General features: G+C 44.3%; 2 protein-coding genes across 7 annotated transcripts; both read right to left on the bottom strand.

The window, feature by feature from the left end:
- Positions 1-62132: 62132 nt before the first annotated feature.
- Positions 62133-122506, bottom strand: PROX1 (prospero homeobox 1). Of its 6 annotated transcripts, none has more exons than XM_049868210.1 (5): positions 122488-122506; positions 110435-112226; positions 103375-103482; positions 96527-96721; positions 62133-67467 (listed from the first exon to the last, which is right to left on the bottom strand). In XM_049868210.1, the coding sequence occupies exons 2-5, from the start codon at positions 112157-112159 to the stop codon at positions 67279-67281; spliced, it is 2217 nt and encodes a 738-aa protein (XP_049724167.1). In that variant the 5' UTR covers positions 112160-112226; positions 122488-122506; the 3' UTR covers positions 62133-67278. The 6 variants fall into 6 exon arrangements, with proteins under 6 accessions (XP_049724167.1, XP_049724165.1, XP_049724164.1 ...); XM_049868208.1 differs by lacking the exon at positions 122488-122506 and adding an exon at positions 120105-120759; XM_049868207.1 differs by lacking the exon at positions 122488-122506 and adding an exon at positions 120338-120759.
- A 557-nt stretch (positions 122507-123063) lies between these two features.
- Positions 123064-128922, bottom strand: LOC126066668 (uncharacterized). The gene is made up of 3 exons (XM_049867917.1): positions 128649-128922; positions 125192-125930; positions 123064-123406 (listed from the first exon to the last, which is right to left on the bottom strand). The coding sequence occupies exons 1-3, from the start codon at positions 128920-128922 to the stop codon at positions 123064-123066; spliced, it is 1356 nt and encodes a 451-aa protein (XP_049723874.1).
- Between the last annotated feature and the right edge of the window lie 15257 nt (positions 128923-144179).

Here is a 144179-nt window from a genome sequence, read left to right as displayed (position 1 = left end):
GGCAGACAACTCCATCTGCCCCTCTTGCTCACTGCTCTGCCTTGCCCTGCCAATCTCACCTCCGCATTCGTCCAGTCAGCATCAGACCTGAAATCAGGTTAATTTGCTCTCCAGACTTGGTCCAGGACCTGCTGGTTCCCTGACTCCTGGCTTCTGCCCCGCGCCATTTTCTGTGCCCTCAACGCCCCCTCTTTCCTCTACTGCTTTCTATGTTCTTCCCCATCTTGGATGCCAAGCTCAGAACTCACTAACGTGGGCGTCCTCTGTACAACAGGTGTCTCCACGAGCACTTAAACAAGTTGCCACGGTGTCAGTTCCCGCTCACGGCAGCTCCCTGTGTGCAGAGAACTGTGCTCCACAGGGGTTTCAATGGCTGATTTTTTGGAAGTAGATTGCCAGGCCTTTCTTCCGAGGTGCCTCTGGATGGACTCAAACCTCCAATCTTGGTTACCATCCGGGTGTGTTGAATATTTGCCTCATCCAGGTGCTGCCCAAAGCACTTAAAAAAAAAAAAAAAAAAAAACTTTTTTTTTTTTTTTTTTAGGTTTGTAAAATTTACTACCTCTTACTTGTCAGTTTCTTTCTAAGGATATTTTAAGATCTGTGCACATGTTGTCATAAAATAAGCATCCTTAGGTATTTGTGTGTGCCTTCCCAGCCAGATGGTAAGCTGGGAACCCCCTAACCCCCATGTTGCTTCTCATAGTGCCTACTAACACCACACTGTGAGGAACCCTGGCGGCACAGTGGTTAAGCGTTCCACTGCTAACCAGAAGGTCGGAAGTTTGAATCCACCAGCCGCTCCTTGGAAACACTATATGGCAGTTCTACTCTGTCCTATAGGGTCACTGTGAGTTGGAATCGACTCAGTGGCAACACGTACAGGTGAGGTCTTTGTAGGCAGAAAAAGTGTCCTTTTTTCCCTCTCAGTGAGGTATAAAATGTTTGCAGTCAAGTCTGCAAAGTGCACTAATCTTAGGGCCCAGCTCAATGCATAGTTACGTGTACATGCGGCTGGTAGGGGGTACCGAGTGACTCAAACAGTTAAGCACTGGGCTACTAACTCAAAGGTTGTTGGTTTGAACCCACCCAGAGGCACCTTGGAAGACAGCCCTGACGACCTGCTTCTGCAAGGTCAGAGCCATGGAAACCCTGTGGGACAGAGATTTGCTCGGCACACATGGAGTCTCCATAAGGCAGAATTAACTTGGTGGCAACTGGTTTGGGTTTGGCTCTTTGCGCAGCCAGTAACTGTCACCCAGATCAAGATGTAGACTGTTCCCAGCTTCCTCTCAGCCCTTCCCAGTCAATCAAAGCCCACCTCACACCAGGACACAACCACACTATTTTGACCTCTATGAGGTGTCTTAAGAACTTTTCATTCCACACAGCAAATACCTGATAAAGAAATATGTCAAGTAAACCATGTTTGCTTTGCACCCAGTGAATCCTGCACAGCGGTATACTCAGTTGACTGAATGAGGACTGCCCTGGGTTCCTAACGAGTTAACCGTGTTAGCCGGGGGTTGTGTTTCAGCAGTTCTGCTCGGTGCAGGATTTAAACACAGTGGAAACCAAATCAAGGGTAGTGCCATTCTGTATATCAGTATGCCCAGTCGGCCAAGGAGACCCATTTATTTTTAATTGAATTAAATTGCTCACAAAATGAAAGTAGCATACTTTCATTAATATTTAATTACAGACAGTGTTAAACAATGGTCACAAAGAAAACTTTGCAGCTCTTTTTTGTCTCTGCTTTTTTATTGTTATTATTACTTTGTTAAACAAGATACCCTTATTAGCTGTTTTATGCTTGGAATTTTAAGGGCCCTGCCCTTGTACCACTTGAGAAGTACTTAATTGGCAGGACTCAGTTGAATGATGTGGCAGGTCGGCTGTGACATTGGCAACAGGCAATTATGTGTGCGCTCGTGTGTGTGTCGGGGGGGGGTGCACATATATATGTTCTAGCTTCAGTCACTGGGCCTGAACCACAGAGGGATATCTGTGGGGTAATCAGAGGCTCCACCAAAAAGTTAAAAGCACACAATCTGTCTATAATGAGAAAAAAACATTGCTTTCTCCAAGGGGCCTTCCTAGAGGATGACAGAGCCCTGGTGGTGCAGTGGTTAAGAGCTCAGCTGCTGACCAAAAGGTCAGCAGCTTGAATCCACCAGCCACTCCTTGGAAACCCTATGGGGCAGTTCTACTCTGTCCTATAGGGTCACTGTGAGTTGGAATTGACTCGACGGCAACAGGTTTGGTTTTGGTTTTCTTTGTGTGACAGACGTGTTTCATCAGATTGTCTTCATACCATGAAGTAGCAACTCAAATGTTAGAGCATGTAAGAATCTCCTGACGCAGTTGTTGAAATGCAGATTCCCTGGTCTCTTGACCAGAAATTCCAGTTCAGTAAGCCTGGGTGGAGCCTGAGAACCTGCCTTCTCCAGGAGTGTGTCCAAGGTGATTGATGTTTTTGACGCTGGGGGTAGGAGGGCCATACTTTGAGAAATACCACCATGAGGGTGTAAGGCAGGGTCAAAGAGATGGGCTAGTCTTAGTTGTAGCGGTGGAACTCTTTTTCAAACTAAATCTTACACAGAACCCCAATAGACAAAACCAGTTAAAGGACTGCTGCTGTAATTGAAATGGTGATTGGGCCTCTCGGCTTCTTTTTCCCCTCTGTCCCCCCTTAGCCTTTTCCTGGGGGCTGCGGCCACAGAGCCATAGCACTTGGAAGTACAGTTTGAAAACCCCGGAATTATTCTCATCACGTCACTTTCAAAACCTCAGTTACTTTCACTTCGCTGTCAATTACCCCTCGCCTGTTCTGCCCCAGGAATTTTAGTGTCGAGAAATTCTTCTCTTCTTTGAAAACATGCACCTCTCATTCCAGGAACTTAGGTATTTCGGAGCAAATGTGAACTTGAGTTCAGAAATCCTTCCCACAAGGTAATTTTTCCTGGGGGAGAAGAGTGCGTTAGATTAGCCATACGCCCCAGGTTAACTGGAAAAGCCCTGGGCTTTGGATTCGGAAAGTCTTGGGGTTGATTCCTTGTTCTACCACTTCCTGATTATATAGTTGGGATCAAATAACTTAAACTTTCTGAGTCTGTTTCCTCATCTACAGCCTGGGAGGATAATACTGATTGGTGGTAGAGAGAGGACTCAGTGGGATTTTTGCAAAGTGCCTGTCACAGCATAGGCACTCAGAAGGCATCATTTCCGTCCCATTCCTCTCTACTCAACTCTGGCTCCTCCTTTCCCCTCTCTTTTCCTCTCTGTCCATCTCAGGTACGGAGCCCTGGTGGTGCAATGGTTAAGTGCTCAGCTGCTACTCGAAAGGTTGACACTTGGAGCCCTCCAGGCACTCTGAGGGAGGAGAGACCTGGCGATCTACTCCAGAAAAGATTACAGCCTAGGAAACCCCGTGGGGCCGTTCTACTCTGTCACACAGGGTCGCTCGGAGCTGGAATCGACTAGACGGCACACATGAAAGAAACAACCACCATCTCAGACAGGCCCAGAGGTTTGGAGCACCCGAAAAGAGGCTGGGTATCTGAGAGAGCTGCAGCAGAGCCTGGGTGCCGCAAACATGACCTTGGACTTAGTCACAGAGGTTGGGAGAGAGCAAAGGGCCCCCTGGGAATCCCTGGAGGCTCGTGTTTCTCCTTTTGCTGGGTGATTCACGAACTTGTGCTGTTTCAGGTTATTGTTAATCAGCCTTTTAGTTTACAAAGCGCTTTCACATACCTTACTGCGTTTGATCTTCCCAATAACCACAGGGCGGTTTTTATTTCTTCATTTGACCGTGAGCCAAGTGAAGCTCACAATGGTTAAGAAATGAGCCCACAGAGAGTCAGAGGCAAAATCTTAACCTGAACCCAGATCATCTTGCTCCTTTTTAGTGCAGTTCCACTATTCGCATGCTGTCTCCTGAAAATAACTGTCAAATCTGGTAACACAATAATTACTCACTCATCAAGAGGTGACTACTATGTGTAATGTTTAAAAAGTGCTTCTGGGAATAGAAAAATATGTAAAAATCACAGTGCCTGCTTCCGGAATGGAGCTGTCATTTAGGGTAGAGAAGAGAAGGATTGCTCACCATCCCATCCTATCTTTCAAGCTCCCTCCCTTTAATACTCAGACTTCAACAATTCCAGTGACCTTACCAGGATGTACACCCTTAATCCTGCCACCATTTTATTGTTAATTGCCTCATTATGTCCTTATTTTCCTTCTTACCTAATTGAGAGTCTAAGGTCCATCGTCAGAGTAACGCAACCTTCCAACTCTCATGCCCCCTCTCTCCTCATTGGGCTTGTATGGAAAACCCCCAACCCTTGTTACATTCAGCTCTTGACCGACATGGCACCTACATCTCTGTAGCTGAACAGGGCTGAAGAAAAGTATGCTGAGTGGTCTCAGTTGAAATGTAGAATGACTAACTTCAAGTTGGCGCTAAATGTTGGCTGCCAGTTCTACTACCATGATTCCCTATTCCATCCACTTTCTTTCTTGCCTACACAATTATTTCACACCATCTCCTCTTTCTTCACATATTCAACACTTCCCCTCCCATCCATTGTCAGAACTGATGGTATGGCCTTCTATGTCACTGGGAAAATAGAGGTATTATCAGAAGAGAAATTCCATAGACTTCACAACCACATCAACCGCCCCACCCGCCTCTGTATTATATGTTCTATCTTCCATGTATGTGTTCCTAGTTAAGGAAAACCTCTTTCCTTTTGCTGCTTGTTGCTACAGGCAGCCTTGAGTCCTGCTACTCAAGGACATTAACAATTCTTTTCCATCATCCTTTCTTCCTTTCTAATGCATCAATTCCATCAGCATACAACAATGTTATTTCTTTCCCATCTTAAAAAAATTCCTGCCATAACCCTTTACCACCCTTTAGCTTCTGCTTTATTTATCTACATCCATTTACAGAAAAACTAAAAAAAAAGTAGGTGGTATTCAATATCGCTGTCCTCTTCTCCTTCCACTGCAGTCTGCCATTTCCCCCACCAAACCAACACTGTTGTCATTAAGGTCACTAGTGATGTCCATGTTTCTATATTTAGTGGTCACTTCTTGATTTCCTTCTTCTTTATCTCTCAAAAGCATTTAATAATAGAGGTGTTGTCCCCCTATTTGAAACACCTCCTTCATTAGGTTTCTAGAACACCGTATGAACCTGGATTTCCTCCAACTCACTGGCTGCTCTTTTTCTTTTTCCTTTGTTGGCTCCCATCCATCTCCCTGACCTCTAACCATCAAAGGGCATCAGAGCTTCAAAGGGCATCTTCTTTCCTTTCTCTAGGTTCACTGTTTTAGTAACTTCATCCAATCTCTTTCAATAAGCTGATAACTCCCAAATTTATATCTCTAGCCCAAAACTCTTCCCATTACTTCTATAGCCAACTCACTACTTAACATCTCCACCTGGATATCTAATAAGCATCTCAAAGTTAATATGGCCTTTCCCTCAAACTTGTTTCTCTCAGTTTTTCCTGTATTAGTACATAGCAACTACAATCTTCTTCTTGCTCAGTCAGAAACCCTTAGAGTCATCCATAACTTCAATCTCTCTCTCTTTCTCATGACCCACATTACATTCATAAGCATGTATTTCCAGCTCAACATTCAGGTTATACCCAAAGTACATTATTTGAGACCACTGTCATGCCGCGATCTTGGTCCAAACCTCGTCATCTCTTACCTGCCAAACATAGTCTTGTAGTCTTCTTACTATTTTTCCTTCTTTTGCCTTCCTTTCCTTCTCAGGATATTCATAGCTCTGCAGTCAGATGGTTATATTAAAACATATTCAGTCATGTCTCCCATCTACTCAAAACCCTGCAGTAGTTCCCCATCTCTCTCAGAATAAAACCAAAGTCCTTATAGTACCCCCAAGTCCCTCCATGATCTGGCCTCACCCGACCACTCTGAAGTCATCTCTCAATGCTCTCCCTTGGCTCCAGGCTAACTGGCCTCCAAGTTTTCTTCAAACATATCCTGACATTCCTGCCTCAGGGCCTTTACACTTACTACTTTGTGCCAGTATGCTCCTTCCCTGACATCTTTATCTCCTTCAGGTTGTTTCTCAAATGTCGTCTTCTCAGTGAGGCCTTCCTTGACAACACCTCCACCTCCTGCCTGGCATTTCTTAACTCACCTTTTTTCCCCCTTTCACTCTTCTCCATTGCATATGTCCACTTTTCTGTGTATTTTATTTATTTGTTTGTTTGTTATCTGTCTCCCTCTACAGCAAGTAAGATTCATGGAGGCAGAGATTTGTTTCTGTTTTGTTTCTGCCTGTGTTTCTAGTTCCTAGAACAGCGCCTGACTCATAGTTGTTGCTGTTAGTTGCTGTCAAGTTGTCTCTGACACACGGCAACCCTGGGTATGATAATGAAACATTGCCTGGTCCTGCGCCATCTTCACGGTCGTTGTTTTACTTGAGTCTATTGTTGCAGCTGCTGTGTGTTTTGAGTGCCTTCCAGCCGAGGAGGCTCATCTTCTAGCACTATATTGGACAATAGTTTGCTGTGATCCAAAGGGTTTTCATTAGCTAATTTTCGAAAGTAGATCACTAGGCCTTTCTTCCTAGACTGTCTTAGTCTGAAAACTCTGCTGAAGCTTGTCCACCATAGGCGACCTTGCTGGCATTTGAAATAGCAGTAGCATAGCTTCCATAGCAAAATGCAAGCTACAACAATACAATAAGCTGACAGATGGTTGGTAGTGATTCATAGTAAGTGCTCAATAAATACATGTTGGAATGAATCAATGAATGCAAATAGTGGCAGTCTTGAAGGTTAGACTGGGTAGTTTGAACTAAATATGGTAGTTGGAAAAGAATAAGTGAAAGACCTTGAGAGGAAGGTTTTATTGACTGTGATGGCTAAGGAAAATAATTTGCACTAATAATTGCAATACCTGCTGTTCTTTCTGTCTTTTCTCCATTTAAATGTTTACCTGGAAAGTTTCTGGTCACCTTTCTCTAGACCCAGCGTGGTAGCCTTCAGCCATGTGTAACCTCCTCTGACTTCTCAGGCTGAGGTTAACCCCAGCATCTTCTCAGGATTCTCTTCAGTGTGATGGTTCTGTTCCCACCTCTATCACACTCATTACTAGTAAGTTCTTGTATGCCCGCCTCCTGCCCTAGATCGTGGGCACCTTGAGATCAGGGGCTGCAGGGTCTGGTCTTTGTACCTTGCTCGCCCAGAATTACATGTGGCATAGGTACCCAACAAGTATTTTATTTTAATAAATTTAAAATAGGAATTAGAATTCTTTTAAAGTGTGAGTACAGCAAGAAGTTATTACCAAGAAAAACCACATCATAGGATGTGAAAGGACTTGTAAATTAGGTCACCATAGCACTGCTTCAGATTTGTGATGAACTCAACGGAATGAGAGGCACAAGAAGACCATATGCAAGCGCATTTAGTCCTAACATTAAAAAAATAAAAATGTGGATTAGGGAAATTAGACCGGTGAGTTTGGAAGTGTGGTGCTGTCACAGGTTATCTAAGAGAAGTTCCTAAAACAGAAAGTTGTCTTCATCAAGAGCCAGGGTGAGTTCACAAAGAACAAGTTATACTGGAATCATCCCATGTCTGTCTTTGACAGACAAAGTAGTCTAGTGGATGTGAGTGGAGCAAGGATGCTGAGCAAGGATAATACTTGATATTGTGGATAAGAGGGAGAGAAGGCCTGGAGAGAGAGAGCGAGAACAACATGGCAGCTAAGAACACAGATTAAATCACAGTTCTGTCCTCATCTAATTACGTCCTGTGGAGCAAGTTACTTAAACTTTTTGAACCTTAGTTTCCTGTCTAAAAATAGGGATCAAATATTTGCCTTCACATAAGGTTTTTTGTGAAGATTGAAACAAGATAAGAAAAGTTTTTCATGGTGACACACACATAGAAAAGGACTCATAGGTAGTAGTATTTGTGTGTGTGTGTATGTGTGTGTGTGAATCTGTCTGTGTGTGTCTGTGTACTACAGAGATTGCAAGTTGAGAGTGTGAGGTTCAGGTTTTTGCTGAATGACCAATATTCTGGGAGGAGGCTTCTGGGAAAGAAATCCATCCTAAGAGAGGAAGAAACCAGGCATGAACTTGACCAGAAAGCACAGCCTCAATGTCAGAGGGGGAGAGCACATCTGACTTGCTTCCTACTCCAGCCACAGGAGCTCACGTCTCGGTCCTAGAGAGAAGTTATACAAGTAAACTAGAAAAAAAAAAAAAGAATCACATGACGGAGTATTAAGATATCAGGGGCTCAAGCAGCACTGCACCCAGACCCTTCTAAGATTATATCTCAAAAGCATTAGAAAGTTGTTCTCGCCAAATCTGCCACAAATCTCAGCCCACTTCAGTAAGTTGAGGACTCCAGTGTAGCAATAGTGGTGTCTCATGAGAGTCAGCAAAGCAGGAGCAGTGCTTTACAGGAAAGCACCACACCTCCTAGAAGATGGCAGTGGTTCCTGGCAGGGGCAGCTGGTGTACCCAGCGGTGATGGTCACTGTGCTCACCAAAAGCAACAGTATCCAGAAAAAGTGGCGATGATGCTTTGTGGGTGGCACAAAGGAGCTGAAAGGACGCCTGCATGTGAATGTGAGGCACCATGGGGGACATCCAGAGGAAGTGAACTCCGAGGGCAAGGTGGAGGTGCAGATGGAGTAAAAGAGGAGGGATGGTGGTATCCTACTGGAAGGGCAGGGTCTGCAGAGGCAGGTGACATTTGTGTCCTATGGGATCCTGTTGTGTCCAGAATGAACAGAAACCAAGGAAAGTTTGGTTTCCTAAGGACAATATGTAGATGGATAATTGGCTGAACGTTTATGTCCAAAAGAGTTTAAGCCAGGATTGACATCCTGTAGAAGCACGCCATGGACTCTGTTATCAATCTTACCCTTCTTTTTTTTTAAGTTTAAATCAATGGTTTAAATAAATTCATGGAGAGCATACTTATCACATTTGCTGTTACAAGAAGGATAACTGCTAAAAAGATAGCTGATATTTATCAAGCTCTTACTATACGACAACTACATACGGCACAGCAGCAGCCAATGTGAGAAAGACTCAGAGCTTTTAAAACTAACAGCAAGCTCAATACTAAAAAAAGTATCTTGTCAATGACCATTTAAAAAAAAAAAAAAGCAAATTGATGTGCTTTTAAGAAACATTAATAGTAGCTTATGTTTTTTTTTTTTTTATGTCTAAAAGTAGGGAGATGATAACCAAAAAAAACCAAACCCGCTGCTGTTGAGTTGATTCCGACTCATAGCAACCCTATAAAATAGAGTAGAACTGCCTCGTAGAGTTTCCAAGGAGCTCCTGGTGGATTTGAACTGCTGACCTTTTGGTTAGCAGCTGTAGCTGTTAACCACTACGCCACAGGGAGATGATAGTTCTGTTTTATTCACTAGTATTTATAACACATACAAAATACGTTTTCCAGCAGCTATATTTGAAAAAGAAATGAAGTATATTATGCTCCAAAGAAAGTAGGCAGGTTAGAAAAAGGACTGGAAACCAAGCCCAATGAAGCATTGTTGAAGGTGACTTTCTAACCTGGAGTGTAGGAGACACAGTGGGGAAATACCGGTGTCTCCAGATACCGTGCTCATCACGTGGAACAGTGATTAGACTTGTTCCGGATGAGCCTGAGGGGAAGGACAGAAACCAGTGGGGGAAGATGCTGAGAGACAGAATTTTACACAATGCAAGGAAAGATATTTCTAAGACAGATATGTGACATCAGAATGGGTAGCCTCAACAAGTGGTGAGGCCGCTTGGGAAAGACCTTACAGAGGAGGTTTCGATATATCTGGGTCAGTTCAATCAAAGGGACCTTCTGACTGGGAGGGAATCAGGTTATTAGTGGCCTTTGAGGGCTCATGATGTGTCTGACTAAATTTCAGAGCCATCTCTGGTCCCCACAGTGGGCAGAGGTAGAATGTCAGCTGTATTGACAGGGAAAAAAAAAAAGATATATGTACATATATCGTTATATATATACACTTTTTTTTTTAGAAAAGCCATGGAAATATGAAATCTAATTTAAAATTCTATTTGCTCTATAAAGATATTTAAAATCACAAATTATTCAAGATTAAAAAAAAGTGAAATCATGAACTTTGGTATTGTCATGGATTGAATTGTGTCCCCCCAAAATATGTATATCAATTTGGCTATGCCATAAGTCCCAGTATTGTGTGATTGTCTACCATTTTGCCATCTGATGTGATTTTCCTATGAGTTGTAAATTCTGTCATTATAATGTTAATGAGATGGATTGGCAGTAGTTATGTTGATGAGATCTACAAGATTAGATTGTGTCTTAAGCCAATCTCTTTTGAAACATAAAAGAGAGAATCAAGCAGAGACTGGGACACCTCATACCACCAAGAAAGCAGTGCCAGAAGCAGAGCGTATCCTTTGGACCCAGGGTTCCTGCATGAAGAAGCTCCTAGTCCAGGGGAAGATTGATGACAGGGACCTTCTTCCAGAGCTCATAGACAGAGAAAGCCTTGCCCTAGAGCTGATGCCCTGAATTTGGACTTCTAGCCTACTAAACCCACCCCAGTGCCGTCAGACTGTAAGAAAATTAATTTCTTTTTGTTAAAGCCATCCACTGGTGGGTATTTCTGTTATAGAAGCACTAGATGACTAAAAAAATATAAAACAACTAAAGACAACATTCAGTGGGTCCTATTGGAGCTCTAGTAAACGGGGGTCACCACTACTACTACCGCACCCCAATAACCTCTGTTCTTCTGAAGGACTGAGCCAGACCATTCCTATACCAGCTGGGAGAATGCTGCCCTCTTCATGCCATGCATTGTCTGATGTTATAACTGTCTGACTCCATGTCATTACTGTCATCACAGATTGCAAGTGTACTGATTTAAGACCATGTGAGAATGAGCTTAGGATCCCACAAAGCTCCTAGCAAAGGTCTTTGCACACAGATGGCACCTAATGTATATTTGCTGAATTAATAAATCAGAACTTTCTACTGATTCGTGCCCAAGATATGTCAATCCAACAGACAATTTGATTATAAATACACACACAGATATACACATTCATATATTTTTGAACCATCCCAAGTTCAATGTGCCTGCTGGAATGTGTTTCCACTGGTTAATCATTTGCATTGAAAGATAAATTACAAAAAAAAAAACCATTTGCAATTGAGAGTTAACCTAGATGAAATAAACTTATTAGCCATTTACTGAGGAGTCCCTGCATGGTGCAGATGATTAAGCACTTGGCCACTAAACAAAAGGTCGACAGTTCAAACCTACCAGAGTCACCCTGGAAAAAATACCTGGCAATTGACTTCCAAAAAATCAGCAACTGAAAACCATAGGGAGCACAGTTCCACTCTGAAACACATGGGGTCACCATAAGTCGGAATCTACTTGACAGCAGCTGGTTTAGCCTGTCATCACCTTGGGGATTACGAAGGTACGAAGCCTACCTATAAGAAGTTCTCAATACTGTGAGACAAAGAGATAGCTAAACTGTTGAGAGAGTCCTTAACAATTAGTCCCACTTTATCTGCAGAAGAAATGAGTAGGAACTCTGTGAGTGGAGGGTGAGCAAACTTAGAATAAGAAAAGAGATTAAAAGAGAGAGAGAAACATGGTGGGCTGGAGCACTAGTAGAAGGAATGGTCGGTGAGTATTCCAGGTGATACGAATGAACACCTAACTCTTAAAACATCCCAGGAGGATATTTAGTTTTTAGTTATTGGCTATAAGGAAAATCATATGAGCCCCTTGCCATTACTATTGAAATATTCAGTAAACTCTGATTTATAGAGTTTTACTGGGTGACAGGTGTTTGGGGTAAAATAAAGGGACCACATTCCATTGTGGGGTCCACATAGGGTACAAAATATGAACAGTCACATAAGGTGAGACAGGAGGAAGATTGAAAATTCATCAGAAGAAGCAAATATGGACCAGAGTGACTAACTGAAATGTAAGACCCCCAGAAAACTCTGGAGACTTTGGGGAAAACTCTTGAGTTTCCTTCCAAATGGAGAAAGGGGATTTGAGCCAATTTTTACTTAAGTCTTAAAGGACTAGGCAACCCCAGTAAGCTGAAGGGCTGGGGTCAGACAGCTGCTAATATATTGTTTCACAAAGAAAAGAGAAATACAATTTGGTTAAGCAGTTAGACGGGAAAGTGGTAAGTGATAGGAAGAGAATGCTTTGGACCAAACTGAATTAGCAATGATGGCAGACTATTTTAAAGGAGATCTCCATAAGTTCCAGTGCTAAGCAAGATTTGGGATATAAAATAGGATTAGGTTAGAGGTGATACAGGAAGCCAGGAAATGGAAGTCTTTAGAAAGATAGATGTGTGGTAGCCAAAATTAAAGCCCAAAAACAGGGAGAAAGAGGAGGCAGGTAGCTAGGAGGAGAGTCAAGAAGTTAATGAAATGGAAGCACAGGAAGAAGGGACCTTGAGTAAGTGCTTGACCCACCTTATCAAATGAATCAACAATACAGGAGGGAAAATGGACAAGGGGAAGCCTATTAACATCTGTATAAAAATATTTTACTTTTGTACAAAGACAGTAAACAAAATTTCTTTTATAAGGAGCAGCACAAAGTTGGTTCCTATGAGGCGGAGGCTTAAGATGTTCCAAATATCTAACTTTCCTAAGCTGCTGTACCACTCCATCATCTCTAACATCAACTACTCCCTCCCTCGCCTCAGTACTCTCCCTGCCATCTCTGGGCTCCCTGATTCACTGCAACATCTCACAGAGCTCAGGAGAAACGGACAACCATATAAAGGAAATGCCTCACACAGTTGTGAAAGCTGGCAAGTCCCAAATTCTTCAGTCAGGTGTAGACTTCTCCCTGGCCCTTAGTCTCTGCTCAAAGGCACTCAACTTTCTTGCTGTGTGGGCTGGGAAGCCCACTGCACTGTCTCCTGCAGGTCTCTCCTTCCTTGGTGGTGGTGGGCTCTCCTCTCTGCTCTGGAACTGGCTCTCTTTTAAAGCAAAACTGACCAATCCCCTTGGTGAGCCACAATTATCTTATTTGCACAGTCCCACCCAATCGCCTGGGTGGGAGTTATAAGACCATGGCAAGAAAGGCCATATTAAGTAACTCATTACACGGCAGACAGGATTCAAACATCATGATCATAATCAAATAATGATCGTATGGTGAGAAACTCAGAGGCTATGGAAGATATTTATGTTATTAAAGATATGCTCCTGAAGAGTCTACAATCTGAAAGGTGAGGCAAAGATTGACCAGTACAAACACACACAGATGGAATAATTAGGACAGGATTCTCACAGCATGAGATATTTTCAACTTCCAGCTTATGAGTCTCTAAAAGAATATTTGATAAAGGTAAATTTGAATTCAACTGAAAAATTTGGATTGTTCCTTAGAGTCCAACATAACAAGATGTACCTGGAGACTAAGCAAACAAACCCTCAAACATAGAACCTTGAACATACATTCAGAGAAGTACTACTGTTTAGACTCTTCCCAAATCTGTAGCACTTAAAAATGTGGTGAGGAAATCGGCCATGTGGGTATTTGATTGCTGATGCCTTGCATAAAATAACTTATTCTGATGACCGGGCACTCCTATTCTTCGGTATCCTTCATCCAGCCTTCCGCTGGGAATCTCTCCCTCCTCCTGTCTCTGAGGATTCCTAGGTTGCTGCCATGCCGCTCTAGGTCTCTTTCTTCTCTCACTTCCTCTCTCCTTTCTTGTCTGCTCTTTTCCAACCCCCGATTCCTGTTCATTTCTTTGTTTCCCACACACAGAATTCTAGCTATTTTTCTGTTTTACAGGTCTTCATCTTCCACCTGATGTGACTTAGAAAGTCATGCAATCATTAACCAGATAGAGGTGCTTTTTTTTCATTTTTTGGGAGTAAGGTGAGCAGTTGCTTGGAACTTAGGGAAACAGGAAACTAAAACTGAACCGCAAATCTTCTCTCTAGTTTTTATTTTTTTGATTCTACTGAGGCTGTGTCTGCAGATTGTTGCTGGGTGCTGTCTAGTTGATTTTCAATTCATAGTGGCTCCTTGTGACACAGTAGAACTGCCCCATAGGGCTTTCTTGGCTGTAATCTTTACAGGAGCAGATTGTCAAGTTTTTTCTCCCACAGAGCAGCTGGGTGGGTTCGAACCATCAACCTTTCAGTTAGCAGTTGAGCACTTAACCATTGCAACACCAGGGCTCTTTGTCTGCAGATTAGCTCATTGATAATGTGTGGTGGTGGCTCTCACAACGAGTCTAGTAAGTGTTCTTCAGGGAACATAATCAACCAAGGGCCCCAACTTCTGTGCTTTGGACTTCATTGCCTCATCCATATCAGTGCCGCACTTCCCACAAGTTTCTCCCAGCCAATAACTGAGTGAGGCCTGTATACCAAGGCAGGCTGGACCCTGGGAGACACGTGACTTATCTGATGCCATACTTTGGTTTCAGGACTCCCCAAGGTCTTGCTGACCTTTCCTTAGACTGCAGGGCAGTCTAGAAGGCTTCTACCCAACCTTCCTTCCTTCTCTCCATTCCTTGTAGTCAGCCTTGTATCATTGTTTGATAGATCTTCCATCTTTCCTGGTTCCCTCACCATCTTCTACCATGGGAGTTTTCTCTAATAAAATTCTTGCATGTTTAATCTGGTCTTGATGTCTGCTTCTTGGAGGACTTGACCTAGCACACAGGCCTAGTAGAAGAGCAAGGCCTACAATGCGTGTTACTGTTGCTGCTAGGTGCCTTTGAGTCAATTTCGACTCATAGCAACCCTATATACAAAAGAAAGAAACACTGCCTGGTCCTCTGCCATAATGCCTGGGGTCCTAACTCTTGGTATACTCACTAGCATTTGGTTCTGCTTACACACCCTACATCAAAATAGTGAAATGAAAGTGATCTTATTAGCAAAGACAATGGTGGTGCCTGAACAAGCAAATCTGGTGAGGAGTCAAAAAGATTTTTGAGACTTGTGATCAGAAAGTCAAATGCGGGAAGACTTCTGCTGAAACCTTAGACTTCACTCCTCTTACTGGCATTGTATTTCTTGCTCCTACTCACATTTCACAAGAGAGATAGGACCGAGAGAATGGACATTGGTTGGGTAGGGTCTGATTCTCTGATCTCCAACAGACTTCTTCAACATTACCTGCGTTTTTGAGGCAAAAGACTGACTCAGTATTACTGTGAAATTGTCCTGACTCAGAGAACAGAAAGTTAGAAATATTTGCTGTGCTACAAATCATCTATGAAACAGTGAGATAACATTTTTCACTTATCAGATTGGCAAACATTTAAAAGATTGATGTCACCCAGTGTTGGTGAGGGGATAAGGAAATAAGCAACCCCTTTATACTTGCTAAGATCATAAACAGGCACAAACTTTTAGTAAGGTTAATTTGTTAGGATCTATCAAAATTAATAGACCCCTGGTGGTACAGTGGTTAAGAGCTCAGCTGCTAACCAAAAGATCGGCAGTTTGAATCTACCAGCCACTCCTTGGAAACACTGTGGGGCTATTCTACTCTGTCCTATAGGGTTGCTATGTTTCCGAATTGACTTGACAGCAACTTTTTTTTTTTTTTTTTGGTTTTGCAACCACAGAACACAAGAAGCAATCCAAATGGGCAGCAAGATGAGATTGGTTAAATAAATCATAGATAGCATATCCATACCATGGGATGTTATGTAGCTGTTAACAGGTCTGCCATAGTCCAGAGAGTGTCTTTGTGTCAATTATAAAAAGACACCTCCCTCTCTGGGTGGACAAAGCCATGTGCCAGGAAGCATGGTTTATTGGTTGGAGTGTGGGCTGGACTTTGACTCTTTTTACCACTTCTGATAGGTGTTCCTTTACAACGCACAATATGAACAATGCTTAGCAACCCTGGCTGTTAAAAAGGATGAGAGAGTGTTATATATAATACATGGAAGGCTGTTGATGAGTCTCCCCAAGAAAGGAAAAAGAATATTGGAGATTACATTAGTTATCTATTGCTGCATACATAATAAAATTTCCCAGAACTTGGTGTCTTAAAACAACAGATACTTACTTTCTCATGGATTCTGTAGGTCAGGATTCAGGGTGCAGCTTAACTGGCTCAGGGTCTCTCCAGGGGCTGAAATCATCTTTCACGTCACTCGTGGTGTTTGGTGGAATTTAGTTCCCGTGTACTAAGTTCACACAAGGACCTCAGCTCCCCCAGTGGCTGTTGGCTGGAGGCCACCCCCATTTCCTTGCCATGTGAGACCCTCCAGGGCAGCTCACAACCTGGCAACTGGCTTCCCTCAGAGAGGACAAGTGAGAAGAGCCACAGAGAGTGAGAGCAAGATGGAGGTCACCGTCTTTTATAATAGACTCTTGGCGGTAACATCCCACCATTTTTGCCACATTCCATTTGTTAGAAGCAAGTCACTGGTTTCAGCCCTTGCATAAGTGGAGTGGATTACACAAGGGCATAAATACCAGGAGGTTGGGGCCACTGGGAACCATTTTAAAAGCTGCTTTAGAAGAGGATTTGTACTGAACTGTAACTACGGAAATAGTTATCTTTGAGGCAGGGAATTGGCGTTTATGGTTTTTTCAAAAATTTTATTCAAACTTAAAAGTTGCAAGAAGAGTACAAGGAACTCCCATATACTCTTTTGCCCAGATTCACAAATAGTTTACGTTTTTCCCATTTGCTTTATTATGCTTTCTCTGTATACCTGTTGCCATTGAGTCGATTTTGACTCGTAAGGATCCTATAGGACAGAGTAGAACTGCCCTATAGAATTTCCAAGGAGTGCCTGGTGGATTCAAACTGACGACCTTTCGGTTAGCAGCTGTAGCTCTTAACCACTGTGCCACCAGGGTTTTCCTTTCTCTTTGTATGTGTGTTTTAAACATATGTATGCATATTTTTTTCTTTCTGAACCATTTGAAAGTAAGTTGGAAGTATCGTGTCCCTTTATCCTTTAATATCTGAGTGTGCATTTTCTAAGAACAAAGACATTCTCTTACATAATCATAGTAAAATATTAAAATCAGGAAACTTAACATTAGTACAATGCTATTATACGATCCATATTCAGATTTCATCAAATTTCCGAGGCGTTCCTTTAGCTAGCTTTTTATTCTTGGTCCAGGACGTGATCCAGGATCATGCATTGCATTTAGTTGTCCTGGTTCTTTAGTATCATTTAATCTGAAATAGTTCCTCAGCGTATCTGTGTCTTTCTTGATCTTCACATTCCTTTTTTTAAAACAATTTATTTTATTTTTGTTGTTGAGAATATACACTGCAGTACACCAGTTCAACAATTTCTGTGCACTGATTACGTTCTTTGGGTTGTGCAATCATTCTCGCCTTCCTTTTCTGAGTTGCTCCTCCCTCATTAACATCAACTCACCGTACCCTAAGTTTCCCATCTAATCTTTCGAGTTGCTGTTGTCAATTTGATCCCATGTAGATAGATCTTAAAAGACCACAATGCTCAAGGCAGACATTCTTTGCTAGTTAAGCTAAACTACTGCTTGGTTTTAAGACGACTTCAGGGAATATTTTTGGTTTAAGATTTAAAGGTTATCTCAGGTCAATAGTTTCTGGGGTTCATCTAGCCTCCATGACTTCAGAAAGTCTGGATTCCATAGGAATTTGAAATTTTGTTCTGTTCCCCGCCCCCCCGCCTTTGATCAGGATTCTATTGACTTTGACCTTCTTGAGGAGTATAGGCCAGGTGTTTTGCAAAATATTCAACAATTTGAGTTAATCTGGTGTTTCCTCATAATTAGATTTAAGTTATACATTTTTGGTAGGAATATCACAAAAGTATTGTAGAAGGGTGCTTTCAATAAACATGTATTATTTGGATTTGTTGTAACGAAGATTTACTTTTGCAACTGAACAGAATATTTTAATAAAAGCCTCTTTTTCTATTTTCACTAATTGCACCACTCTTTCCTTTATAAATGACGGGATATTGCTTGTGGTGTTTACAGCGGGTGCCAGTTGTGGGGTTTATTTATTCTCACCATTCTTCTGATCATAGCACTCTCTTAGATTCTCTGAAGGGAAAGCCAGATGGGGGGAGCAGTTATCAGTGAAATAAAGAAATACTTTGGAAACAAAGTTTCTACACTGGGAACGATTTACTAATCTTGAATGGCTATCATCTGTGATGTGGATTTCAGCTGCTGGAGATGTCCGCAAAAATTCAACCCTGGTTCAGGCCAACATTACCTGGCCAATGATAACATTAGTTAGAGATTCAGCTAATCTTCAAGGGACAAGGAGAACTTTCTAATTTTAAAGCCAGCATTTCTCAGCACTTCCAATGAATAGGTGATTTCTTTTAACCACTGAGGCTGGAAGAATGATAACTAAACTCGCAGCAGCTTCACTTCATGTGAGGAGAAGGAAAAAAAAAAAAAAAGAAATGGGACCAAACGATGGAGGAAGACATTGTCTCTGGAGAAGCAGAGGGTCAGCAGGAAGAGGGAGGCCCGCAGGGAGGTGAGGAGGGTTACCACAGCAGCTGCAACGAGGGACTCAAAAGTGCTGGTGATCGTGAAGATGACGCAGGACCGGGATCTGGCAGCGTGTTATTCTGTTGCACAGAAGGTCTCCCTCCATGAGCCAGAGTCAACTCGATGGCAGCCCTCCATCTAACCGAGTTCACGTACGGAAAAAGGAAAAAATAGTGTTACCCTGGTGATGCAGCGGCTAAGAGCTCAGCTGCTAACCAAAAGGTTGGCAGGTCTAATTCACCAGCCACAGTTTGGAAACCCCAGGGGGGCAGTTCTGCTCTGTCCCTAGGGTCGTTATGAGTTAGAATCGACTTGACCACAATGGAGCTTTTTTTGCTTTAAGTAGTGATTGTAACTTTCAAATCTACTATTTGAAAGGGAAACAGGGAGAGTGCTGACACATTGCAGGGATTGCAACCAATGTCACAAAACAATTTGTGTATAGGATTTTGAAAGAGAAACTAATTTGTGCTGTAAACTTTCACCTGAAACACAATAAAAATGAAAAAACAGTTGGCACCCTTGAGGACCCTATCTGGCAGTGCTACTCTGTTCTCCGGGTTCGCTATAAGTCAGAACGGACTTGACTGCAGCAGGTCTGCTTTGGTTTGGCAACAGAAGCTCGGTGGCCCCTAAGGAATGAATCTCTCTTCCTCCCGCCAGCCCCTAGTGACCACTAATAAACTTTGGTCTCTATACACTTGCCTATTCCAGTTATTTTATATAATTTGGATCATACTGTATTTGTCCTTTTGTGACTAGCTGATTTTACTCAGGATGATATTTTCAATGCTCATCCTTGTATCAGAGCCTTGTTTCTCTTTACGGCAGAGTAATATTCCATCATATGTATGTAGCACATTTTGTTTATCCATTCATCTGTTGATGAGCACTTCAGCTATTTCTACCTTTTGGCTATTGTGAATAGTGCTGCAATGAGCATTAGTGTACAAGTCTCTGTGTTCCTGCTTTCTAATGTCTTCGTCATTGCTGTCGACACACCTTTTGTGAAGTCTGGTCATGGAATCTGCGTCTTCTGAACAAAACCTCCCGGTTAGATCATGCACTACAGATAATCAGGCAGTGCTTAACCACTGGACAACTTTCTTGAGTTTGCAGTTGGAAAAGGCGAGGGGGCCCTTTCTGGAATGTTCCCACGGGCACCCAGCATTTGAACTTACGCCACACTCCTTACCCCATTTGCCACACTGATCCGGGCATCCGTTTCAGCTCTGCCGAGCTCTGCCATCAGGAGTGCCAATTCCGAGCTTGGGCTGCCTGGCTCGGGTCATGCAGTTGTTGCTCTCTTTCTCTCTCATGCATGAAGTGCCGAATATTTGGCCTCCATTGGCACGATTCCCTGGTATTCTCTCCCCACCAGGCTCGGTGCTTGGTCTGGAGCCACCACACTCACTTTCCACCCCCTTGGTTCTCATCTTATGATCAGATTTTCTCCCCTTTTCCTTAACAGGAGACTCTGGGGAAGGGATTGTTTTGGCTGGAATTTGACAAGGCACAGGTGGTTTTACCAGCTGCAAGTTCTTTAGTTCTTATTGGCCGCCCACCAACTCTTGGTCTTTTCACAGCTCTTTCTGTGGTGGAGGAGGAAAAGGAGGAGGGGCAGGAAGGGACAGTAGGTCCTTGATGTTGTTGTCCAACATCAGCAGCTGTCTCAGGTTGGCATCGAGTCTGGAGCAGTTCTTTAGGGTGGTTCCCCACCCCCTCTGAATGTTTTCCCCTTGAGACTGGCGGGAGCCGAAGGGAGCAGCCACAGACATGGCAGCCCGGCCAGGGCTGCGCAGGAAGGCAGCCTCCTCCCTCCCTCACGGCCCTCTCCAGCTGTGCCTGCTTCCTCCTGTCAGATCGCCACCACTTTTACCTCAGAAATTCAGGCTCTACTCGGCTGCCTGCCTCTTTCCTCGGCTGGTGGGGCCCAGTGACACAAGCATTGTCTCCCAAAATAGACGAAAATAATCCACTCTCGGGTCTCTCAAATGCCTCTTTTTGAGGAAAGAAAAAAGGAACGTAAAACTTGAAAGAGTTCCCCCATCTTCCTTTTCCTTTCTGGGCATCTTTTTGATAGCAACAATAAAACTCTCGAACACGCTGTTTGACCTCCAGGCCTGCCACGTTCACTGTTCTCAGGCCTTTTTATTTTGAAAACATTTATTTGACCCCTTTCCTTAGCATGGTTTCAAGCTTCTGCTCGTGTTTCCTCAGACTTTCCTTCCTGCCAGGCACGGCTTGAAAAGCTTGGCTCTGTCTCCTTGATGTGTGTGGGCGCTTGCCTCCCCCATTAATCCAAACCTGTGTGAAAAGGGGAGCTAAAATGGCCTTTTATTGGTTAATTCATTTCCCCCTTCTTTGCTCTGATCTTTCCGCTTCATTGCTCCTTGGCCTCCTCCTCTCTCATCCCCTCAGCCTTCAGCGCTAGACAAGTTCATGGAGCTTCATGTTGGTGATCGCCAATGATTAGGACCAAGGGCTGCTCCGCAAAGCCTCCACACTTACGTGGGGCAAGCCCCAGTGAGGCCTGTAGGCGTGTCCAGGGGCTCTGACGCTGCGTCTGTTTCTCCCTGTCCATTTACAGGTAAGGAGCTCTGGTGGTGCAATGGTTAAGCACTCGGCTGCTAACTGAAAGGTTGGTGGTTTGAACTCACCCAGCAGCTCCCCAAGAGAAAGACCTGGCAATCTGCTCCTGTAAAGATTACAGCCAAGAAAACTCTACGGGGCAGTTTTACTCCATCACATGGGGTCATTAAATCAACTCAATGGCACCAAAAATACCAAAATTTACAGCTGCAAAAAGTGCTGATTTCTCTCTCAGTCTGTAACTAAAGGACCGGATTGCCTCCTGGGATTTCACACATCTCCCGCCTCACCCTTGTGGTCACTTGGGTGAGATTTTCGTCTGTGACATGATCATTCTGTATTCTTCCCAGTTCCGACTTGTAAAGGAAAGCTACAAGAGGCACCTCCTTGATACGTTTGTGCGTGGCGAGCCGCCTCCTCCCAGCCCAGAAGCAGCTCCTCCGGAGAATACGAGTCCATTAGCTGTTTAATAATGCTTTGTTGATATGCCACCTCCTTCTGTTTGCTTTGCACACAGAACGTTTCTCTGAAACCCAAACAGCCTGAAATGAGGTGCAGAAAGATATTAAGGTGGAGGCGTGGGGTGTGTGTTTGGGGATGGTGGGTAAGGGTGGGACAGAAGCCTCAGTAGTAGCGGGGAAGCGGACCAGAAGAGGAAAGATAGGGAAGTTTTTGCCCTTCCCAGGTTGTCCTCAGGGAGGACACAGTGGGGCTGTGGAGCTGTTAGGCACTGCTTCCGATAACCGCCAGGTACCCGCCATCAAAAAAAAAGTACAAACGCACATTCCAAAGACCAGGATAAATGATTTTTGGATTACCCACTGCTTTGGAGTTTTTCAACCTTTTTTTTTATCTTCTTCACCCAGAACCACCAGGAATGGACATTATTTGATTTGGCCAGCACTGGCTTTTTTTTTTTTTTTTTTTAAACCACAGCTCTGTTTATATGTCACTGCAAAGTAGTCATCGTAGTTAGGGGGTGCTGCAGACACCTGTCAGTTCAACAGAGAAAATACGCCTCTTTCCTCGCTGTCTCTCTCTGCTGCGAGGGCCCAGCAATGTTAATCTTTAGCAACGTTCTTTTCCCAATAAGAGCTCAAATCCAATCTGAAAGCTAAATAATGTTGTCACGAGGTTGCTTGGGCACTGGTTAAGATCTATGCCCAAACTATAATGAATCTCTCTTCTACATAACTGTTATTGTGGCCAAAATTGGTGAACAGCCCATCCTCCAGGGAGGGGTGGGAGGAGATGGGAATATTGTGTTGGATTCTGTCCTGGACGTATCTTCAGCTCGACTCCTGGAGCAGTTTAAATCAAAGGCTGGGCTGAGCAGGCCTGAATGGCTTTCAAATGACAGATTTGTGGAGGGAGGCCTAATTAGATCATGGTAATTTGTCGTAGGACAGTATCTTTTGCTCAAGATCTCAAAGCAAATTTCTGCCTTGATAGGTAAGCAAAACGAGGGCCCACAAATGTCAAGGGAGAGTCTGAATATCACAAAACAAATCCTTGGGCAGCCCAGGACAACAGTCACAAGTAGTATTTGTGGAACTCTCTACAGTTCAACTACACGTCCATATAATTTTATCTCAGTCTTGTCCCACAGCATCCTGTGGTGTACGTAGGAAAGGCAGGCAACACTTTGCACCTTTCAGAGAAGGAAACAATGGGGCATTGCTGGGTTCAGTGACCTGCTCAAGACCATATTCCCCATAGTGAGGTCACTTTTTGTATAGCCCAGGTAGCTTGATGGGGTTTCTGACAAAATGCTAGGGAAATGAAGTGGTGTGACTCCAAGCAGTAAAGGCAGAGGGAGATGTCAAAACACCGAGACTCTGCTTCCAACAACCTGGCAGAAGGGAGCATGGCCGAGGAAGCAAGACCCCAGAGAAGCCAGGCTGGGGAATAGTAACAGGAGAGCTTGGGGAGTCCACTCTGTCAGAGGCTTGTGATGGGTCATGAACCTGTGTACTTGTGAAGAACACTGATGCCTGGAATTTGCACATCATGCTGAGGACTTGGCCAGAATATACTGACCATATGTGTGTGGCCTTGAGGGAACCATGGTAGCCTGTTGGTCATTTTAGTCATAGCTGCAGACAGAGGTATCTGTTGTCGTTGGTTGCTGTTAAGTCAATTCCAATGCATGTTGACTCCGTGTGTTGAGAGTAGAATTGCTCCATAGCGTTTTCAAGGGAGCCCTCGTGGCATGATGGCTAAACACTAAGCTAGTAACTGAAGGGTTGCCAATTCAAACCCGCTCAGCCACTCTGGGGGAGAAAGACCTGGTGATCTGATCCCCTAAGGATTACAGCCTAGGAAACCTTATGGGGCTGTTCACTATGAATCGAAATAGACTCAACGGCACCCAATAGCAACAACTTTTCAGAAGCTAATCGCCGGGCCTATCTCCTAAGGAGCCTCTGGGTGGGTTTGAACTGCTAACCTTTCAACTAGCAGTCGAACAGGAACACTAGTGGATGGAATGCCTGGAGGCTCTCCTTCGTCGGGCCACAGGGAGCCACTTGACCTGCTTGGGAGATTGTCTATCCCAGGGGACCATTCATTATTAATTCATTGGGATCCGTTTCCTGACTGTAGTTAGGGTGATGCATAGATTTTACTTCTAGGCCAATTAGAAGGCTCAAACATGTGCCTAAATAGTAACCTACAGGTGGAAGGTCATAACTAACAAAAAGGCTTGCCTTGGTCTCCTGCTGTGCTAGCTTGTAATGGACATCATTTGGGTCTTTTATAAGGAATGGATTGAGTCCTACACTTGTTGGTTTCCTTGGTATGATTCTGCAGGTCATATTGGATTCTGGGTGATGGTTTCTTGTCCCTCTTTTTTTTTCTTTTGTGTCTCTTACTACAAGAAGTCTTCATAGACAATGACCTACATCAGTAGTCTGAGTGTTTATTTTTCTTCTCTCCCTTTCTCTCTAAATATGCATCCTGTGCCAGCTTGGAGAGGAATGAATATGTCCTATTAAATGCCCCATTGTGACCACATGTGATGGCAGAGAAATTTCATGTTCTAATGCGTAAGTGTCCCCAGCATGTGTTAGGACAAGCATTAAACACAGTTGTACACATCTTAGCAAATCCAAATACCTTCATTCTTAAGGGAATAGACAAGAAGAAATAGAATGAGTCTCCTGTTCTTTATAAGGTAGCATCACATAGTCCTCTGTCCAGGCTTGCCTAGCCTCGTCTTCAGAATTAAACCCTAGTGGGCCGATAGTGGATCGCAGGCAGCTCTGGGGACCAGCAGATTCTTGAGACTGCCCCCCCTCAACTGTTGAAGCACATGGATTATGACAGAAATCACAAACTATGGACTTGGCAGATTCTCCGGAGCAGGAGGGGAAGGTGATAGCCTTCTCCAAAGTCAGAGAAGGGATGGGTATTGAATAAACCACAACAAATATGTGATCTGTCCTGCGAATGATATGAAAAATTAAATACAAAGAAAAGCGAAGACAGGGCTTCTCATGTCATGGAGTTGTGGAGAGGGTGAAGGGGAAGGGTAGCGAGGGAAGGGGGCAGAGGCATCAGGGGGGAGGGGGCAGGGTGCTAAATTTGTGAAAAGAAAAACACTGATGCTATGCATAGCCTGAAAGATGACATGTTTCACTCGTCCAGATGGCAATTTTTTTAGAGTTTTACTTGCATGTTCTGATTGAACAGACTTTGCTTCGGTCCTGTTATTAATGTTAGAACGTGGGGCCCAGGCTCCTGCTTCCTCGCCAATGCAGGCTGACACCACTGATAGGTGAAGAAGGGTTCAGCATCTCAGAGAACGTGCAGCAGCTTGTGCTTCTGGGGAAATGGAACCATGAAGCCCAGGCAGCCGATCCCGCCACTCCATAAAATGGAAGAAGCTTGGCTCCCCATATGAATTCTCTTTGTGATTTGGAAGACAAATATCTCCGCCGAGTTGTCTATGAGCAGGTGCTGCAGATGGTTGGACCCTAGCTCTTACAGGCTGTGTTGGAAGCAAGGGAGGCTGTTTTCCTCCGGGTCAGCCCTGCGAAGTTGCTAGCTCAGGGTGGGCTTTCGAAGATCGTGAGTGAGGCGTCATGTAACTCCCAGGACAGGGAGGGTGATGTAGATTACTATGGGAGGTCTCACTATGAATTAGATAATGTATGATATAAGGTTGCTCCTACGATAAATTCATGAGACCCAGGGTGGCCCACGTGGTTTGCACTCAGCTGCTAACCAAAAGGTTGGCAGTTCAAACCCAGAGGTTCTGCAGGCAAAAGGCCTGGCGATTTACTTCTGCAAAGATTCCAAAAAAAACAAAACCCATTGCTATCCAGTCAATTCAACTAATAGCGGACCTATAGGGGAGAGTAGAACTGCCCCATAAGGGTTTCCAGGGCTGAAATCTTTATGGAAGCAGACTGCCACAACTGATCTTTCTTTTAGCCCCAGAGCACTTAACCACTGCACCATCAGGGCTCCTTCTGTAAAGATTAAAAAACAAAAAAAAAACAAACCCGTTACCGCCGAGTCAATTCCCACTCACAGGGCCACAAAAATCCCGTGGAAAAGTCCTACACTGTAACACACGGAGCCACCATGTGTGGGAATAGACTTGAAGGCAGCGGGCTTGGTTTGGCTTTGAATGATAAAGCCATTGCATGCCTTGGAGGTATGTCATGACCCCCCTACTGTAAGGCAGTGGCTGAGTAATTTTTCTTAGGGAATACCAGGCAAATGGGAATTCTTCAGCATCCTTTCTTGTCTTGATTTTGGAATCCAAGGGATATCTTTTTAAGATCAAAGGACTTGAAAGAAAACAATGAAGGGAGGGCACAGAAATTACCTGCCAGAGTGAGTGGTTTGCTCTTCTTGAGACTTCTAGATAATGGTGGATGCTCCATTCCTTTATTCAGAGATGCCAGCCTGTGAATCGGAGGCAAAGCTCCCTTTTGGTTTTAGTTGGCAGTGATGTCTATTTATAGTCATGGCCAAGTTTGACCTCATCCTCTTGGTTCTGCAAACTCAGCAGAGTGAGGCCAGGTTAGCCTGGCCACAGGTCTCCAAGGAGCCTCCCAGACGCTGCAGCGTGTGCTATCAGCAATGCCAAGGTGTTTCTCTTTCTGCTACCCCTCAAATGCCTCTCGGCTCAGCACATCAGGGGACAAGTGATTGGAGGAGACTTCTTTGCGATCAGAAATAAAACAGAAAGTCCTGAATATGTTCAGGAGTTGCTGATTTTCTCTTCTTTCTTCCTCCTTTCATCCCTTTCTCTTTTCCTTTTTTTTTTTTTTGGAAGAATAGAATGGAGAAAGGAGAAGATGGTTAAACAACACAGGCTGGATAAACCCCTGAGGAACAGTCCCCATGAAACAAGACCTCGAAGAATTTCCAGGGATTCAAGCTGGACCCTGATCCTCCCTCATAAGTATTTAAATATTGGGACCTAGGCAGACAATAAGGAGCCCTGGTGGTGCAATGGCTTAGCCTTCTGCTGCTAACCAAAAGGCCAGCAGTCTAAACCCACGAGTGGCTCCACGTGAGAAAAGACCTAGCAGTCTGCACCCGTAAAGATTACAGCCTAGGAAATTCTGTGGGGAAGTTTTGCTCTGTCATATGGGGTCATTATGAGTTATAATGGACTTGCTGGCACCCAACAGCAACAGCAACGGGCAGACAATGCACCTAAAAAAATTAGCAGCTCTAGTCTTGGGAGGAGCCATGGTGCTGTTAGAAAACAGTTATTGTTGAGTTGATTCTGAATCACGGTGACTCCATGTTTTTCAGAGTGGAGCTTTGCTCCACAGGGTTTCCAGTGGTTAATTTTTTGGAAGTAGATCACCAGGCCTTTCTTCCGAGGTGCCTCTGGGTGGACTCGAACCTCCAGACTTTTGGTTAGCAGTCATCTGTACCACCCAGGAACCCCTGGGTGCCCAGCCTAATTTCACAGAACATTCCTCGGGACCCCTCATGCATCCAACCAACACTTATTGCATTCCACCTATGTGTCAGCCTTCCTCAGAAGACACCTGCTGCCTGTTTTCCTGGGGCCTTTAATCCTCAGTTTGAGAAAAACTAATTTAGTGATAAGGCTAGAACTTTACCTTTGAAACAAGCCTCCATTGCTATGACATGGTCTACTTCATTGAAGTCGATGGAAATTTTTGCTTCTCTCAATCCAAGAGTCTTTACTAAGCTATTGATGGCTCTTACAATTCCTTCCTTCACATTTCACTCGATATTTATTCAAGATGCCCAAAATAGCATGTTTTCAAGTCTACAAAGGCATAGGAATCAGTCAGTTTGGTTAATTTGGTTGAAAATCTGTTGAGCTAATTGTTACAGTCAAGAAACTTGACAGCTCAGGTGAGAGCTGCTGTTTGGGCTACGTGTTGACTTGGCCAGGGTCAGCTCCATCGTGTAAGGTCTTGTATAGAAGACTTGGCACAGACGCAGCGCTGCCTACCAGTTAACCAACACAGACTAAAATGTAGGAGACTCAGAGGACCTGAATAAGCTGGGGGAAAAACAGCACTGGAATGAGGAGAGCTTGTAGTACCTCGAGAAAACCAAAAACTACCCAAACCTGTTGCTATCAAGTTGATTCTGACTCATAGCAAGCCTATGGGACAAAGTAGAACTGCCCCAGCAGGGTTTCCAAGGAGCGGATGGTGAATTTGAACTGCTGACCTTTTGGTTAGCAGCCTAGCAGCTGTAGTTCTTAACCACTGCGCCACGCCACCAGGAAGGGCTCCATCTGGGGAAATCGAAAAGTATCATATCTGGAAAAAACAAGCCCATTTTTGTCGACTCAACTCTGACTTATAGCGACCCTATAGGACAGAATAGACCTTCCTCATAGAGTTTCCAAGGAGTGTCAGGTGGATTCAAACTGCCGACCTTTTGGTTACTAGATGTAGCTCTCAACCACTACACCACTGGAGTTTCCTATATCTGGAAGGAGGGTATATATTCTGCACTCAATTGCTAGCAGTAAAAGCCACATTTAACCTGAGTTCATGCTACAACAAAGATGCATTCTAAAATGAAACCCACCTCAGTTTTGTGTGCGTGTATTTAAACTTTAGCTTTCCTAAGATGAGGTGAACCTGGAGACAGATGAACAAAATAAAAGGGCAAAAATGTGCACCAAGAAAATGTCAGTACAAATATCCCTCTTTCACCAGTGTCCCCATAAACTAAAATCCTAAGCAGCCTCTTTGATTTCGTAGATGGTAATGGCAACAGAAAACTGCATCTGGACTGACAATGTGTACACCACACTTCAGCCCAACGTGCTTACAAATTGCCAAGTTATAGCAACCCTCAGCAGAAAGGATGGGGATTGCTCACAGAAACACTGGCAAACCTTTAGGAACAGTGGCATTTCCTCATACTACATCCGAGGACAAAGAAATGAACTGGACACTGTACATTAGAGCGATCAGCAATGTCAACTGAGTCCTGAGTTTTCCTCCCACCCCTCTCCAAATAATTTGGCTTTCAGGATCGCGTCTGCTGCTGTCTGTTTAGTAGATACGAAAATTATTCAGCATCAAATTGCAATTCTCTTTCCTTCCCTTCCCCCAACTCCTGAAAATGTGTTCATTTTGACATAGATCTGGACATTTAACGAGAGCTTCAAGAAACGTATTACAGTCGAACCTCAGACAGTATGAGGTAGGGAAAAGAATCCATTTCAAGTGCTAGAATATAAATGTTTTAGTAAATATTTGAGTCCATGCTGATTTTCCTATCCCTGGAAGTCCCTTATTGTCTCCCCCAGGATGTCAGAAACCCAAACCCGTTGCTGTCGAGTTGATGCTGACTCATAGTGACCCTACAGAACAGAGTAGAACAGCCCCATAGAGTTCCCAAGGAGCGCCTGGTGGATTCGAACTGCTGAACTTTTGGTTGGTAGCCATAGCACTTAACCACTAAGCCACCAGGGTTTTCCCCCTAGGATGTCAGTAGGTTTTAAAGAAATTCAAACTTATTTCAATATTTATCTGACTGGACCACGAGTGTTTCTTACCAGGGCTGGATTACCCAATAAGCAAGGTATGCATGGGCTTACTTGCGTTTATTTACTAATCTGTAGTGCACAATTTCACACTGGTTCCACCATATCTTTGATGTACCAAAAACAGGTGAAATTGTGCGTTACACGTTAGTAAGTAAACGCAAATAAGCCTGTGCATACCTTGCTTACTGGTTAATCTGCCCCTGTTCTTAACTAAATAAAATTGACAATTGCACTGAGCCGTGGTGGCTCAGTGGTTAAGAGTTCAGCTGCTAACCAAAAGGTTGAAAGTTCAAATCCACCAGTTGTTCCTTGGAAACCCTATGGGGTAGTTCTACTCTGTCATATGGGGTCGGTACGAATCAGCATCGGTTCGATGCAATGGATTTGTTTTTTTTTTTTTTTTTAGAGTTAAGAAGGATCTAGAGTTATTCAGAGATAAAAGTAGATGTTAGAATTCTCACCCTCCTGGAGCAGTGGTTACCAGCTTTGCGACCCTGGACCTCATGACTTTAGAGTGATTTTAAGGGATCGGGGACTTCCTGTGTCCATCACACATCATCTGTGTACAGAACTCAGGTCCCAGGGTGGCACAAGTGGTTTTGCTCATCTACTACCTGAAAGGTTGACAGTTCAAACCTACCCCATGCCACCATAGAAGTAAAGCCTGATGATTTGCTTCTGAACTGTCGCAGCCCTGAAAACGCTACAGAGCAGTTCTATTTTGCACACATGGTATCTCCATGAGTTGGAATCAACTTGAAGACAACTAACAATAACACCATACGTATAAGCTAACTTGAAAGAAACACACCAACCAATCTCAGACATCCATTTCAAACAACTATTAATGTCTTTGGTGGTTTTCAAAATAAGCAGTTGGTTTCTTAAAATCAACTGCTGTCTCACCCTATAAGACGTTTCCTATAAGATGAACGGGACTGACCCTTTCTCTCTAATTGGTGTAATACCTGGCCAATAGTAGGTATTCAAAGGAATGTAGTTTTACTTAACTGTATGCTGCCAGTAATTATGCCTTAATGATAATAGTCATTTCTGCTAAAATGTAGTAAAATACAGTATTGTCTGCATCTTTTTAAACATACATGACTACCAGAGTAGTGTGTGGTCACCTGGCAAAAATTCCCACTGAAACGGGAAACAGAAAAATACTTGGAGCCTAGTGCTCTTTACATACTGGTCACTGTGCGATAACTCAGTGTCCAGTCCTCTGAATAATTATCAGCGGTCCCATCATGCTAAAGTGGGTTTCTATCAACACTGAGGTTATCTTTGCTCTGCCTCCTCTGACCCAGAGTGGGAAAGGAAGAAGAGTCGGGGCACACCTAATGGCTCTTTGCAGTCAAGCAGTCACCGAAAGGGCAAGTGTACTGAAGCAGCGGAATTCATCACCGAACTCATTAACCCGGCAGCCTCCCAGCCCTCCCACGCGCTCCCGGCCACCAACGTGCCACCTTCCTCCCTTCTTTATGCTCCAAACTCAAATCACCTTCAAGGGGCCGTGAACCTGCTCCCTACACCACACGTATTGCCTGGCCCCCAAGTCCTTGCAAACATGCCGCTGAAACTTGAATGAGGATGTTTGCAAAATAAAACCCTCCCTGTCCCTGGCACACACACACACACACACACACATACACACACACCCCACATGAACACGCCTCATGCACACACCACACGTGCACGCGTGCATGCGTACCCACGCGCAAGCCACTAAGATTCCACCAGCGTTGGTGTTGTGTGCAGACCCCCAGTTGCCCCCAGTCTGGCCCCCCGTGCTTTCTGCCCCCCACCCCCCAGCGCCTTCTCCTGTCCGGGGCGCCAAGCTGCCTGCGGGCTGCGCCTTTCCTCTCTCGGGCTCGCAGGCGGCCACCTCCCCCTGGGGCTCTGCGAGCCAGCCCTGCACTGTACTTCATTAGGCGGCTCTATTTAATGGTTTCAACAAAAGCCATCATTTTAGCCCAACTGCCTTGACTAAATTAAAATTTCCAATCTCTGTTTTAGTGTTCTGCCACTGATGTGTACATAAGCAAAACTGGTCAACATCTGCCAGTGGGTTGGCCAAAAGTTCTGTAAAGATGTACTTCACATTTCTGAAGCATGTGCAAAGTAACAGCGTCCTTACCCTCCGGAGAGCTCTCATGGTTTTACTCCACCATTTGTTCAAACACACTTTAGCTGCGTCAAAGCCATACAGTTGATTCTCCCCTTGGTTGCCGTTTTATCTGTAGTGTCATTTTGAGTAATTGGGGTATGGTAGCTGATCAACTTACAGGTTTCTCATTGGCAGAAAGGGACCATGTTGGCACCAAGAAAGAATATGATGGGCCCTCTCGGTGCACGAGCAAGTGCCCCTGTCTTGCACTTGGCTACCCAAGGCCGTTAGGAAATAAGCTTGATAAAGCCTCCAGTGCGTATGTCTTCACTCTGCCCAGGCAGAGGGGGCACCTATAGGAGAAACTCTGCAAACCAGTGTGGGGAGACGGTCAATGTACAGATTTAGCCAGCGATGTGTGAAAGTTTTTGAATTAGTTTTTAAAGCTTTGTTAAGACCAGAACGCACAGATGTTGAAAACAAGTTCAGATGTAGCGACAGATGGTATTTGATTATGAAGCAGACTGTTCATATAATACAAAGATGCCGCTTCTGCCATACACAGGCAACCGCAGAGCGTGCCGCAGAAATTTTGGAAGGCAGGCGCTTCAAGAGGGTCTTTGTGCGGCAATAACGTCCCCATTTTCCAGCAGTGCTAGAATTGGGATAATTTCCTCTTTTCTTTTCAGTCAGCGCCTCTCTCTGCTCCTCCACGCCCACCTCCCTTCCCAGACTTAAAAATTCCTTTCTCTTCCCGTGAATCGTGTTACCTCGCCATCACGTCCTTCACAACAACAGTGTCAGCTCAGGGAGCCTTGGCTTCGTCAGAGGCAGGCCCATCCAGAGTCAGGGGGAAGTAGGGAATGACGGCCAATGTTCCCGTTCTCTAAGGAAAAAGACTTCTCATCCTTCACACTTGGCAGTGAGCACTCAATCTTTCAACAGAAGCCGGGATTCTGGCTTCCAACGTGCTGCCACACAAGTGCAGAGTCGTTACCCACACAGCCTGAGCACCATCCGGGCTCAGCTGCCTCGCCTGTAAAATGGGGTAATAGTTAGTTGTCTGCTTATCCCTCAGGGGTGGCAGGATGTTGGATTAGAAAGTATCTTGAAAATTAGCAAGTCCTGTTCAGATGCATGTGATTATCTTTGTCAAGGTCTGCCACGCTGTGTTCTGAGAATGGGAAGGTGTAGAGTATCTTACGCTGAAAGGACAGGCTGCCTTGTACCTTGGGAGGTCTCCATTGGAAATCCACTCTCTTTTCTACTTGTAGGTCCTAAAACTTCTGCTGTGGTGTCAGAAGTTATGACTATTGAATGACGGAGGCCAGCAGACCCCCAGGCTGGAGAGGTATGTCCTCCAAAGGATTATTGTACTTTTTCACCCTGGGGACTGTTAGAGGTCAGTAACATAGAGAATGAGGTGCTGCCAGAGCTTCTAGAAGGTTCTGATAGTGGTGCCAAGGAAAGAGACAACCTTCGAAAACTAAGATGTGAACTTGAGAGCCTCAGTCAGACTCCAAGCTTTGAAGTCTAGGTAAGTTCCCAGGCCTGGTTCCTAAAGCTTTTTATGGCCTTTTTCTTCCTCAACACATTTATGTCCCTGACTGTGTCATGGTGGTAATGCTGGTGGGGGAGGAACCAGGAGAGATGCAAAGGGACCCGCAGCACAGCCTCAGCCCTGCATGACAGCAAGCCCACCGCCCATTCCCTGTGAGCCAAGTCTCTTGTTTTGAAGAGCTGCTTATGTGCCAAATAATATTTAACAAACACAGATGAGCAGTAAGAGATGAGGGAAAGAAGGAGCCAGCCAAGACGTGGTGGAGATTTCCAGGACACTGGCAGTGACGCAGCTCCCGTGGGAAACGGGTATGGGTGGCGGGCAGAGAAGGGCTCAGGGTAGAGGTGGGGGGACGGGGTGAGGGGTTCAGGTAGCCTCTGGGGGTGGGAGGCCATCCTGCGATGTTTCACATGCTGCTCCTACAAATATTTTTTCTTATTAACTTCATTGGTCTGCAGGTCAAAGAAGCCAACTTCCTTTTACGAGGCTAATGCTGATGTGAGGAGTCCCTGGTGCTGCAAATGGTGAGTGTGCTCAGCTGCTCCCTAAAGAGTTGGAGGTTTGAACTCACCCAGAGGTGCCTTGGAAGAAAGCTCTGATGATCTGCTCCTGACAAATCAGTACTGAAAGCCCTGTGGAGCACAGTTCTCCTCTGGTCCAGGTGGGGTCGCCATGATTTGGAATTGGCTTGATGGCAGCTGGTACTTGTAATGCTGACGTGATACTAAATTATAACAAATGTCTCAAGTTTGATTAACCAGTAAGAAAAGGGACTTGCGGCCTCCCTCTGATTTGCAAGTGGGTGTTAAGGCCTAGTTTATCTCTCTTGCAGACAGGACCAGAAACCTAATCTGTGGGGTTCAGTCCAAAATGAAATTGTGTAACCTTTTTCAAACATTATTAGGAATCCGAAGACAGTGACAGCAGAATATTAAACCAGACAGGGGAGCCGGCTAGGCCTGGGGCCCCGTACAGCCACACAGTCCCACACCCAGGAAGCTGTCCCTGCTGCCCAGGAGGGATGGAAAAGCCAACTTCTCTGATCACCTCCCACCCTAGAGTCTAGAGCATTTGGAAGACTTCTGTGATTTCGGTATCTGTCCATGAAACTGTGCAACGTTAACGTATTACTCAGGGTCAGGAGGGAAACGGAGACTGGGGAGTGAAGGGGGAAGCAGAAGTCCTGGCCTTAGTCTCCAATCATATCTCTGGTCAGACTGATGAATGTTCCCCCAAGAGAGGAACAGTCAAGGGGCCCCCAGACTGACGGAGCTCCAGGGTAGAGGGACGTGAACACGTTTTGTAAAGCTCGCAGCACTGGCAGGTCGGCGCCCTTGGTTCAGCAGCATGGTGGTGGGAGGTGAGCTGTGAGCTAACCAACCAGGCAGGGTTTATGAGGCGTCCTTGGTGCTCCACAGTGTGGTGGGTACCAGAGTTACTGCAGTGATAATTAGGGAGACAGTGTTGCCTGGAAGCAGGCTGATGGATCCCCTGTGTGTGTGTATTCCCCTGAGTGTTGTCTGGTCCGCAAGCCCTGGAAATTCACAGACCACCCGCCAGCGCTCACACAGGCAGGGAAACCACGCCAGAAGAGGTCAACTTAACCTGTCAGAATTGGAAATAATGTGGTGAACTTGATGGTGTATACAACTAATTTCTGATTGTTGATGAATCGTTGCTATTCAAATAGAGTTCCTTTAAAATCTGAAACACGCAACTCCAAATCCAGAGCTGAGAGCTGAAAGAGGTGCCTGGCCCAGTCTCAGGCTCCAGCCCCTGTTCCTGTCTCTGAAAGCTTCTTTTGGGGAGCGCTAATCAGGTGACAGAGCCCTAGGGGTGTGGTGGTTAAGACCTTGGCTGCTAACCAAAAGGCCAGCAGTTTGAATCCACCAGCTGCTCCTTGGAAACCCTATGGGGCAGTTCTACTCTGTCTTATAGGGTCGCCATGAGTCAGAATTCACTCAATGGCAGTGGGTTTGGATTGGTTTTTTAATCAAGTGATGGGGCCAGCTACCTCACCCCATAATTCCTAGATAGATGCACAGATAGCTGCCATCGAGTCAACTCTGACTCATGGCGACCTTATGTACAACAGAACAAAACGTTACCCAGTCCTGCATCACTCTCACGGTCACAGCATGTTTGAGTCCATTATTGCAGCAACTATGTCAATCCGTCGCACGCAGGGTCTCCCATGCCCTCATTGACCCTTTACTTCACTAAATACAATGTCACCCTCCAGTGGTTGATCCCTCCTGATGACATGTCCAAAGCAATAAAGTTGGACAACGTTCTATTGTGATCTACAGGTTTTGTTGTTGTTTTTATTGTGCTTTAGGAGAAAGTTTACAGTTCTCATTTTCTCATTTCTGTAGGGTTTTCACTGACTAATTTTTGGAAAAAAGATCACTAGGTCTTTCTTCCTAGTCTGTCTTAGCCTTGAAGCTGAGCTGAAACCTGTCCGCTACCAGTGACCCTGCTGGTATTTGAAATACTGGTGGCATTGCTTCCAGCATCACAGGAACATGCAAGCCAGCACAGGATGACACACTGACAGTCTTCCACCTTTAGACTGGGATTTCCGACTCCCCAGAAGAGGATTTTAATGTCCCCACTTTCCTCCTGCCTCTGCCTCTTCACTTTGGCCAACCATACCTTTGCTTTTACATCATCAAAGTTGGAAACATTTGTATTCTGCTCTGTAAGCACATCTGAGTCTTCTCTGTTAGCCGCCATGTTGATTTGCAATGGTAAAAACCAGTAAACAGCATTTATATTGGTATTTCCTTCTTCACTGACTCAGAGTCATTCATTCAATAAATAGTTACTGACTCCTTTGTACATGTTAGAAACTATTTTAGGTGCTAGAATGTACAAAACGAATTGCCTGTCCTCATCAAGATGACCTTCTAGGAGGGATCCCATACCTTCTGAGAGAGAATGTTAAGGTCAAAAGGATTCTTTTTTTTTTTTAACCTTAAAGCTTACTTGTCTGATATTAGTATCACTACATCAGTTTTCTTTTAGTTAGTGTTTGCATGGTATGCCTTTTTCTAAAATGAATTTTACTCTCTCAGTTACTTAAAATCATGCTACATTTAAATTATGTACATATATAATCTGCATGCGAAAGCTGGATGATGAATAAGGAAGAATGAAAAGAATTGACACCTTTGAATTGTGATATTGGTGAAGAATATTAAATATACCATGGACTAACAGAAAAATAAACAAATCTGTCTTGGAAGAAGTACAGTCAGAATGCTCCTTAGAAGCAAGGATGGCAAGACTGCGTCTTATACACTTCGGACATGTTATTAGGAGGGATCAGTCCCTGGAGAAGGACATCATGCTTGGCAAAGTAGAGGGTCAGGGGAAGAGAGGAAGACCCTCAACGAGATGGATTAACACAGTGGCTGCAACAATGGGATCGAGCATAACAACAATTGTGTCGACGCGCAGGACCAGGCAGTGTTTCTTTCTGTGGTACACAGGGTCACTACGAGTCGGAACCGACTCAATGGTGCTTAACAACAACCAACATATTATATTGTTTTTATTGTGGTAAATATATGTGTAACAAAATGTTTGCCATTTCAACATTCTTCACATGTACAATTTAATGACATTTATTATGTTTATCATGTTGTTCAACCATCACCATTATCTATCTCCAAATTTTTCCATCACCTTTAACAAACAGATGCTCAGTATTGATTAAGCCATGAGTCCCGCTTTTCCCCTTCCTCCCACCCACCCCCGGTAACCACTAATAAACTTTGGTCTCTGTACACTTGCCTCTTCTAGATATTTGGAATCAACTCAGTGACAACGGGTTTGGTTTGGGTTTATTCTAGATATTTCATATAAGTGGGATCATACAGTAGCTGTCTCTTTGTAATGGACATTTCATTCAGCAGAATGTTTTCAAGGTTCATCCACTTTGTAGCATATTTCAGGACTTCATTTTGATTTGCGTACATTACACTCTCTTCTATTTTCGTTTTGTTTATTTTTTGCTTCTCTTGGAATTTCTACTTCCATTTTTTTCTAATTTATGAAAGGAAACACAAAACTTCTTTATCATTTTACAAATATTTTCCAAAATCTTATTCATTCTGCACATTGTACAGAACCTGTTTGTTTTTCTGAAGACCTCGTTCTTGGAAGCAGTGAGTTTCTGTTCCAATTTTGGTCAGTTGCATTCTAAGCCTGTTGCATAGCTATCACCCTGTTTTCTAAATAATTCCTAGTTTCTTTTGCTTTTTCTTTATTCCACATCTCCCTCTTTCTTGTTTTTCACCTCCATTCTGCTGGAATACATCCCAGGTAAATTTCTCCAAAAAAGTACATGGGAAATAAGCTTTTGAATTAGTGCATATCTGGAAGTGTCTTCCCATACTTGATCAATAGTTTGGAGTGGTGGTATGTTCTAAGTTGTCATATTCAGCATCTGAATAGCATTTTAAGGAGTAACGAAGAGTGCAAGCAGCAAAAAAGGAGGAAAGCATTCAGGCAGAGGGAGTATCTATTCAAATGTACCAAGGCATGAAAAAATAGTGTATGTACTGGGGACTGCAAGCAATTCAATATTGTACGGAAACATTGTAAAGGGAAGGGAGAAAGTACTGGGAAATTAAGCGTCAGGAAAAGGTAGAGGTCATATTATGAAGGGTCTTTTCTGCCATGCTAAGGGGAATGAGTATAACACTAAAGCATGGGAAACCCTTAATTAGTCTTCATCTGGGAAATTAAATGGCCAGAGACGTGATATAGAAAGACTAATTGCTTATTGGTGGGTGGATATGAGATTGGAAGAAAAGAGGCCACCATAAAAAGAAGTAGTTTATTATGGCGGGAGTGGTGAACGATAGAGAAGTGACCAGAGACAGATCATAAAGGGTGCTAGAAGCCATGTTAACTTGTTTGGGCTTTATTCTGGAGCAGTGGTGAGACACTACAGATTTAAAATGGGGGACGGATGAATACTTTAGAAAAGGCACTCTGGATAGAGTGCAGAATGAATGAGCGGGATGGAAAGGCTGAAGAGAGGAAGGCCAATCATAATAACTTTTACTTGTTGCAGTTGTAATAACTAGGTGAGAGCTGATGATGACTTGAACTAAGGAACCAACTCTGTGTCTGGAAAGAAGTGGATTGAGTTGAGTCATATAAGAAAGCTGAATTGACAGTCAAATAACGATCGATCAGATTTGAAGATTGAGAGAAAAAAAGACTTGACTACATGTTCTCAGCTTGTGCCAGTGGATGGACACATAGTGATACCATTCACTCAGGAGAAGACATTTTTTGAGAAAGATGTTATAATCTGGGATGAAGCAGCTCAGTCATGTGTAGATGTCTTTCTTTATCTCCTTCCATATATGTCAATTTTATCTGTCTGGTGAAGCAAAGAAAAGAGCATAGTGCCTTTCTTCCTCCAAGGCCATGAAGCATCCTCCCAACCACTCCATCCTCTCCTGGAACCACCCTCCTCCTGGACCCCAATGCTCTCCATTTCCTCCAAACATGGAGACCTTGCACTTGCTGTATCCTGGATCTAGAGCGTTGTCCAGCTAGCTTGCTTTGGTCATGTCAACAGGACAGATCAATCACTAGAGAAAGACATCACGTTTGGTGAAGTAGAGAGCCAGCGGGGGCAAAGGGGACACTCCGTGAGATGGATCAACGATGGACTAGAACATGCCGGCAGCCGTAAGGACGAGGCAGGACCAGGCGGCACTTTGCTCTGTTGCACAAAAGGTCCCCGTGGGTCGGAGTCAACTCCACGGCAGCCAACAGCAACAACATAGCCTAGACCTAGGACTGTTCCCTGCCTCCTTGCCTGAGTGACACTTATTCATCCTTCAGGTCTCGGGGCCAGGTCACCTCATCAGGGAGTCCTGCCCGCGTCCATCCCAGCCCTGGGGGCTTCTGTTCACCACATTCCTTTCCTTGCCGTTACTTATATCCTTTACAATAAAACACACTTTAGTCCAGGAGTTGGCTTGCTTTTGTGAGTGAACGGCTCCCGCACTAGAGCATCGCCTCCGTGAGGGTAAGAGTTACGTCCGTTCGACTCATCACAAAGAACTCTGGTGGTGAAATGGTTAAGCTTTCGGTCGCTAACCGAAAGGTCTGCAGCTTGAACCCACCAGCTGCCCCCTGGGAGAGGGATGTGGCAATCCCCTTCCGGAAAGGTTTCCGCCTTGGGGACCCTAGCTCTACTCTGTCCCATAGGGTCGCTTTGAGCTGGAGTCGAGTCTACAACAACGGGTGCGGGTTTCGGTTACTCGTCACTAGGAATAAGCTACAGCTCTGTTCCAGCTATGAACACAGAGACCTCACCCTCCCCCACCCCGGGCCCTGCCCCAGTAACAATTCTCAGACAACTCCCAGCAGCTGTTTGAGAGGTTGCGTGGCTAATTCCCAAGGAGCAGGTTTATCACAGGCCATTCCGGGGCCACTGCAGACATTTCCGGCAAAACTCACTTCAAGGCTTCTAGGAAGCACAGCTTCCTAGTTCTGAGCTGGGGGAGTTACATCTGCCATCTTTTCACTCTGGGACAGTGTCTTAGTCTCAGTTCTCTGGAGGATCAAAACCAGTGAAGCATATGTAAATACATGCGTTGAGAGGAATTTACTTCAAGGAAATGGCTCCAGTAATTGTGGGGGTGGGCGAGTCCCAAATCCTTGGGTTAGATGACAGGCTGAAGACATCTGCTGGCTCATGTGGGCTGCAGGGACAAAATGAACCCAAAATCTGCAGGTCAGGTTGTAGGCCAGAGAAGTCTGCAGGCTTACGTCCCAACAACTGGATGTCAGGTGAGGACAAGAATGCAGGGTGGAGAAAGACAACTAGCTTTGCCAGAACATCCATTATATACTAGAGGCAGGCCACACCCCAAAGGAACTCCCCTTTCAACTGATTGGTTGCTTACATCAGATCACCAATTAGAAGGTGATTACATAGTGTCTGCGCAACCAATGAGAATCATAGCCTGGCCAAGCCTACACACAACATTAATCATCACAGGCAGCATCCAGCAGGGCGGTTCGGTTTTACCTAGGAGACAAGTTGGGCACACACAGCTGTAATGCTCCCCTTCTGGTTTGTTTTCCATCATAACAGAGCAGGAGCTCCTTCACTGTAGAGACTAGGTCCATGATATTCCTCTGGGGACTGGCAGAGTGCTGGGCACATAGGATAGGCCTAAAACATATGCATTAAATAAACGAATTAATAGATTAAGAAGATGGTCCTACTGATCTACCATGATACCATGTTGAAAAAGAAAAAAAAATTTCTTATTTTTAAAATTATGAAAGCAATAAAGCTTGTCAAAATTCGAATAATTAAGTCAGATATACAGTAAAAAGTAAAAATACCCTCTATTTCTCTTCTCCAATCCCAAGTACGTATCCATCCACTCACTCATCCATATATCATCTCTCTATGTCTAACAACTATCTATCTGTCTGTCTGTCTAAGTCTATCAACCTATCTCTAACTATCTGTCTGTCTATGTCTTTCATCTATCTATGTCCATCCACCTGCCTGCCTGCCTACCTATTTATCTATCTGCCTACCTATCATCTGTTTACCTATCTATATATCTACCTATGTGACTATCTACCTATGTAACTAGATAGTCACATAGGTAGATATCTATCTCTGTTACAAATTGATCTAGAACTAGGGCTTTGAACTGCTTCCTTCTGGTTCAATCATCAGCGAGGAAGGGAAACCAGACAGGCCCAAGTTTTTTAAATTTAGGTGAACCAAAATAATAACTGGAATGAAAAAAATTACCCATCAAAATCCTGCTAGGAACCTAATTTCCCTCTTAGAAAACAAATACAGGGTACATGTTGCATAGCAACCAAACCTCTTGCCCATCGGATTTTTATTTATTTATTTATTTATTTATTGTGCTTTAGATAAAGGTAAATTAGTTTCTCATTAAATAATTAACATGCATATTGTTTTGTGACGTTGGTTGCCAACCCCGTGATATGTCAATGCGCTCTCTCTCCTTTTCGACCTTGGGTTCCCCATTTCTACTCATCCAGCTTCCCTGTCCCCTCGTGCCTTCTTTTCCTTGCCCCTGGGCAGGTGTGCCAATTTAGTCTCATGGTTGAGCTACGTGTATTATTGTTTGTTTTATGGGCCTGTCTAATCTTTGGCTGAAGGGTGAACCTCAGGAGGGACTTCAGTAATGAGTTAAAAGGGTGCTAAGGGCCATACTCTCAGGGTTTCTTCAGTCTTTGTCAGACCATAAGTCTGGTCTTTTTTTGTGAGTTAGAGTTTTGTTCTACATTTTTCTCCAGCTCTATCCATTACCCATTGGATTTTGAGCAGAGTGAGAAACAGTGGTGCCCTGCTCAAAAAGGGCGGCCAACTGCACGGCTTTGAATGTATGTCATTCTCCACAGTCCTGCCAATAATTCAGCCGCATGCTCAGGCCCCTGAAAGGACTCATGACACCTCTTCCGAGTCTCCCGTTCCAGAGCTTCAACCCACAATTTTTCTCATTCTAGTTATTGTTCTGGATCACCCTAACTGTAAAAATTCAGGTCTGTTCTGGTTTCGCTTTGTCAGCCATGACTGACCTGGTTCAAAAGAATTCGAAGCCCTGTCCAGAACATGCAGAAGGAAGCCATGTGGATTTCCTTACCCCCTTCCCCAAATCAGGTTAAATGTGCCCCAGCCTCCATCCACCCGAGCTCGTGGGACATCTAGTCTCAGTTTCGGGAGGGCTCTCTCTCCCTTGAAGTTGATCAAAAACTCTAGGGCTTATGGGATCCAGGAACATTGGGGATGAGCCTTGGGTCTCCAGTCAATCATTTTTCTGTTCCCAACACTTCACACTTAAACCAACTCTGTTGTTGTGTGCCATCAAATCAATTCTGACTCGTAGCAAAGCTATATAACACAGTAGAACTGCTCCGTAGGTTTTTTTTTTTTTTAATCTTTATGGAAGCAGATCCCTAGGCTGTAATATTTACGGAAGCAGGTCACCAGGTAGTTTCTCCCACGGAGCCATTGGGTGGGTTCAAACCATCGACCTTTGGGTTAGCAGCCTAGTGGTTAACCGTTGTGCCACCAAGGCTCCTATGACCAACTCTAAAGGCTGCTAAAGACAAGTGGCCCTGCTGGGTACCTCTGCCACCTTGACAAGCTTGGGCCCAGGCATCTGTGCCTCAACCTCTAATATTGCATACTTAGCACTCAGCTCTCCACAGGCATATAGGCAGCACCTGTCCTTCCTCAGGAAAGCAGCTTCCTGCCCTCATCTCTGACACCCTAAATTTCCATCTCCTCCCAGTCACCAGGGAATGGGGTTGTTTTACATCCCTCTCTTCCCTTTCCATCACAAAAGCCTCTACCCTTTCCTTCTCTGGGACAATCCTGTCAATGCACAGGTCTGATGAGTAAAAGTTTATAAAGTCCCCTGGAATGAGTGGGTCAAGTTCAAGAATATGAAGACCAGGCTGTCTTTAAAGGAAGGAAAGAAATTCTGCTCCTCTTACCCCTCCTCCCCTTACTTTTTCTTCATCTCTTCTTAAGACTAGTATACAAGAAAAGTATCAATTACTTTCTTAATTAGTCATTCTGCTAGGTATATAAATAAATATACTTTGTAGACACAAGTGGGATTACACTGCATTTTGTCAAAACAAAGATGCATCAATTAAGTCATGTAATCATTTTAAGGTCGGCAGTTCAAATCTACCAGCTATTCTGTCCTACAGGGTCGCTATGAGTTGGAATCGACTTGACGGCAATGTTTTTTTCTTTCTAAAAAAGAAAAAACACTACCTATTATAATTATTAGGAGCCTTTTTTTTTTTTTTTTGGTGGTGCAGTGGTTAAAGCTATTGACTGCTAATTGGAAGGTCGGTGGTTTGAAACCAACAGCGGCTCTGCAGGAGAAACATGGGGCAGTTGCTTCCATAGAGATTTACAGGCTTGGAAGCCCTATGGGGTTGCTATGAGTTGGGACTGATTCAAGGGCAGCGGGTTTGGTTTGATTTATTACAATTATTAGACATTGTTGATTGCATGATATACCATAATTTCAGAAATAGTAAAATGTGGGGGGAAAAAAAGGAGTTTTAGAATCAACAACAACAAAAAACCAAACCCATTGCCATCAATTCCAACTCATAGCGACACTGTAGGAGAGAGTAGAACTGTCCCATAGAGTTTCCAAGGAGCACCTGGTGGATTCAAGCTGCCAGCCTTTTGGTTAGCAGCCGTAGCTCTTAAGCACTACGCCACCAGGGTTTTTCAACAAAATATAGTACTAGATTGTTCTGCTCCTAGCCTTTTTAAGTTAATAGTTTGCCTTGGGGATTTTTTTTGTGTTGATATAGGATCTATTTATTAAAAAAAAAAAAAAATTCTGTAGTATTCCAGGTAAGGATATAAAATTATTTTCTCATTCACCTACTGATGGATCTTAATTTTTGAATTTGAAAAAGTCCTTCAAATATAAAAGATTTTTGCTTTTTTTTTTTTTTTTTTTTGGCATGTTTGAGAATATTTCCAGTTCATGGAGATAGAATTACTAGGTCAAAGAGTTTGTACTATTACATTTAAGTTACTTTCAAATTGTCCTCAAGAAAAAAAGCTATACCTACTTTTATAATCCCGTGATAGTGTCTGAGAGTTCCCATTTCCTCATGTCTTTGTAAAAAATGGATGATATTAAGATTTTCCATTTTTTCTGTTCTAGCTGGCAAAAAATGATATTTTGTTTTAATTTGCACTTATCTGATGGCTCGTAACATCAAGCATATTTTCAGAGGTTCATGGACTGTTTATATTTCTTCTCTGGTGTTTGAATTCTTTGTGTCCTTTTACCTATCTTACCATTGAGTGGCACAATTTTTTTTTTTTTTAATTTTTACTGTGCTTTAAGTGATAGTTTGCAAACTAAGTCAGTCTCTCATACAAAAACTTATATACACCTTGCTATATACTCCTAGTTGTTTTCCCCCTGATGAGACAGCACTCTTCTCTCCACTCTATTTCCGTGTCCATTTGGCCAGCTTCTGCCCCCCTCTGCCCTTTCATCTCTTCTCCAGACAGGAGCTGCCCACGTAGTCTCATGTGTCTACTTGATCCAAGGAGCTCACCCTTCACCAGTATCATTTTTTATCCCACAGCCCAGTCTAATCCCTGTCTGTAGAGTTGGCTTTGGGAATGGTTCCTGTCTTGGGCTAACAGAAGGTCTGGGGACCATGACCTCGGGGGTCCTTCCAGTCTCAGGCCATTAATTCTGGTCTTTTTATGAGAATTTGGGGTCTGCATTCCACTGCTCTCCTGCTCCCTCAGGGGTCCTCTGTCGTGTTCCCTGTCAGGGCGGTCATCCGTTATAGCTGGGCACCATCTAGTTCTTCTGGTCTCAGGCTGATGTAGTCTCTGGTTTATGTGGCCCTTTCTGTCTCTTGGGCTCATAATTACCTTGTGTCTTTGGTGTTCTTCATTCTCCTTTAGTCCAGGTGGGTTGAGACAAATTGATGCATCTTAGATGGCTGCTTGCTAGCATTTAAGACCCCAGATGTGAGTGGCACAATTTTTAATTGATTTATAGATGTTTTTATATAGTAAGGCTACAAGTATCTAATTCATATAGTTTCTCTCTGTTTATTTTCCCCAATTTTTTTCCATAATTTTGCTGTTGTTGTTGCTGAGATATAACTTTTTATATAGCCATTTTTTTTTAATTTTACTTTTTTATGGTTTTTGGGTTTTGTGTTGCTTGAAATGTCTTCCAAACTGCAAGATAGTAAAATTATTTTTCCAGAATATTTGTGTGTGTATGTGAGAGTATATATATTAAACCTTTTTTTCTATCAAAAAGTTTTGGGTGTGTATATTACAAAATGAGGATTCCTGGTGGCACAGTGGTTAAAGCACTCTGTGGGTAACCAAAAGGTTGGAGGTTTAAACCCGTCAACTGCTTCATGAGAGAAAGATGTAGTAGTCTGCTTCCATAAAGATTATAGGTTGGAAACCCTATGGGCAGTTTTACTGTGTCCTATACGATTGCTATGATTTGAATCAACTCAGTGGCAGCAGGTTTTTTTTTTTTTTTTGTATGTTACAAAATAGGGATCTAACTTTGTTCTCTCCATATGGTTAGCAAATAATCACAGTGCTATTTGTTGATTATTCTTTCTCCTGACTTGAAAGTAATCTTTATTATAACTACACTCCTGTCTTTACCTATATCTGTTTCTAAATCTTCTAATATGCTTCCCTGAGCTATTTTTTCAACCTCTGTATTAATAACAAACAGCATCAATAATGCGACTTTATATTTTGTTTTTTATGTCTGATAAAGACAAATCACCTGTATCATTCTTTTTATTTTTAGATAGTATTTTATTGTTTTTGGTGAAAGTTTACACAGCAAATTTTGGTCCTATTTAACAATTACTACACAAACTGTTCAGTGACCTTGGTTGCTTTTTCCACAATGTGTCAACATTCTCATTAATTCCATTCTCTATGTCTCATTTCTAGTGACCTGGTTTCCCTGTCCCCTTACTCTTTCATCTTTGCTTTAGAGTAATTTTTGACCATTTGGTCATATCATTCTTTTTTAAAGACATTTTCTTGTCTGTTTTTAAGAATTTTATTTTCTAGGTGAACTTTAGAATAATTATTAAATTCCTCAAAAGCCATCTGAAATTTGATTTGGATTGCATTCATTTGTAAAATTATTGCATTAATTTATAGAGAAAATAGGCATATTCTTCATTTTTGATCTTTTCCATTTTAGAAGTTACCTTACTGTTATGTGCCCTAGTTTACTTTTCTAAAAAATGAGGGTAATATTATAATATTAGTAATTACCTCATAAGATTTCACAGAAAATTTAAAAAATCATTTGTGTAAAAATCTTAGACAGTTGCTGGCACATTAAAAGAACTTAATGTTTGTTACTATTATTATCATTATTACTGTTTATCATTATTTTATCTCTCCACTTTTTTTTTTTTTTATAGGTCTTCTTTATGTCCTTATGGAAACCATGGTGGCATAGTGGTTAAGTGCTACAGCTGCTAACCGAAAGATGAGCAGTTCAGATCCACCAGGTGCTCCTTGGAAACTCTATGGGGCAGTTCTACTCTGTCCTATAGGGTTGCGATGAGCTGGAATTGACTCAACAGCAGTGAGGTTTTTTTTTATGTACTTACACTAGAGTTGTTTTTGTTTTTTTTTTTTAATTTTTTTATTGTACTTCAGACGAAGGGTCACAGAACAAACTAGCTTCTCGTTAAACAGTACACACGTTGTTTTATGACATTGGTTAACAACACCACAACATGTCAACACTCTCCATTCTCAACATTGCGTTCCCTATTACCAGCTTTCCTGTTCCCTCCTGCCTTCTAGTCCTTGCCCCTAGGCTAGTGTGCTCCTTCAGTCTCTTTTTGTTTTATGGGCCTGTCTAATCTTTGGCTGAAGTGTGAATGTCAGGAGGGTTTCGTTACTGAGTTGAAAGTGTGTACACGGGTCACACTCTCAGGGTTTCTCCAGTCTCTGTCAGGCCAGCAAGTCTGGTCTTTCTTTCTGAGTTAGAATTTTGTTCTACCTTTTTCTCCATCTCTGTCGGGGACCCTCCATTGTGATCCCTGTCAGAGCAGAGACCATCTAGTTTACTGGACTCAGTCTGGTGGAGGCCATGGTGGATGTGGTCTATTAGTCTTTTGGACTTATCTTTCCCTTTTATCTTTAGTTTTCTTCATTCTTCCTTGCTTCCGAAGTGGTGAGATCAGTGGAGTATCTTAGATGGCTGCTCACGGGCTTTTGAGACCCCAGACGCTACTCACCAAAGTAGAATGGAGAACATTTTCTGTATAAACTATGTTATGCCAGTTGAGTTAGATGTTCCCTGAGACCATGGTCCCCACAGTCCTCAGCCCAGCAATTCAGTCCTTCAGGAAGTTTGGATGCTTCTCTAGAGCTACCATGACCTTGCCTTTTACAAGCTGTGCTGGCTTCCCCAGTATTTTGTACTGTCTTATCCCTCACCAAAGTTACCACTGACCTATTGCCTATGTAGTGTTTTTCCGTCCTCACCCCTCCCATCCCTTGTAACCGTCAAAGATTGTTTATTTTTGTATGTAAACCTTTTCATGAGTTTTTACAGTAGTGGTCTCATACAAGATTTGTCCTTTCGTGATTGACTTATTTCTCTCAGCATAATGCCCTCTAGATGCATCCATGTTATGAGATGCTTCACAGATTCATCGTGTTCTTTAGTGTTGTGTAATACTCCGTTGTGTGATGTACCACAGTTTGTTTATCCATTCATCTGTTGATGAGCATCCATCTTTTTGCTATTGTGAACAATGCTGCAATGAGCATGGGTGTACATATATCTATTCACATGACGACTCTTATTTCTCTAGGATATACTCCTAGGAGTGGGATTGCTGGATCGTGTGGTATTTCTATTTCTAGCTTTCTAAGGAAGCGCCATATCGTTTTCCAAAATGGTTGTATTATTTTGCATTCCCACCAGCAGTGCATAAGAGTTCCAATCTCCCTGCAGCCTCTCCAGCATTTGTTATTTCTTGTTTTTTGGATTCTTGCCAGTAATACTGAAGTGAGATGGTATCTCATTGTGGTTTTGATTTGCATTTCTCTAATGGCTAGTGATCGTGAGCATTTCCTTATGTATCTGTTGGCTGCTTGAATGTCTTCTTTGGTGAAGTGTCTGTTCATTTTCTTTGCCCATTTTTTAATTGGATACTTTGTCTTTTTGTTGTAGAGGTGTTGGATTTTCTTATAGATTTTAGAGATTAAACCTTTGCCTGATTTGTAATAGCCAAACATCTTTTCCAAGTCTGTAGGTTCTCTTTTTACTCTTTTGGTGAAGTCTTTTGATGAGCATAAGTGTTTAATTTTTAGAAGACCCCAGTTATGTAGTTTATCTTCTGGAGTTTGTGTGTTGTTGGTTGTGGTTTGTAACCTGTTAATGCCATGTGTTAAGGACTTTGGTGTTGATCCTATTTTTTCTTCTATGAACTTTGTAGTTTTTGGCTTGATATTTCGGTCTTTGATCCATGTTGAGTTAGTTTTTGTATATGGTGTGAGGTATGGGTCCTGTTTCATTTTTTTGCAGATGGACATCCAGTTTTGCTGCACCATTTGTTAAAAAGACTGTCTTTTCCCCGTTTGATGGACTTTGGGCCCTTGTCGAAGATCAGGTGACCATGGGTGGATGGATTTACATCTGGGTTCTCAATTCTGTTCCATTGGTCAATGTATCTGTCCTTGTACCAGTATGAGGCTCTTTTGACTACTGTAGCTGTATAGTAGGTTCTGAGGTCAGGTAGCGTGAGTCCTTCTACTTTATTCTTCTTCTTCAATAGTGCTTTACTTATCCAGGGCTCCTTCTCTTTCCATATAAAGTTAATGATAAGTTTTTCCAACTCTTTAAAAAATGTTTTTGGTATTTGGATCAGGATTGCATTGTATTTGTAAATCACTTTGGGTAGAATTGTCATTTTCACAACATTGAGTCTACCTATCCATGACCATGGTATGTTTTTCCATTTATGTAGATCTCTTTTGGTTTCTGACAGTAGTATTTTGTAGTTTTCTTTGTATAGGCCCTTTACATCCCTGGTTAGATTTATTCCTAAGTTTTTTTTTTAGGGGTTATTATAAATGGTATTGTTTTCTTTGTGATTTCCTTTCCATCTTTTTTCTTCTTATTGGTGTATAGGAATCCAACTGATTTTTGTATATTTATCATTACAGCAGAGTTTTAACACCGCTTTATTCCTAGCTATTTTGTAAGTTTGGCTCCTTTTTCATGGGCATCCTTATCAAGTTGAGAGGTCTTTGTTAACTTAATTGGCTGAGAAATTTTTTCTTTTTTAAGCATTGGTTGAAAGGTTTTTTTGGAGAATGAATTTTCTTTAAGAATTAAAAATGACTTGAATTATTCTATATTATTATTTGCATTTTCTATTGTATGTTCTAGTTGCTTATTGCTGACATGCAGAAAAATAGTGATTAAAATGTACATTAATTCGTGAATATTTACTGAGTGTCTTGTATGTTCCAGGCTCTGTTGTGAGTTCTACAGTGTATCTGACAAACTTATTCAACTTTAGTATCATTTCAAATAATTTTTCAATTGATTTTATTGGATTTTCTAAGTAGATAATATCAGAAAATAATAAAATCTTACCTCTTACTTTCCTATTTTACAGCTAATATTTTTTTCTAATATGTTTTGGATCTGAGGCCAGTTTGAATACTCTCAGTGATGACGGGCCTCTTTATCAAGTTAAAACTTGTTTTCTAATTTAATTGGTTAACAGCATTTTTGTTAACTAATTTTCCTTAAAAAATTAAAAATGATTGTTGAATTATTCTATACTATGATTGCAATACCCTACAGGTTTTGGTCTTCTAGTATTTTATTTAGGTTTTTTTTTTTCTTTATTTCATATGTGGGGTAGTATACAGTTTTTTTGTTTTTTATAACCACAGTATTTAGTTTTGTTATCAGGGTTATAGAAGTCTTGCAAGATGGGTCTGGAAGTTTTTTTTAATGTCTTCTTATATGTTGGAATGATTAAAATAAACTTTGTTATTGTTGTTAGCTCCTGTCAAGTTGATTCTGATTCATGGTGACTCCATGTGTTCAGAAGAGAACTGCTCCATAGGGTTTTCAAGGCTGTGACCTTTCAGGTACAGATTGCCAGGCCTGTCTTCCAAGTGCCTCTGAGGGTGGATTTAAACCACCAACCTTTCAACTGTAGTCAAAAGCTTAATCATTTGTACCACCCAGAGACTCAAAATAACCTTGGGATTATCTTTTTCTTGAATATTTGCTGGTTATCACTTGTGAAACCATGTGGGCCAGGTGCCTTTTTTGGATCTCTGACTGAATAAAAATGACCATTTAATATTAAAAAATAGGAACGATCTAATTTCAGAATAAGCTAAGTACAGTTTTATGCAAAACTCATTCTATTGTCCTTAATTTCTCACTTGCCATTCTGCCTAGCCAAGTGGGCCAAACTTTGGAAAAGCAGCAATCATATTATATTACTCTGCCCTGGGCTCAGTCCTACCAGAGAGGCACATTTCACTCTCCATCTATCTAGGATTGAAGGCTGCATCATGTAGACTACAGGACACAGGCTGACATGGAAGCTGATATATGTGCTCTACCAGAAAAGAAGTTTCCACTATTCTCAGGTGCCTCAACCACTCAAAAGATCATTTGCAAGCACCTTGGCTCTCCTCCATTTCTTCTCCCAGCCTAGCTCTGGTGATATTGGGAAGTACCAACAGGGAAGAAACATAGGCCAGATTTCCAAGTGGGTATTATGTGACTTCTTTTCAAGGTTGATGTCTTATCATTCACAAATCAAATATAGCCACATTTTAAATCCTCTGTTGTTCATATTAATATTCCATTTGATCAGGTTGGATACATTGGACATGGAAGTAATTATTGCCATCAGAATCTTCAAATATTGACTATTATGCATTTGACTATCAACTTTGCAAACAGCCATTTTATCTGAAAATTAGGAAGCAAGTTCGTTTTGAGATACCTGGGAGAACTCAGGATGCCCGACAAGAAGAAATAGCTTGGTGGAGTCCAATCATTCCCATGATGTTCGGGAGAGGAGGTGACTAAGTTTTACCTAATCTATATGAATTTTTAGATGTGATACCTTCAAATGAGAGATGTCAGTTAGTAGAACTTTAGGTAGAATATAGAAGCTAATTCTATGAGTCTAAAGAATATCACCTCTCTCTAGAACTAATGATCCCAGGAATTTATAAGTTCACTGAGTAACTGAGGCACATCATTGATTCCCAAAGGACGAATATGATGGCCTCCATGGTTTGGAATAAAATAACTCCCAAACAAAGGTCTCCAGATGGAGATATTTTAGGCTATGTTCAAGTCTAGGAAGCAGTCACACAGCTATACATTTATTTATGTATTTGAATTCTTTCAAATGTCAGTGGAGCTCACACAGCTTATGCCCAGGCAATTTTTAAAGGAATATTGCTATTCTGAATGCTATGCTTAACTTTTTCCCTATTCATTCTTACTACCATGGTATCCCTTCAAGTGTCATTGGCCTGATTCCATGTTGTCAAATGTATGCAGCAGAGAAAGGGGATACACCAGCAGGTGGAGGAGCTGAGCGGAAGGAAAGAGACTAAATGATATTAATCCCATTTTAAGTAACAGGCACCGTGTTAAATGCTTTCAGATACAATACCTCATTTAATCCTCATAGCTGTCTTGCAAGGAGAGAATTGTTATAATTTATTATCATAGATGAAGAAACTAAGGCAAAGAAATTAAAATCTGGATCAGGTCTGCTTAACTCCAAAGCTGTGGTCAGAAGTGCCAGCTCCTGCTGAAAGCCAAATAGAACTACCGATGATCTTAGGACAGGCCTCCAAGAGTCCTTGGGGCCAGATTTGGGGTCAAATTAAGGCCAAAGATGAGTCCAAACTAGTTGGTCCAATCCACTTGGCAGTGGGCTTCTTCACTGGCAAGATAACCTTTCAAGAACTCCCTGGTATGCAAGTCAAGATTTCTTCCAACAGAATGGAGATCTATACTTACAATCTGGTCACTGCTATCTGTCATCTATATGTTCTTTCTCCTCAAAAAAGTGACCACCTCAAGCCAGGTCACAGGCTTGCAGAACTTTCCATCTGTAGTTGTGTTTCGTGACTTAAGATCAGATGGACAGGACTGAGGAAGCTGGAGGCAGACAGAATTAGCAATAATTCTTTCCCACAACACTGCCCTCCATTCTTCTGACATACCTCAAGTGCATGGCCTCGGCCAGAGCAGATCTGGCGAGAGGAAGATTAACAATGATGACAAAAATAGTCCCTGACTTGATAAAACAAATATCAACTGGGTCAGGGGACAAGAACTGCCCACAACCAGCCTTGGGATCTAATATGTTCTCCATTAGGACAGGATTGCACCATCTTAAGTATTTCACCTCACCTAACTCTGAAGTTAGACCTTATAGCACTGCCCTTGAACTCGGTCAATATTTGCAAACTGTGAAAGAAAAAAAAAAAAAAGAGGATACAGATTAGCAAAAAGGGTAAATGCAAGATATTCTGGAATACCTTTTTTGGGGGGGAGGATGTTTGTAAGCTCATACTTCCCTTTTTGCTGATTTTTCAAAACCGAGCCTTGGAGACTAGGCCACTCAGGTGTTTTGTGGGATCCTGTGTGCATTGCGGGGTGGTGGGGTGGTGGTAAAGTGTTGTTAAGCGACATGTGGCTTTGTCTTGGTCTGGGCTCCCTAATCTTCTCTCAAGATAAGGATGAGCTCATGTACACCTATCGTCTGTGGATCAGTAAACACTCCGCAGGGGTCGAATTCCAGCCTCAGGCCCTGGGCTCCCGCACTTTGGGAGCACATTGATTTTTCCTTTCCTGAGGTTTTGGAGTGAGAGGTCAGGGCAGCTGGGGGTGTGGGTAGCCCAGATTTCCTCTGCTTCCCAGCTCACCTCTGCCTAAGTCTCCCCTTCCCAGAAGTGTGAGCATTAAATCACCCAAGCCCAGAGCAGGTTTCACAGCAAAGTGTGTCTTCTCTAACTCCATTCACCCATCTTGCCCTCTACCCAAACTTACATCATGAATTTTGTGCCATCCATTTCTCTCTCAGGTTAATTTCTTCTTCAATCACTCACCCTGAACCCTGGTCTTCCTAAACAAAGGTCTCCTGCCCCTTTCCCTACTCAACTCCATTTCTTCCTTCCCTATAGTAACCGTGAATTGCCGTTGAGTTGACTTGACTTGTGGTGACCCCATGTCAGAGTAGAACTGTGCTCCATAGGATTTTCAATAGCAGATTTTTGGGAAATGGATTTGCCAGGACTTTCTTCCAAGATGCCTCTTGAAAAACTTGAGCCTCTAACCTTTCAGTTAGCAGCTAAGCGCATTACCTGTTTGCGCCACTCAGGGACTCCAGTGTGTAGGGAACTGCAAATCCATGATCACAGTGAGTGAAGTAAAACATAGCTAACGCTCCTACTGCTGCGTATCCGATGTCTTCCTTCCCATCCAGCCCTCTCTGCCACTTAGGGGTTCACTCCTGTTAGTGTATCCTGCTCACTTCCGTTAACAGGTGTTCAGTAAGGTGGAATTGGGCTGTCAAAGTAAGAAAAATAAAGCCCCAATGGTGGCATTTAAAATGTCTGTAACCATTTTGTGGGGGCAGCCGTGTCTGTCACTTCTCAGAAGTAGCAATAATTCCTTCTGCCTGGCTTCCTCTTCCTCCCACCATTAATTGAGCATGTACTATACTGTGCACCTCACATACCATATCTCATTTATTCCTCAGTTTGACGGGTAGGTGTTCTTTTGTTACAGAACAAACTATGACTCAAAAAGAATGGAAAAATGAACAAGCTGCAGACTAGACTTTAGGTTCAGACCTGCCTGGCTCCATAGCCCATGCTAGCCTGGCTATGCTCCTCCTGCCTTCTCTAAGAGGAGTCACAGGGCTGAGGTGAGCTGCTCGAGGCAGGCTGCCCAGGGGCTAACACAAGCAATACCTGGGATGCATTGATCCAGGTCGGGACTCCATTTTCTCTGTCAGTGAAGGACGCGCTTTCCCTCATGCCTCTCTGCTTTTGTCTCTTAATACACCGCTTACAAACAGAAGTTGGGCATGCTTGCTGAAAAAGTGAACACTGCAGAAATGGATAAAGTAAAAGTAAAAATTACTTCATCACCTAAATGCCTCTCACTTCCAATCCTCGAAAGTAATATTCATGACTATACTATGTTGGTGTTTTCTCACAAATTGTGCATGTGTGTGTGTGTGCTCGGTAGATACAGATATACCAACTTAAAAACAAAAGTGGTGACGCAGTGGTCAAGAGCTTGGCTGCTAACCAAGAGGCCAGCAGTTGAAATCCACCAGCTGCTCCTGAGAAACCCTGTGGGGCAGCTCTACTCTGTCCTATAGGGTCACTATGAGTCAGAATCAGCTCGATGGCAACGGGTTTGATGTGTTTTTTTTAGTTTGGTATTATATTATATAAAAATATTTCCATATTTACTTCTAAAGTTCAACAATATGACATGGATAACATTCTATTTCACTATATAGCTACAAAAGAACCCTGGTAGCACAGTGGTTAAGTGCTCAGCTGCTAAACTGAAGATTGGAGTTCAAACCCACCAGCTGCTCTGAGGAAGAAAGATGTGGCAGTCTGCTTACGTAAAGATGACAGCCTTGGAAACCCTATGCGGCAGTTATACTCTGGTCTACAGGGTCGCTAGGAGCTGGAATCAACTCAACGGTAGTAAGTCAGTGGGTATACAGCTACGTCTTAGTCGAGAACTTATTTTGTTGCTGCCATCAGCTGCCGTCAAGTCAACCCCTGGCTCGTGGCAACCTATACATTTAGTGGAAGCTTGATGTCCCATAGACCCTGTAATCAAAATATAAATGTTACAACTAAAACCTTTAGATGAAGTTTTTTAAAAATGAGAGAGATGATTTTTACATGCCATGGTGACATAACAGGAAAACCATTATCCTTGGGTCAGTTCTACCCAGGTTAAGACCACCTTAAAGAGTCATAAAGTAACAAGATGTATTTGAGCAGTTCACCTGGTGATGGACATCTGCTGTTTTCCATTGATTTACATAATCCTGCAACAAACATCACTGAACATGCCACACAAAACTTAGACATAGTAACTGAGGTCCTCCTTGCTTCAAACTCCAGTATCTGTGACTCTTCCTCATTCAGTCAGGGGCAGACCCCGATTCTAGAAGGGGTTCATAAAGCAAGCATAGAGAACAATGAGTCAAAGTTTTGGCTTTTGAATTTCTTAATAGAGTTTTAAAACTCAAAATTGAGACAATAATTTTGAAAGTCAAGGTTTTTAATTTGTCAGATCCTAGCTTTTTGTAACAGAAAAGAGTATCTTTAGTTTCCAGAGTTTAAGCTCTAAAGGAATCAAAGCATAAAGCTTAACCCACCACTAAGAGCAGGAAGAGAATAGACTAACCAGCCTGGCTCGGGCTCACCAGCAGGAAGACGTTTGTTTGGGCTCAGGGACAGGAAGACCAAGATAAGTAGGATCTAATCAGACCATGGAGGGTGCCTCAGCAAAGGCGCTTTTCACCTCGTGCCCTGGCTGAGCCTGGGTCTTGGGTGGAGGTGACAGAACAACCGGGTATGTTTGGGGTCTAGAAAAGGGCATTTGTGCCTGTGTTCCATCTGACAACTAGACAGTAGCCACACAAAAATGCCCTGAGCCAACATAGTGTGGCCGAGATTGGTAGAGATGTCTGTGTGGACATCAGGGGCAGAAAGGCCTCAGCCTCAGAGTGGCTTGAGAAAAGAGTGGTACTTTCTTTAGTCCAGACCACTAGGGGGAATGTGATGAGGAGGAGTGTGAGCCCAGATGGTCTGAGGGCACCTCAGTGGAGAGTGGTGAGAACCCTGGTCTGCTGGCCAGAAGCCCAGTGCAGCGATGGCCATTTTAGCTCATGGAATCATGGCCATTTGATGACAACTTGGAATTAGTTGCTGAATTCCAAGCATCTCCCTGCTCAAGGGCCAGAAGAGACAGCATTGTTCAACATCAGCCAATAATCAGAGTTGTTACTGGGTGCCCTTGAGTCGGTCCTCACCTCGTTGTGACCCCATGAACAACAGAGCAAAACACTCTCCAGTCCCGAACCGCCCCCCGCCCCCCACGGGCTGTGGATGGGACCATTGTGATCCACAGGGCTTTTGCTGGCTGATTTTTGGAAGTGGATCACCAGGCCTTACCTGATAGTCCATCTTAGTCTGGAAGCTCTGCTGAAACCTGTTCAACATTATAGCAACAAGCATGCCTTCACTGACAAATGGCTGGCGATTGCACATGAGGTGCATTGGCCAGGAATCGAACCCAGGTCTTCCACATGGAAGGTGAGAATTCTACCACTGGACCACCACTGCCCCTCCCATAGCCAAGACCCTCCTCCTAACACTGCTGAGCACCTAGGAACTTCCATGCCACCCTTTGGGGAAGGGGCAGAAAGGACTGGAGCCTGGTTGGAAATGGCTGAGCATACCTGAGCCATCCAGTCCCTAAAAAAGACTAGATGGTTCTGTGCCATCAGACAGTGAAGGAGCTTGAGGAAGGGGTTGAGTTGTGGGAAAAAGAAAGTCACACATTTTGACCTGACTGAACATGTGCCCACGTGACCCTCTCCGCTTGTCCGTGGATGTAGTTCTTTAAGGTTGATTGCTGGATGTGGAGTTGGTGAGGGAAAAGCTTGCCCATTTTTAAAAAATTACTGATATTGACAAGTTTCTCTCCAAAATGGTGGCCGCTAGCTCCCACTGCCTGCCACCAAGACTGTTGAGGACGACCTTCTTTCTCATACCTTTCTGAACTCTAGATGTTACTTTTCTTTTTTTTTTTTGTTAACTTTTGCCAATTTGAAAACAAGTTTTGTTGTTTTTTTGCAGGAAGTTTCAGGCAAGAGGTCTACTGTGGGTTTTCTTTCTTTGCTGCAGTCCAAATAGAAGGGAGAGAGAAGCACTGTGGTGCGTAATATGGCTGAACTGTGGTTGATTCCACTTCATATAAGTTTACAAAATCAAAATGCTGGAAATAGGAAAACACAATTTCATACATTATCTTCCCCATAAAACAAGGCCTCAGTGTCGTGCTGCCCATGATGGCACTTCTCAGAAGCCTCAGCACATTATCCGGGCTCGGTGCTGCCCAGGTCACGTTTCTTGAGAGCCTGCTATCTTATCCTTTCCTCTCAGCATATAAAAAAACAAGTTTTTGTGTTAAAATCAATATTCCAGAAAATGAATTTGTCACAATTCCTTTTATGTAGAATAGTCTATCTTTAATTAGCGTTATTTTTTCTATATTTCTTTTCTTTTTTTTTTAATTTTTAAGGGAAATCTACACTAGATGAATCTGGCTTTTCCAAAAACTCTGAGTTCCAAAAAGACATATTAAGATGAGATATGGCCTCTGAGTTAGGCAACCTGGCAAGCTAAAATGGCTGAAAGAGCAAAGGCTACTTGGCCCAAGTAGAGGAAAAAATTAGGAGGCAGTAGCAGACAGTGCTTGAGTCAGCTGAGGGATCCAAAGAGAAATATTTGTTTCCATTGTCCTAGAAGTGCCCGACAGAGTTCCGTAGGCTGCAGCTTCTATGTGAGTAGATCATCAAATCTTTCTCCTCGGGAGCTGCTGGTGGGCTCAAACCGCCAACCTTCTGGTTAGCAGCTGAGAGCTTAACAGTTGTGCCACCAGGACCCCTTCTATTGCCATTAAAAACCTGTTACAATCGAGTTGGTTTCAACTCATAGTGACCCTGTAGAAGGTAGGAAAAAACAAATCAATGTATCAAGAAACCCATTCCTCCTTTTCACCTGGAAGCAAGTCAAGATATTCCTTAATCCCAGTTTGTTACAAGTAGTAAACCCCACTTGTCTGTAGCATAGTACTCTTTTTTCTACATTGCTGGATTGGATCTGCTTGTATTTTTATATAAGATTTCTGCATTTGTATTCATAACTTTATGTAATGTGATCTATTTTTTTAATATTTGGTAGAATTCACCCATAAAACCATAAAGGCCAGGTGCCTTTGAGGGAAGAGGAAAAGATTTTTCATTTTCGACAACTTTTTCTTTTTCACCTATAGTCTTGAATCTATTAAAGATTTTTACTTCTATAGAAAATTCTGATACCTTCTTTTTGCTTAGAAATGTACCCACTTCACTGAGATTTTTCATACATATAATTACAGTGCTGAATCTAAAAATTCTTGGATATGGAATGGAGAAAAGACATCAGTAATACTCAATCGCTAATCTACCTATTATTCATGATTTTTTTCTAGCCTGTAGAGACCTACACTCAAATGCACATGCCCACACCGTGCTTGGACACATGCACTTTTACCCTCATCTGTGCCAGACTCAAGACTCTCCTGCTCAACCTTCCTGTCAGCTGCCAGGTCTCTGAAAGGGAATTGAGGAAAAGCATTTCTTCTGGTTAGCAAAGCTTTCCCAGTTGTGAGTGGTTGGAAATAGAAGGACGATTGAGTTTTGGAATTATTTCCCAAGAGGTCAAGGGTAACAGCAATGACAAGAAATCCATAGCTCCAATTTTCATGGTCTGGAGCTAATCACACCAAGGAATTTCCAATACCAGCGAAGCACTGAGTGCCATTTGCACAAGCCCCGGGGAAAACCCAGTGCTTTCTACACTAGCAGATTTATTTGCAGAGACACAGGCATTTTTTCCAGGGTGGCTGCCAAACTATCTCCTGAGCCTGTCTAGCTAGCACCTGGGCAACTCAGCAGGGGGCTTTGCAAATAATACCCCCCCTTTGCCAGGGTGGAGGCAGCCGCAGTGATTCTGTTTCAGGCTGTTATGGTTCCTTAATCTTTCTAAGCTGCCTCTCTCCTATTCTGGGGCCTACGCAAGCGTGGCTGGCTGAAGGAGTGGCCAAAGCAGCTATCTGCCTGAGGCTGAGGGCTAGGGCCTGGGGAAATGGCAAGGGTGGGGCAGAAGCTTTCAGTTCCTGGAGAACTTCCCCTGTGTTCTTCAAACTGGAATATCCTGGGAACTTGGGGTGGGTCTGGGTGTAGTTCTTTGATGGAAACTTAAAACAACATTGTAGAATGACGAAAACCTGACTGAGGGATAAGGAAGAGGACTAATAGTGACTCTGCACAAACTATGTGCTGTTTCCATGATACAAAAAATAATTTAAGGTTTGATAGAACTCACGTAAGTTATTTATTTTAATCTTTGCATTCATCCTTAGAGATCTCGCACTGAATGAGAATTGTTGCATTGTTGTTTACCAGAGAACTCCTTTCCTTAAATGAAGGTTTGATAAAATTTACTTGTTATTTGATACTCACATTCCTACTGAAAGATCTGTTCTATCATATCTAGTGAGATCATGGTTCTTTTGTTTTTAGAGAACTGCTTTTTTAAATGAACAGTTTTAGAAAATTGCTTTATTGTGGTAAATATATACATAACAAAGCGTTTGCTGATTCCACACTTTTTTACATGTATAACTGAGTGGCACTGGTTACTGTCATCATATTGTGCCACCATCACCACTACTCGTGTTTAAACGAACATTTCAGTGCACCCGGATTTTGAGACAAAGCTCCTTTGGTTAAAAGAAGTCCCAAATTGGTGGCCCCTAAGATGTCTTTTAGATAATACCACCTTCCCCTGAAGATCTAGGGAATAAAAGCCACTGGGCTAGATTATCTCTAAAATTTCTTCAGGGCTAATCATTTTTCTCTTTAACCAGGAAAATAAACCAGTCTCCATTGGCAAAGGGGGCCCCTCCTTCTGTGAGTTCTCATGAGCAATTTTGGGAAAATTTGGAAGGATTCAATGACCACGGGCAGGAAACAAGTGCTAGAGAGGGAGGGCAAGGAAGCCTGAGAGGTGGAAAAGCCTTGACCGACTGTACACTCTCAGCAGAAGGACAGACAGGGCAGGCAGGAGTGACAGCACTCAGGAAGCATGGCCTTGCATTTGGGGGAAAGCTTCCAGAGCCTAATGGTTCACATTCTGAGTCATTGTGCCTAATACGGAACCAGCAAACACATATTCATTGTACCAGTGTCTTTCTATGCCTATACTACCAACGAGGGAAATAGGTCAAGTCAGAGATATCTTAATGTCACCTTTACTAGACGTCTAAGGAGCCCTGGTGACACGAGGGTTAAGAACTCTGCTGCTAATGGAAAGGTTGGCAGTTCGAACCCATCCAGAGGCCCTGGGGGAGAAAGACCTGGCAATCTGCTCCTGTAAAGATTACAGTCAAGAAAACCCAATGGCGCAGTTCTACTCTGTCACATGGGGTCGCTGTGAGTTGGGATCGACTCGAGGGCACCCAACAACAATAGCAACAAGATGTCTCATCCCTGTGAACAGAGAGCGGTGGGTCACACCAGAGCAAGGAGCAGAGACACTTCAAAAAGGAGAGTGGGTCCTGAAAAGAGAGAGAAGGATCCAAAGTGACAGTTGGCCAACTTCAGACTTTTGCCTTCGCCTTGCCGGGCCATGCAAATTGCCTTTCTCATGAAAAGCAAAAACAAAACCTCTTTCTGCAAGGAGGAAGCCTTCTGAGGAAGTAAGCAAGGTGGTTGCGCAGGTCCTAGCAGTCGCCTAGTCTCGTTCGGTTCTCTTGGGAGACTCAAGAGCTAAGTGACTTGCTTAGGTTTGCCTGGCCACGGCCTGTAGACATGTTTAAAATTGGGTGATTGGAGCCAGATCTTCTGAAATCTAAAGCCATGTTCTCTCGATCACTTTTCCTTTGGTTTTGGAAGTTACCATTTACGTTTCACCCAAGTGTCTTGACTCTCCCCTTAAAAGTTTAGCTGGCTGGTGAGGGGGTGAAATACCATTTATTGGTCATAATCTTTTACCATTTTACTTAGTTATTGTATCAGCTGTTTTCTAAAACGATATCAGCTGTTTTCCTTTAGATATACCAACCTTATATTTTATGCCTTAAAAAAAACAAGAGTGTTCTAAGACCCTAGAACTTGGGAACACATTGCAAATATTTGCAGTTTTTGTAAGACAATTGTTCAGAGGCATCTATCCCAAACCTCAGCAGGTGTTAGGGAATTAACTGTGAAAATCTGATGTTTTTCTTTAGGTCAAACTTAAAATAGCTTATGATCACTTTAATGGAGACATTAATGAATAAAACCAGCCTTTATTATTATCTTGCTGTGAAGCTTATGCTCTCAGTTGTAACACGGGCACCAAGAAACATCAAGGCTCATGGGGAACAAGGTTTGTCATCAGGGTTCAGATTAGTGTCGACAATGGTGGTACACATTCTAGAACAAGGCAATCAGATCATTTAGAGTTACAAAAGTGATCTTTTAAGCTACCTTATCACCTGCAGTAACTTTTTAGTGATTTGGGAGCTGAACTGTTCAATCCGGTTTAAAGCAGATAAGAGTTAAATAAGTACAAGGAGACCAAAGAGTTACTGCAAATGCCTTCTTCCTTCCCAGGGCCGGTGGAAGGGAAATTTCTACTGCCTGCAATTAGTGAATGAACATTTTGGCACAGAAGCACACGGGCATCTCTTTTCCACAACTTATTTTGGAGGACTAGAATTTAAATTTGTGTATTGATAGAAAAAGAGCTGAAAGTGGAAAAAGACTATTGTCATTTAGTAGATTTCTGATATTGCACTGACGGCAAACACCCTCTGTCAACGGGGCAAAATATAAAGTCTTCATCTTTTAAGTGAAAGCAAAAGAAATCTGAGAGATTGAGGAGACTCAGCCCCACAATAGTTTGGGCAGATGGAAGGAAGGTGGAACCCCAGCAAATGGTGTATAATGGAGTTGATCCCAGGCAAAGGACTTCTGCTAAATTTTCTGATTCCTGAAGCAAGGATAAAGATGACGTGATTTTAAACCAAAGTAAAAGACATCAAAGAAAAATGTCAGAAGCCATACAACGAATGGTCTTAGTAAGAATCCTGCTGCCAATCATGTCTAAAGCAACGTTTTAAAAAGGTTTTGAAATTTTACATTAGTACTTAGTTTCGAGTCCAGCCAGAGTAGTAACAATACAAGCCCTCCACGCTCACCTTGCAAGTAATACATCTGCAACTCCCTGACTCGGAGACCATCTTCCCTTGTCCTTAGAATCATTAAACATGAGCAATTGTTGAATTAAAGCCCTTACTTTGAGCTAAAGCATCTGTTTTTAAATTTTGGGCGCTCAACAAAATTGAATCTGAGGGAAGAGGTTTCAGAGAGAAATCTAGCCAACTACTACAAGCTTCTGAAATTTAAAAAAGGGTCCTTTCTGTGCATTCCAAGCACTGATGTGAAAAGGCTTGTGGAATTAAGAATTGTGATTGAAGGGAAACTTTATCCTTGATACGACAGTCACAACGAGCCTGTTGGTCTACCATTGGACACAGGTTCAAAAATCAAATGGCACACATTTCAAAAAAAAAAGCCAAACGGCCCTGAGCTCGCAGTGTATATTTTATTTCGCACAAGCTTGCATATGTACTGCACATACATTCAGAGAAGATGGAAGGCACACGAGGCAATCAGACTACTGTATCCTTTAAGTGGTACAAAGCAAAAAGGTCAAAGTTTGGAGAGTATACAAAAGCTTAAAACACACAAAGTAAAACCCCTTCCCACCCACCCTCCCAACAACTTTTTTTTCCTGTTTTAAAATTTAGTAGCTGCCAAACTCAATTTTTTACTTTTTAAAATCAATTGTCTACTGCACCTTTTTATTTTCTTTTTTAACATGGACAGGGAGTCTCATTGTTTATCATATCAATTAATATTACAGTACATCCTTGGTAATACAAAATTGTACACCTGCATCAAATAAATTAGGATAAATTAAACCAATAAATTATGCAAAGTCTTCAGAACAATAGACAACAACAAAAATCCACAATTGAAATTGCCTCTAGCTAAAAAAAAAAAAAAAAAAATCAAAAATTGACTTTATCAGTTCAGTTATTGTACTATATTCAAATCAAAGGGTCTTTATTACAAAAAAAAAGAGCTTAATAATGCTATTTACAACATATTGCTAAATAATATAAAGGCAGTGTTTTGTCACGGTTTATAACTATATACATATGAGAAATGGCTGGGATAATACCAGGGGAAGCCACAATATTTAATCCTTTAGGTAGTACTGAGACCAACCCCAAATATATTTTTCTTCTAACTCTAATTTTGAAGTGGTCTACATAATTTTAAAATGCTTTTTTTTCCCCCTATATGGAGGAATTGAGTATTTAAAAAATACAAAATGAATACATTTTCACAAAAGAAGGCCAGCCTGTTTGCTTTTCTGCTCCTGTTTGTGCATTTTAGGGGGTATCAGATTTGAGAGAGGGCTCAGGTGAAAAGACTTGAAGTCCAGATGCTTCCGGATTCTGTTATAGTCTTGGAAAGGTAACTATAAGAAGATGCAAAGGTTGAATACCAGTTTGGGTCCCAGCTTTGAAAGATGAGCATTTCAACTTTAGTTTTATAGATGGTTTACAACCAACAGATCTACAGAAAACTATATTTCCTTCAATGTAACATTTAAGTGCAATACAGTAACTGCTTATGCATATAAACCAGTTACTTTTTTTTTTTTAAAGGGGAGCTTTTTTGAAAACAATGCTGCTTGTAATTTGCAAACACAGAGTTTGTACCAGAAGGAAACATGTATACTATTCACACCAATGACTACTCCGTAATATACTCGGCCAAGAGATTTTGCTCTGTCTTTGAATGTACAGTGCCTCTTTCAGGAGAGACTGTAAACCACTTTTTCTCTGATGAATTTATGATTGCTTTTGGGGGACACTCTATTTTTAAAGCCCCCAGATCTTTAGCTTTATGACTTAGTATTAACCTGTGTGGGGGGGGGAGGTGGTGGATGGTAGATGGGGGGGAGTTACTTATTAAATGTCTTCATGTACACAGAAAAGAAATTTCATAAATTTACAGAAACTCATTGCCCTTGCCCTAGACATCTGATGAAAGAGACTGTTATCATTTAAAAGTAAAGAGCAGGATTTTCAAGAATGCTTTCGCCTGTCTATACAGCCACCGTAGTGTCCCTAATGACTTCAACAGATGTTGTGAGAATGTCGTTATTTATTCAGATCTCACGTCTTACCTAACAGCCATGAGCTTAAATATTTACATTGCTTTATAAAAGTTCCCCTCTTGTTTAGTGTTGTTGCTGTGTTTTTTTTAATTTTTAAAAATGATATTCACCCACATCCCTAGTACAGTAACAAAGATTCTGCAAACATAAAACACTTTAATTAAATAATACTCAGAGGCACAAAGCAAACATCAGGAATATATGGGTGAACATTTCCTTATATAATGGCTACATTCTAACATCTTCCACGTGTTTTACCATTTAATGTGAAACATCCTCATTAAACAGCCAGAGATACAGTAAGAATTAAATGTTTTGTTGTTGCAAATAGAACATTCTTTTCACAAAACATAACAAATGTCTAAAATAGGTTCTTGAATCTAGATAGGAAAAGGTAAGCTTTCCACTTCACACTCATATATATGTATATTTTACATGTGTGTATATGTGTGTGTCCTTATGTTGACACATCTGCACACACACATATAACACATGGTATGAAATATTGCTTCTATACTACTTTTTATTAGGCTAAGAAAACACAAGATTTGCACCACAGTTACAAAAAATTGGCTTCTACAAGAATTTTCAAAACTTGAATGCTGCTCAAACAATTGAGGAAAAAATAATTTGCGGTATCAAACTGTTCTAAAAATTCTCTTCTTCAAAAACGTATTCTCCCGCTTTGTTTTAAAAAGACACAAAATATGCATAGCTATCAACGTCACGTCAAACAGCCAGAAAAAAAAAAAAAATCTAGTGTTTATTGCAGCTGTCGTAATTGGAAATAAAGTCAAAAAGATGAGATCGAAAGCCACAGAAGGCACGAGAACAATTGTACTTGTGGGAAAAAACTGGTATTTTGAAGGATTTTTAAAAATCCCCCCCGCTGGTGCATTTTAGATCTAGGCACAGACTATAACCTCAAGTGTAGATGCAAAAATAACTTCAGGCTGGCAGAGAAGAAGCGAAAATGTGCTATTTCAAAAGTCTAAAGTCTTTTTTTTTTTCCTCTATGTAAACTGTCCCTCATCCTCCACTCTCCCATCAGAGAAAGTTAACTTTCTCCCAAGTAGCCCATTTTCCCTTGGAGAGAGTTGAGCTGACGCTTGAAAGATGGCGATTTGTTTCCTAACTGTTAATTAAATAGGAGTTTTGAGAGATAGGCTTTTGTCATCTCTCCATGCACTGGGAGGCACAAGGCTTCATATTTTAAAAGGGAACAAACCACCTAAAAGCAAAGTGACCGAGTTCTATTTTCAGAACAAAGAGGTGAGTTTGTCCTCATGGTGCAATTTCTACTCTGAAATCATTTCTCTGCCTCAGTGAACACTGAGGATAGCATCAGTAGAAAAGCATATCACCACTGGATTGTGAACACACACTTTTGCTGAATTTGTCTATTTAAATTAGAAAGGCAGGTGGAAATAATACTCCGAATCCAAATGAAGTCTTGAATCAATACTGAATTTGCCCCAGATCAAAAAGATACCTATGAATCTGTCTACACAGGTGAATACACGAGGGCTTTGCCTTTTACCTTGCAGATGGCCACACAATGTTGATATGACTTACGCGGACCCTCGAAGATCCAGGTGCACACTGACGTGAACAGTGAATGTCACTCTCTTTACCTGAAGTCAAGAGAGTGTGACCACAAGCTGAGACTGCTTCCCTACTTTGTGCGATTGGGTTTTGTTTTTTAGCATCTTATTCCAAGGTACTAATTATCTTAATTTTTTTTTTTTTTAAGCGACAAGAACCATCGGGTCTGATAAGTCTGTGTGCATCATGGAGGGGGGTATGAGCTGGGAGATCTACTTGGCTTTGGTCGAGAGCGAAGGGGCTGTTGCTCCAGCCCACGCTGCCACCCGCTCTGTCCACATGGCGCACGACTGCCGGTTCCTGAATGATGACCGGGCAGCACAGGACTGCACCGTTTAATTTAAAGTCAGCAGGTTTTAAGGCTTTGTGCTGACAATAATTGCATTCATACATTCTTGTCCATCAGCAGAATTTGTAAATGATGTTAAATTACAGCAAGCAGGTCAGCTAGTTGTCACATGGGTCAACTTGCATTCTCCAAAGTGAAATGAAATTAAAAAAAAAAAAAATTAAAGAAAAAATAGCATTTATGTTCTGTATGATCTAAATACCAGACTTGTTATGCAGTCATTTTAGGAGGTGGGTATCAAAATACCTGAGGGGAGGGGCCTGGAAAACACTACTAGAATGAACAATAAATTCTTACTGCATCTGTGCACAAAAACCCATCTAGGAAAATGACAAGTGTGAATGCCGTGTTTTAAAAAGCAAGCATGGGGCATTGCACATCGTTTACAAACTGGAGAGAAAGAAAAAAGAAAAGAAAACAGAGGAGAACCATTGAAGAAAGCATAAAATAGCAGCTAGCTTTCTTACATGTGCTGAAATTGTGTCTTTTGGGCTAACCCCAAACCTGCCCATGCTACACACTCTTCTTACGTTTTGGTCAATAGTAGCTTTGAGTTAGAAGAGATTTATCAATTGCTTGACAACGCTATACCTAAAACGAGGAAACACTTCATTAGACTGTCACCACTTTGAACAGCCGTTAGAGTGGTGTGGAATTGTTTATGAAAATAAGTCATTCTCTTATGGGCTCCTCTTGGGAGGTGAAGATCAAGTCAGCTAACGGCTATCAACAAACTTGTAGTGTAGTCAGGAGTTGTGTGGTCAAAATGGAATTTTCCATTATTCCTTATTGTAGAAAAGTATTCAGAAAATAGTGTTTTAGGGAAAAACGTTAAATATTAAACAGAAATAATAAGCCTTTTAAGCATACAAAACTTATGTGCCTTTTAACATCTGAAGCAAGAGGGAGATAAACAGAAATAACGGGTTAGGGTTTTTCTCCGTGAAGACTGATGTATGCTCACCGATTACGAAGAAGGACACACTGTACGATTTAGAGAGGTGGCTAAAAGATCACGTAGGAATTTCCACTCTCAGCTGGGAAGAGTCAGTTTTGTGCAAAACTGCTTTGCCTCCGTAAGAAACTGGTACTAGTTTGAGGTGTCTGCCATTTCTCCTAGGAAAGGCTTGATAGTTAATGATGATTTTTCTTTTTTAATTTGGTCCTTTGGGGCACTTTCGGAAAAAGCGAGTTGTTCATCTGCCATTGGTGTTACTTTTAAACATGTAAGAAAAATCAACTTATTGAGTTCAAACCAAACAAAGTGTTTAAGTTTATGAAGTGGTTTCACTGAATTTTCAGACCTTCTTAGCAGTAAGATGATGAGACACACGACGGTAGAACTGTGCTCTGTCATGGGGCTTCCCTCGGCCAACCGCCATTTGCAATAAGCCATCAAACACACGGAGGCATGGTTAACAAATGCCCATCCTTGCTAATATAGACTTTATACACGTCAACATTCCTTTTCCCTGAAAATTAACCCTATTTTAAGTCTCTAAATGGTAAGGGCCTTGGGCAAAAATAAAGGTGGAAAAAAAAAAATAACCATCCACTTGCAATGGAAAACGAAAGAAAATGAGAGAAAGATGAAGAGGAGGAATTACCAGCTGATTTCATAACACATCCGTGCCTCCTGTACACATATATATGAAATCAACATTTAGACACATATAACTTAGACATCCAAATGGGACCGCCACTATTCATACATTCAAAAAGAGTTGTTGAAATTTCTACTCATGAAGCAGCTCTTGTAGGCAGTTTGGGGATTTGAAAATCTCAGGGACTTCACTATCCAGCTTGCAGATGACCTTGTATATGGCCTTCTTCCAGGAAGGATCAACATCTTTGCCTGCGATAATGGCATTGAAAAACTCCCGTAACGTGATCTGCGCAACTTCCAGGAATCTCTCTGGAACCTGCTGGTACAAGGAGACAATGGCATTAATAAAGTTTTCAGTTTCAAGTCTCCAGTTCTTCAAAGGAAACTGAGCTAAGTTCTTTCTTTCAGAAAGGGGCTTACTTACATAGCACCTGCATTTTCTAAAAATGGCCGGCCTCTATTCTCTTATGTAAAGTTGTTATATATAGTAGCATTGTAATGTGGACTTGATAGCTTTGTAGAGTTTCAGAAAGAGACTTGTGCAAAAGACATACACAGACCTACTGAAAAACTAGGACTCTAGTGTGAACACCAGGGTACAGAAGAAGGGATGGGACTGCTGGGAGTCTTCACGTTACCACATCGGTGCATTCCAGAAGAAAGTCTCCAACTCATTTTTCAGAGTCTGAATCATATTTCTTTTTGACTCCCACGATGAAAACGAAATATGCTCTCCAAAGTAGGATAAATAATTGAGTTTCGATATAAACTAAACCTACACTTTAAATGACTCGAATGTTAAGTTGTGTTAATCTGCCCTCTAAACAAAGGGTTAAGATGACACCATTAACACTAAGTCACAGAACAGATAACCTCTACTGAACCCCAGAACACCACATCAGAAACTATCCTGAGATCAGAGGAGTTCCCTAGGAGTGATTTACACTGCTAAAACAAATAACAGAAACCACCATTTACTGAGTGTTTTCTATGTGTCAGGTGGGACACTCAGTGCTGAATGTGAATCACGCCACTCAGTTCTCCCAACAGCTCTCTGAGGTAAGTTCTATCATTACCCCATTTTACAATGAGAAAACTGAGGCTCAGGGAGAGCCAGGAATCGTTCCCAGTCATTGTATCCCTAGATAAATATTCCTTTTGGAATCTCCATTTCCTAAGCCTTTTCTTCCACAACACTCTGTGTGTGTCCTCTTAACTGCTGATTTAATATCCTGACCTCCTGACTAAGAAAGGCAGTAGCTATTGATGCATTTATTTAGTATTCTGTGTAAATTACTTACAGCAAAGCAAGGCCTATCTTTCCAAACATCAAGATGACAGATTCACGGAATCATCCCACAACTCCTATTTTTGCAAGTACACAACGACACTCGGTAGATTTATTTTAGCGGGACACTTAATCATCATTGTTGTTTTGCTCCTTTGAGTTGATTCCAACTCATCGCAACCCTATTGGACAGATCAGAATGGCCCCATAGAGTTTCCTAGGCTCTAACCTGCACGGGAGCAGATCACCAGGTCTTCCCTCCCTTGGAGCAGCTGGTGGGTTCGAACCGCTGACCTTTAGGTTAGCAGCTGAGTGCTTAACCATCCCTTAGCTGGGCTCCTACTTACGCATCAGTAATGCTTTATTTTTACATAAAGTGCAGACGCACGAAAAAGCAAATGCCCTGTAGTTGTACGTGTAGACAGACCTACAGAGGTCAAAGATTTCATCTCAGCTCCAAGCCAAAGGGAGGAGGGATTGTCATGTTAAACATGCTCAATTTTCTTCTCCCCACTTTTTCTCAGTTGCTGCAATGGACCATTTTATAATGATAGTTAACTATTAATGAAAACTAGAATAATCCCAAACACCTCTGCTTTTCACCTTTAAAACTGGACAAAGAAGCGCACTGTTTCCAATGACAAAGCACTTGTCTTTTACAAACAAACCTAATAACTTCTCAGAAAAAATAAAAGAGCCCCCACCTGGGGCTAGTAGAATTTAAGAAAAGTGAGAATTTTGAGCAACCCCTCCAAAAGATGTACATGGAACTCCAACACACGGCGGCCTCGTATGCGTCAGAGCAGAACTGTGCTCCATGGGGTTTTCAATGGCTGATTTTTTGGAAGTAGACTGTCAGGCCTCTTTCTGAGGCACTCTGGGTGGGCTGGAACCTCCAATCTTTCGGTTAGCAGCCAAATGCTTATCAGTTTGCCTCATGTCCTTCTCCCCTCCCTACGTACACAGACCTGCAGAGCCTGACAGTCGTTCACAGCTGAGAACTGGTCTAGATAGTCCATACAGCTCTGGTGATTTTTTCCCCAGTATTTGTAGGACAGGAGGAGGTTGGGAGAGAGGTTAGCCCACCCACTCACCTTATACTAAATAGTCATTAAGCAGCCTTTTGGAGTACCCTTCCCTCTTCACCCTAAAGATAATCCTTCACGTTTTACCGAATGGGCATACGAGGGCGAGAACCTGGCTAGAGGGGAAGTAAGCAATGCAGCTATCCACTCTAACTACTTGGTTTGGGAGCTGTTAGCCAAATGCTGCAGAGACACAGCCATGAGCATTTACTAAAACAAACATTTCAAGCAGTGTGGTTTGACTGGCCACTGCAATGAGCCACGATGAAGGGCTATGTTCCTTGAACATGGCCTGGCTGGGTGCCTGGAAGGGCAGAGGGCATGCGCAGTTTCCACAGGAGGCCCCACCCACTCAAAGGATACCCCCTGCCCTTCAGGAGGCCTGAGGCGCAGGGGCCAAGGGAAGAGGGGCATTGTTTGAGACTGTGGGAGGAGCAACATGTATCTAGAACAGCATGGACACCAGAGAAAGAGGGAAATGCAAACCTGGGGTTTGCCTGAGAACAAGTCAAGGTGCCTTCTTTGGGACGTCTATGCAGCCTCCACCGCTGTTCTTAACATTCACCACGCTTGTTAGTGGTTTTTACTGGGCTTCGTGTTGTTTTAAACATTCATTTATTATGATAGTAATCAGGGGCTGTCCTGCAAACTCTTTTTTATTTGTATCTTGATATTAAACTTTTCACCTACTTAGATCCAGTTTCAATGAACTTGTCATAAGGTGTCTTTAGATAAGAAATCACGGTTTCCATTCTGTGCATTCCCCACAATGCCAAGCAAAGTATCTTTTTCGTCATCATCGTTGTTGTCTTAGCTGCCATTGAGCTAGCCTGACACGTGGTGACCCCACGCACAACAAAACGAAATGCTGCCCAGTCCTGCACCATCCCCATGGTCAGCTGCAGATCAGACGCTGGGATCCACAGGGTCTTCACTGGCTGATTTTCAGAAGTAGAGCGCCAGGCCTTTCTTTCTGGTTCATCCTCATCTGGAAGCTCCACTGAAACCTGTTCAGCATCATAGCAACCTGCAAGCCTCTTCTGCCAGACGGGTGGTGGCTGCTCATGAGGTGAACTGGCTGGAAAGCAAAGCCAGGTCTCCCATGTGGAAGGGAGAGCTCTACCACTGAGCCATCACTGCCCATCGATGGAAGGGGAGAGCTCTACCACTGCGCCGCCACTGCCCATCCATCTTCTCCCACGTGGAAGGGGAGAGCTCTACCACTGAACCGCCACTGCCCATCCATCTTCTCCCACGTGGAAGGGGAGAGCTCTACCACTGAACCGCCACTGCCCATCCATCTTCTCCCACGTGGAAGGGGAGAGCTCTACCACTGAGCTGCCACTGCCCATCCATCTTCTCCCACGTGGAAGGGGAGGACTCTACCACTGCGCCGCCACTGCCCATCCATCTTCTCCCACGTGGAAGGGGAGAGCTCTACCACTGCGCCGCCACTGCCCATCCATCTTCTCCCACGTGGAAGGGGAGAGCTCTACCACTGAGCCGCCACTGCCCATCCATCTTCTCCCACGTGGAAGGGGAGAGCTCTACCACTGAGCCGCCACTGCCCATCCATCTTCTCCCACGTGGAAGGGGAGAGCTCTACCACTGAGCCGCCACTGCCCATCCATCTTCTCCCACGTGGAAGGGGAGAGCTCTACCACTGAGCCGCCACTGCCCATCCATCTTCTCCCACGTGGAAGGGGAGAGCTCTACCACTGCGCCGCCACTGCCCATCCATCTTCTCCCACGTGGAAGGGGAGAGCTCTACCACTGCGCCGCCACTGCCCATCCATCTTCTCCCACGTGGAAGGGGAGAGCTCTACCACTGAGCCGCCACTGCCCATCCATCTTCTCCCACGTGGAAGGGGAGAGCTCTACCACTGAGCCGCCACTGCCCATCCATCTTCTCCCACGTGGAAGGGGAGAGCTCTACCACTGAGCTGCCACTGCCCATCCATCTTTTGCATCGTCACAATACATAGTTCAGAACGGGACTCTGCCTTCTCCTTTACTCCATATTATGATAATCACAGATTCCCTCTTCAATACTTAAAAAAAGAAATTTAAAATAATGATAAAATATGATTGAGTCTCAAGAGTTGGGACTGGCCTCAGAAACCATTTTGTAAATGAAGAAACTGAGACGTAGGTGAAATACCTTGCCCAGGTGTCTTTCTAGTAACCCGAGCTGGCTCCCGTTTAATGCGTTTTCAGCAGTTTCTATTGTATATGACACTGCACCTTGGCAAGCTGTGGGTCTGTGATCGAGAAAAACCACAGAGGTGCTGTTGCTGTTGTTGTGTGCCTTCAAGTTGATTCCGACTCACAGCGATGCTATAGGACAGAATAGAACTGCCCCATAGTGTTTTCTAGGCTGTAATTTTTATGGAAGCAGATAGCCAGGTCTTTTCCCCCAAAGTGCTGCTTGGTGGGCTTGAACCACCAAACTTCTGATTAGTAGCAGAGTGTTTAGCCATTGCGCCACCAAGGCTCCTTACAGAGGAGCTGGTATACTTGCTCCTCACTTACCCACTATCTCATTATCCAACATTTTGCATTTAGGACAATAGTAAAAAATCTATCCAACTATTTTGTGCGTTAATGACATACACCTAGCAGTAACCAAAGCTGAGGTGCTGGGGAGAGTAATGTTGGCTGTGATGGTTAAGGTTATGTGTCAGCTTGGCTGGGCCATGATTCTCAGTGGTTTGGCAGTTATCTAATGATGTAATTTGGCAGTTACATAATGATGTAGTCAGCTTCCATTTTGTGATCTGATGTGGTCATCCTCCATTTTTGCATAATGCTGATTTTTGAGTAAAGACCTGGTCTTTGGAACCTCACAATGTTCATAAGCGAGGCGTGCGAGTCGTATCAAAATAAAGGGTAATGGTATAAAAGATTCCGGGAGGAGGCTTTGGTTATTAGGTTATGTTTGGGAAGGAATGAGCGTTTTCCAAATAAATGAAATGGTTTGCTAATTTACTCCAGTGTTTACCTTGAGGCAATATTCATGCAACAGAAGGGGCTGGATAAAAGCAAGTTATAATGAGGTCCTCTAATACTGGAACAACTAATCTTTTCTGGTGGCTCCAGAAGAGGTGTACTGTTGGACAGCAACTGATCTTCTACGAGGTTGCCAATGTATTCTATCCCTGGGCAGAAACACTACCCATGGAGAGAGAGACCCTCCCCTCTCTGCTTGGAAACTTTCCCCCCAACTTCATGTAACAGAGTAAGGAGGGGCCTTTCTGGTGTTTTTGGAGGGTGGTCTCAGAATTCAGGCTTCTACTAACGATGCTGCCCATGTTTTTCTGCACCTCTTCACACCTAATGGCTTTCCAATCACTAACAAACATCTGCAGAAAACCCCTTAGTGACAAGTGATCCCTTATCTCGGTGTCTTTTAATAGAACCCAACAATCTGCAGAATGAGCCCTCGAGTATTCCCTCAGCATCAGGTGGCAACAGTCAATCAAGTCGCTGGGATGCAGGACAATGCAGGCGGGGGGGCGGGGGGGGCATGCCACAGGGAGAAACAAAAGGCTTCCAAGGGTTCTGGCTTGAACTTCGCGGCTATTGTGGGAGCTGTTTGCCGAGGTTCTTCGGCAGAGGAGAGTGGAAATTCTGCGTGGATGAATGCGCCCGGCGTGAGAACCTCACCTTAAATGATCCTGCCTCTCTTTACCTTGGTATTTGGAGGCAATAGCATTGCCATGAGGCACTGGAAGACACTCATCAATCCGAATGGGGCTAGCTGTGGGCAGCGGGCAATTTCACCCCAGTCATTTGCACATGCATCTCCTCCAGGCAGGGGAAGGCCTTGCAGACTTGATAAAACAGGAAAAGGGGGGACATTTTCAAGTCGGCTATGACAGTGGCTGGGTGGGTGGTTGGTTTTCGTGTTTTTGTTTTTGTTTTTTTTTTTATTAGAATGAGTGGCAAAGATGCATTTTTTTGCCCGTCTTCCTCCTCCTCTTCTCAGTTGCTTTACCTTCAAGGATGATTTGTTTTATTAAACTGACAGTCCCTAGCCTCTGCAGTACATAATAAAAGCCTGACATAGCAGGCTGCCTGCCTTCTGTGGCCTGCAGATACTCATCATAAGTGTCAGGACATACCAAGGTTAGCGGTCACCGCAAGTGTGCTCGCTGGCCCAAGCCTTGCCAACGCACTTGGCAGCTGAATGAATGTCACAGAGAATAGAAGGGGATTACAAAGGTTAGAAAGAAGACAGCCTCTCTTATTTTCTGGAGACAGAGAAGCTGGGTTTTCACACCTCTGAGATAACTATAAGCCCATTCGTCAGCTTCCCACAGAGACCTCAACCTTGCCCCTTGCCCAGTACTGGACGGATACCCCTCTGTCCCTGGTCCCCTTTACAAAGTGGCACACTAGCCTCATTTCATCAGTGAAATGGCTTTTACTAAAATGGATGGAGAACGAGCCAGGCACAGACCTTTCTCTCTAACCCCTCGCCAAAGGTTCATATGACTCACCAGCCTTATCAGTAGGTTACGGTCTTATCAAGAAGGACCATCTTTTCAGTGTATCTTTTAAACTAATTTTTTTTTCAAACTGACTTCAACAGGGAAATTGAACAAGGAAACGTGTACGGGCAGGGATAGCTAACTGATGGAAAAGTAACACCCCAGCTGATATTTGGGTGAATTAGTTGGTGTGGGGGCTTCCTTTCTTCTCCCGCCTCCATTTTTTTTCCCTTGAATACTATAAAAGGGCAATAAAATGCTGACTGTCAGAAGACAATGTCAAGGAGAAAAGGGTATTGGTATTTTGGATACTCTTCACTGCTCGCCTTGGAGAGAGAGTTATTCTTGTCACAAACCCTTTTGTCTGCATCTGCTGACTGCCTGCCTGTGGCCAGCAGCATACTTGAACTGTTTTGTCACCTCCCCACATCACATGCATCAGCTGTTGGGCTTTTGTTATGGGCATTGTAGACCTAATCCGCCGTGGCTGTTCTACTGTGCAGTAAATAAAACAGAAACGGGCTTCTCAGACAACTCTGCATGAAGATTTCAGACAGCTTTTACAACTCCGATTCACAAAATCAAATCAATAAATAACTCCCCTAGCCCCCCAGCCCCCACCCCCACACAGAAACAAAACCCCTCAAACTGGACCCAGATGCCTCCAAGTCAACTCCATTGAAGGCAGTGACTTGAGCCTCAGAGCTATTGTTTCAGTCAAGTTGAAAGGACTGTGCCCTCTAAACTTCAGCACTGTGGTGGTCATATTTATTGTTAGACGGAAGCACATCTGAGGCCGGAAACTGGGTAAGGGGCTCTGAAAATTGGAAAAGCTACTTTTCTCCCTGGGCCTTGTAAGAAAATGAGGTGATTCCATCAGAAATTATAGATCCTTTGAGTTGCCTCGTCTAACTGCTTTTCTTCCCTCCATCTGCATTTTCTTCCCTTCCACTCATTTGAAAGGGGCCGAAGGAAGATGCTTGAATATTTAGTTCATCCTGAGGCCCTTTTCAAAATGTCTAGCCTGTACAGGGGCAGAGAAAGGGCAGCAAACTCTGGGGTGGGTTTTTCAGAACTGAATTTATAGCATGAGCTGCCTGACATGAGAACAATGTACTAATCACGTATAGGGAAGTTTTTTTTTCTTTCCTACATGACTTCTACATGTCTCTGGACAAGCTGAGGAGGGAACGAGTACCTGCCCGCGTGCACACACAGTCACATGTACACGGAGATCCCGGGACCCAGACAAACAGTCCAAGTGCTTTCCTGAGCCTTCGTTCACCCTGGTGTGCGCACGAGGCCTCTAAACAAACCCTGCCATCCCTGCTGTTTGTTAAGTAAATATTGATCAAGGAGAGAGTATCTCCTGACAGCAGCGGCACAAGCTGGGGACTTACACTGCAGACAGAGGGGCCTTAAATGGATAAACTCAGATGCTCTAGTAACTCCTCATGGAGATTATCAGATGAAAAGGCAAGAACAGAGACGTTACTGCTGCTCCTCCTCGCTCAGCTCTCCTCTAGAGGCAGAAAGGAGCAACCATGGAGCTGGGAAATGTGGCGACAAGGTGCTGTGACCAAGCATCTTCCTTTGCCGTCATGCACACACCCCGTGTGTAAGGCGGGGACTGACTGACCCCTTGGAAAAGAAACAGAGCAGGCTGTCCCACACAGGGAGACATGGGCTTCTGTCTCCCTTGCTGTACAGGGAAGGATCGAATGAGAAGGCAAACATGACATGTGCTTTGGGAGCATAAAATATCATCCAAATGTGAGGTGGTACTTTGAACCTTTAGAGAACCCTAAGTCCTGAGAAGCACTCCCCGAGATTCAGACGGACAGGAAAAGTCCTGTTTTGAGGGATGCTCCAGGCTGCTTGGGCAGTTTTACAAGCTGAGTGAACAAGTAGAGAAATGTTGCTTCGTGTTTCCCAAGTCTTATTTTGGTCATGTCAAATCCTTGTCTTCTACCATGTCAGGGGCTTAACAGATACGTACACCACTCCCCCTGTCCCCACCCCCCAGGAAGGCTGGTTTTTAAACCATCTCATGAGATTAGGGTCTGTGTATTAAAATAAAACCTGAGCACCTTGTCAAAGAGCAAGGTGTTCCGTCTGGAGTTCCCATCAAATGGCTAACTGGCATTGCAGGTTTATTGGGATGCTCACACCTGTCTTTAGAAGGACGGGCGTCATCCTGAGGGCACTGGCTGAGGGGCAGCTTTCCGATGCCTGCTGGTCTGCACCAAATGAGGCAGGGGACAGGTCTGTGGCAACAACTGGGCTTTGGACTAAAGTCTCTTTCATTCTGATGCTCCGGGAGGCATTCAGCTATCGGGGACCTCAAAGGATTAGATGAGGCTAATGCCACTGCAGTTTTAGGCCCTGAGAGTGGGCCCACTTCCTAGTAACACGTTTTACTACTTAAATATGTGGAGAGTAAATGCTTGTAGGAAGTGGCTACGGTTCAAGGCCGTCCTTTATAAAAAACCATGTTTCCTCGGTGTAAGCAAAGGAACACACGGCTGTAACAGTCTGTATCATTTCTTTTTTTTTTTTTTTTTTTTACAAAGCTTCTAAAGAACAATGTCCTGTTGAGCAAAATTCAGTAGCATTCTGTAAACATTAATTTAAGGAAATCAATAGACTCAGTGAGCTAAAGCCGTATTGCAAGATAAACTGGCCAGAGTGCCACTTTGTCAAATAGATTTTCGTTTTCTCGGCTAGATAAAGACAGTTTCAAAATGGGGCAAACGTGTTGCAACCAAGGTTTGAAAACTATGTGGCCTTCAAACAGTGTGCCTGCTCCTACTACAAAGCTGGATAAACATACTTTAAACATGATAAGATTGGTTCAGAATGGATTTTGCTTTCAAATTTCACATATAGTAGGTTTCTTGGTTGTTTCACAGGAAAAGAATAAAACAAACCCCATGCATCTGGAATCGAAGATGTGCTTGGGAGAAGGGGTTAAACTATCTTGAGAAAGAGAGCCTTTTGGGGGCCGTTTCAGTTGATGCTTGACTTTAAAAAGGAAAGAAGAAAGAAATCTTTATTCATGCTGACCTGATGGGCAACGGGCCTCTGTGCCAAAATCCAAAAGCCAAACTCTCTAGTGAGTTTGGGATCAGAGGTTGCAGCTGGTGGAAGCTGCTCCAGTTACTTCTGTGCTCCACACAAAGTCATGTTAATGTGGCAAGGGGGTGTGGGGGTGTGGGAGTGCAGAGGAACAAGGCCAGGGAAGGACTAGGGATGGATCCTAAGTGGGTGACCCACACAACAACCCCCCAGCTTCTCCCAGCCAGCCTGAAAGAGCTGTAGGGGTAATTAGAAGAAGCATCTCATCCAGTCTGTCACAGGGACACAACCTGTATGGCAGGGACATACATTTAGCTTATGATGTGCACACTTCCAAGTTAAAACAAAAACAAAAGAACAATTGCTTCTCAGTGGACTCCAACTCGTGGTTGCCAGAGTAGATCTGTGTTCCATAGGGTTTTCAAGGGCTGATTTTTCGAAAGTAGATCACCAGGCTTTTCTCCTGAGGTGCCTCTGGGTGGACTTGAACTGCCAACCTTTTGGTTAGCAGCTGAGCACATTAACCATTTGCAAACCCAGAGACTCCCCTTCCAAGTTAAACAGCTTGAAATGCCTTATAAATGTTGGTAGGGTAGCAACCAGAGATGATTCAGTGGAGACGACCGACTGGAGGAAATGTAATAAAAAGAATGGACAGCCACAGGGAAACTGGCAAGGACGAAGGGGAAGGATTTACACTGAATGGAACTCCATGAAAAAGGCTTACAAGAACTGGACTTCGGTCTCCGTGTGGGCAGGGGCCTGCTACTGGCCATCACTGGTGCGTGGGCTTCTCTGGCAAATCAAAGACAGAGACGCTCCCTGAGAATCTTCTTCGTTTCCTCACCTGAATTGTAGTCTTTGTCTTTTAAGAGAGTGCGTATTTGAGATGCATGATTCACAGCAAAATTTCTATACCTTTTAGATGCTAACAATACATGTATCAATAAAAATGCCACATAATCTCACCAATGTGTTCAAAGTTGAGCATACTGAATACCTGTGCCTTTTAGGTGATAGAAGAGGAATTTCTTAAAATCTTATGCTCTATCTGTTAATGAATTGTGTAAACATTTTAAATTATCTAAGCCCTTCATTGACAACTCTGCACATCGTATGAGTACAAACAAACCCATCTCTTCTGTAGTCCCAGAAAAGAATCGGCTAGCTTGCAGGCAACAGAATGACAAATGTCATTCTAATAAACTCCATGACACTGCCCACATTATTTTGTGGGGCTGAAATTTGGTTTCTGAAGTTTGAATATGCTAAAAACAACTAGTTTGTTTGCTCATCCCTGGACATCTTGGTGCGCACACGTTAGAAAACATAATGACTGTCACGTTATCTTTTGTAACAGGGTAGATTTTTCTTCCCTCCCAACCTCTGCAAATGTCTCCAGGAGTGACTCTAAGTTTAAACAAACAAACAAAAATAAAACAACAACACCAAAGAGCATCAAAATCGTAAAGCCTAACACCCACCCTTGTGAGATACTGCTCGTACACTCTCAGAGCTTAAAACCTGGACTGTCCCTGCTGGGGTTGGTAGGCTCTGCAGGTAAGAGCTGGGCTAGGATTATCTCACCAAAGAATTGTGGCGTTTTGGAACTTCAGAACTAGAAGAGACCTCAGAGGGTTGACATGCCACAAAAAAAAAAGAAAAACAACCCTCATCCAGGACTTAGCAAACTTTTTCCGCAGAAGGCTAGAGAGTAAATACTTAGGCTTTGCAGGTTATATCAGTCCCTATTGCAGCTTCTCCTTCCTGTTTTTTTTTTTTTTTTACAACCCTTAAAAAATGTAAAAATCTTTCTTAGCTTGGGCCATAACAACACTGCCCAAGGGCAAGATTGGGTCCGTGGGCCATACTGCCAAGCCCTGTAATGGGGAGCAGCTTTTCTGGAGGCCTACGTGCTCTCATCTGCGCTACTTCTGTTGTGCATCACTGGGTTAGCACGCCAGGTGCTCCTGCAGGGCAGGTGGAATAGATTCACACGAATTCAACCTGCAATGTCTCCCCGTTCCTCAGACACACGTGACGCTGCCACGGCTATGGGAAGAGAGCTCATAAACTGCCCACAGAGGTGATCAGGAACCAGGAGGACTTCAGTCTGGTCCTGCTTTGATTAGGAGTTTTTCATTAGGAGTTTTCCTGCCGAAAAATATTGAAGTGTGCTGAGTGGAGGACTGAGTCTCTGCTCCATGACACATCTAACCAGTCAGCTCGACTCTTAGACAAAAAACGAAGGTTGCAAGCAGAGTATGCGTCACTCTACAGCATTAAGGAGCTTTCCTTTAGATCGGCCCCAGTAATTAAGTGCCGCTGGTGTCTGAGTCCAAATCATGCTGATAGTCCTTGAAGTATTGACTTTTGCTACAATTACTAGGTGAGGCAGTAAAATGAACAGGGTCAGCCTGGTACCCTTCTTGGATGGGAGGCCATCCAAAAACAACATGGTGTGAGCCCTCCAATATTACACGGAGGGAAGCTGGGGCACAGATAATCCGCTGTTACTCCTGTCGCGTTGGAGAATGCATTACGTGATTGTTTTCTGCAGGAGATTTACCTTCATAATTAAGCTATGCTCAGCTGATATTAGTCTGTGTGCTCTGTATTCATGTTGACAGTGCAATGTGAGCAAGGGGCCCAGGGAGAAGCTGCTAGGAAGTGGGGATTGGGCAGGATGATGGGAACAGCACTGCTCACAGAAAGCACCAAAGACAACCCTCGGTGATACTGATGGTCAAGCCCAGCTTCAGAGAACAGCTGGCAACAGCTTACGCCGCCCAAAACGTTATCCAGGGCGCCCTGGGAAAGGACAGAGGCTGTCAGCCCCAATCCCATCACTTGGTTTGGACTGAAAGATCTTTCTTCTGTCCAAGAAATCCCTTTCTGTTATTTCTCGGGGAATTTTGCTGGTCTCTCCTCTACAATTTCCAGGAACCATTTGCTGTTCAGTCAGATCCCCGTGGGTGTCAGAGTAGATCTCTGCTCCACAGGGTTTTCAGTGGCTGATTTTTGGGGGAAGTGGATTGCCAGGCCTTTCTTCCGAGGTGCTTCTGGGTGGACTCTCCAACCTTTTGGTTAGAAGCCAAGCCCATTAACAGTTTACATCACCCAGGGACTCCCCTCCACAATTACCCCTGGAAAAGCTAAGAGTGGGCTTTATTGCAATTGCTACTTAAAGCTTGTGAGGGGCTTTAACATCCCTTTTTCAAGAAAGGTAAATCGTTTGGGAAGACAGAGAAGCAGATTCTAGAACGAGCTCAGGCCTTTAGCAGTCTGTTATACTCCTACCAATACCTAATGGGACTTCAGGTGAGGTTTGGGATGGGGAGTCTAGGAAGCTGTCAAAATTTCGGGTTGGTCTTTTCAAGGCAGTTTCGGGAGTCTACACAGAGTATTTTGTAGAGCTTCAGGTCATTAGAATGGTATGACTTTGAAAACTGTCTGTGTATTGAAGGAAACGTAGGGCCTTGAATTAGCCTTTCATCTTCTTTTACCTACTTCAGCTTCTAGTCATTCCTCTGCCTTCACCCCACTCGGACCTCTGCCCCTATTCTCAGTGACTGTGTCACCTTTCACTGAAAGTCACTTACAGTACCAGATTTTAACTTTGAGGTAGCTTTAAAAAAAAAAAAAAAAAGTTGGATGCATTGACCATAAGACATATGGAAAATTCACACCCCAATGACTTGGGTGAACATTTGATACCTACCAAAAGCAAACTCACAGAAAAAAAAAGAAAAGAAAAAATCCCAGTAGACTAGACTTTTAGGCTCTAGATTACTATCATTTGGGGAATACTTAAAGGAAAAGACGGTGCTGGATTTATCAAAATGACCAACCAAGCCAAGCAGTAAAATTAGTTATACACCTACAACAACCAAGTCTGCCCCGAAAGACGGGAGACGGAATATATCACACAGAGGCTGCAATATTTCAAAGCCTGACTTCCTGCGTCGAGGTGTGCGCCAGGTGCGATCCGTGTGGGGCTGGCACGCAGGCTCTCCTTTAGCCTGTACAGGCCAGCACCTTCTCCTGGAGGGCCCGTGTGGCACCAGGGGTGCTCGGGCGTATTTTCGCATTCTCTGGCCACTATCAAGGCAACAAGTAAAAGTGAGCAGCAAGTATATAACGATTAGGGCCAATGAACTACTTATGAATTTAAAAAATGAGCTTCTGTAATCCCAGGAAGGAATTTTCCGCCTCTCCAAGGGTGCTGCTGAGATTTGGATCTACAGAACCCAGCCTCAGGAGAAGACCAAAATGGGTGCCCTGGAAATTTTTACTCAGATAACGAAGCCGCAGCAGAGCCACAGGGGTACAATGGCCCCAAGTATCAGCTGTCTGGGCTACTGCTTACTGCTTCAAGCTTTGCATCACGCCCAGGGTTCAAGAGACTTCATCCTGGGTAGGAAGGTCATCTTCCTTAGAAGCTCAGCATTTCAGAGCTAGAACAAAGCCCTGAGCTGAATCTGATCATATTACAGGCGAGTGAAGCGAAGCCCAACAAGCCAGGTGCGGCCAGAGGCAGACCCTGGTCCAGCGCTCATTCCTCGCTACCCTGCCATCTCATCCCTGCTGTTCTCATCTGAGCCAGGTGACCGCAGAGGCCAGGAGCTGCTCTAGGCTAGAGTTGCCACATGGGGGGCAGGCAGAATCATGTTTTGTTTCAAAACTAGTTTTTAATTAAGTATTTGTCCAGTTCTGAGGAGAGGGGCCAGATAAGAGCGTCTTGCTTGCTTGCTTGCTTGCTTGTTTTCCTGCTTAGGCTTGGTAGGAAATGATACAGTAGCAGGGATACCCCTGTAACAGCACAATGTAACATTTCCTTGGCTCTGCAAATGAATAGCAGTCCCTGGGCAGTGCAAATAGGTAAGGCCTTAGCTGCTAGCCGAAAGGCTGGTGATTTGAACCCACCCAGAGGCACCCCAGGAGAAAGGGCTGGCAATCTCCTTCCAGAAAATCAGCCACTGAAAACCGGATGGAGCACAGTTCTACTCTGATACACCCAGGATCGCCATGAGTTGGAGCTGAGTCCAAGGCAGCTGGTTTGGTTTTGGGCTTTGCAAACGAATAAGAACAAATGCTTATATAACACATTCATGTAGATTAATTCATTTAATTCTCGCAACACCTCTGAGAGGCAGGCACTATTATTTTCTCCATTTTACAGATGAAGAAACTGAGGCACAGGGTAAGTCACTTGCCAGGTTTCACAGCTAGAAAGTGGCAGAGCTGGGATTTGATCCCAGGGACTGGCTCCAGAGTCCGTAAGTTCCCTACTGTTGTTAGCCCAGGATGGGTAACAGTGGAAATACCCCCCAAAGGATTTCCTTTTTTAGGATTTCAGGGTGATGATTTTATTTACAATGGTATCTTCTCATAAGTAAATGTTTTGTTTCCTGGCTGAGAGAATGTCGTACAAAGATCAGCACTCCTCTGCCATAGTTATAATTTTTATAGCCTCATGTCCAAGACTTAGGCTGTCTTTATGATGTCAAACACCCCAATATATTATCTATAAAAACACTGAAAACATCCGGAGAATGCTTTTTTTTTTTTTTTTAATTCCCATTGACACAATCAGATTTGCTAAAATATCTGCCAAGAGGTTGATAAATTGATCTCAAAGGATCATTTTAGCCAATAAGGCTACTGAGACATTACTTAAGAAACCCAACTCCCAGGGATAAACTTTGTGGGACAATCAATATAGTCCCACTGAGTGTGCCTGAGGCACAATTCCTAAACCTGGTGTGGCTGCCCACACCTGGAATTCTGCTTCACTGTTCGGTGACTGTAACTGTCCCTCAGGATAACACTGTCCACCGGAAGTGCATTATAGGAAGGCAGCTAAAATGATCAGGGGCGCCCACTTACTGTATGAGATTAGGCTTTTAAAAAGGATTAGAGCCCATTAATCTAGAGAGATGAAGATTAAGAGGGAGTGACGATCAAAGTCTACAAAATCAGGAAGGAAATGGAGAATATGGCCACAACCCCTCTCGCAAATCCCAGGATATTATAACAAGGGATATCCTTTTGGAGTCCCAGGGAAATCACTTTAAGAGCTGTAAAAAGAAAGTACTATTTTCACAGCAGGTAATAAATTTAGAGAATCCTTATCTTGAGGAGTGGTACGTTCTGAGAATGGCATTAGGTCTAAAAAAAGGTTAAACAAGCCCATGAGTCGGAATCGAGTCCACAACAAGAGGTTTGGTTTGGTTTATGGGTGGAAAAGCCTTATAATGATCTAAAACGGGGAGGTTGGGAACGCTCTGGGTCCTCCTGAATCTTCTGAAGATGACGTAATCAGTAACAAGCACCAGCCCCTTCCCACGCTCTCCCTTCCCAGGAGCCTGATACAACGCAGTCACTCATTCCTCAGGGGGAGTTTTCTTTAATCCTTGTTGTTGATGTTGTTGGTAGTTGCTGTCGAGTGGATTCCAGCCCATGACAACCCCATGTGTGCAGAGTAGAACAGTTCATAGGGTTTTCGAGGTTGTGACCTTTCGGAAGCAGATCGCCGGTTCTGCCTTCCAAGGTGCCTCTGGGTAGGTTCGAAGCACCAACCTTTTGGCTAGTAGTCCAGAGCTTAAAGAGCTGTTTGCACCACCCAGAGGCTCCTTATTCAATTCTTACCAGGGCCTTAGTCCTAGAATTCTGCATTAGAGTCCAGGGCACGCGGACCTGACTATAATTCCCATAAAATATATGAACTTCTCTATTTAGCTATACCGCAAAACTAAAATCTGTGTTTTAATCAAAGATGGAGACATTTAAAGTATCCAATGTTGCAGTTATTGGGGGATAAAAACTGGTTAAACTCTCTACTGGGGATGCTGCTTATAACACGCTAACAGAGATCAATTACCAGTAATTCAAATTTAAGGGCAGATTAAACATATCAATTATGTAGTACCCATCACAGCCCAAGACATTAAGGTCTAAAATTTACCACAGTTAATGTAGAAACCAACACACCTTCACAAAAGCTGTGGCTCTGTTTAATACATAAAATCAAACTTTAGAGAGAGAAATGTTTCAGCTCTTTTCCGAAACATCCAAGTGTCAACTACCTTAAAAATATAATAATAGGTCATTGTTGGGGCTGGGGGAGGTTGGGGCAGGGGACTTCAGTAGGGGCTTGAGGGGAGATGAAGATTCCAGTCAGAGAAAAGGAGCCTTAGGATGTCGAGAACACGCACAGAGAATATTTTCAGCATTCGCATTTTAAGCTGCTTTCTGAAAGCTGGTATGATGTGGCAATGTGCAGAAAAAATAAAGGAGTCTGGGAAAGAGAAGGGGGCAGAGGCAGAGCTGGAGGAGAAAGGCAGGCACGTAAGAAGCAGTATTCAACAACCCCTAATTCTAAGCTGTCTACCATCATAAACTGGAAGCAATTATGTAGTGCTTCTCAAATGGCAAGTATGAGAACCTTAGTCCTCATGGTGGGGAGCTAATCAAAGACCCTAATTCACCTGGAGAGGGAAAAGTAGCAGAGCTGCCAGAGGGTGGGGAAAGGTTACAGGGCAAAGAGTCACCTTGGTCCCACTGTTGACCTGGGAGGGATTTGGGCAAGAAAACGGAGACATCTGGAGTTCAGAAGTCGAGAAACACAGGGAAGAAGCAGGAAGAGGCATACATGATCATCAGTGACACAAAAGAGCGGAGCAGAACCAAGCCTGCACTTGGGCACTAGCGTCTGGCAAGGAGGCCGGCAGCAGGGCTAATGAAGCATTTGCGGCGTGGGACGTTTGCCAGCGCAACAAAGAAGATGTGCTTGGGCTCTGCAGATGTGCCTGGCCCCCCAGAGCAAAATAATGACATAATCACCATCAGTGTCACAGACCAGACTGTACACAAGGTGACGGGGAGGGGAGGCCTGTAATACACACATGAGGAGGACTCTCCATGGCCCAGCATGGCTGCTGCCCAGAGGGGTGAGGGGCAGGCGGAACTGCCGAGCTGTCTACCTACACCTATACCTTAAATTCTAAGGGGAGTCCGGGTCCTCCCATGGTGCGTGTTTTTCATCCAATTCCGGCTACTTCTGACAAGCCCACAGAAACCTGAAAGGCTCCATGGGATCTGGGCTGTATGGAAAAGGCTGAATAAGGAGAAGCACAGGAAGAAAAGGAAGGACTTTTCCCAGTCAAGCCTCTCGTCTTTTTCTAGAAGTGCTCAAGCTTTTATGAACCTGTCCAGCCACAAAACCCAAGGTATATACGTACTATCATGAAGACCAATGCTTTGTGGTGTGCGGAGAAGGCAAGAAATATTTTGGGGACCTTGCGGGGGAATCAAGTGACCGGTAAAAGGGCCATCTTGAAGTCAGTGCAAAAGCAACCTAAGCCACAGAAAACCACCCCCGCTCATTTTAGCCCTTTCAAGACCCAATTATTTTCAGCTTTGAATTTTTTGTTGATACCACATGTTTTCATTAATGGAAGCACGCTGGATTATTGAGTGTTGTTGAATTTTTCGTAGGTAGTATTTTTTTTTTTTTTCCTTGCCTCCTGCCACAAGCCTACCCTTAGAGTCCAGAGGGATATACCTTGTCCCACTAATTCTACCCCTGGAGTCCTCTTGAGTCCACTGGGACATACATACTCCCCCCAAAAGTTTTGAATTTACCTTTTTCCTACCAAAAATACACATACCTCATACAACACCCTATAGAAACAGTAATTTGGGGTGCATGCCCGTTTTTTCAGTTTCCAACAGTTAAAAGGCCCCTGCCTTGTGGCAGCATGCACTGTCACTGGGAAAACGGCTTTCCAAGGAACCTGAGAGGCAGAAAATGTTGGTGGGCAACCGTATATCCCACCAGCCATGAAAAGGTTTTTAAATAAGGTTTCCCAGCAGGCCTTGTCACCTGCTCATGGCTAAGTAAGGTGGGTGTGTTAGTACAGCTGTCTGGCTTTTAAGCGACTTTCGTCAGTTTGAAAGTGAAAGTCTGTTTGAGAAGCTGAAAGAACAATAGCTCAGAGCCTGGAAGAAGAGCTTGTAGCACAAAAGACTTGGCTACACTTGTGTCTCTTTTCATTGCTTCTAATGAAAGATGCATAAGAATAACTTTAATTTTTTATGACCCCCTTTTTAGTATGACTATATTAGTTGTGTCAACTTCCATATATAGGTTCTCCTTAAATACCAAAAGGTCTGTTGTGAAAGTGTTTTCAAAGACCGATCAAAGAGCAATCCTGGCCATCCTGGAGATCTCTTCCTCCATGAGGAATTGCTATGAGGGAGACAAGACGAGATTCCTTTAACATGTGTTTCCCTTCAGCCTCAAAGTCACCGTGAACACTACAATGTGGTTATCTTAAACCTATCTAATCGGCTAGTTCAACTGCTCCTTAGAAGAATGATTATATATTTTTTTCTTGGTTTCACCCTCTTTAACAGGAACAGGAATATAACAATCATCTCCTTATCCAATACTTCTCAAATAGCTGTCTCTCTGTTGCATCTTTATTTTGTGTCTCTGCCCAAAAAGGAAGGGCAAGGGGAATGGATTGTATCTGTTTTATGTCATGTTACAAAATGGCATTGAAGATTGGCTTAAGGCAATCACTGAAGGTGAGACAATACTTTTAAACTAAAACAATCTATTTTCAAAGATTATACTTCTCTTCTTCACCAAAAGAATGTTTGCACCAATCTTTGTTGTTGCCAATTTATACATGTGTGTTTAAGAGAAATAAGTGAATTGTTATTACATTTTCTCCCACATGACTAAAAAAGAACCAGACAGTTAAATTTAAGAAATCCTGGGTCAGGAGGGAGGAGGTAAGGAAATTAAATGGTATGGGCCATTTGAAGGGGGATCACCAACTTTAAACAGGCTTCAGTGTGCTGAATGAGTTCATTTAATCTAGATGGAATAAACAGGCTAGTTTTCAAAAGGTTGTCAGAACTTCTTCAGACATTTAACTAGGATGGGCCAAACACAATGGTGACATCCCACCGAAGGCGAGAGCCACCAGCTGCAGCTCTCAGAAGACAGCCTGCTCCTTTTCTCCTATTGATAACCCTTTGTGGGATGAGGAAACAGAGCCGAGGCAAGGAGAAGGCAATGTCAGACAAAGGACATCAGTCCACACACTGTCTCTGAACCTTCCTCATCTCTGAAGGACAATTAATTATAAAGGCCTTAGGGGTAGGTCGAAGCAAGGGAAAACCCACTGCCATCCAGCACTGCAGCTCTATCTCTGTGTTTGCTAAATGGCTTTGCCTGTTGGGGTACAGCCACCGAGGAACCAATAGATCATGGGGGGAGGGGGGCGTGAGCGAGGAAGGCAAAAGACTTTTTTTGTGTGTGCGCCTGCCCTTGTATAATTCTATTCTCACTGTGAACTCATCCATACACAAAACACAAGGACAATTTTTTTTTTTTAAAGAGAAAAGCCACAGGGTAGGTTACAGTCAGAAACGGCCTCTCACTGGTGTGTTAAAAAGGATGGTCTTTTCACCAAATCATTTCACAGAGGCAAAACAGACAAACACAAAGAGTTGAGACTTTTTCTCCTACATTAAATGGAGTAACTGATAAGGTCAGACATATGATACCTAAAGACATGAATCTGTGAACTCCTGAAGTCAAAGGGCCTCTCTGTGCTGGGGAACGATCTTTCAAAGGAAATAGATCATAGAACTCCACTGAACCCCCTTTAAACTTTATGAAGCAGGAGGAGAAAAAGCTCTAAGTAGGGAAGCTTGACAGAAGAGCCTTGAACTATTTTCTGAAGGAAAGATGAGACCTTTCCTAGGCTGCCACAAAACATCTTTTTTTTTTTTAAAGGCTCCTCTGAACTTTGATATGTACGAAGACACCGCTATTGAAAGCTGCGTAATTATGCGCTATAACCACTGCAGAAAACGCTTTGTTCACCTCAACAAAGGACAATAAGCAAAAGTAAAGCGACATTACGCTGTAGCTTTTTCTTTAAGAATGTTGAGAAAGGTCATGGAATCCTAGAACTAATAAAGCTGTTGAGTAAGGAGGTTTTCAAGCTGATCTGACGCGCTGGAGTATAATCCAATGACAAAAAAGACACAGGAAGCTAAAAACGCAATGACGCTACCAAACAGATGATAAATCCATGGGCTAGCTTCATTACCCTGACGAACACCTTCAATCCCAAAAGGACAGGGTGTAAAAATGAAGCCTTGGGCACGCACAGACTTTTCTCTCTACCCCACAGCCAACCCTTTCCCCCCACTTCAAACTTGATGTCTTTTCTGCTCTCTCCTTCGTATTTCAGGCAGTAATTCTGTAGAAGGAATATGTTCCCAGACTGCCATGTGTGGCCATGCATTTGGAGAACATTCATTTAGTCTCTTAAAAGATCCATTTGGCTTGTCAGTGGTGGGACTGGCAAGGAAAGAAATGGTAAGGGCTTCTTTTCCTCTTCGCCACCCACCAAGAGTGTGATGTGCGATCATTTAACGGGCTCAGCGGCTTTGAGGCCAAAAGACTGCAACAGCAGTAAGAGCTTTTCAGTCACGTGCCAGTTCTCCAAATGATCACTCATATTTAAGTATCTATTTGGAGCAGAGGGAAGCGCTTCCTCAAGCCACCTGTCCTCATTTTTCTTTAAAGAGATGGCAATGTGAATCAAAGACTTCCAGACGTATTAAATCTTAAACGTGTGTCTCGTTGAACATGGGAGTGAGTTGGGAATGGGGTCAGAAATGGGAAGCACAGAGAGAAAGATGTTCAGGATGGGTATTTGTGTGCATACGTGTTTGTACGTGTGGGTGGGTGGGGCGTAGGTCAGGGGTGCAGCAGCTTTTTAATTGCTCTTTCCAAGAGGAAAGCGAGAAGCACATAGAGAAGTCCGCACAAGTACCCTTCTTGCCTGCCATGTGTCATCTAGAAAAATGTCAAACACACAGGGTCCGTGATGAAGGGTTTTCCCGGCGAGATCTTAGCACCTTCGGCCAGTGCCGTGGAGTCGATTCTGAGTCACAGCAACCCCGTGTGTGTCACAGTAAAGCTGTGCTCCATAGCATTTTCAATGGCTTTTTTTCAGAAGCAGGTTGCCAGGCCTTTCTTCCGAGGCACCGCAGCACTTGGACCATTTGCACCACCCAGGGACTTCATTAGCACCTTTGAAATGGCATTTACAAGCCTGCCAGTCAATGGATAAAGTTCCCCATTCTATTTATTCCTAAGGCTTCCATCCAAAACCCTGGGTTTTTAGTGAGGGCATGGGAGGTTAGTCCCTCTTACTGGGAACTTGGACCCTCCCTAAAAGTAGATGATTAGCTGCTGTGGGACCTGTAGGTTACCACAGTGGAAGAAGGACATCATGGTACTCCACAATGAGAGAGCACCATGTGCCTGCATGACAATACAACACTCACATTCTCTTCTCAAATTACATCCAGAAGATCCCGAGCCCACAATCTTTGGACCATTCTGCCTTTCTCAGCTGCACCATATGAAGTGGCCAGCCTACGTGATGCAGTCAAACCCTATAGGGTCGCTATGAGTCATAAATGACTGGACGGCAATGGATTTGTGTTTTTTTCCCCCGGTTAATCGCTCAGCTACTAACTGAATCTGCCCAGAGATGCCTCAGAAGGAGGCCTGGCAATCTGCCCCCGAAAGGTCACAGCCTTGAAAGCCTATGAAGAGTTCTACTCTGCACACCTGGGGTCTCCGTGAATTGGAATCCACTCAAGGGGCAACTAAACAACTTAACGACAACAACGACAACTGTTCAGGAAGTTAACCGCTGGGAGTTACACCTCAGTTGCCTTAGTTAAGTTCTTTGCAAAATATGTAAACCAGCCTCCGAGTCTGACAGTGATCATTACCTTCCTTACAGTCACAGGTCCTGCCACAACTGTGACAGAAACAGGAGGGGAAAAAAAAAAAAAAACAATGAAGTCCAACTCCTGCGCCCCTAAAGTCAGAAGTATCACTGTGGTTTAAACACTGGGAAGGAACCCCAAATCTCCTCTCCCTCCCTATAAAGAAAAAAAGTTGGGAGCTCTTCAAAGTGAAGTGAGAATGAAGCATAGAGATATATACCGTGACACCTGGAAAGGCAAATTGATTGTTGCCAATCTCATTAAGTGTGAGAAGCCGGAGCGGAAAATGCGGCCCATAACCGAACACACCTTTCCTGCCCGCCTTCCCGCCCACCTTGGCAAACTCCTGTTCAGAATTGAGATGCCCAGCCCCACGGAATGCAGCCAGCTCCCCCAACCCCCCTTTAGCACAAACTAAAAGGTTAGTTCACTTTTTTCCTCTTTCACCATCTTCTTCCACACCCCCTGGGTCTTCTCAAGCTCTCACCACCCTAAATCTGACTGTTGTGCCAAGAATCTTGGCAATTGTGTAAACTGATACAAAAGGCAGAGCCAACTCCCTGTCACTTGCAAGGCCCTGACTCATAAAGGCCAGGAAATGCAGGTCTAGAACAGGAGGGAGCTTCCGGCCACGCCCTCCTTGCTTAGTGATAAACCTTCCCATCTGCCTTATTTTCCCGTAGGCCAGGGGTCAACAATCCCTCTGGCCTTGAGAGTGGAGGCCTCAGCAGCAGGGGCTGGGGGAGGGACGGTGCCCAGTGGTGGCAGAGGTGCCATCAGTAAATGTATGCCAGAGGCAGAGATGGGCAGAAAGTAAAAAAAGAAGGCTAGTGTTATGGATTGAATTGTGTCCCTGAAAATATGTGTTGCAAATCCTAACCCCAATGCCTGTGGTTATAATGAGGGAATGGGCTGTCTTTGTTATGTTAACAAGGCAGGATTGGTATAGGGTGTATCTCCAGTCCATCTCTTTTGAGATATAAAAGAGATTAAATGCAAGAAAGCAAGCAGAGAAGGTAAAGAGAGATGCCAAGCCACATGAAGACTGCCAAGGGGCAGAAGCTCAGAAGGACAAGGACCTTCCTCCAGAGCCAACAGAGACAGAAAGCCTTTCTCTAGACCTGGTACCCTGAATTTGGACTTCTAGTCTCCTGAAAGGTGAGAACATACATTTCTGTTTGTTAAAGCCACCCATTTGCACTATTTCTGCTACAGCAGCTCCAGAGAAGAGATGGACTTAAAGACTAACTGTAGAAAAGGAAAAGAGAACTTAAAGATTTGGAAAATTCTGTTGTACAAACTAAGGACTCATGTCCTAGAATGCTTACCAAGGGTGTGGCTACCCAAGCTTTTGTCAGAGAGATGAAGCTTGTGACTGATGGGTCTAACCAACTACCACAGTAGAAACCCCATCAGCTTAGGCTGAAGGGGACAGAGAAACAGGGAGAGGAAAGAACACTGTCTGCCTCTTGGAATTCTACAGGCAGGAAACAGGCCCAGGGAGCTACATCTCTTGTCCTCCACCATCCCCGGAGCAGCTCAAGAGATCGGCAGAGCCATAGGAAGGAGTATGGGAAGCAGGGGTCTCCTAGGCTTCAAAGAGTCTGATCTTTGCCAACTGGGTACCCAAATGCGGGGCCACCATTATGTTAAGGTGTGCCGGGGGGTGCGGCCACCACCTAAAGCAGAGGGGGCGGGGCTGCCATCCCCAAGGGGCAGAAGATTGGAGCCTACAGGGGTCAAGGTCACCACTCAGATGGACTAAGTGACTGAGGCTGCCCGAAGTCAAGGGAGCAGAGTTGCCATCCCAGTGGGCCTGGAAGGTGGAGCTGAAGCCCGGGGCAAAGGGGCCTCCACCAAGAATCCAGAAGGCATGCCAACACCCAGAGTCTGGAGGGCAGGGCCAGTGCCCAGATGGTCTCAGAGAAGAGAGCATTACTTTCAAGCCTTGAGAGGTGATGTAAATTGTTCTGCTGGGTTTTGGACTTGCTTGGTGCCTGCTATCCCTTCTTTCCCTCCAATTTCCCTCACTTGTAATGGAATTGTCTACCTTGTGCCTGTTCTACCATTGTGCTTTGGAAGCAGATAATTTGTAGTCTAGATTTCACAGGTTCACAGATGAAGAGGAATTTTGCCCCAGGATGGAATACGCCTAAAGTCTTACCCATATTTGATTTAGATGATTCAAAAGATTGAAATTTTGGACTTGGAGTGGATTTAAGACTTGTGAGATGACGTGATAGAGTGAGTGTGTTTTGCATGTAGCAAGGACATCATAAATTTGGGGGCCAAAGGGTGGAATGTTATGGATTGAATTATGTCTCCCTAAAGTGGGTGTTGTAAATCCTAACCACCATGCCTGTGGTTACAATCCCATTTGGAATGGTTGTCTTTTTACGTTAATGAGGCAGGATTAGTGTAGGGTGTATCTTGAGTCCATCTCTTTTGAGGTATAAGATAGATTAAACATAAAATAGCAAGCAGAGATGGGGGAAGAGAGATGCCAAGCCACATGAAGACGGCCCAGGAGCAGAAGCTCAAAGAGACAAGGACCTTCCTCCAGAGCCAATGGACAGAGAAAGCCTTTCTGTAGAGCTGGCACCTTGAATTCGGACTTCTAGCCTTCTAAACTCTGAAAAAATTAATTTCTGTTTGTTAAAACTACCCACTTGTGGTGTTTCTGTTAACAGCAGTAGTGGATAACTAAGACAGTGAGGAACGGAAGGGAACGTGGCAGTGAAGGAAGGAAGCATAGCTGCACCCTCGCTCCTTTCTTTCTCTTTGGCCAGCTCTGCCTGCCCCACCACTCAGAATCTCTGGGAAAACACTGAAGCTTGGGAAAGCTGGAGTCTTTCTTGTGATGATGGCGTTTGTATCAGTATCATTATTATTGCTCTCGTTAAATATGTTAACATCACACCCAAACAATAGACAGGCCTATAAAATAAATGGAAACCTTGGTGGCATACTGGTTAAGTGCTACAGCTCCTTACCAAAAGGTCGACAGTTCAAATCCACCAGGTGCTCCTTGGAGACTCCATGGGACAGTTCTATCCTGTCCTGTGGGGCTGCTATAGTTGGAATCGACTGGAAGGCAATGGGTTTATAAAATAAACAATGACACCCGTGAGGAAAGTGCTTCTTAGAACAATCATCTATTTGAAGCCAAAAGGGCAATATTTGCCCAAAAGCAAAGATAAGAAGGCAGGAAAACTGGATGAATGGAAATGGGGAGCCCAGGCTGGTAATGGGGAAAGTGCTGACACATCATGGGGATTGCAGCCAATGTTACAGAAAAACCTGTATATAAATTATCGAATGGGAAGCTAACTTGCTCTGTAAACCTTCACCTAAAGCACAATAAAATGTTCAAAATTAAAAAAAAAAAGTTAGTATCAGTAAAACACTTGGAAGAGCGCCTGTAACACAGTCAAAAGTCACTAAGTGTCAGCGATCTCGTTCTTGTCACACATAACTGTTTAAGAAATCTAAATGCCATCAGTAAGGTGTTTTGTTATTGGACTCATCCCTTGACTGCTGGCTCTTTGAGCCTCCGGTTACACAAATTCAGAGTTTCTCTACCACGTTGCAGCAAAGCCTGTGATCCTCTGGTCTGCCTTCGCATCTCTCGCTCGTACTTAAACTACAGATTCGTTTTATGGGAATCTTAAACACAAAGATGAGAAACTTGACTACGAAGTAAAGCAGCATGTGAAGTGGCAGCTGAGGTGTTCAGCCGGAGGTGCTGTGTCTAGTTCTGGAGCACAGCCAGGCCCTCTCCGGTAAAGCTGCAACCATAGGGCCTGTGGTTTTTAAACACCTCACTTCGTCAGTGACCGCCAGGAGTAAAGGCATGGAAAAAAAGGAATCGCCTTACCTGAAGCTTTTGTTAGTAAATGCGCCAAACTGAGAGGCCAAATTAGAGCCTGCTTAGGAATGTTAGGGTCCTACGTGGTAGGAGGTGTGAGTGTGTGTCTACGGGTGTGTGAGTGTGAGAGGAGGAGCTGGGCAGAATCCAGGCGCCTGCTGCTTTCTGACCACAATTCTGATAACAGCCTAGTTTTGCTCTGGTTTTTAATTGTGGTGAATATACATGTAAGGAAATACCTGCCATTTCAACAATCTTCGCACGTACGATTAACATGGATTACGTTCACCACGTTGCTCAGACCGCACCCTGGACAGTTCTCCAATTCTCCGTCACCCTTACAAGAAGCTCAGTGTCCCCTACGCATGCTGTCTTCCTTTCCCCCTAAGAGCTGTCTTTTACAGAAGGAGGAATTAGAACCAGACAACAGTCCAATCGCTTGCCTGGAGTCATGTGGGATGTGACCAAATTCTTCCCCAGCCTCCATACTCCTTATACTGAAACAGTTTTAAAATAGACACTGCAGATAAAGGAGAGGTGGCCTGGCTGGAAGTGGGTGTGATTCACAAAGAGAGAAATATCAGATGTTATCATATTAAAGGAGGGTTTAAAAAGAGGGTTTAGCTGATGCTAAATGGAGCAGCTTGTTGGGTATCTCTTGACACACGTCATCCCATTTGTGCCACTGAAATACCACCCAGGTGAGGTTTAAACAACCCTAATGTATACGCTCAGAATTTGTTCCCTGGAGTACGTTACACAGCAAAAACGTAAAAATCACCCATGGATCTTGGGCCATTCTTTTATCCAAGAATACCCACATACTAACAAACTGTGAACTGTCCGCTAGCACACAGTGGCGGTCTCTTGGCTTAAGGTGTAGAGCAACAGACTTGTCAGAAAAAAAAAAGAAAAGAAATGAAGCTCTAGATAATATTGCCTTAATATAGTTAGCCACGATCATATTCTTCAACTTTAGAAAAAGTCTTCTGCCAATATGGTAAACCAGAGCTCAGTTACCGCAGAAACTCTACAAGAGTGGAGCCCCACAAGAAGGGTCCTTACTTTTAACGTGTTCTGCAAAAGAAAAACTTCATTTACCATACGTTTGGCCAGAAAAAGTATTTTTCTTAGATAGCAAAGATAAACTGATGGCCTAGAGTAGAACCATTCAAACGTTCAAGGAAAAGCCATGACTTCTCCATTGCTAAGCTTCCACGTTCAGTTCTTCACACCCCACCATAACCAATGCCCGCTGCAAAAAAGAAAAGTGCAAGCAGGGAGGGCCCGGGAGTCAGGGCACTTTATTAACAAGGCCAGACCAAGATCTCTCTTGCCTCCAAAGTTGGAAACTCCCCCGGCATTACTGGGAGGACAGCGGTGGTTCAGTGGTAGAGTTCTCGCCTTCAATGTGGGTTCAATTCCCGGCCAAACGTACCTCATCTGCAGCCACCAGTTGCCTGCCAGTGGAGGCTTGTGTGTTGCTATGATGCTGAACAGGTTTCAGCAGAGCTTTCAGACTAAGACTAGGAAGAAAGGCCTGGTGTCTACTTTTGAAAATCAACCAATGAAAACCCGATAGGTCACAATGGTCTGACCCCCAACCTATCACAGGGGTGGCCAGGATCAGGCAGTGTTTCATTCCATTGTGCGTGAGTTTGCCACGAGTCTGGGACCGACTCGGTGTCAGCTAACAACAACAATATCTACATGAGGAAAGAAGAATATTAAAATAAGGACCCTAGCACATGTAGGAGAGAAAATTCCTACCCCCATACTGGCACAGCATCGAGTCAACAGAATCCAAGAAATGGACCAAGTTTGTCAACCCACAGCCTGTCTACTCATTTTTAACAGGGTTCAGACCACCAGCTATTATAGACTCAGCCCACAGGACTCAGCAAAATGCCTTTGAGAGTACTGGGGTTGTGCTGGTTTTGTCTCCCAGAGAGTCATCAAGTTACGATGAAAACTGTTTGCTGAGGAACCACGTTAGCCTGTAAAGCCATGTCTCGGTCATACCACACGTCGCTCACTGTCACACGGATGCTGCTTTCCGGGAATTGCCTCTACTTCTTTGTGTGTTATCTAGAACATGCTTGTCATGGATACGTATTATACGAACAAACAGCAAAATGCTAGTGAGGCAAAATACATACGCACAATAAAACATGAGTCTCCTCTAAAAGAACAAAAACACAACGAGATGTCGATAGATCTGTTATGATCCTAGCAAAGTCTCACAAGTTAAAGGAAAATAAACAACCACAATAGTTAGACACCATGGAATCACTCCCTATCTTCCATTTCTAGACTCTTTTAGAAAACAACTCCTGCAGTTAATATACCCACTCAGCTGACATGCCAGAACCTAGCTATGAAAAGGGTCCACTGGAGCAGTGACCTTTGCCCAGGAAAGGGGGTCACTAAACATCAACGTTTGCTCCTTGCTGCAGTTGACCTTGGAGTCTTCCAGCCCCCTTTTCTGTAGTCCAATGGGCCTTCTACACAAGCAGAAGAGCCAGGGAATGAGAAAGAAAAGGCAAGGAGGATGGCACCCCATGATTCCAGTGGGAACCACCGAGGGTTCCTTGTGGCTCGTCTACCTATCACTCTACTGGAGACTGCTTATGTAAGAAACCAAGACAAAAGCGGATCTCAGAACTTTAAAAAAAATTTTTTTTAAACAGCAAAAGAGAGATGACCAAAAAGTAAAGATGAGTTCCTACCTCAAAGTCGTTTGCTTTGTTGTAGTGCATGTTCAGAGCCCGGTACAGCTCACAGTCTCTGGTTATGGACAGCTCCTCAGTGCTGGTGACCCCATCGTTGATGGCTTGACGCGCGTACTTCTCCATCTGAATGTAGTAAAACTCCCGGAAATTGCTAAACCACTTGATGAGCTGAGAGGTAATACATCTGTTGAACTGTAAAATTTAAATATTGAAAAGGATAAGGACATTGCCATTTTCTTCATTTTTTTTTTTTTTAGCCATCTAAAGCATTTTTTAAAGTCCCCTCCCCTCCTTACTTGGAAGCGTGTTTTTATCCCCTCCAAAATGGCAGCAAGAGAGGCGAGAGGAATAACGTACTTAGAGAATATAGAAAACACATCAATAATGGAAGTCCCATCGGGCATCTCCTCATTTCAGATGGAGCACTTGCACTATGAACCTGATCTTCCTGAAGCTGAATGTCTGGTTTTCCAGCCTCATTCTTCCTCTTTCAGCAGAACACGCTGCATTTACATACTCCTTGTGGAAATCCATTCACGTTATAGAATCCTGGGACGAGCTGCTACGTTCAGGTAGCAGACATGACAAACCACACGGCTTCACCGCTAAAATGAGAATTCCCTGTCGGCACGTCACGGCCTCTTTCGATGCTGAAAAATGGTTTTTACACAAAATGGGAGGGATCTGGCATTTGTTCATTTTTGGTGGTGGGTGGTCCCCGTGCCCATTCCGCCATGATTTCACTCAGTGTCCACCCACAGTGTCTTGCTGGTGTTGTCGGGTCAGACCTCGGCACTGTTCATCCACTCCCACGGCCAGCACGCTGGGCCTATGCTGGCTGGGAGGTGTGCTCAAGACCCGGTACACAGATGCAGAGACCGAAGCTTTTATTACATTTTTTAAAATGCCAAGTTACTATAACATGATTAGGTTTTAAAACTTTGTTGACCAAGGTTTCCCTCTGACCTTTTAAATGAAGATGTCGTCTTGGATTCACTGCAAATGGTACCATGTTTGTTGACGGTCCTCTGTTCACGGAAAGGACAGATACGTCTCAACTTGCCAAGTCAAAACCAATCAACCCATAGCTTTATATCAGGCCGGCTGACAGAAAACCCCTGCCTTTCTTTCATCACAGGCATCCCCTTCGCGGGGCCCCCAGAAGAAGATGGATGTTCATCAAAAATCAACAAAGAACACTTATCAAACACTGGCCCTGAGAACATCCAGGCTCTAACAGGATGACAGCTAAAGTGTGCACTGGGGCTGTAATTACTGCGCAGAAAGTTGTTTCTATACTAGCAAAGATAATAAACGGACGGAAATTTATGGCCGAGAGTCGAAGTCACAAGGAAACAGAAGCAGGGAGACTGGTGTTTTTCTCAAAAGGCCAACTTGCATCCTAATTGCCATGCAGTTGCAAGGGTCCTTACAGATAATTGACCAGAAAATGATTAAGTCATCAGCAAATCGCTTCTGCTTGCAAGAGTTCAAACATGTACTTAACCTATCCAAGAATTATATTTTCACTCTGTGCGTCTGCTCTGTCTCCATTCAGCCTTGCGGGGAACCCGATTAAAAAGACAACTGAAGGACCCCGTTATCTGATCTTCTGGTTGCCGGTTTCAATAGAACTTAAACCCATTACGATTTGCTGAACTTGGAGTTCTTTCCATTTTATCTCAGCAGTAAAATACACTGTCCAAATTTCCAGACACTGAGATAAGGACTACAGGCCCCCGTGGCGGCTTACTGTTCCTTTTTAATTCTTTTAGAATAAGAAACAAAACATTACAAAATGATAGCAGGCTGTGCAGTGGGGAATGAAAATTGCTTTGACATGGAGATTAGGCTTCTGCATTGTTACAAGACATTGTCTCATATGGACGAGAGTACTGTAGAGGAAAAAAATAGAAGGGTTTTTTTTTTTTTCTTTTTCTAGAATGGTCATGAATGACCTAATGGAGAAGACAAAAAAGTAAGTGCACTTGCCATTATTTACGAACGGGACATAAAGAGAGATTTAAAGCTTATTGTTGGAGGATGGAAATACCAGAGGGAAAGAATGGACAAAAACAACAGCCTCCGCAAACAGGAGACAAGCGGAATGACCACAGCAGCTTGCAGAACGGGGGTTCTCTCCATCAGAAGTGAAGAGAAATCTGCCCAGTTTTAGTTGTTGGCTAAAAGCAAAAGCTGGCCCCCTCTTTTCTAGATACTCACGTTGGGGGAGGAAAAAAAAAAGTGTTAAACTTTAAAGCGTTAATTTCCTGAGTTCTGTCGTGTTGTACAAGAAAAGGCTCAATTGTTGTAGAAAGGAAGGCTCTGTAGTGTGTTAATGTGTCACTGCAGAAACTGATCGCTACAACAGAGAGGCTGTGTTTCCACAGTGTACGGGTTCCTCTGACTTTGATTAATGCTTCCCACGGGACATCTCAGCCTCAATATGGGCTGAAGAAACTTCCTAAATATTCAATGAGCATGGTCAAAAGATGTATAAAACAAATCAATCTGACACCTTAATCTGGCTAGGCAGCAGTTGACTCAGGGGCGGAGGGAAGGAGCTACACCATTCAGCACTGCCAGGCGGAAAAGCCTGTGAGCGTCTGTTCTTCAAAGCTAAAATGACACTGAATCTCTTGTACTTAGTTGTCTAAGAGTTATTAGTTTATACATTAAAATCGGCAGCCAGTCGTGAGCAGGAAGATGGTATGGTCCACTGATGCCAGGCATGTCTCACATGGGCCCACCTGCCCTTCTTGCCATGAAGCGCAGAGCTTTGTGTCCGGCTAAGTATCACTGTGGAGGAGCTGCAAAGTTGGACTCTGAGAAGACAGGGCTTTGTTTAGCGTCTTATTCTGGGAGGTGAACTAAACCAACCCTGCTTTCACCCTTTGTCGGCATCAGGGCTGTAGTGGGAGAAGTTGGCTCACCATGCCACCGTCTCTGCACTGTGTCTGATTCCCTTTACTTCTTCATTCCTAAGGTAATTTGAATGCATAACCGTTGCCGTCCAGACCGTTCCAGCTCATGGCAACGCTGTGTGTGCAGACCGGAACTGTGCTCCATAGGGTTTTCTTTTTTTCAAAAAATTTTGTTGTTGTTGTTGAAAACATACACCGGTTCAACTGTTTGTACCATTCAGTGACATCAGTTATATTCTTTAAGTTGTTAACCATTCTCGCCCTCCTTTTCTGAGTTGCTCCTCCCCATTAACATAAATGCACTACTGCTCCGGGTTTTCAATGGCTGATTTTTCAGAAGTAGATTGCCAGGCCTTTCTTCTGAGGTGCCTCTGGGTAAACTAAAACCTCCAACCTTTCAGTTAGTAGCCAAGCACTTAACCACCTGCACCACCCTGGGCAATACACCCCCTACCCAGATGGAAGTCACGTGTGTTAGATACGGTGCCCATTCCTAAGAAGAGTGTACAGTGGAGCGCGTCTCACTCCCTGAGCTCACCTTGTGGAGCTAGCCAGAGGGTCAGCTCAGTCCAGCACTATCCTCCAATGCTATACCTTAACCACAAAATATTTTCTGCTTGTGTTGTTTCTCCTGGTTTTCACGTGCAACACTAACATCTAATCACTATTTGAAATGGCTTTATGATTTTAGAAAGCAAATTTTGCTAGAATCAGGATTTTCTCTTAGACGAATGTACCCACACTTAAGTGTAGACTTATATCTTCGTGACAAGTATTACCTGGTCCACAGGCACGTGGATTTGTCTTTTTAAGATAGATGGTGCAGGGTTTCACTTGTGATGAAACCCTGAGGTCCCTTCATCACTTTCTAGGTACCTCTCGATTCCGTAGTGGTTTCCTGAATCCTGGCCAGAATCACATTTGGACTGTGCACAGAGAAGCATCTAGCAATTTCTGCCTTGTAAATAAAGGCTCACACATCTATACTTCTACATAAACAACTCATTGCTGTCAAGTTGATTCTGACTCATAACAACCCTAAAGGACAGAGTAGAACTGCCCCATAGAGTTTCCAAGGAACACCTAGTGGATTCAAAGAACTGCCCACCGTTTGGTTAGCAGCCATAGCTCTTAACCACTCCGCCACCAGGGTTTCCATGTATATATATATAACTAGTAAATATGCTGTATGTATATCTATATCATAATATACATACACCTGTGTATGAGTTTATTCATTGTCAATGCTTCATTTTTTGATTATTCTTGATATTAAAGAAGTCCCAGAATGCTCTGCCATTGTTTTCTGGAAAGTTCTGGACCACCTGTCTCACAATTTTCCCTGTACGCCCGTGACTTTCCACTATCATCAGCGTAAGCTCAGGGAATACAAATTCATCTATTACTAGCCAAAGGAAAAAACATAATTAGGAAAGTTTAAAATGTATAATTCATTCGAAAAATAAAAGAGAAATGACCTTCAGTGATTTTCTGTTTTGCAGGGTTTTCCCTACTCTTCTCCCCGCCCCCCATCAGGAGTTAACTAGATTCGGGACTTCAGCGTCTTCCACCCCAGGATGGGTAGAGTACGGACAGAATCTGTAATCTGAATATTAATGCTTTTTAAAAAGCATTCACCAGGTATTTAATTGCTATTTACCCAGGATGAGCGGTTATTTGCATAGCCGAATCACTCCATGTATTCTAAAAGAATGGGAGCAATTTCGTGTTGATTTACATTGCATAGTATTTATAAAACTATAGACAACAATTTCTCCCCTTCGATCCCCCCCCCCATGAATGTTTCTATTATTTACATCTACTGTTGAGCAGTGTTGCTGGCTCAGAATGACTTCTGCTTTCTACCCTCCAGGTGGCTGCGTTTCAATGGTGGGTGAGTGAGCCCCATGTACTGTTTGCAAAGCTCTTTAGCATCCTTCTGGATGAAAGGCACTATATAAATAATATAAAGTATTGTCGTTATTATACCACAACACTGCAGGTCACTGCACTCAGAGGACAAAGGTGATGACAAGGACACACACACACACACACACACACACACACACACACACGAGCTAACACTTCCCCTCCCCTTCCTGTTCCCCATATCACCTCCCAGAACTAAACTGTTGAGAGGATTCCCTGAAAGAAGACTTTGCCAGGTTCTACAGGGGTCCAGAAGCTGGCTGGTTCTCAGTCAGTCAACAAATTTCCTTAAATTTGTCTATTCTAGGTTTAAAAAAAAAAAAAAAAAAGTTGCTGTCATGTCAACTCCAGCTCCTGGCAACCCCATGTGTTACAGAATAGAACCACTCCATCGCGTCTTCTTGGCTGAAGTCTTTACAGTTGCAGATCATAAAGGCTTTCTTCAGAGGCACCCGGATGGGTTTGAACTGCCGACCTTTGGGTTAATCACTGCGTGCAAACTGCTTGCACCACCCAGGGACCTTCTATTCTAGATCAGAAAACCAAAACCAAACCCATTGCCATCCAGTCGATTCCGACTCATAGCGACCCTAGAGGGCAGAGTGGAACTGTTCCATAGGGTTTCCAAGGAGTGGCTGGTGGGTTCGAACTGCCAACCTTTTGGTTTGCACCATAGCTCTTAACCACTACGCCCTATTCTAGAAAGGATGGTCCTCACAAATGCTTTCCCTGGCCTATTGTGCTTGTTTTGTGCTTAATGACTCTTAACCAGCCATTTAAGTTACTGCCTTTCTCTGTCTCCCCCAGCCTGCCCCGTTTGTTGTCATGGAATGAGGAGAAAGCAGGCCTTCCACTTAAGGAGCACAGCCAGGGAAGGAGGAAGATAAAAGGCTGAAGTTGATACACAATTCAAAAGCAAACCGGAGGGAAAACAGAACTTTTCTTATAAGGCCAACTAAAACATCAGTGAAGGAAGCTGAAATGAGCCGGCCTTCCAAATGGGGCCCACGAAGCAACTTGGGCCGCTAGCACAAGACAGGCTGGTGGAGGGCGCGGCAGAAGAGCGAACGGGTTTTGGCAGCTTGTGCGTTCTCAGTGGCAGAAATAAGAACTTGTACATGTGGGGGTGGGGAGGAGAGGGTGGGGAAAGAAGCACCAACCCTAATAAACTAATCTCAGCTAATGTAATGTTTATCAAGTTCCGTGGATAATGACACCACGCGTGTCATTATCATCAAACCCAATCTATGTTTTAAAAAGTTACAAATGATTAACACAACATCAACTTGATGCAAACAATTACTTAAAACCGGCAGCAGACACACACACACGCACACACACACACTCACACCACAGAACCAGGTCCCCATATTCTGTGGAATGAGAGGCTGCAGCTGTAGGCGCCAGCTTTCATATCCTCATTTGAATAACGTGTCCTGAATCTGTCACTTTATTCATTCCCCTTATGCTCAGTGTATTCTACATCAACAACAAATTAAGTTGTAAATAAGAGACAATCATCACTTTTGTTTTTAAGCAGCTACTGCACGGAGAATTTCAATGTCCGCTCCTTTGCGACAGGACACGGGAAGATGGGTGCTGGAGTCTGCTTTCATGAGCACAAATATGGGGAACCAAGAGAAATGGTTTATCGCTGCCGAGGGGAGAAAAAATAATTCTCCAAAGCGTATCCATCCGTTATTCGCTGAGATTTCTTCCAAGACGCTATTAAAACATACAAAAACCGAGGCTGAGTTTCCCAGACTAGACTGTACACCCCTGTGGCTTATTAATAACAGTCTTTCAGTGTTAATACACAGGGACCATCTTTGCTTGGCACACCTTTAAACAAAAAGACAAGTGCATTAAATCAATTACAACACAGGTGTGTTAATAAACTGATGCTACGTTCATCACCGCAAACTTCCAGAAGTTCAAATCACCGTCACAAACGTAGAAGGTGAAAAAATAAACAATAAAACATGCCCCTACCTTGACGTCGGCGAAGTAGGTCTTCAGCATATTGGAGCTGGGGTAGCGGGTATAAAAGAACATGAGCTTTGCTTTTTTCAGGTGATTGGGTGACAATCCTTCCTGCATGTAGGATGAATGGGTTAAGGGAGACACTTCCTTAGACACAAGGTGTTACCACCCCCACCACCCAGTGTAAGAGGCCAGCAAGCAGCCGCAGAGGCCAGCAGGCCAGCGGCACTGGTCATGGAATCCAACTTTAACTTTCTGCCATTTATTCAAAATTATATCGCCCGTCAGAAACCGCCAAATGCAATGGTAAGTCTTGGCAACCGTCTAAGGAATCACAATTTAGTTGCAGAATCTTGGCCACTTGATGGTGAAGGCGGCAAAACACTCCCCCTGCTTTAGGTCTGAGCGCTGTCTATACCTTCACTTGTTGCTAAGGAGACAAATGCACCCAACATGGGCCACACGACTCTTCTGAGAAGAGTCTTCTCCTTCTCTGCAATTACGGTTCCGTTTGTTCTCCTCTCTCTGCACTATGCTGTTGACATCAAATTATTACACTAATGTACGTGAAAACGTCAAATGCATTATTTTGAACGCTGTCATGCAAGCTTCACGTTCTACCTCTTAGTGCTAATCTAATGGAGCATCTTTCTTCCCATCATATTATATCTTTTTAATTGTTTGCTTTTAAATAATAGCTAAAACTTGGGAGGGGTAGTTTTGGCACAGAGAGCATTGGGGGAGGGGGCACGTCGCTTTTGTTAAAGCAAGGATCCAAAACCAAACACAATCTGCCTCTCCTGGATTTATAGTTAACTCCTTTGAGAGGGACACAGTAGTCGGGGCTAACAAATCAATCAACGTGGGTTAGCAGATCAATAAATGGCCACTTACCCAAAATAAGAAGGCCTATTTATCTAGAAACATCATTACATTTTAGATCTGTAAACAGCAGCAACTGAAACAGCCCCCGAGAGAACGTAAGGCTAACCATCACCATCCAGGCTTCCTGATTCTCCCCCAGATTCTTGGCACTCCTCAGCAGACTCGGAGCTGGGATGGCTCTGGTCACATCTGTGCCGCAGCCTGGCCCTGCCATTTCCTCAGCAAATTAATGGCTTTATAATTTATCAGAAATGAAGATGCACGTGGAGAAAATCAATGTGGTCCCCCACAAGGTCAATTAAGGGTCCTTCCTAGAAGCTTCTCTAAGGATTTTCTCTTAAAAGAGAATCTGGGAAAAGGCAGGGGGGAAAAAAGAAAGAAAGAAAACGAGTGCAAACATGCAAGCACACACATCCTCAACTATGCAGCCAAAGTTTTACACCTCAGGAGAAAAGGGCAAACAAATGCAGGTGTTTAGGAAGGGTAAAGGTTTCCAGTGACCTTCACAGAGTACAGCATGACCACTCCTGAGAACGGCGTGACCACCGGAGAGTTACCAGAGAGGAATAACCAAATGAGCGTCGATAAGCTCTTGACTACTTACGATGGGGTGTTTAAGCAAATACTCTGCAGAGAATTTGTTCAGTTAGTATTCCCTTTAAAATCCTATGCAATTTTAAACAGACCCGCTTGGTCTGTAAAGAGAAAAGCTAAGTATTGTGGACGCCCCTTCCCCGCCATCACACGCTGAAAATAGACACTGAAGAGAGAAATTTTGATTTTATGTTTGTAAGCCAAAGCCGCTTAACTGAACTTGTGTTTCTGTTTGAGATCCTTAATGATTACAAAGACGATAATTTATGACTGACATACTTCTTGTGCCAAGGAAAGAGCTGAAAGGCCCTGCAGTAACCTCCATTAGACCGACAGAAGACTAAAGGAGCCCCACACTCTTCAGGACCATCTGTCCAAATGGACGAGGGAAATAATAGATGCAAGCCCTCTCCTACTGCCTCGTGATGGGAGCTTCAGGCAGGTCCAAACTTCCGCAAACATACTCAGATATGGATTCAGGTCTTTTCTGTTGGGTGGCTACGTTAAGACAAACTCAGACAGTTAAGTCCCCAATCTTTTAAAATGTGGTCCTACGAAGCACAAATTGCTTGGCTGTGGTTCTCAGACAGGCACAAAACTTCCTGACCCTCTCAATACATTTAAATCATAAAACAAAACATGTTTTAGTTCTTTTTTTTTTTAGTTTTTAATGTAAACTTCTCATCTTATTTTGAGCAGGATTCAGAGGCTTTTTATGTAATGAAAAAAAGTATTCTAATATGAATTTCTCAAGTTTGTTTTTGCTCTAGAATGTTTCCTGTTGGTAATACTTGGAATTGGGCAGCTGGGCTGGAACACAGAATAAATCTGTACCTCTTGCTCATCGTGTAATTAAGATAAAATTCCCATAAAATATACGTTTCTAATAAACTATTAAAAATAGCTAATGAAACATTTAAAAACCAACAGTTAGATAATCCTTTTTTTTTTTTTTCTTCCTCAAAATAAATCTGAACTGACCAATTGGTTAATTTCCCTTTTAAGTGCTTGTGCTGAAAAGCAACTGTTCTTCCAAGAAAGCACTAGCTGTTTCCAGGATACTTACACACGCACAATGACTCATGATGGAATAGATTCAGTAAACATACAGCTGTACCGAACACGAGCTAAGCTCCATTCAAGGCCAGGAAAGAAAATGAGCACAAATAAATATTAAGGAGGTGAAGGGGGGTAGGGGCGAGGGGGACAGAACGCAAACAAGATGCATCCCAGCAGCTCCTGTAGCTCTGCCTCAATTCTCTCAGCCACAGCTTTGTGAAGACAGATGACATTCAATTCTATGTGTAATGCAAAATAGACAATAACTGCCGAAACTTGAGACAGCTGCCAGGTGTAAAAAAGAGAGAGGAAAAAAGATGATAAATCCATAAATTAATGAAAGACATCTGCTGGGAATATAAAAGATCAGAGAAGCAGGGCTCTGCAGCTGAAACGCAAGCAGTGTTCAGACAACCTGAGACCCTAAGTGCTGCTGTTTACCAAGTGCAGTAAACCTGCCCAAACAGCAGCCGCGGGAGGGGCGGCCCAGGCAGCTGAGAGGCAAATGCGACAATAATAGGCTGCAAAGGCTGGAGGAAGAAAATTCTTCTTTTTCCAGTCGAACTCTGGATCGTGGCTAGAGATTTTACATGCTGCTGCTGTTCCAACCAAATGGACTGGGGCTGCTTACTAACATTTTCAAGAAGCTCTGAAACTCAAGGGATGTTAGCTTTCTTCTTGTTCTCTGATTTGCTGTGTTTCTAAGAGGCTTTCCCCCAGGAAACTTCCACAGAGAGAAAAGATCTGAACTCTCTCACGTGGTGGCGGTGAGGGCAAGCTAGTGTTCCACTAAGAACTTCAGCCTCACCAGTCGGAGGGGGATGTGTAGCTTATGCAATTTTTTTTTTAACTTAATAATTTTTTTTTTTTCTGGGTTGGGGTGATTAGAAAACCAGGCTCCAAATGTTTCACTACAGCTAACAGAGATACTACAGCCCCACGAGGCTTCTAAAAGCATAAAACATCAAATTCCGTAGATTGTTTCACAATTTAGAAATCCATATTTTCCAGTCGTTATTTTAATTTCAACTTACTAAGTAGTCTTCCTTTCCAAACTTCAGGTATTTTTTAACATTCTCTGTAAGAGGTGAGCAGGGAGAAGCTGCCCGTCACCGAGTGAGTCCAAAGGGCTCATAACTCTGCTCTTGCGCTTTAACTGACTGAGTGCATGCAAATGCTTGAGGCCTGAACAAGGCTACTTTTCTTGAGATGCAAAGAGGATAAATGACAAGGAAAGTCATGAAGAAAAACAATTGGCTCGCTGTTTCTTTTGGAATTTGAATAAAACTTAATATTTGATTGAAGGGATTCATTTGCAAAGATACTGAACACATTTTTTATAGCCAAGAGAGGCGCCCCTGAAGCAGGTGCAGTGAGTTTACATGTACGCATTTATCACATCCTTTCTGTGAAAAGGGATAACGATGCAATGCGTTCTATAATATAGAACACATACGTGTAACGTGCTAAATTTGCAATGGCTTTATCTGAGAGGCTCGTGTTCTTAACAGTTCTTACCGTGGCTACTTTGTTCAAAGAAACAGATGATGCCCCTTGCAATGGGCGAGAACCCCTCCTTATGAACTACTGTTTGGAAAGGCATGAACTAAAAATAAAAACACAGTAACAACCACCACTGTGATTCCATTTCATCCCATTTCTATTGATCTTTTCCAGAAATAACTGTACAAGTTCGAATATGGTCCCAAAAAACTAAAATTGAAGTAAAACATCACTCACTGTGATTCCCAGAGGTTTTATCAAACTAAAAGCCTGGGAATTGTGACAGGTGAGTAAGGGAAAGAACTCATCGCTGTAACAAAGATGGAGACAGGAGAAAAGTGGGTCCACCCTCCTGACAAAGGCTGGGATCCTCACTGGCTTCAGAATTGCCCGAGCCATAGAAAAGGTTGCTTGCCTGTTTTCTTCTTCCTGAGAAATAGTGTATCAACGAGCTAAGTGGTTAAAAGTGCTGTGTGGTAGAGAGGAAAGAAAGAACCAGAGGCTAAAAGGCCAAAAGGTGGAAAATGTAACCATCAATTGCAACAAGGGGCCAAAGTTAATTTAGCTACAGAGAGAAACAACTCCAGGTGCAGGCCGCTAACACTGTGTTTGACCATGAGCATTTCCAAACCTTCAAGGTTCAAGAGAACTTTACTCTTGGTAGGGGAGAGAGGTTACTCTTCTGAAGAGGCAGCAACTGTATCTTCTCTAATGGCTGAAATATGTGCAGATGGGTAGGAAGAAAGGAACTTCTTTCCATTCAAATCCTCAAAATTCCTTGGGGGATTTAGAGAGGGCAAGACAATGAGCATGGCCAACACTCAAAGCAATCCAAGAGATACCTTTTCCCTAGACGGAACTCCCTAAGGAAAAACAGAGAGAGAGAGAGCTCAGACAAGATTATCATCTGGCTGTGACAAAAAGTCTAATCATTAAAAAAATAATAACCAGCTACTTGAACTAAAGAGTTTAGTATGGACTTGGAAACATGGCTGCTTCAATATTCACTAGGAACAGGTATGACCCTTTACTCCGTGTTTGTGTGTGTGTGTTCGTGCACGTGCGTGTGTGCGCGTGAGAGTGCATCTAAGAGAGAGAGAGGGAGAGACAACCCACCATCACTGCTACTTGTTTCAAAATGAAGTTAAGAGAACTTTGAGGAGAAATGACGGCTAGCCTTGGACATTAAAAACAACAACAACAACAGCAAAAAAAGTTGCCATTGAATCAATTCTGCCTCAGTGTGATGCCATGTGTTTCAGAACAGCACTGGGCTCCATAGGGCTTTCAATGGTGGTGACCTTTCAGAAGTAGATTGCCAGGCCTTTCTTCTGAGCTGCCTCCGGGCAGAGTTCAACTGCCAGTTTTTCAGTTAGCAGCTGAGCGCTTAACTGTTTGCACACCCCCTGGACTTAGCCTGGCATGAACTCAGAAGGTGCTCTTCCTGCAGAGGGTAAATAAAACCACTCAGGCCGTCGCACTTTCTGACCTCACTACATTCTAGGCGTCCTGGTCAGTATTTCTTGTCTGCTGACAATGCGTAAGGAATGGTGGCTGCTGCAGCTTTCGGTCCTGACTGATAGATCGAAACTTCAGACCTCTGAAAGGTAGAGGTTAAGCCAGCAACTAAACCAAGACTCAACTTCTATTTCTTCATCTAAGGACTCAACAGCTTTCTCCCATCTCTTTCTCTCATGACATTGTTCTCCTCTTCCTCATTACCAAAAAGGACTCTGTACCCAGCTGCCCAAGTGGGTCTCATCCTTGTGGTTCCCACTCGCCTTAGCAGAGACTTTCACTACCATCCTGAGAGTGGGCTTGAAGGGTGACCTTTACTAACTAGGAAAACACACCTCCACCACAGCTGGGGCTTTGCACTTACGTGGCAGCCTCTGGAGCGGGCTCAGATGCTAAAATGTCAATCTTTCGTCATCGAGGCTATTGCTCAAACTCCTCAATTTGGAAACAGCCAACTTAATTGCTAAATTTTATAGCCATCTGGTAATTTATTATAAAATATGCCTCCACTTGCCCCTAAATGCTACTTATTCTACTACCCCAAAACACCAATGTTCACACAATTTTTTTAAAAAAGAATTTCCTGAAAGAACCAATTTACAGAGAAAAAAAAAAAAAAATCACCAGTTAAAAATATCTGGAGTTCAGGATGCAACTGATATTTCCACGTAAAAGTCAGGCTGAAAATTTAAAAGTGCCGTAAAAAGACAACCATGTCTTAAGTCTAATACAGCAGAGTTTTGTATTTAATTGTGCTCTCTCGCTTTCCAAAATAATATGCTTTGTGGATGCTGGGACAAAAGATTTCTGTGTATGGCTGAACAGAGGTTAATCAAGCATAGAGACAGCTGCCCCAGACCCAAAGAACAGACCTTGGGTGAAGAGCGCGGACCATGCTGGCGGAATAAATCAGTACCTGTATGTTTCCGGGGGGGGGGGGGGGCGGGGGACTGACTTAAAGATTAAAGAGAAAACTTAACCTCTGCGGCCCCACCCATCTCTCTCTCACCCCAGCCTCCCACCACTAAAGTGCTCTTCATGGGATTGAACAGGGGTCTTCTTTAAGCGGATGCAGGCCTGGCAGACAGTTTAAAGGAGAATTTTTCTTGCAGAATCTTAAGGATCTGAAAACCGAGGCTTCTGAACCCATCATAAAGCTCACCAGCTTTACAGAAAACACCTGATCGAATTCAATATTTACAATGATTTTTCCCCACCTCTGAGTCTACTCTACAAAAATAAAAGGGTGAGAATTCATAAAGAAAGAACAACAGAGCTGAAAATACCAGCTCCTTGAGACAATTAACAACTCAAGTGAGTGGCAAAGATTTGGGTTTAGTTTTAAGCTTTTGTCCTGTCAGAAATGCCCCCCACCTGTTGATAAAAAGTCTGTTTAAACAATAGGAAGACTGCGTTCTGAGGAAGGGACTGATCTATGTCATCCTAGACACCGCAGAAGCTGAGCCTTGGGGAAAAGCACTTCTGGTTTCGTTTTCTTTGAAAAGGATATTGCACTTCCCGAGTAAGGTGAGATCTCGGACATGTCCTGCAGATCACCACACTCGGACTTTATGAGCGACAGGGAGAGCCCTTCGGCGGCGCTGGGTGGGTGTGCTGGTGAACAGGGATGGTGGCTCAGGTGGTGGGACGACATCTTGGTCCTCAGGCTCGTCGTCTCCCTAGTTAAGTCTAAGGATTCAGGAGAGGCTCTGTCCTTTCCAGAGAAGGAGCCCGAGGGAGCACCTAGTGGACTCTGAAATGGGTAGGCCATCAGGGGAAGGGGGAAGGGGTGGCGGAAGGTGGAAGTGGTGAAGCCTGCAGTGGCAGAGAGAGGTGACTGGTGCAGTGGCTGGTGGTGGCTGCCAGCGGGGGGCCCGGAGGCAGGCTGGTCAGAGGAGTTCTTGCGGACAACCAGGGGCAGCGCCTCCGTCTGGTCGGTGGAGCTAGGCATCTGCACGTTGCCGAAGGTGTCCAGGGGGTTCGGAATGATGACGTCGCCAAAGCACTGCAGGCGCTGGTTGGCGGTGTGGAAATTGTGGTTCTCCCCGTTGACTGCAAACCTGGCCTGGGGAATCTGGAGAGGGGGGAAGACCTGAGGAAGCTGGCGGGAGGGCTTGGCCGAAAAGACTTTGACCACAGTGTCCACAACTTGCGACATGGCGCTGTTCAGCTCCTGCTTCAAGGTCTCGGCCAAATGTTTGCCTTCTGGTTGTAAGGAGTTTGGCCCGTGGTCTCTTTCTTTGTTGTTGCCTTCTCGTTTCGGCTTGTTCTCAGCCATTTCCTGCTCTCTGATCAGGGCTCGCGCCCGGTCGATGAACTGCCCTGGGTCCAGCTCACACATCTCGTTATCTGACCTCCCGACAGAGTCCTGGGCCCTGGCCTCCAGGATCTCCGAGCGCATGCTGTCCTCGGACAGGTTGCCGTCTTCGTCATTTTCAGAGTCGGTGCTGTCGTAGATCTGGTAGAACTTCTCCTGCAGCTGGCGCAGCTGCTTCTGCATGTCTTCCAGCTGCTGTTTCAGCTGCCGCCGCTCCTCTCGCTTCTGTTCTTTTCGGGCCGACACCAGCTGCTGAAAACTCTGCTGCTGCTGCTGGGGCAGCTTTTGCTTGCGTTTGTTCTCTCGGTAACTTTCCCGGGGACTCACAGACTGCGGGGCCATCTCTCTTTCATTTTCATTGCCCCGTAATGCCACACTAGGGGAATGGCTCATCCCCCGAATTATATTCTCCACCCGGGCGCGCTTTGCTCTCAGGTGCTCATCACATAAGCGATCCATATCAAACTGGCTCATAGTAGGCCTGCCAAAAGGGGAAAGACACTCTGGGGGGCTGTCTCTCGAAGAGTTGCTGCATATATCCTCCTGATGTACTTCGGAGCCTGTACTGGAGAGACCGCTGGCTTGGAAACTGGGCTCGGTGCCACCATTTTTGTTCATGTTATTTTTCAACAGCTGGGAAATTATGGTTGCTCCTGGAAAAGACATCATGGCATCTTCGTACGAGTTCGCCCTCTTCAGCAGCTTGCGGAGTACATTTGACTTCTCCCCATCTGCGTGCTGCACCACTGAATACTCCACGTCCTGCTCGGAACCTTGGGGATTCATGGCACTGAAAAACGTTGCTCTTGCCTTCGCGAAAAATGCAGATGCTGTCCCTACCGTCCTTTTCACTCCAATGTCAACTCTTCTCCTCTTGGTTTGCCGGCTTAAGAGGGCTGTGCTGTCATGGTCAGGCATCACTGGACGGTTATTGTGCCATCTTCAAAAGCTCGTCAGCTGGGCACAGCTCAAGAATCCCGGGACCCTGGCCAACAGAACAAAAGGACTGATGAATCATTTTCTTTAAATTTCTCCAAATTTCCTGACCTCAATCCTGAATCAAATGCAAAATGCATAGGCTCTGGGATTTATGGCACATTACAATTATTGCAATTTATTATGCACTCTGCTTGAAATGAAACATTTTTAAATATTTCTGCTCCACTGGTTTAAGATGGATTAAGATTAAAAAAAAAAAAAAAAAAGGCAAAAACTGCCTAAGCACCAGTAATATGATTCTCCTCCACAAATGCCTAAAATGATACTGTTTGTCTTCAGAAGAAACAGTAGATTATAAGAACACAGCCTCTGACAACCAATTGATTAAATTTTGGGCATGCAGATACATATTAGGAAAGAAGATGAGAGTGATCTGTACTTAAGAAATAAGATTAAATTCTGAGGCTGTGTGAAACTTGGATGAAAAATTCTATTTCTGCCATAAAATTATTGGGGTTTAAAGGCTATTCAAGAAACAAGACGAAAATAAATGCAAATGTTGAGTACACACCCTTTATCACTGAATTTAAAAATATTTTGTCATATGTGAAATGGGAAGGAGAGTCCCCCATCAGCATCTTTCCAAAACAAATGATGAATTTAGCATTGAAATAAAGGCACAAAAACAGTTCTGCTTATTGAGCGCAGTTATGCATTTTTATTAGTAAAATCACAGGTGAGGATGGTATTTGTTGTTATAGCTGAATGCAGCTATGAGGGTATTTATAAAATTTCCAAGATGTCCTTCTGATGACTTAAATTATTATAAAGTAGGACTTGCTGTGAAACAAGGACTTCGCCACTCTTTGGAAAGCAACACGTGCAACAATAAATGACTGGACGAGCCAAAGGGAAATATGTCTTCAGACTGGCTTTCTTCTGTTCCAATCTGCCAAAAGTAATACTTCAAATGCCTAAAGAAACCCTTTAACATGCATCATTTATCGATCTTAAATCCTAAGCCAAATTAAAGGGAAAAAATAGGATAAAGACTGAAAGAAAATAACATCGATCAAATGCCTGAGAATGGGAACACCTTTTCTGTACGTGAACTTCCACTGTTTCTTGGGAACACAGTAAAAAAAGAGATCATCTTTGACTGCATTTTATAAAAGGCACGTGACGTATTCTGTGGCTTATTAGCTAGTGATGCTGAACCCAAGTTTCATAAAAATATAAGGTGTCACTTCTGGGGGGGGGCTTACAATTGACATTTTATGAAGAAAATGAAAATTTTTTTTTCATGTAGCGTTTATCTAATATTAAACTTCACGTTTGCGTAACAGAGCACATCTTCACAATAACAGGGTCTACTGCCAAGGGCAGCGTGCAGAGTGTTTGGAACGGCTCCCATCTCTTTCGGTTCACCTGTAAAAACATCTACGTGCTCCTCTGACTGCATCTGTGGCTAGTTTTAAAGACTGACTATCCATGCAAATAGGCATCATTTCAGCATGAGATAACCTCTAAAGATCAAGAAAATGCTCAATGTGTAGATGGCAGCAGTGTGTTTTTTTTTTTTTTTTTTTTTTTTTAAGCCACAAGGATTTCATCCTGCTGTCTTTGCTCCTGGTTTCTCTACGAAGGAAAACCACTGTAAGAGTCTGTTTTAGAGTGTTAGGAAAGAAATACTGGTGCTTCTTTACGGTTCTTTGTGTACGTTTGAAGATAAAATATTTCCTGTATGATTCACGATAAAACTTCCTGAGCTTGAAATGGAAACACGGGGTCTCCTAAACTTCACTATTTGGTTCTGAATTGAACTCGGAATGACTGAGACCTGTCACACACTAATAATAAAATTGGTTTCAGGAATACACAAACACAGTGACAAATATTTATATGTGTATATATTTATACACATACAAATCCGGTGTAGCTGTCAGGTGAGAGAAAGAAAGAGAGACCAAGGCAGCTGAGAGAAGAAAGGGCGAATTCTTTCAAAGCTCTGTTAATCACAGAAAGACTTGCATGTTTGGGGAGGAGGGGGGTGTTTCCAAGGAAGACATTTTTCTGAGTGTCTATCAGTTTTGCAAAATTAAAGTTCATGGCCATTATTTAAAAATGTTCTTTTTATGTGTACAAATCCTTTTCTCCTTCGTATCACCTGCAAAGCGCCTGAATCTCCAATCAAAACGTTAATTTTAACAAATTTTCTGTGGTATTTCTTTCTCCCCATGTTTGCCGTAACACCCAGGCTGGATTTCCCTCCTCCCTGGCTTGCTGTGCTAGCAACACCTCTGCAGCAGAGGCTCAGCAAGGACACACTGGGCTAAGAGAGGGGCTCGAGAGCATCCCCAGGCATCCTTCCTTCCTTCCCAACTGTCATGCACCTCCCTGTCGACGTCAACTGCACTTCCTCTCATCTGGCCTAGGTATCAACAGCAGCTGCCCTGCCTCATGCTGGAGCCAGGGGAGGGCTGTGCTCTTCCTAAGGTGGAAAGAAATGATACTCTCACCTCTTAGGTGGAGGATACATGTTAATTAAACAAGCTTGCTGGGTCCGTCAAGAACAAAATATCCTATAACTCCCTCCAAACTCACAAGACTAAACTGATTTTCGTGATTCTCTTTCAACCAATCAACATTTTTAGATCAAATAATAATTTCCATGTTGAGCCATGAAAATGAAATTCTTTTAGGTCTTGTAAAATGTCCAGAGGAGATATGACATAAGAAGAATGATATAATCCAGCAAGAAAAGACATTATATTAATAGGGACAAATAAATATATCTCTCCACATAGCTTAGTGCCTGCTAACTGAAAGCTCAGTGGTTTGAATCCATCTAGTTGCTCCATGGGAGAAAGACCTGGCAATCTGCTCCCATAAAGATTACAGTCTAGAAAACCCTATGGGGCAGTTCTATTCTGTCACATGGGGTCGCTATGAGTCAAACTGACTCAATGGCACCCAACAACAGTAGCTTAGACCTAAACTTAGAAATGAAGGTATAGTGGCAGTAGACATTGGGAGCCACGGGGGCTATAGGCACTATACCCAAAAAACCCACTGCCGTTGAGTCGATTCTGACTCATAGTGACCCTATAGGCAAGATCAAATAACTCTAAGTAGCTGACATAGCCCTTTATTAGCATCATGCTTCATACATGAGGTCTACGTGTGAATCTATCACGCAAGGCAATGCACGGGTAAATAGCCATAATGTAAATCAAATCACTTGAAAACATTTTCAAAGTGCTTCCCTGATCTCCCAACTGAGAACTGAGAGAATGCCATGGAATGACTTTATCACTGATACTGTCGTCTTACACTATTTCTCGACATATGCACTAAGCCATGATGTTTCAACTGTTATTATTATGGATTCTTATTGTATTTTAATTTTAACATTAATGTTGAGTTTAACAAGGCAATGTGAAGCCTTTTGATCAACACTGGTGAACGTGCATATAATAAGTATGCAGAAGAATACTGATGGAGAATTTGAACCCAAATGTATTATTGATCCGGAAGCCTATTAAATTCCTGTAAACTCCTCTTTAATTAGTGCGAAAATCTACGCGGCATATTTTTTCACGATTAAATATTTGGTTGCGCCATTGGCATGTGATCCACGAATATGCTTTAACGGCTCCTAATTTTTTATTAAATGATGGGTATGTTAGCACAGCCGATCTTTCCCAGAAGAGATAAGAACAAAATCCAGGTGTGATCAAGTAAGATTTTAAATACTCCTGAGACTCCTCATAAAAATCTGAATTATTTGATATTATATTTAATGTGGAGAATCCCAAGGAAACTGATGGGTTGGTATTAGCAGAAAATAATTTCAGTGAAGAATTTCAAAAGAACACTGCAGTGTGAAGTAGAAAGTGAGGCAGTATTCTACTTTAATAAGGAAGTTTTTTTGCGGGGGGGGGGGGAGTTGTAACTTTTACTGCGATTATCTGGGGTCCAGATTCTGGACAAAGAAGTGTTTCATTATAGTAATTATCCAGATAGTTTAGACAAATCGTTTATGGGGCTGGGGGAGTATAAGATTAGCATAGTTTTCCTGTGTGGATTTTTAAAACGGCCTTTGTTGATAACATTGTTTGAAGGAATTGCTTAAGTCTATACCTCTTTTAGAAAACAACCTTTGAATGAGCCTCCAATCTACCTGGATCAAGGTGGTCACGGAAAGTTTACATGGAATATCATTAACAAAGTACATTTTAAATCAATGTGGAAATCAGTAACTCAAGGGGGAAAGTCATTTGATCTGATTTAGATGCTCCACTGTATTGAAGATTTCATTTTTTTTGCTTATTAGCAACTTTTTCTTCCTAGATATTCCTGCTTATTATCAGGTTAAGATAACCTTTGATGTTTATTTTGAGGAACCGCTTTGACATAAATTAATACTTCAATTTACTAAAATTGTATTGCCAAAATCATATATCAGGTTTTTAAATTTCCCGTCATAACAGAGTTTCAAATAATGACCATTTTATTATTAAGCTTCCTCCATCCTATCAAAAATTCCTAACATTTTTCACCTGCAAAGTGAGCACACACTATGTATTCTGAAACATGCCTGAAATGCTAATTTATACTAGCTTAAAAAGTAATTCAGTAAAATAATTGTAAAAATTAGTAAGTAAGAGAGGGAAAGAAATAATCTTAAGGAAAAAAAACTTTTTTCTTTTTGCAGAAAATAGAAATACTCTACCTGTTCTTTGAAGCTTGAAAACATACTAGGCAATAAGGTTTGAGAAATTCCTTACATATATATTCTTTCCTATTTGCAAAGGTACTTAATTAGGAGTCTGTAACAACACGTCATGCACAATCCCTTTTCATGTTGTAAAATTAGTAACCTTTTATAATTTCTTTCGTGAATCCTGAATCTAAAAATTCCTTATATTAGCAGTTGCAAATGCAAGACAGTCCCCTGAATGATACAAGAAATTCACCAAAAAAAAAAAAAAAAAAAAAAGACTTTTTGGAGTTTCGAACAACTACAGAACAGGTCAGGTGATTTGTGGAATAACTAGCTTATGTTTTGGGCCTGCAGGTGCTGCCTCCAGACGAGCCAAGCTCAAAAATGGTAAAGTGGGAACAAAGATGCATGTTCGTATGCATGACTTTTTCGTCCCACAAGGTGGTGATTAAGCTAAAGAGAATTCTGCATAATGGACACATAAAATATCAGTAAGAGCCAAGCACAGATAACCCCCTTTAGAAACAAAGCAATGGACACAGCCACAGAGAACATTTTAATTACCAAAGAACTTCAAAAGCATCCAAGGGAAGTATTGCGGGAAACTTTCGTGTTTAAGTCTGAAGAATAAATGACATGCAGTATCTCATTTTCATGGCAACCATGACCTCCACCGTAACAACAAAACCAACCAACAAAAACCATCCTCCATCTAACCTACCGCAATTCAGTTTGGGGGGGGGAGGTCAAATTTTAAGAATTTAAATACTACAGCGCCTACATGGACTGAACTCCCAGTGTCTTCTCTCACACACCAAGCTAGAGCCTTTAACTTAGCCTATTTTACCATAACGTGAACATGTCCGTGTTGTAGCCACATGGGCAGGTTAAGGCAAACACTCTCCTTTTTCCTTCCTTCCCGGATACAGTCCATTTCATTAAGAAAATACTCAGAAGTTCTTGCAAGAAAAACCCTTCACAGAACTGACTGCCCGCATCTTGCATCAAATAGAAAGGCCAAGTTACCTCTCGCATACTTGAGATTTTCCTTCATCATCAAAGTAATATCCAGGACATCTGGCACATGTCTGCTACCATGACAGCCTCATTCTACTTCATGAGAGAGTGTTTAATATACGACTTGAAAGAGTTTACGCACATACCTATTCTTTCTGGTTTGGGAGAAAGCCGGCTAAAAAGACACGCATTAACAACAGTAACACTTTCAAACTGACTTTGGTCTTCTTGGCAGTTATGCACCGCCCATGGCTGTCCAAAACACACGCGCGTGCGTGCACACACACACACACACACACAAAGGACTGCCACAGCTCACTCTGTCTCTCTGCCAAGCACAGACCTGGGAGACAGGCATAAACTGGAGGAAAGCAAAAGGAAAGTCAATCTCTCTCCACCTGCTGCCTGAAGTGGGGGTGCTTCTGGCCGCCTGGCAGACAACAGCCTGAGACTCGGCCTTAGCAGCAGCCTGCCAACATCCTTAAGAAAAATAAACAAACACATACCAACTTGCCCCCCACCCCCGCTCAAAGAACTCACATGGCAGGGCTCAAAACCTAACAACAGCCCACTTCCCATTAGCCCAGACAATCCTATTAACCAGGACGACCATAAATTCATAAACCTCTACAACCCTCGAGCAAGCATTGTGGTCTGGAGCTGTGCAGACACAGAGGAAATGTGCACCTGTCTTTCTTGACACAACACACCTGTCAGGCCCTGCCCATGCGCACTCTGCTAACAGACCTCTGCGTATCTAGGTGAGGAAAGGAAAGGGCTCTTTTGTAGGGGAGGGCGTGGGTAAAGAAGAGAAGGGAGAGAACACAAGAGAAGAGACTCTTCTAGCCTTGACTTTGAGGGGAGGCCCCTGTGCTTGCTCTGTTTTCATAAGCTCAAGGAGACAACACAGACCTTCTTGGAAAAATAAAAACAAGCAGGTGAGTTCCCAGCCTTCCCCCAGGCGGAGTATGGTTGGGGATTGCCAAGAACAGCAGTGTCACCCTCCGGCCTGCCTCCTTGGGCTATTTAAGACGCTCGCCCAACCCCTCCTGCCAGTTCTGCTCTCAGCCTGCCTAGAAGACTCTCAGCTTCTCAAGAGGCCAGGAAGGGCAGAAGACCTCCGACTCCCTGGAGGCGGTTCCCCTCTGTCCCCACTCCCATCCACTCTCTCCACCAACGTTCAGTCGTTGTCGGAGTAACTGGCAGGCAAACCAGAAGAGCCAAAACTTGCAAAACTGGACTTTGGGTGATGTCTTCTCCCTCCTCCAGGCGCCCCCTTCCTTGCCTGCTGAGGCGAGAGAGCAGCTGTCTCCCGCCCGCCCCTGCCCTTCTCACAATTCTTCCCAGGAACGATTACTCTTCCTTCTCCTCTCCTTCCTCCCCACTCCTCCGAACCGGGCAAGACCGTAGGTACCACCCAGACCAGACGAGACCGAGGCAGCCAGACACGTAAAGTGCCAGGAAGCCTCTGAGATTCGTCTCCTCGGACATCCGCTGCCCGAGAACACCCCCTACACCCACCAGGTCCCTAGCCTTCAGTCCTTCCGCAGGGCTCAAGCCCCGAACCCTCTACCCTGAGGCTCCTGGGGCCGCCTTACCCGACTCAACTTGACCCAGCTCTGGTTCCATCCAGCTCATACAGAGGTGCGCCGCGCTCGCTTCCCGGGACCCCTCTCTCCAGGGCTGCAACCCCGATTTCAACATTTCGGCTTCCAGAAGCGTTTGGAGAGGAAAGTAAAGGAGCGCCCCCCTCCTTCGTCTCCCCTCCTCCCCACTCCCCGGCCCTCTGCTGGGGTTAAAAAGGAGAAGTGAAAGGTATGCAAATGACAAGCAAATTGGAAGAGCCTGGAAGAAAGGCAGCTATAATAAACAAGACAAAGAAAGGACCCGGGGACCAGCCCAGGAGTTTTAACCCGGGAGATGAGGAGGGTGAGGTCTGGCGAAAAGCGGGGATCCAGACAACAAAAAGCGACCCGGTCCCCCTCGCGGTCCCCTCCCGTGAGAAGAGAGGGCAAGAGAAAGAAGGAAAGGCAGCAAACGCCTCCTCCAGCCCCCGAAACAGCACACAAAAGGTGGCAAGATCACCGCAAGTCCAGCACCATCAGCCTCCCCCAGTCGCAAACACCACCCCCAGCCACCAGCAGGAAAGAGAAAGAAAGAAAAGCCAAGCGGGTCACTTACTCTTAGGAACTGGGAGGAGCGGAGCGCGGAGTTCCACCGAGGCTCCTGCTTAGAAACTGTTTACAGGCTATTTTATTATGATTCATTTAAAGCACACCGTTTTTCTCCTGGGGGAAATGTTTACACGGGCAAGAGGAATGGAAGTCTGTTTTCTTTTCTTCTCATTCAAGAAGCAGCCGGAGCAAGTGATTCTGGAAAAGGGGAGGGGACTCGCAGGGGGCGAGGATACTCACGCGGCGCCGAGGGCAGTGGGACCGAGCCTCTCTTTCGCCGGCAGCGAGAGGGAAACGCGCGCGCACGCACCGTGCGGTCTGCGGGTGATGAATATGATAATTGGCCAAGGGACGGTGAGTCTGTGCGCCAGCGAGCGGCCGGCGAGTGGGAGCCGGAGAGGGGAGAGCGGGGAGGGGACGGGAGGGGAGCGGGGAGACGAGAGCAGCGACGGGGAGAGGAAGGGAAGAGGAGAGGCGAGAAGAAGAGAGCAGGAGAGGAGAGAAGGGAGGAAGAGCCGAGCCGAGCGGCGGAGCGGAGCGCAGCGGCGCGGAGCGCAGAGCAGCGGGCGCCGAGGGCGCAGCGGCCGGCCGAGCTCCGTGCGCCGCTCGGCTCTCCGCCGCCGCGATGGTGTATTATTTCAGAGCGCTCGCTCAGCTGAGGGCTCCGCTCCACAACAAGATTTACTTTAAGACACAGCTGAAGGAAACAGGAAGACTGCACGTCACAGTCTGACTGACGTACCCGGCCCAGCACCCAATCGCGAGGCGCCTTCGGATTCAAGGGGGGACAGCGAGGCAAGAGAACTTGGGAGGAAAAAAAATACAGAAGGGGTGGGGGCGAGGGGCTGGGAGGAGCGGAGGGGAGAGGGCCCGCGCTCCCCCGCCCCGGCCTCCCGCGCCGACCCCCACCCCGCCCTGCCCCTGCTTCGGGGCGACCTGCTGGCCGCGCGGGCCAGAGCGAGCCATCTGCGGCCACTATGCAAAGCGGGCGACAAGGAGCGGCGCCCGGCTCTCGCTGGCTCCTCCAGGACGCAGGTCCTTTTTTTCTGTTTTCATTTCCCAGATACAGCTGATGGAGTCCGCCGAGTGGCCGAACGAGCGAGCGCTCCTCGGACTCGGGTGAAGGAAGGCACGGAAAAGTAGAGCGGAGGAAAAGTGGGGTTTTTAAGAGTAGGGGTGGCGTTGGAGGAGGGAGTGGGGGATCTTCAGATCATTCCACTTTTTAAGTGAGAGTAGGGAGGATCGAGAATACTCGTCACCCTGGTTTGCTTTAAAGGAGAGGTGGACAATAAAATGCACGTAGGTTTGGGATTAAAATAATAGGTGTCAGAGATCTCACACGGGCGCTCCTGCGTCTGCTGTTAAAAGACCAGCGTTGGCCGAGCCCCAGTCATTCACCCGTCAAATTATGAGCCGGAATATTTACCGTTGGTCACCTCTAACAACATTATTCAGATTGTAGGCACAACTATCTTTCTGGGGGAAATATGTTACAAGCATTGCCTCGCGATTATGCCTCACTCACCCCACAGTGCTCAAGGGAAAGGTTCAATACAGGATTTACACCGAGTTTTGGCGCCTGGGTAACAAACTTTGAAGTTTATTAGGCAAGGTATTTCAAACACTTCAATTTTGGGCTTCAATAGAATGTCATAGAAAATTCCTTTTGGTTTTGGCGTTTCTTGGATGGGGGAGGGAGCAAGGTTTCTTTAGATAAAATAGCTCTTAAGAGTTCTTGGGGCTTGCAAGTTCCAGGTGGTAAATAATATTAACATGAGCCTCCAGCCACAGCTAGACCATCCCTTTCATGGACACAGTAAACGGCTTTTAACAAGCAGCCGCATTTATGACTTAAAGATCCTATATAAAGCTAGGACTTGGAAGAGCTGAGAAGCTGAAGCGTTCGGACGGAGTGGATTAGACATTCATTTTTTTAGGTAGGACGGAAACCAGTATTCTACGTGTGTCCCTTGAATTTAATCGGATCAGAGGTTGAATCAGGTTGTCTTCTGACAACAGGGTCTTTGTGAGGTGTGTTACAAGTACACTGGCCGAACACTACACCACCGCCTACGGGCACACACACACCCCTCTTCTAGGACATTTACAGTTTCAGCCCGAAATTCATCAAACTGTGAGGAGGTTATCAAATCTTCTTGAAAAAGAATAGCCATATATTATGTCCGAGTCCATGGACCCCGTAGAAAACTTTCTGCACGGAATTCAGACATTGAAAAGAAGGGAAAATCAGGCGGTCCAGGTTACGTGTCAGCGACGAGAAAAGAGACTTTGCGGGTATATCCACCGCCTTCATTTCGCCCCCTTTCGCCGCCCCCAGAACTACCCCCCCATACAGAAACAACACGGACGCGCGCATACACACAACTCACACTTGCAATGATCGACTATTCTATCAAGTGTTGTAACGGGATGCGTGAATTCAGGCTGGGAAGAGTAATAAATGTCAATGTGCTCATTAGCGGCAAGGATGGAATAATGCTCCTATTGGTTGGGTCCTTTCGAGGTAAGCGGGTGCGCTGAGCGGGGAAATTTGGGTTCGGTGAATCTACCAAGGCTCTTTGCTTTCTTCTTTTTCACCCAATTATTTTCCTTAAGAGTCCCAGTTTGTACATACAAATTAGCGCTAGCCCACAAATAGACTGGTAGGAGTAAGGGGTAATTGTCCTCCACACCTTAAAACCATCTGCTCCGTCTGACATTTAAAAGGGAGGGGGGCAGGGAGGGGGAAAGGGGAGGAAAGGAAACTGGGAGAGAGGGAGAGATTCGGCCTCTGGAAACAAATGGCCTGAACTTCAGGGGATAAGTTGTGTCGAATGCAACTAGCGCCGGCGCGCACGATCTGAGCACACCACGCCCGGGAACCTGGCGGCGGCAAAAGTTCCCTGCGAGCCTCAGTAAGTCCTCCATCACGCCCGGAGGAGGGCAGGCCCGAGTCGAAGTCTGGGTCACCTGCTTGGCAAACAGGGAAGCTCCCCCGCCTCCCGTCTCGGCAGCTGAGGCTCGCGGCTCGCCACGCTTTTCCGCCGCCGCTCGCAGCCCCGCACTGGGGCGCAGGAGCCGCTGGTGGAAATAGGAGTGGCCGCATCGCTGGCCAGCAACCTCGGTCCGCCGCCCTGCTCCGAGAGCTGCGTCTGCAGAGTCCGGTCCTGTCCCCTACTGTCGGGGCGACGTGCAGGCCAGGCTCCTGGACACCTCTCTTGGCGCAGCTGCGGCGCTCTCCCGGGTCTCGGACAGCCTTGGAGCAAGGCTTGAGGCCCTAAGCCCCCTATTTCGGTGGACTCTCGGTTTCTTTTCGGATAGGGAGAAGGGATCAGTCTGCCCGGAGACTAGAAGTCGCCTGGATGTTGGTCCCATCTCTGAAACCAGCGGCGAAGCCTAGAGTCAACACAACCCCTTTCTCTCACACCGTTGCCAACACAATCCCAGTGACTTAAAAGCTAACACAAGTTCTCAACGGTCTTCCGACAGCCCCCATCGGGGCAGGTTGCATTTACCTATCTGAAGGGTTATCTGTGTGATCTTTAGTCAAACTCCCGTGAACAAGATGTAGGCGTCGGGTTCTGGATTAAACACACTTCCCCTGTGTTGACGTTTCCTCGGTGCCCCCACCCCCCGCCTTCTTAAAGCCTTTAGGTGGGGAAAAGAGGGAAGACATTTAAATTACAATGTAAGTAATTTAAAACCCTACAAATAAGCATCATTAGATTCTAAACAAACCAATTCTGGGAATTTCGACCAGATCAAGTAGAAAGGCAAACGTGGGCGTGGATTTCAGGAGAAGAACGCTGAAGATCTTGCGCGGATACCACCACCCTCCCCGCCACCAGCACCACCAGGAAGGAGAGTAGAGAAAGGAAGAGAAAAAACCACCCCAGGGAGCAGGCCGGCCTGCTTCAGGCTGTCTAGGGACAGCCTGACTGCCGGCCACTCTCTCCGGGCGCTCCCAGCCTCTGTGCCCAGTGTGACGCCAGCCCCACCTGAATTTGTTCTGAATTGGGGAGTGGGGGGAGTGAAATGCCACAAGATCAGTAGCAAGTAGCAGCTGCGGCGTTTCTCTCCCGGGAACCCCACTGCTTAGAAGGCTCCCGAGTGATGTTTGCTTAACAGACAGCTTTCAAAATAAACAGAAGCGAATCGCTCCAAAGAAGTTGAAAGCTAACCCTTACAAGAATTTGGAGTCAGGGGTGCGCTGACAGAAAAGGGAATCTTTTAAAATAACAGGCCCCCCGAAAAATAAAGGTCCCCCCATTGCTTAAAGAAGTCCATAATTGTCATAAAAATTTTAATTTGGCGAAAGGACTCATTACAATAAAGTGGTCTGGCCAGAAATCACTCTTCCCCCCTAAACACACCCGCGGGGGTGAGGGAATTGTTAACGATTGAAGGGGCACCCCACTACTGATTTTACGGAAGTGGGCGAAAACAAGAAAACGGAGGTACATTTCCTGCCCTGAGTAGAGGGGAGTAGGTTGGGAAATCGAGCGCTTCGCCGCCAACCCTGACTTTGCCTCGGGCACCGAACTTCGCAACAGCAAGAAATTAACAGATGGTGGTGAGCGCGCCCAGGGCTGTAACCTTCCAGAACCCAGCCTCTCCTGCCGGCCGCGCAGAGCCGGCTGAGGCGCCCGCCAGGCCGCGCGCGCGCCTTTCTCGGGGTGCTGCGGCCCCCAAATTGCTTGCCTTTCTCCAGTGCCACTCACGGCTGTGAGGGCTAGGATTTGGAGGCACTGTGATTTGGGGGCGGGGTGGGGGGCATCGATCTGGTTGTGTCTTCTTCAGTCGAAGAAGCTGGAGATCCCAGGCGTAGGGAAGCGGAGGGGACGCCTTGAGGGACCACAGGACTTTCCCCCTCTGTGTCCGGGGGTGCCCAGAGCGGAATGTCAGCGATTTGTAACTCCACCTCCCACACCACCACCCCCGCTGGCTCAGATTAGCATTTCTTTAGCTGTCTCGGTAATACAAAGAAAGGCTAGGGTCGAGGCCACGGAAGAGTGGGGGGTGAGGATCGGAGTGTGAGGGGACGCCTTTGCACGCGGGGGCGCAGTGGGTAAAGTTTCGCAGAGCCCTGGGCACCGCGACACTTCCGAGCTTTTGCAGGTTTTCAAGCGCTCTTTCTCGCAGGCCAGGGGGCCTATGGGCTGGGTGGCCGCCGGCTGCCTGCGCGTCCTCGGCCACCTCCGGGACCCATTCTCTCCCGTGTGCCTGTGTACCTTCCCGCGTGGGCCGGGGGCGTGTGTTTGTTTGTCGAGCCTCCCCTTGATGGCGACTCGCACGGCCGAAGCCTCCAAGGGCTGGAAAAGTTTCGGCCTGGGAGGGAAGGCTGGAGCGTCCTCGCCAGGAGCTCGGCGCGAGCGGGGCTTCCTCTCGACTTCCCCCTCCCCACGAGCCGCTCCTTTGTCGCCGCTGCCCGGCTTTGCGGGTCGCGGCCTCCAGGCCCGGGGGAGCGCGAGATGCTGTGGCTGCGGCACCGCGCTCCCGGCGGAGGGCGCGCCCCTCCTCTGCGCGGCCCGGGGGGTCCTGGCCGCCTCCCCCTGGCCTGCAGGTCCCCTCCCGGGGCCGCCGCCGCCCCGCGGGCCGCGCCTCTTCCGGGGCCGCCGCAGGAGCTGGAGCCCTCTCCGCTCGCCCGGGCTCGGCGCGCGCCGGGGCTCCCAGGGCAGCCACCTGCTCGCGCGCGGAGCCTGGAACGTCCGAGGCGTCCGGCCCGCGCGCCTCCCAGGCCTCCCCTTTCCCGCGCCCGCCTGTTGCTGCGGGGCGGTGGCGGCGGCGGCGTTCTCAGAGCGGCTTAGCATGCCCAACCTGCGAGGGGACTCCCCTGGGAGAGAAAGAGGGGAGTGGACGTGTGCGGGACGGAAATCTCCCCTTCTGCTCATCCCCTTTCTTTAGTCAGTTCATCCAAGGACATTTGGCCATTACTCTCCGCCTCCCTTTCTTTGGTTTTTCATGTCAAGAGGGTGAATTCCGAAGAGTTCTTGTATTTTCAGGGGCTGTGGTAATAAGACTTCAGTTATCCATACTGTCGTCAGGGTGAGGAATGGGTTAGAAACAAGTGGGTGTAGTCCGGGAACAAGGAAAAGAGAAGGAAGCTCCCAGCCTCCCAGGAAGGATTTGTCTGGGGCGAGAGTAACGCTGGAAAGTTGCGCTTTGTTTAAATTAGAGCACTGCAAAGTTGAAAGGCAGATTTCTATAATTTTTTTCTGGTAATATTTCTTTTATGTAGTATCTAAATGTCTGTTTGTCGTCAGTTCGAGATCAAAAGGAAAACCCATATGCTGCATAGTTTTTCTAAATTACTATTTAAATAAGTTTTCAATGTTTTATCCGGTATGGGAAAGGCTGCTCAGGGACAAGACGGAATGACAGGGATAGTGGGCGTGGTTTGATAAGGCGCAGTGGTTCCAAAAACTTGGTTGATCATGGGCTTCACCAAGAGAACTCCTAAAATAAGATTTCTTGGCCACCCCAGCTGGGCAATCCTGGGCAGGACCAGGGAACCTGGGGACCACACTTGTTGTGTTTTAAATTACAGCTCAGCCAGCTACAGACTCTGTGACCTTGGGTGTGTTATTTAACTTGTCTCAGTCTCAGGCTTTTGATCTGTAAAGTGGGGATAAAGCCCAACTTATAGAGCTGCTGAGAGACTTTTACATAAGTAAAGCTGTTCAGCACATGATTGGTGCTCAATAAATGGAACTTACTTTGTCTACTAATGCATGCTGTCTTACCTGCATTCACCTGCACTCACCTGCCTTTACCTACACTGACCTGCACTCACTGTGCTCACCTGCACTCATCTATACTGACCTGCACTCACCTGCAGTCACTGTGCTCAGGGCACACACCTGCACTCACTGCACTCATCTGCACTCACTGGACTCATCTGCACTCACTGTGCTCATCTGGACTCACTGCGCTCACCGCACACACCTGTACTCATGTGCACTCACCTGCACTCACAGCACTCACCTACACTGGCCTGCACTCACTGTACTCACTGCACACACCTGCACTCACTGTGCTCACCTGCACTCACCTACACTCACCTGCACTCACCGCACTCACCTACACTGACCTGAACTCACCTGCACTCACTGCCCAGGTAATGTTCTGGTAAAGCTAGCTGGGCTCTCATGCCATATGTACATGTACGCACATTTAGCTCACGCACAGCTACCACTCTGAGCAGTTCATATGCTCAATCCCAACTGTTAGGCTATAAAAAATAAATTAGAATTGCTGCATGTTTGCAAAACTCAAAACTGGGCCCTGTGCTCCTGGACCTAGAGCTGTCCACTGGGCTCACTCACAACAGGAGGCATTAACAACTTGAAGCCTTTTTTTTTTTTTTTTTTTTCCCTCCTGTCACCTTCCTTGCTTTGAAGAATCCACTCATCAGACCAATGAAACCACAGGCAAAAAGTTCTTTTCAAGGGGGGACAACAAGAAGGAAGAAACAATCAACCTTCAGAGGCAAAACAAAAATAAATGTACATCTTATATCATCATATGTTTTTATCTGTTTGAATGAACAACACCCCAAAACACACATAAAGTAAAACACAACCCTTTATAAAACTATGCTGTTGACACCAATAAATACAAGCACACCCGCCCAAGATAATTAAGGAAGAGCCCAGCCAAAGACAGTTGTGAGAAGGGAAAAAAAGGCAGGCCATAAGGTGCCAGCTCAGGCTGTGATTCTGTTGGTGTGAGAGGAAGAAAGCCAGAGAAATGGAAGGGTTGATCCAGCGTGGAGGGATCCAGAAGGTGGACCATTTTAGAACTGGAGAAGGCTGTGAGTGGCTAATTACCTACCCCAAGGAAGTGTTTTGCTGGTACTCTCAGAAGGCTTAAGATAAAGTAGTCCAGGTGTGTGGGGAGGAGGTTGGTGAGGGCAAGGAAGACATCTGCAGGCCCCTAGTGAATGGACCCAGAGTTGGGAGGGAGCACTCTAGCCCTGAACAAAAGAGAATCAGAGCATCACCCTGGAAACCTGTCCTCGGAGTGTGGAGGGGACTTTGGGGGCAGAGTGGAAGATTCCTGTTAGGATGGGTACTGCCTCCACTCAGGTGGGAAAAGTCTCTGGCACTAGGGGACAAATACAGATGACCCTGCAGAGTAAATGGAGGGAAACACATCTGAGGCCAAGCTTCCGGGAGATAGGTGGTAGATTCTGGCTCCTCACAGCCCTGCACCCTCATGGAGAAGGAAGGCTTTTGCCTGCATTTGTGGGTGGGGGGTGGGGGGGCAGAGGTGGAATGGGGAGTTTTGTGAGTGAGTGAGGGGAAGAGGGTGGATAGGCAGGCCTGGGCAGGGGACCAGTGTAGGTTGGGATGGAGGGGAGGGTTAGGGGGTGAGCGCAGGGTGGGGTTGGGGAGAGAATGTAGGGGGGGTGGGGGACAGTGAGTGGGCAGGGTGGGGGTATCTTGTAACTGGGGCGGGGGTGGGCATAGAGGAGTGGGGGGGCGCGAGTGGGGGTGGGTGGGTGGGGGGCGTCGAGCCGAGCCGGCGCAGGCCCTGGGGGAGGGCGGACCGGGCGGGGTGGGGGCGGGGAGCGCGAGGCGGGCCTGGCTGCGCCCGGGGTGAGATGGAGGGGCAGGCGGGCCAGGAATCTGGCCTGGGCTCAAGCCCCGGTGCCGGCGCCGCGTCTCGGCTTCCTCTCGCCCTCGCCAGCCTTGCAGAGACTTTAGAAGACGCTCGCTTGCTAATCCCGGGCTGGCGGGGAACGACCCGGACCGGACAGCTTCGCGGCCACCGCCTCCCCGGGACCTGGGCCCTGCTTTTCTCCTGGGGGTGGGGGGTAGCATGACCCATAGGGCGGGGCCCACTCTGACTGGAGGGGGACCCAGGCCCTGGGTGCGTGTTTGCCTCTCCAAGGGCTGCGCCCCCACAACGTCAGGCTCCCCCCTTCCTCGCCAGCCCCATCTTCGCTCCATTTCCACCCTCAGGCCCAGCGCTGCGCCCTTCCCTGCTCCCCAGAGCTCACTGAGCCCCATCTTTTTTTCGTCGGCGATAATCTGCTCAATGCTCCAACTTCTGACAGTGGTGTCGGCGACAGGCAGGGGTGAGGGTGGGCCTCGGGAGGGGGCCCGGAACCCAAGTAGATGCAAAGAACACTGAGTAACTGAATTCGACAGCTAATTCCTATTTGCAAGACACTGCTAACAGGTACTGACCCAGGCTGCACAGCTGGTTGGTTCAGTCAGCTCTCTGAAACCTCAGTCAGCAGGAGCACGAGTCTAGAAGAGCCTGAATGAGGGGCCAAAGTGGCAACATCTCCTTCTCCTCCGTATTCCCTGCTGGTCTTTCAGCAGAAGAGGGAGGGAGGCTAAAAGGCATAGTGAACATAAACCCACTGCCATCGAGTCCATTCTGACTCATAACAACCCTATAGGACAGAGCAGAACTGTGCCAGAGAGTTTCCAAGGAGCACCTGGTGGATTCGAACAGTGGACCTTTTGGTTAGCTGCTGTAGGTCTTAACCACTAGGCCAGCAGGGTTGCCATAGTGAACAAAAGCCATAATAATCCTGGCCCTTACAGGGCTTCCTACCTGTCAGAACTCTGCCAGGAGCCTTCTGCCCTGAACTTCCATGTTCTTAGTTCTAAAGTGCCCTAGATTATAAAATGCCTTTATTGGGAGGAGTAAACCGAGGCTGGGCAAGGCTTTACCACTTGCTGAAGGCTACAAAGGGAGCAAGTACCAGAGGCAGGATTGGAACCCAAGTCAGTCTGTTGTCAGAGCCAGGATACATAACCTGGGAAGGAACTGGACTTTATTGGCTCCCCGTGACATTTTTCATGGCCCTGGTTTTGTCTTGACCCTTTTACCATCAGCATCATTTCTTCCCGCCTCCAAGGTATGGACATTTCCAAGAGGAGAAAGTAATTCATTGGTGAAAGGTACAGAATAGTTGAGTTACATTTTTTTGGATTCAAATAAAGTCTTTAAGGTGTAAAAACCATACACGCCAGGTTTGGCTGGGCACTGCAGGGAGTCGATGAATTCAAGGATCCTTGTACTGCTGAAAATAAAATTGAAAAAAATAAAGGGGGTGGAGGGGAGAGAAAGCGAACGAAACTAATCCTATTAAATGTGGTAGCGTGTTTTGTGGCACGCAGGGAGAGATTAGGCACAGGGAAGGGGTAGGTACTGCTTCCGTTTCACTAAAGAAATGTGACAACTTGTCAGTGGAAATCTTTGCAGCTTGTTAGCAGATGACTGGCTGATTCAGAAGTGTTTTCTATCATTCTCTTCGTGTCTTTCATGCTTTTTTTTTTTTTTAATTTCCTTTCTTTTCCTGTTTCTTTCTTACCCATGCTTCTCTATTTTGCTCTTTAATCCTTCGTGTCTCCTTGGAGTCAAAACATTTAACTGGCTCTAATCAAGATTTGGTTTTGAAGGTGCCCTTTGACCTCACGTTGGCCAGAGAAGCCCTGAAGGGGACCTCTCTGCAGCCTAAACAGAGGGCTCTGCTATGGCTTGGGAAACCCAGCTTCTGGAGAAGAACCCTCATTTTAGATTTCATTTTTCTGCGGCCTTCCTCCTTTCCTCTTTTCCCTTTTCTCTTCATTTTTTATTCTGCCCTTTTTACCTTTCATTTTCATATCTCTCTTCTTTCTCTCTGAAGCCTGGGTGGCCCAATTGGCTTTTCGAACCCATCTGCCGCTATCCACAGTGCAGCAGAAGAAGGACCTGGCAATCTGCTTCTATAAAGATTACAGCTAGAAAACAAAACCCTGTGGAGCAGTTCTGCTCTGTAGCACATGGGGTCGCTGTGAGTTGGGACTGGCTCAGTGGCAGTGGGTCTTGTTTATTTTTTTAATTTTTTTCCTCGCTTATCTCTTTCTCCTCTGTTTTCCTCTCCCGTTTACATCCTCTCTCTTTGCTTTCCCCCATCTTCTCTTTCTTTTTAAGAATCTCTTTCCTAGAATTTCTTTTCCCTCTTTAACACACTCCAAAGCTATCCTAATTTTCTCCTTCCTTCAGATAAGACAGTCAAATTCATAGAGAAAAGTTATGAATCCTTGACCATTCCCACACTGAAGTAGCTCTGGCCAAGGAGATAGTGGTGGGGGAGGGGCAGATAGCTGACCACAAATGTTCAGGGAACAAAAATCCCATTGCCATCAAGTCCATTCTGACTCATAGTGACCCTGTAGGACAGAGGAGAACTGCCCCATAGGGCTTCCAAGGCTGGAATCTTTACAGAAGCAGACTGCCACATCTTTCTCCTTTGGAGCAGCTGGTGGGTTCGAACCACTAACCTTTAGGTTAGCAGCCAAGGGCTTATCCACTGTGCCATGAGGGCTCCTTCTGGGAACAAAAAACAAGGCTGACCTAAATCAAGAGGAAGCAAGAATTTTAGGCCTGCTCCCTGTCTTTCTGAAGCAGGTGTCTGGCTTGCTTGGAAATGTGGCTGACTGTCCTTCTCCCTTTTGCTTTGGCACCACTGTCTCCTGCTTCCCTCCCTCCCTCCCCCGCTCCAACTTTCCCCACTGGCTTAGCACCAGAGGCGAGATGTTGAGTCAATGGAAAAACAACATTCGCCAACATTAAAGGGAGGCTGTTTAGAAAAGGAAGGCCCTGCTGAGGTGCAGAGGAAGCCTGTACATTAACACCGGCCACCCCTTATCTGGGGCAGCGGGCCTGGGCTGCCGACGCCATTCCTGGGCTCTGCCAAGAGGCCTGCGGCAGAGACGCTCCTTGGGGCCGAAGGGGGGACATGGACGCTGATTCTCACTCAGGGGCATCATGAGCACTTTGAGATATAAAGTCTTTGATTTTCTTTTTTTCTTTTTCTTAGGTACTTAATTGTAAACCTGGACCAATAAGCTAAGTTTTGCAAAAGGCAACTTCTCCAGGTCTAGCTTAAGTGACCCAAAGAGAAGGTAAAAAGGGCCTGTGGGTAGGTTTACTCTGACTGGAAATTGCTTACCGTTAAGTCTCCAGCCAGCTTCTGATGGGCAGATAAGGTAAATCCCTGATCAGTCAATAATTAACCATAGCTCCGCTAATGGTCCAGCCAGCCAAATCCTGCTGACACCTTCAGACCCTGCGTTGGTGGGAAGGTTAGGTAGAACACCTTGATAGGTCTTTCTGTTCAGCCTGCCACAGGCAACGCTCACGGATCATCACAAAGTGGGTAAAGGTATGCCCATGTCTTCCAGTGAAATCTTTTCTTGGGGTAACTCCTTAAGATAACTTCTGGAAATCTCACTTTTGGTATTCTCAGCAGCGTGTGTGTGTGTTGTTTACAGAGCAGCCTGAGATGTGTTCTGGTTCCAGGTAACTTTGAAACCAATCCAGGTGTGTTCTGATTGTTTGGAAGACCGTATTTTCTCTCCCCTTGCCCTCCCCGTCTTAGGTTGTAGTTTATTCCCAGTGTCTGTAAATATTTCTGTTTTTCCACCTTAACGCCTCTTCAGTTTGTGGTAGAAGCAGAAATACTTTTTAAATAAGCAACCCCACAACCCACACCACTAAAACATGAAAATTAATTTTTGAGTTTTTAGTGTGTTACCATACCCTTGTAGTTACACGTACTATTAAATGAGAAAATCAGTATAATAAGTCTGGTTTGAATTTTTCCTAAGGTCAAATTGTACACCATAACCATTTGTAATCAATGAACTTTGCTCCTAATTTTATCTGTTCAAACCACTCAAAAAAAGTGTTCTTTTAGACACAAGAGGACTAGGGTATGAGAGTATAGCTTGATATGATTCCATCTCCATCATAGGAAAAAACAAAAGTCCCATTTGGCTGTGGGGTATCAGTGGTGTTATTCCTGCGTGTGGAAGGTGGTTCGTCTAGCCATGCTTCTCTTGGTGCCGTGGCTCAGCCTCTGTAATCACCAACACACCATTTTTCTCCTCTTCTCATAGTACCCAGTAGTCTGGGTGCTCGATTAATCTTCGGCTGCTTGGTGGCATTGGCACAATGAGTGGAAATTCTGCCAATGATCTGTGACACCCTTTTCAACAAACATTAATTGAGCGACATTTCTTTTTCCCCAAATCATTCATCTGTCCTTTCTTATACAACTTTTGAGTTTCACGAGGGTGGAAGGCAAGCTTTCTTTGGGTCACATACTTAACCTGAAAGAACAAGGTGTGAACCAGACAGTAGGATCTCCGGCTGCCTTGTAAATAAATCTAAAATGCACCAGCCTGAACCAACATGCTAAATATATAATACATTAAAATCAGCTTGCTTTTGTCCTTGCCCATTAAAACTTACTGCTTTTGTGAAGGCAATAGATACATAGTCGTATTTAATGTTGCTATATGGTTTTCTGGAGCCCTGGTCGCACAGTGGTTAAGAGGTATGGCTGCTAACCAAAAGGTCGGCAGTTCAAATCCCCCAGCTGCTCCTTGGGAGCCCTACGGGGAAGTTCTGCTCCGTCCAGTAAGTTTGCTGTGAGTCGGAGTAGGCTCGACGGCAATGGGTTTTTTGCTTTTATGTGTTTTTTAATCATTTGGGGATACAGGTGGGAGTGGGAGAGGTTAAGGAGAAACAATGAGAAAAAAATTTTTTTTAAATAAGTCATTACTAAGGTTACAGGTAAAAATATCTAGGATCCAGTTTTTATGCTAATTTTGGTGGTTTTGAAACATTGAAAAGTATCTCTCACTTATAATAGCGCTGAAAGCAGAGAACGTACATCAAGTTGTCTTTGTTTTGTTGCTTGGATATTAAAACGAGACTTTTAAAAAGGGAACTGGCATCTGTTTTTCAACAGGTCAAAAGGCATCTGTAATTACACTAATGATTTTTGAGTATCATGCTAATGAAGATAGGAAAATGGAGACCTTGACATTGCCATGTTTAGTTACACTGGCTATGGGGGAAAAAGTTGTTTACAACTCAAGGATTTCTTAAGGTAATGAAAAGAAAATTCAGTCTACATCAATGAGCAATATTTTCCTCCCCAAGGGATATTGATTTGAACACTGACTTCACAATGGGTGAGTTATTTCCCTCAGCCCCCTGCTATGAATGCTTCGGTGACAGGTCTTTCATGAGCCAATAAACAAGTTGTTTCTAGTATAGTAACCTTAATGGGGAGACTCCAACTTCTGAATAGTGGTTGGTTTGGAGTATTTCAGCTTCCGTACATGTATGTTAAATATTTCTATGGAATATAGTCCAAGTTAAAAAGCAACTTGCTAGAAAGTATTTTTCCTCCTATTTCTGCCTTTTAAAATGGCTTTTCAGAAAGGTAATTGGGTGGCCGAGCACAGTTTCCTCTTTTGCTTTCTCCTCAACTCGGCTTGTGCAGGGACCCATGACCGGAGTGTGGGCATATAAATGTCTTTGTATCCCCGTTCTCCCTCTGTGTAATGGCCCAAGGTTGATATCTCTAATTTTGAAAATGAATCAGATTTTCCATTTACCAGAGAGGCTCCCACGCGAAAGATCACTGTGGTGGGTGGAGACAGAGGAAAGGGTAGGGAGTGTAGAATTCTTGTGAATGTGAGTGATCTTTCTCCAATCTACCTGTTACCTCTTTCGAGCTGTGTATAACGTGTTTTCTTAAAGGGCACATTTAGAGTTGATATTAGGTTGTCCTGGGCTTATTCATCCATCCATTTATTCTTCAACAAGTATTGATTTAAACCCCTATCCTGTGCCATACCCTGTGCTCAACACTGGTGACACTAAGACAGAAAAGACCCATTCGAGGCACTCCCAGTGTTGCTGGGGAGACAGACTTGTGCAAATAATTACTGTGAGGTAGGGTAGCTATGAGAGAGCCCTGGTGGCCCAATGGTTAAGTGCTTGGCAGCTAACCAAAAGGTTGGCAGTTTGAAACCCCCCAGCAGCTCCACGGGAGAAAGACCTGGTGATCTGCTTCTATAAAGATTCTAGCCAAGAAAACCCTATGGGGCAGTTCTACTCTGTCACGCGGGGTCGCTGTAGTTCAAGTTTACTCAACGGCACCTAACAACAGCAAAGGTAGCTATGAATATAAAAAAAAAAAAATAGGTTGACATAAAATACTTTGGGAGCCCCAAGGCCTATCTGCTTGGGAGCTTGGAGAATCAAAGAAGCCTTTATGGAGAAGACAGTGAGTTCAGGTCCTTCATGCACGGTGAGAGAAATCTCAAGCGAATCACAGTACCTCCCTGAGCCTCACTTTTCTTGTCTGCAGACGGAGGTAGTAACAATACCGACCTTATGGTATTGTTGTGAAGCCTAAGTGAGAATGCATGAAATAGTCCAAACACTGCAGCTACACAAAATGAGCATGAATTCAGTGTCAGCTAGAAATGTGTAACGAGGGTGACATTTTAGCCCAGTTGCTAACGTTAAATCAACAAATATTTATGGGGTGCCTCCATGTGTTTTTTTTTTTACATGTATCTCATTCTTGTATTGGGTCCTGGGCAGGAGACCAGGGCTTGCTGGGAGGACACCATGAGGGTGGAGTGAAGGACAGAATGACAGACGACTTGTTCAAGGGCACAGAGGGGGAGACTGTACTCAGTGCCTGGGGGACCTGAGGCGCTGTCTTATGGTTCGGGCTGAGTGCACCAGGGGGCTGCTAGATCAGGACAGGTCTTGCATGGCAGCGATGGGCTTTAAGTAGGAAAGAGACAGGTAGAAGTGTTCATCTATGGCTTCTCAGTGTCTTCTAACCTTCCTAAGGAGCCTCTGGGTGGTGCACACAGTTAAGTGCTCAGCTGCTAACTGAAAGATTGGTGGTTCAAACCCAACCAGCCACCCTGAGGTGCCTCAGAAGAAAGTTGGTCATGAAAACCCTGTGAGGTGCATTTCTACTCTGCAGCACACGGGTTGCCATGAGTCAGAACTCAGTCCACAGCAGCTGGTTTGGTTTTTGGTTCTAACTTTCTATGTGTGCACATCACCTTCCTGTAGCTAGATTGTGTTCTTCTCAGGGACAAAGACACCATCATTACCACCCTCTCCATGCTGCCTGGTATAACATGGTGCCTCTGGCACACATTCAACAAATATGGTTGGGTGTCTGTTAGTTTAAGTGATTTTTTTTATTGTGGTAAACATACAGGAAACAAAGCATTTGCCATTTCAGGATTCTTCATGTGCAGTTCAGTGACATCGTTCATCATGGTCATAGTGTTGTGTGACCACCACCATCACTTGGCTCAGTTTTTACACTTACCTCTTCTCCAGCCATTGCATACACCTAGATGATTTCTGAATGCTCAGGTGAAAATGCTTGCCTTTGTGCTTATCAGAGAGATTGATAAACTGGAAATTCTGATCATGCCACTGTTTAATGCCACTTCATGTTGTTCTTAGGATAAAGTCCAAAACCTGAATGTGCCCTACAAGATTTCACACAGCCTGGCTCCTGTCTATAGCTCCTGCTCATCTCTTGCCGCTCTCCCCCGCCCTCATCACGTCTTCACATCACTGGGTCTTGTCCCTGGTTTTTTGACACCGGGAGCACCCGTAGATTTGCTGGAAAGCTTCACCAACTCTTTCTCCAGATAAGCTCCTCATTGTTCAGGGACCAACTTGCAAGTCATTTGCTCAAGAAAGTCTTCCCTGACTTCTCAGATTGGAAACCCTTGCTAAACGTGTTCGTAAGACTGTAGTTTTCCTTTATTCTGCTTATCATAATTGAAATGAATATGTTATTTGACAGTAAGCCTCCTTCATTCAACAATCACTCTTTGAGCCTTGAACGTGGCCTAGCTGTTGGGGATACGACAGACAGTAAGAGAGTCAAAATCCCTGCCTCGTGGAGCTCCTATTCTAGTGAGTGAGGCAATGAACGAGAAACAAATACAGATATAACGTCAGGGAGTAGTACATACTCTGCAAAAAAAATTAAGCTGGGTACGGGGACAGAGAGGACTAAAGATGAGCTGAGGATGCTCAGAGGGAAGGGCTCATGGTTGTCTAGTTCACTGTGGAATTCCCAATACCCGGCGTGCAGGAAGTATCTGACAAATGTTTGCTGAAGGAATGAGTGAGTGAGTAACATGGGTTTAAGCAGTTGTGAAGGAGTGAAGGAGTGGTAAACCAAGCCAGTTGCCATAGAGTTGATTCTGACCAATGGCAACCCCACGTGTGTCAGAGCAGAACTGTGCTCCGTAGGGTTTGCGATGGCTGATTTTTCAGAAGTAGATCCCCAGGCCTTGGTGCACCTCTGGTGGCCTTGAACCTGTAACCTTTCAGTTAGCAGCTGAGTGTCTTAACCATTTGCAGCACCTAGGGCTAAATAAACCACATACTTATGATTTTTCTCGAGACGTTCTGACCGTATCTGCGACAGTGTCGCCCTTGCGTTGATTCCATATCCACTATGAATCCCGTCAAATCTAATTCCCTGTTAAGGTTGATTATATCTGCACCTTCTGTGCGGTAGAATTTCATACTGTCTTCTTAATTGCCACGTACAAAACTGCAACTGGTTGGTGAATGAAATATTTATGCTTTGAAGAATTGGTGTTCTAATCATTTTCTATTTATACTGATGATCAGCTGTTTCTCAGAGAGGAGGAGGATAATTTTTTCTGTGATCCGTGTGCTTCTAAATGACTAATGAAGTCAATCTGGACCTGGCAGGTTTTGCCACAACTTGGACACGCATACCACTCATCGACGTTGTGTGACTTCTCAGCTTGCTAGTTCTCTTGTTCTCATTACCATGATCTCATTATTGGCATTTTGTTTTCAAAGGGCTATCTTTCCCATTTTGCGTCATGGCTTGGGTCTTAGGGCACTGCCTACCACTTCTCTTTCAACCACGCTGAACTTCTTAAAAAGTAGTCTGAAAATTAAACATCTTTGATTAACTTCATTTTGTTTTAATTTTTCTGTGGGAGGGTGAAGAGGGGGAATTTATGTTCTAATAATTATCTTCTTTAGTTTGAATACGAGAAGCGGACTTTGGGGTCAGTTTGAATTGCGATCCGTTCAGATTGAATCCATTCTCTAGACTTTACGTTAGAAACCGAACAGCAGAAAAGAAATGAGGAAACGAGGGATTGGAATGGTTCCTTTCCTCTTTTCTGGACCCTAGCACATCCCATGCTGGCACCTGGCACCGTTTCTTCCATGGGACAGTCTCTTTCCCTGACCCAGAGGCCTCTTCTGGTTCTTCACTCCTGTAGAAGCCCATTGCTCTGTTCGTACCACACAGTGGGCAAGAAATAGCAATAAATAGTAGCCAAGTCAAGTCCAGAAACCCTGGTGCCATAGTGGTTAAGTGCTGTGACTGCTAACCAAGAGGCTGGCAGTTCAAATCCTCCAGACGCTCCCTGGAAACTCTATGGGGCAATTCTACTCTGTCCTATAGGGTCGCTATGAGTTGGAATCGACTCGACGGCAGTGGGTTTGGTTTTTTTGGTTAAGTCAAGTCTGGGAGTCCCCGGGTGGTGCAGATTGTCAATGTGCTTGGCTGCTAACTGAAAGGTTGGCAGTTCGAGTCCTCGCAGAGAAGCCTTGGAAGAAAGGCCTGGTGATCTTCTTCTGAAACATCGACCATTGAAAGTCCTGGGGAGCCCAGTCGTATTCTGACACGCATAGGGTTGCCGTGAGTTTTTATTGACTTGAGGGCAACTGGTTTAAGTCAAGACCATTCTCTAGTTCACGTTGGATCTTATCCATGCTATTTGGGATTGTCCCACCTCTCTCTTTCTGTGTGCATCTCTCTGTTTATCTCCATAATCAGGTTCCAAACTCCTCCGAAAATCACGTACATTCTATCTGTCATTAACCAGCTTCCTCAACCGCCCAATGCACTTATAATGAAGTCTTCAAACAGTTGCTGCTCACTGGATTGGTTACGAAAAAGATTTGAGAGAAATGACTGTATCTCCATCTCCACACCGATTCCTACAGTCTTATCAGTTTGTAACTACATGTCTATTTATTTTGAAACTTATGTGTTGCTCTCCCTTTCCTCAAACTACAAGCTTGTAAAAACCAAATCCAAACCCACTGCTGTCAAGTCAATTTCGACTCATAGAGACCCTGTAGGACAGAGTAGAACTGTCCCATAGGGTTCCCAAGGAGTGGCTAGTGGATTCAAACTGCTGCCTGAGGTCTTAACCACTGTGCCACCGGGACTCCATTAGTCTCATAAACCCTGGGAAACATGTCCGTTTTATTAACCAAGGTACCCCCAATGCTGGCTAGAGTAGATGCGTTTAACAAATATCTGTGGGCCATAGGACTGAACATAGAGCAGAAGAGGCCCATTCAGGGTGGATATTCACTCACCCTAAAGAAGTGAAATGAAAGCAAACTTTGTTGGTTTTTTGTCTAAGTGTGGGCAAATTGGTCCGAGAAATTCAATTAACTGTTGTCACCAATTCTTGTCTCTAGGGTAGAGTCATGGGACTGAGACCCAGAATTCTTGGTCCCACCCCCTTTTGTGGCATTAAAAAAAAAAAAAACCAAACAACAAAAAACCCAAAACCTGGCATAGTAGACCAACCAGATTTTTTTCTTTGTCTCAAACAAGGCTCAGCTGAACACAGGATTCCTCACCCAATGCAACATTCAAAAACTCAGAAAACCTCAGCTGTCTCAGATGATGTCACAGAACCCTTCAGAGCGCTCACTGCTGAGCTGGGCACAGGTCCAGCGCACAATTCTTCCTGCCAGTTATTCAGGGTCTTTGACAGATTAGGTGGTCTTTTTTATCCTTCGTCGTCTTTTTTTTTTTTTTCATCCTCTTAAAAGGCAGTTCAGTTTACCTCTAAGCCAGACATTAGCTCTGGCTGCCCCAAATAACATTTTAATTGAAATCTCAGTCCAAACAAATGCCTGGTCTCTTTATTAACCCCAACAGTGCAATTTTTCAACCTAAGACTGATTCGGGGGAAGCTGCCTCCCTTAAGCTGCCGTGCAAGGAACATGGCAGTTTTCCTCAATCAGTCTCTTTTCTGACCTTAATTTGAACCTTAATCTCTTTTAACCATGTTCTCTTTATTAGCAGCTCATAGCACAATACTAATTTTCCTGTTTTCAGGCTCTCAGCTTTCAGAGGTTATTTCACTACCCTCTCCGAAGTAACCAGCCAAGGTTTCATGGGCCTTTTTAGCAAAAGGAAGGTAATACACTTATTCTTAACTTTTTTCTAGGTTTAGTAATTTAAATAGATGATCTGCAAACTGTTCTGCAGAATTTTAGGTTGTGTCTTTCTGAGATGCTTTCAGATTTATAAATTATGCTTTACAGCGAAAAATCAGACTTAATTATCAGAAAAACCTAAGGAACCTTTTTAAATGACAAAGAATTTTGCATCCAGAGATAGGTCCACACTTCTAAAATAAAGTGGAAAACTAAGGCTGTTATCTTAATAATTCAGGCAAAACAATATGTTTTTATTAGAAACCTCTAATTTTGGAGGGAGACCTGAATTATCCAAACAATTGCTTCAATTCCCTCCTGCATTTTTGCGCTTAGATATAATCAATGAGTAACAACAGAGAAGATCATTTTTTTTACTTAATTATACCTTCCCGTTTTTTGACATTAGTAAAATGATCCAAATTAAAAAGAAAAAAGAAGAGCACTCTTTTCAATAACAATTGAAAAAAAACACTGTGTTTCTCTATTTGGAGTTTACCTTAATATGGCAGAGCTGTGTAGATAGAAAAACAGTGCTTATGATCATGTGCTCAATTAGATTTATTATAGGTTTTTGTACTTTTTGGCATTAGCATGAAAGCATATCAGTTATTATTCTTTATAACCTAATTGGAGGCTTTGTATCAAGTTACTCCTCTGTTCTCTGCTTAATACAATAGTTTGTTGATTGCAAAAATTGCATTTCTGTGACTTTAAAGTCCTAGAACGAGGATTGTCATTGAAAGTTGGAGGCTGAGCTGGGTGTCTAGAGGGCAGGCACCATGTGCCCTCTGGGTATGAGGAGGTAGGCAGCTGGGAACAATTGTGTGTCCCCTGCGGCATTCGGTGGCACTAGCAGCATGTTGGCAAGATAAACTTTGCCTTCATTTCACTGGTTCAGACAATTAGTGGGATTGAATCAGAGTTCTCCTGGATCATAGTTTATTATAAGTTATTAAATTCCATTATTTAAGAAGTTGCTGCTATGATTATAAAACTTCCCCAACACCCCACAGGAAGCCATCCATCTCTTCCCTGAGTACGTATTTATTCTTCTACATTTATTGTTTGCTTCTGATAGACGGGTTTTTTTTTTTTTATCCTTTTTTATTGATACTTATTTAAAAAGCTAAGAGCTAATTTGAAAATACATCTTCGAAAGGACAACAAAAATGAGATGTGAAAGAAAAGGATGAAGATTCTTAATTAGTCCCTTATTTGACATGCACGATTTAACATGGTATGCTTAGCCCTGCGCATTCCCCGAAAGAACAAGGCCCTTTTTTTTACCCCAAACTTTAACTCCCTCCCATTCATTATATCCCTTCTTGTCACTTTCCATTAGCTGATCATGACAGCCCTTGCTGGAAGGGCGACCAAGCAGATTACTTCCAAACTGGTATAAGTGACACTCAGAAGACTGGCCTAAAGGGGGTTCTGTGATAGAAACAAGCTCCTTAGCCTCCGGAGCTGGAGAATGTCGCTTCAATAATATGTTGGAGTCCATTGTCACATCATTTCTGTAGCAACCTGGCAGCTTCCCAGAAGTGGCAGGAATGGGTTTTCTGCTAAAACTTGTGTGTGACGGTATTACATTTACCATTATTACTGCTGCTGACAACAACAGTGTTAATTTGTTGTGCCAATCCAATCCTCCTTGCATCTTGCATCTCACAGATGAGGAAACTGAGGTCACACAGCTAACGAGGGGCAGAGCTAGGATTTTAACTGAGTTCTGGTGAACTCCAAGCTCATGCCTCTGTGCTGGATCAGGCTACACTGCATACCGACTTCTAGGGAACTTCAGCATGTCTCCCTAAATATAAAGGGTAAAGAAATCATCAAAAAAACTTTATTTGTTGTTGTGGTGGCTAAAACATATATAACACAGCATCTGCCAATTCAGCTTTTTTGCGTGTACTATTCAGCGACGTTGATTACGTTAATCTTGTTGTGTAAACATCACCCGTATCCACCGCCAGATTTCCCGTCACTGTTAACAGCTACTCAGTGCTTCCTAATGGTGCCAACAGTTAAGTGCTCAGCTATTAATGGAAAGTTTGGCGGTTTGAATCCATCCAGTGGCTCCACGGGAGAGAGATCTGGCAATCTGTAGAGATTACAGTCTAGAAAACCCTAGGGGGCAGTTCTCCTGTGTCACATGGGGTTGTTCTGAGTCAAAATCAACTCCATGCCACACAACAATGACAATAACAACAGCAACAGCAACAATGATACTTCCTAACAATGGCTCCCCCTTCCCTCGAGTCTCTGGTGATCGCTAGTAAACTTTGGTCTCTCTACATTTGCCTGTTTGTATAAATGGGGTCATACATTATCTGCTCTTTTGTGACTGAATTGCTTCACTCAGCATGAGGATTTCAATGTTTATCCATGTCGTAGCAGGTATCAGGACTTCATTTCTCTTTGTGCCCTGTAATACTGCATTGTGTGTGTGTACCACATTTTGTTTATCCGTTATCCCGTTGCTGGACTTTTAGGTTGTTCCCAACTCACCTCTTTCAAGTCTCTTGGGTATGTGCATAGGAGCGGAATTGCAGGGCCATGTGGTAATCTGTGTTCAGCTTTTTCAGAAAAGGCCATACTCTTGTCCACAATGGCTGCACCACTTTGTGTTCCCACTAGGGGTGGCTGCGGGTTCCATTCTCTCAATATGTCATCAACGTTTGTGTTTTCCTTTCTTTTTTTAATCTTAGTGACCCCAGTGGGGGTAAAGTAGGATGTCACTGTGGTTTCGATATGCACTTCCCTAGTTCTTAATGATGCTGAGCATCTTTTCAGGTGCTCGTTGGACATTTGTATATCTTCTTGGGTGGAACGTCTATTCAAGTCCTTAGCTCATTTTTTGATTGAGTTGTTTGCCTTTTTGTTGTTAAGTTGTAGGAAAACAAAAGTAGTATTAGTATTAATCCATCTGAAAAACATGCTGTCACCAAACACTTCTAAATGAGGGTGAAGGATGCTTGAACGAATCAGCCAGTGCTCAAACAAACATGGATAGACCGTACGACTGAGAAAAGAAGTGGAGCGTCTGATGCTGTGATCAGATCACTCCCGGGGATATGAACTGTTCCTCAGGCCACCACCCCATGCCTACTCCCAAAGGTCCAACCTGAGGATCATATCCTCAGCCTTGGGGGACTGCCCCAGTAATGGGGTTGACTTGGGAAGAGTTGAATGGTTGCAGAGAAAAGGTCTAATCCAATCAGATGAAGGTCTATCCCATCCAGACACAAACAGCAGCGGACTCTGATTGATCGGCAAAACCCACCAGAACCAAACCTGACTACCACCTCAGATCCTGACGGGAGCTTCTGCCCCATATGGTTCTCCGCTCCTGAGCTTTCTCCTCAGCCAAGTTGCAGCTTCTTTCCCAATAACTTTTAAAAATCATTTATTTTATTTTTGTCGTTGTTGAGAATATACATAGCAAATGCTGTGATTATGAAATAGAAAATATGGAACTACAAAGAAATACTTTGAATAAAATAGAAGTCACCTGTTATTCTACCACAGGAGAAAACTGTTAGCCTTGTGGTACGTATCTTTCCAGTCTAGTCTACCCGTGCAGATACTAGGCTGTAAAGCATGATGAGACTGCCTGTGTTTATATCTAGACTCTGTTTCTAGCAGTGTGATCTAACCTTTCAGAACCCCCATTTTCTCATAAGTAAAGTGCCTGTCTCGTGCAGCAGTTGTAGCAATTAATGACCAAACCTGTGTAAAGTAGCGGGCACGTGGGACTCACGCGTTGCGTTCTCGTTACTGGTACACATCTGTTGGTCCAGTGCTCTGGGTGTTTCTGACCATGCCTCAGCCTGCGAGATTCCAGACCTGTAGATAGCTCCATCCTCAGCCTGCGAGATTCCAGGCCTGTAGATAGCTCCATCCTCAGCCTGCGAGATTCCAGGCCTGTAGGTAGCTCCATCCTCAGCTGGGCTTCTCTGCCTTCCCAGACCCTCTT

Source organism: Elephas maximus, chromosome 24 (genome assembly GCF_024166365.1).
Source record: "Elephas maximus indicus isolate mEleMax1 chromosome 24, mEleMax1 primary haplotype, whole genome shotgun sequence".
Taxonomy (NCBI): Eukaryota; Metazoa; Chordata; class Mammalia; order Proboscidea; family Elephantidae; genus Elephas; species Elephas maximus.
The sequence above is the reverse complement of the archived record's forward strand: the minus strand, read 5'-3'. Positions and strand labels throughout refer to the sequence as shown.

Coding starts and splice junctions, on each gene's coding strand:
- LOC126066668 (XM_049867917.1), bottom strand. CDS start 128,922: ATGCTACCCCCCACCCCCAGGAGAAAAGCAGGGCCCAGGTCCCGGGGA. Junction 125,931..128,648: donor CCCCGCCCCCACCCCGCCCG/GTCCGCCCTCCC, acceptor TTTCTCTCCCAG/GGGAGTCCCCTCGCAGGTTG. Junction 123,407..125,191: donor AAAAGCTCGGAAGTGTCGCG/GTGCCCAGGGCT, acceptor CTATCCGAAAAG/AAACCGAGAGTCCACCGAAA.
- PROX1 (XM_049868210.1), bottom strand. CDS start 112,159: ATGCCTGACCATGACAGCACAGCCCTCTTAAGCCGGCAAACCAAGAGG. Junction 96,722..103,374: donor CCTACTTCGCCGACGTCAAG/GTAGGGGCATGT, acceptor TAAATTTTACAG/TTCAACAGATGTATTACCTC. Junction 67,468..96,526: donor ACAAAGCAAACGACTTTGAG/GTAGGAACTCAT, acceptor TCCTTGTACCAG/CAGGTTCCAGAGAGATTCCT.